General features: G+C 39.7%; 9 protein-coding genes across 15 annotated transcripts; 5 read left to right on the top strand and 4 right to left on the bottom strand.

Annotated features, from left to right (window-relative positions):
* Window positions 1-2287: 2287 nt before the first annotated feature.
* Window positions 2288-68832, top strand: LOC125067640 (A disintegrin and metalloproteinase with thrombospondin motifs 7-like). Of its 2 annotated transcripts, none has more exons than XM_047676340.1 (20): window positions 2288-2707; window positions 24134-24490; window positions 30344-30557; window positions 41589-41751; window positions 46057-46671; window positions 46749-46928; window positions 47152-47402; window positions 53038-53151; window positions 56845-56991; window positions 58541-58614; window positions 58696-58862; window positions 59107-59294; window positions 59500-59630; window positions 59725-59847; window positions 59925-60073; window positions 66244-66359; window positions 66435-66549; window positions 66623-66794; window positions 67153-67286; window positions 67375-68832. In XM_047676340.1, exons 2-20 carry the CDS (start codon window positions 24313-24315, stop codon window positions 67507-67509), a joined length of 3366 nt encoding a protein of 1121 aa, XP_047532296.1. In that variant the 5' UTR covers window positions 2288-2707; window positions 24134-24312; the 3' UTR covers window positions 67510-68832. The 2 variants fall into 2 exon arrangements, with proteins under 2 accessions (XP_047532296.1, XP_047532297.1); XM_047676341.1 differs by having other exon boundaries at window positions 67153-67299; window positions 67375-67527.
* Window positions 68833-70600: 1768 nt separating this feature from the next.
* LOC125067857 (G kinase-anchoring protein 1-like) lies at window positions 70601-74154 on the bottom strand. 6 transcript variants are annotated; one of them, XM_047676695.1, is made up of 7 exons: window positions 73721-73872; window positions 73348-73519; window positions 73136-73255; window positions 72507-72693; window positions 71933-72229; window positions 71612-71760; window positions 70601-71345 (listed from the first exon to the last, which is right to left on the bottom strand). In XM_047676695.1, the coding sequence occupies exons 2-7, from the start codon at window positions 73504-73506 to the stop codon at window positions 71310-71312; spliced, it is 948 nt and encodes a 315-aa protein (XP_047532651.1). In that variant the 5' UTR covers window positions 73507-73519; window positions 73721-73872; the 3' UTR covers window positions 70601-71309. The 6 variants fall into 6 exon arrangements, with proteins under 6 accessions (XP_047532651.1, XP_047532652.1, XP_047532647.1 ...); XM_047676696.1 differs by having other exon boundaries at window positions 70603-71345; window positions 71621-71760; XM_047676691.1 differs by lacking the exons at window positions 70601-71345; window positions 73721-73872 and adding exons at window positions 71392-71525; window positions 74133-74154.
* A 517-nt stretch (window positions 74155-74671) lies between these two features.
* On the top strand, window positions 74672-76517 carry LOC125067856 (leucine-rich repeat protein 1). Its single transcript, XM_047676689.1, has 4 exons — window positions 74672-75404; window positions 75479-75570; window positions 75663-75817; window positions 76022-76517. The coding sequence occupies exons 1-4, from the start codon at window positions 74834-74836 to the stop codon at window positions 76434-76436; spliced, it is 1233 nt and encodes a 410-aa protein (XP_047532645.1). The 5' UTR covers window positions 74672-74833; the 3' UTR covers window positions 76437-76517.
* Window positions 76518-77516: 999 nt separating this feature from the next.
* Window positions 77517-85692, bottom strand: LOC125067854 (putative elongator complex protein 1). The gene is made up of 8 exons (XM_047676687.1): window positions 84808-85692; window positions 84265-84487; window positions 81741-84183; window positions 81494-81660; window positions 81206-81425; window positions 80870-81074; window positions 79186-79336; window positions 77517-77660 (listed from the first exon to the last, which is right to left on the bottom strand). The coding sequence occupies exons 1-8, from the start codon at window positions 85144-85146 to the stop codon at window positions 77590-77592; spliced, it is 3819 nt and encodes a 1272-aa protein (XP_047532643.1). The 5' UTR covers window positions 85147-85692; the 3' UTR covers window positions 77517-77589.
* A 555-nt stretch (window positions 85693-86247) lies between these two features.
* On the bottom strand, window positions 86248-89263 carry LOC125067855 (28S ribosomal protein S30, mitochondrial). The gene is made up of 5 exons (XM_047676688.1): window positions 88717-89263; window positions 88085-88223; window positions 87838-87979; window positions 87279-87434; window positions 86248-87093 (listed from the first exon to the last, which is right to left on the bottom strand). Exons 1-5 carry the CDS (start codon window positions 89157-89159, stop codon window positions 86324-86326), a joined length of 1650 nt encoding a protein of 549 aa, XP_047532644.1. The 5' UTR covers window positions 89160-89263; the 3' UTR covers window positions 86248-86323.
* Window positions 89264-90803: 1540 nt separating this feature from the next.
* On the top strand, window positions 90804-92441 carry LOC125067858 (eukaryotic translation initiation factor 2 subunit 2). The gene has a single exon (XM_047676697.1). It carries the CDS (start codon window positions 90913-90915, stop codon window positions 91849-91851), a length of 939 nt encoding a protein of 312 aa, XP_047532653.1. The 5' UTR covers window positions 90804-90912; the 3' UTR covers window positions 91852-92441.
* A 441-nt stretch (window positions 92442-92882) lies between these two features.
* LOC125067643 (beta-ureidopropionase-like) lies at window positions 92883-94449 on the bottom strand. The gene has a single exon (XM_047676345.1). It carries the CDS (start codon window positions 94090-94092, stop codon window positions 92929-92931), a length of 1164 nt encoding a protein of 387 aa, XP_047532301.1. The 5' UTR covers window positions 94093-94449; the 3' UTR covers window positions 92883-92928.
* A 7953-nt stretch (window positions 94450-102402) lies between these two features.
* LOC125067947 lies at window positions 102403-102756 on the top strand (the record flags this gene model as incomplete). Its single annotated transcript, XM_047676866.1, has 1 exon — window positions 102403-102756. A coding segment is annotated over exon 1 (354 nt), but the record flags the coding sequence as incomplete, so codon positions are not given.
* Window positions 102757-105990: 3234 nt separating this feature from the next.
* LOC125067884 lies at window positions 105991-110097 on the top strand. Its single transcript, XM_047676779.1, has 2 exons — window positions 105991-106344; window positions 107995-110097. Exons 1-2 carry the CDS (start codon window positions 105991-105993, stop codon window positions 110095-110097), a joined length of 2457 nt encoding a protein of 818 aa, XP_047532735.1.
* Window positions 110098-121287: the final 11190 nt, after the last annotated feature.

Raw genomic sequence — 121287 nt, 5'->3', positions numbered from 1 at the left:
TTCTTATAGGTATGTTTTGACCAGTTTTTTTTTAATCGATTGTATATTACGCAGCTATGTATGTTTTAGTACAGTAAGTATATAAGTATATTATTCTATGGGTGACGAATCGGACTAGTTGTATTGCGTTATGTTTACTTATGTTTAAAAGCATATTTCACCATTAGACTTGGCAATGGAAGATGCTATGAGCCTTCTCTTACAAGGACAATAAGCCACAAATCGTGTAGAAATTATGCATTTTATTTTATTGCCTACTAGCGACTCAGCTTTGCTAACACTAAATATACTACAGAATGTCTTACAACGTTCACAGTTTTTCAATCATTAGACAATACAAACCGCTACGTTCCTGCGTTTCAAATCTGTAATATCTTCGTAAATATTCATTCAACTTACATGCTGTAAAGGGCCATATTGATTTATATTAATTGCACAATCTATTTAAGATACTTTATTGAATAAGGATTAATGCTGTATGGCTTAAATTAGCTTCGTAAATAAGCCATTATTTCTCGAAAAAAAGTAATTAATTTTATAAATGGTTATTGTAGGCTATCCCTAAGAGATAGACATATACCATCGCAGACATTCTTGTAGATCTTTTTAAGGTGTTTGATTCTGTTATATGTACATTATTTTGATTTACTTAAGGTTCACCCAGCGTTTGCAACGTAAGCATAACAAATGTGTTTATTTACGACATCACATTTTAAAGATCTAAGTATACACAGGGACAGAAAGCGGTAAGCGACTTTGTTTTTTACTATGTAGTGATTTCACGTATACAACCCCTACTACTACGGAATAAATATTTTGGAAAACAGGGCAAGGAAAATATGGAACTTGAAGGAAAGGAGGAGGAGAAACAGGACCCTCGTGTGTCCCTACGAATACCCTAATGATGACTGTATCTCATTACCAGTATCGATTGACATTGCATTTAGTATCACCATAGCTGAGTTATCACATACGAGTAGCTTGTAACCTTCCTCAATAGGTAGTTTGTGTACTGCAAAGAAAATTTTCTTTATCACGGCTCTAAATTATTCGTATTGGCATCCAATCCCTTATGCTTCCGTTGGGCGTTACAATTGTTTAATTATATTTTATTAAAGTTGAAATACAATGGCTAAAATAAATGACATATATGACATTATGTTTAATGATGGTGAGACAGACTCCGTAATCTAGCAACAGTTTTCAAGAGCATTAGCGGCTCATTCCTCTTTTTAGCCAAATACAACATACAAAGTATTGCTGTGTGAGCAAATGGACTAGCTGAGAGTGAGTGATCTGTAAGCGTATGTTTGTTCGAAGACATTGGTATAGGCGCTCGCGCTGCATACCGACAAACTAGTACTGTTGCCTAGATGCTGCCTACCCCGTGCAATATAATCATATAATTTACTATAATAATAAAAGCCTTTTGTGTGAACAATAACAATGGCAGTCAATGTGTATATGGCAAGCGACCTAGGAATGAGCGGCTTAAACTAGAGATTGAGCGCTGCCTTAAATAGCGTTATGTAATGAATTTATATTTACAAAGTTTAACATAACTTCCCAGCCAGTAATTACTCCAATGAATCCAATATGATATACAATGTGAGCCTTTAATTTGCGTTACGGGGCCCTCCTCCTAATCCGAGCAAGTGGTGTCGATAAATCAGTCGCGATCTGATTGGTGACATCACCGCTTGCGGTGACCTTCCAGTTAATAGCATCATACATTTTCATGGTACCCTGTGTATGTGTAACTGGGGCAAAGTGTTTTAACATATTCTATTTTTGTATAGATACACAGCAAATAAATTAATGGCTCAACTTTATTGCACCAGATTCTGTTATTTAAAATTGTCCAGAGCTTGAGGACGGCTTCCTCAAAGTATTTACAAGGATATGTAGGATAATCGGCAGTAGTTTGTTGATCCATGGTTTCCCTTCTCTCTGGAGACTCTCCATTTAAAAATAAATTTATTAAATCATATCATATCAATCGACTTCAGAAATGTTAAATGTAACTCGTGTTCAAAAGGATATTGTACAATGCTAAACAGATTAAAAACGTACTCTTACAAAAAACAAATCAAAGTCGTTTTGCAAAATAAAAGACAGAGAGTTGATCAGTAACGAGGGAGAGGTATAATTCATAAGCTTTTGTGTATGCAGCCATATTAAATAAAGCATCAGTTCGGAAAAGAGTACGCGCGCCCTGCGTATTCAAATATTAAAATTGGAAGAGTCGAGGAGCGATGGCAACGGGTGCGCGGGCGCACATTCAGTGGCCCGCAAGTCGCCGCGCCGTGCGCTCCACTCCCGAGACGTCTGACCGCGCTCTCGCTGTCACACCCGACCACTTCTCGAACGCACTTACGATTTATTTAAAACGCGTTTAAATAAATATCGCACACATTGATTAATTCGAAACATATACAAATATAAAATTATATTTAATACGATTTTTGTCTATCGCCTGGGCATCAGATTTCATATTATCAAACACGTGTTTATATATAGTAAGCGCGAACAAACCGCGGCATCGCTCGATCCACGTTTTTCATTGCGAGTGAATAAATTACACCGCGGTCGTCGTCAATCGTCGTGAAATTTCACTTTTTACCAGCAAGAGCTGCTGCTGTCTGCTGGGCGCTCGGTGCTCAGCATGTCTAGCCTAGCACGCTACATCCCACGGAACATTGATTGAGTGAGTACGCACCATTTGCTTTACCAAATTCTCGCAAATTGTTTTCAAATATACATATTTATTATTTCTCTTATTTTTATATTTTGTGTCTATTGATTTTGAATTGTCTGATGAAAAAATATTTTAAGGAATTATTTATTTAACACGAAGTTATTGTCAATATCATCAAGGTATATATTTATTCCAAAAATTATGACATGTGACGAAAAATTAAAACAAACGGAGTATTCTTTCAAAATAGATATTGACATTAAACTATTATAACTCATCAACAAATATTTATATGATATTTTTAATTATTATAAGGACGTTGAAATACTATACAATCCAAAGTTCAAAAATTTTTAAGAATTGGTTTACTTTTATAATTGTATGAAAATTCGTAATTAAAATTTCCACTGATAGTTTCATAATACTAAGGAATAAATAATAATAATGATATAACTGACCCTCATGTTCATTCATCATTCTGCTCCATTCATAATTTGCGTGAACTTTGATACCGCACATTACAGACTGGTGATAGTTTTTACTATACATATTATATATGTAATAACGTGTTATAAACGAACAGTTTATTGAATGAAGATACCGTTATATGCATAATTTAATTAGTTTGCTGTTTAATTATATAATATGAACGTTTTTAGAGAGCTTTATGACATGTAAATATTAATTATAGGTACGTGCATGTTTTGTGTTGTCTCTTCGGTCTCCGATAAATATGTAAGATTAAAAATAATAATATATAATTTAATGATATAGATTGCGATTGGAACTATATTTTGTTGTCGCTAAAACTAGTTTCATTGATTGGAAATTAAATTTGCGAATAATTTTGCTAACAGTCGATCGTATACAAGTTTTTTATTCTTTTGGTAAGATTAGACGGCTGACATGTTGTCTGATTTATATACTTTGTGTTGGCGCTGTTATGACAAAGGAACGGCGAGAAGAAGATCTCGTCTCGGCAGACATAACATAATATATACATGGGAGTACATCGTTAAATTGTATTGACGTCTTATCGATATCCGTGTAGAAGTAGATGTGTCGATACATTTCATACGATTTTTAAACTTGAATGACTTGTGTTTCAAAGTGCTAACTTTCGCTTTTGTTAGCAGAACGCCGGTTATCAGAATATGTTCGTTACTATTAGTTAAAAACGGCCTTGCGAGTCGCGAGCCGACGTGCAAATTGTTTCAGTTTACATGCACTCTTAGGAAAAGCACTTGTGTTCATACCGCGAGTCTTTTGAAACTACTTGTGTACCTCAGTCGTGTATGTAAGTTCTGTAACTTAGCAACCCCGAAATATCAATCTGATATTCATCATCAAAATTGCGAAAACACTAAATACTTTATAATTGAATTGTAAATGTACTGATATATTATTTAAAAAATACCCCACGCGGACCAGTTACTTTGCCTTCAAGTACAAATGACTCTGTGTCGCTGTGTTCCGGTTTGTGAGTAATTACAGGCACGAGGGACAACGTCTCAGGGCCCGCGGTAGGCGCCGTAAGGAATGGTTTACACTTCTTGGAAGTCTACGTGATACTGACCAATTACATAGATTAGCTTAATCCAATAGGGTCGAAGCTAATATCAAATTGTCGGTATTTTATAAATATTGTTTGAATTGCATTCAGAAAGAGGTATGAAACGAATTTTAAGTATTATATCGCATATAATGTACTTAGTTATTATTGTAGCCTTAGATGAACCTATGCCCCAAGTTATTTACGATTCTACAATTTTAATAAAAACATAAAAGGAAATAATAATATATAGCTTTGTGTCTGATGTAAATCGTTTTCTTGAAAATCCGGTTTAATTAAAAACATATAATGCGAGCAGCTTCTGATTCGACAATTAATTTCGAAAAAAAAAACAAAACTAAATACATCTTATTAAATATTAAAAAAATATTTTTGCTTAATGTATGTTTATATTTATATAACTTGTGTTACACGTTAAACAGGACAGAATATTAGACTACGTTTGCATAATTAACAATAAACCCCTATGTTTCTTGGGCTGATTTTATTGCACACAATATTCATCTGATTTAACAGCTTGCTATCTTTTCTAAGCCAACACGTAATAAAAGTGACCATATTTTTAGTCCTCAGTTTAGAGATAGCGAGCGGCAGAATTGCCGCTCACGATTATCACAGTTGATGACATCGACACGGGGTTAAAGTAAACAATGTCCAATGACACTTAAGCTATTTTTAATATATTTTCTATGTTGTATAAATATAATTATAATTACGATAAACCACTTAAAATCAGAGACTACGGATCCCTAGAAATGAATTAACCTTCGTTATTATTAAAAATCCTAAGACACTTAACAAGGTCATAGTAACATTACCGACCGTATCAAACATACATATGTATGAGGCGCAGCGCTTAACAAAATATATTGCTTTTCATTATCAGATCTCTGCCCAGTTCAGATCGGGCTAAGGCAATTCGATACAAGCTCATATTAAATTTTCATCCATTAAAAAGTGAGTCACACAATCTGATAGTATGTGATCGTGCCAGTATATAGGCCACGAGCGGCGCCGTGTCGTCCTCGCATGCCGCGCTAGCCATTCGTATCAATTAAAGTGTCGTTGGTTATTTTGCAGTCCTTTCGTGAGAAATATCTGCTAGTTGGTGACCGTAATGGTTTCCCTCAATCTAAGTCCAATCATAAGACGACTAAAACAATTAAGGCGCCCCACTAAACGTCTTAACCCATTCGTACCGGGAAAACGTTCAGTCGCTTGCCCATGACCCGTTGTAGATTCTGGAAATGATATGCTTATGAAAATTAAGAGTAATTCAATATCTTTTGTACTTTAATGAACACTTGGGGAAATCTTTTTTAATCATACAAAAATTGCAATAAACTAAGAAATATTGTTGAGTACGTCATACCCATAATAGTAGTGAACTCGCGCGCGCCGTGGTCCCTTCAGGTAGAGTAGGTAGTTTTTGAGGGATCTTTGATTTTAACGTTTTTAATGACGAGTACAGTATGATCGTTTAAAAGATAAGCAAGATTTAGCGAATTCATAAAGTTTAATTAATAGTTATTAAAATCCATCAATATATCAATTACAGGCGTCTGTTCCGTACCTCACAGCGAGCGATAAAAGTAACTGGATTACGTCAACGAAATGGGTTAAATGGACTGTAGTAATAAAAGTAGCCCTCGCCGTGAACTCGGCGAGCGTGGATCCGCGGCCCCCGTGAAGGCCATACAACAATATCGCGAGTATACACATTATTAAGCCGCTTGCACATGGGATATTTGACGGAAACTATTTTCTGTGAAAAGTTCTATCGGTTTTTCATTAATTTAGTTTACGCTATGGCTACGTATTGCGCTATAGACCTGTTTTCTATTTCAATTGTATAATCATTTCAATCAGTAGATATATTATTTATTTTGTTAACTTGTACTTCTTTATGACACTGCTGAGTGAAAATATTCAACAATATTTAAAAAGAAATTAAAAAATATCCCAGGACTTAAAAAATACTTACGAATATAATAGATTTAATATATTTTTGTGAAATCACAATTATTGTTTAAAATTTTAAATAAATTTGAATAATATTGTTCAAAGACAACAAAAGACGAAATGAAAAGAAACAGCCGTGGTCTATTTGTGTATCAATGTAAGTAAATTTCACTTTTTGTGGGCATTCGAAAGTATTGCATGCAAATCGCAAAGCGGTCGCTGGCGATTTTTCTAATAAGAGGAACGCGTTGAATGATAATGTAACGTAGTAGAGTAACCGAAACCTACGAATCTATACAAACGAGTATCGTACGTCGGCGTGCAGCTTAAATTACAAGACATAGAGATTTTAAAAATCGTTTCGTAAGATGCACTAAGACAGCCCGCCCGCTTCACCTAAACACCTACATACAATTGCCCCGTTCAAAGTAGCATTATTTGAAGCACATCGAGACCAAATTCCCTTTTCTTTAAATCCGCCGTCGAATGTAAAAAGATTAAATAGATAAAAATAATACAATAATGAAAATAAAAAGTTAAAATAAGTCATGTTACTGCTACTTGTGCTATTGTGATAAATAGGTTATACATTAGACGTTCTGATCGTTTCTATGGGAATTATAATCTTTCAAATGCTCGATTATAGCCAACAGTTTTTCTTTATCTTCAGGTAAACTATAATACTTTATTGTGAGGCAAGTTTAATTATACACAGCATTATAAATTAAATAAATGAATAATAATATTTTTCGTATTTTTTTATCTATGGCGATACCCTGTACGAGTTTATGGCAATTTTATGCACATAAGAAGATTAATTTTAACTAGATATTTCACTTATCATTTACGACAGAACCCGTTGTGTCATGTTATGTAAAAGGCTATCTCTACGCAAGTGGGACTGAAACGAGCGGAATAACGTTATATAAAATGTTTATATATGTTATCAGTACATATAATTCAACGTCTAATATAAATTTAGAATAGTTTCTATGTCACTTGCGGTAATGAATATTTATTCGAAATATATGAACAAATGTTTTATTTCGCTTCGTGGCTAATGTGATAAAATATAAAGAAACTAGCGCAGAACGATAAATTCGATAATACAGCACGCCGGTAATGATCCCTTTGTACCGCTTTGAATACTTGAATAATAATGATAAGAACGGTCGATGAACGAGCGATCGTGAACTTGGCTCCGTAGCCTTCGCCGCGTCTACGTTATACGTATTATTGTTAATGCAACAATTAGTGGTGCTCGTCGGTTCTGTATCAACGTACGTTTGAAATGTCACTTACTCAAGTCGTACTTGCTTAAGATTTAGAAGATTACTGTAATACATAATAAATTCTCGTGATAAAAACTGTAAATATGCTTGCCATATAGAAACAAAATAATATTACGTAAATACAACTCCTATGTTGACCTTATCGATAAAAGAATAAAAGGAATTATAATATTGTAAATTAATACGTCCATATTATCATGCTGTTTAAACGCGTTTCTCTCGGAAATTGGACCGGTAGCTAATTTGAATAATTCTTTTGCCTCAGATATCCGTTTACTGAGGAAGGTCATAGGCTGTGTAAGTTAACTCCGCGACCCTAAGGAGCGGAGCATTAACGTCGACCGATCGACCATTACGGCAGACTGTATTGAATAGGCGCGCACGCATGCCGCGCGACGGCGACGGCGATGGCGGGGCGCGGCCGATGATTACATGGAACTAGCTATTGTGACGGTATGATGTTACTAAATTATTCAATTTTCCAGTTGCGCGAGGTAACGTCTCCGTGTGACACAGTTCCATTACGTCGGCTGCTTTGACGAACACTTTACAGTAATATATTTCACTTTCTAGCTTGACACGCTGACTATTGATATTGAAAAGTAATTTTATTTAGCGTTAAATGACTAAAGAGCTCGCCAAGTCCAACAGATTATTAAATAATCTTGCTGATATGGTTTTATAACAATATTTTCCGTAAGTGTCGAAACTAAAATCAAGAGAATACGTCAAAGCCGATCGATAAAATGTTTGTTAAGATTTAATTTTCACAAATGTATATACACCACCGACGCACGGAGAGGACGGGGCTAACAGTGGGACATTTACTTACAGTAAACTTATTGTACTTCCTTGCACGTTATAATCATATCGACTTCTTACTGTTATAGGTATAAATAAAAGCATGATTCACAGTTCTCTAACCCTTCTAAAATCGCCGAGTAATTAATACGAAACATTTAGTGCTAGTTACCGGATCTCCGAATGTGGGTCGAACATGATTTAGTCTATTTCGCGAGACCGTTCAACTCTTACCCGTTGACATCGAAGTCAGTAGCCTCAATATTTATAAATAAGTCTATAAAATAAACTGCCAATTTTATGGATCCTTATTCACTACAGGAAAACTTTTAGCTGACCTACTTTGCCTCAACGAACTATGAAATCAAATTTGGCTTTCAGACCAAACTCGATTACAATAAAAAGTTTTCTAGATTTTGCTTGACAAAGTTCGTCGTTGCTTTAATTCATATAAAATAACGGTCATAATTAAAAAAGTATGCCTTTGACTTTTATAAAATAAAAATAATACACTAGGTATATTTTAAAGATTTTATTTTAATTTAGGAATCAAAGGGCACGATGGAATATAACAATTGTAAAACCTCACTCGAACATATATGTACATCCCACATGAAACTACGAAGATTCCACTTCAAGTTATCTGCAAATAGAGCAATATACATTCTAATATTGATACAAAACGAAAACAGGGTAAAAATAAATCAATTATACAAAAAAAAACGGTACACAGTATACAAAGTCAAACATCATGATGAGAACGGTGATACAGATCTCAGGTGATAATCAAGCGGTAGCGCGAGCCGACCGCGTAATTGTTTGCAAAGAAATTTGAAGAGGCATCGAGCGCATGTCGGCCTCGCTACTCCTTTATATAACCTAGAATTTGGTCATTGTGAATTAATGTGAAATACATATATAACGTTTTGTTATAAATATCACCTAAACACAATTTACTAGGCGGCTCTATGTAGCTGTACTACATAGAGCCACCTAGTAAATTGTGTTAACATAGTATACTTTGTAACATAGTAGTTTCTATGATTCTACCCCGAGCAGCAACTCTGTGTTATCGTGCTACGGTATGAAGGGTGAGTGAGCCGGTGTGTTTACACACATAAGTGACAACATCGGAGAAGATAATAATTTAAATGGATGATGGCGCATTGATGATGTGAAGAATTGCTAATATCTCTTACAGAGCCCATGCGAGGCGCCCAAGTTTTTGTCTGTCTTCCTATTTGAAATGTATAAAAGTCTTCTCGGTGCGCCCATTCGCAGAGTTTTACTATGAAATAATACTCAAAAGCTTTTACGGCAGAAATGGTCAACCGATACACATGGGCCGAGTGAATATATTTAACGTGTCTGCCTGTTCTATTTCCGAGGCTTAGTGGCTAACCATTCAGATTTGGTTACTTTGTACCAGATGGCAAATAGCATGCCGTGCTCTACTGAAACAGCGATTCATCTGTCTGACACGATGCCCCAAATATCGCAGTTCAATAAAACTTCCTGTCGACTTTCCGTGAACTTGCTCGCACCCGAGCGCAATGAAAGCGCGTTTAAAAATAGCACTAAGAAACATTGGCTACGTTTAAAAATATTGCTCTCCTATAGCTTCCATTACGTTTTAAAACTAATGTATTATAATATTTTAGAATTTTTTTTTTTTGGAACAAGCTTGTATATATTAGTTAGTATAGTTTGTATCGTATTACATTTATACTACATTACAAGCCCACAGCCGAGAACATTTAGCAGCTTTCGATATTATTGTTTTAATGGCATTACTTTTGTGCGTTGAAATGACCCCGGTAGAAAACTTTAACCAGCTCGAGTCTACAATTGAAATTACCTGTAAATAATCCTGTTCTCCGTATTTTGATGTTGTACCATCAACACGTCGCATGTGCATCTGTAAATTTTAGTCAACATATAATAATGAGTAGGGTCATAATCACCCATTGACTTCGGTATTTTATTGAATATTAACCACCCGCGCCTGTAGTTCAAAGGCTCACTCATTCTCATCGAAACACAAAAACACTAAACATTGCTGTTGTGAGATAGAATACTTGATGATTAGGTGGAACCTCCCCAGTCGAGCGTAACAGTTTGTTGGAGAAAAGATGATCGATTTAGGTTCTTTTGTGACGCGGTGAATAAAAATAAGAGTCTGTAAATGTTCCATTGCGGAGGCAAAGGCCCCCATCCCGTTGGGGCGATGGTTTAGAGCTTATTCAACTACTCGGTCAACCACCATATCAAAATCAAAATATAATTTATTCAGGTAGGCTTTTATAAACGCTTCTGAATCGACATTTTACAGAACTGTTTTAAACGTTAAGCTCCCACCGGTATTGATGTAGGTAGATAGACGCACTTGGAGTGGAGTTTTTATACAACCCCTGCAGTTTTCCTGCAGACATTTCCCTCACCGTGCTGTGATTGCACGATGGTTCATCTCGCCCTCGTCCAGGTTTGAACCCGCAATCTTTAGTTTCTAATCACGGTGCCATCTCGGCTCGTCGTCGGTTTTTGTGACATACGTATATTATAACAAGATTTAGTAGAAGTATAATGTGTTTATTAACTTTATGTTTAGCTACGCAGTAGGCGGAGTGATCGCTTGGGGCGCTAATGATTGTATTCATACATTTGCATATATTACTACACTTAAAAGAAAATATATCACTCAACGTGGTACGTAAATGGTGCCCATAGTAGTGTGTAGGACGAAGATGCGTCGCTCGTTAAATGTAATTAGCGACGTGATGCGATACACTGAGCAATCGCAGCGAACATTGATTGCGTACTTTAGGGAATAAGTCGGTCTTTGTTATCATCTCGTCGCCTTCACTTAGACTCTTCTACATTGTAATTAATGACTAATAATTTTAATACAACTTTCCTGGATACATTATATCTGACGTTATATTTTTATGAGTAAATTTATTATTTCCGACTTTTATTTTAATTGCAGAACATTTCTTAGTCTGATTGGGTCAAAGTTTATCTGAGTGAAGATATCTTAAAATGTAATGCATTGTGGCTGATTTAAAACAAATAACTATTTGTTTAATGTTCGAGATGTTTTAATTTCAATATTTTGTGATAAATTTATTTTAATGTTAGTGCTAAATATGTTTGATTATAGTTATTAATTATTTTTTATTAATAATTAAGCTTTTACCGCGTGTGGTTTTTATTTTTTTTTTCGCAAGAATACATAAACAATTATTATAAAGCGATCAATGTCACGGCAAACAATCTATCGGCTGTACCCTCATATTCTAATGCACCGCCGAGCAAAGATATGAGCTTCTCTTACGCTCTATCTTTTTAAAACATAACACAAGTCTGACATTAACGTGCGGTTCTTTCTTCTAACTGCGTTGCAATATCAATTATATCTTTAATCTATGCAACATACAAACATAGCCTACGTCCGTTTCGAAACTATCACCAATCACAGCGTCAATGGTTGTTTTCGAACACCTCGTCCCTCTATTGGTTGAATTGAAATTGAAATTAAGAGGTAGGTGTAGGTATATGGAAGCACCTTCTTTTCAATGTTACAAAACAGTATATCACTTCAAAGTATGACTTTAATTCAGAGCCTTCGAGTGTGTTCGCGCTAATAGTGTCAAAGGTCGGAGTTTATATTGATTGCTATCCTAGAGCAAGAGTTTATTACATAAGCGTACTCCTCGGGTCGCACAGTCTTAGCATGTCGTAAACTTTATCAATTTTGTCAAGTTTATTGGGCAATTTAGGCGCGGTCGTGTTAACGAAGGTGCGCATGAGTAGTAAATAATTTACGAAGATATTTGCAATATCGTCATGTGTTCGTTTGATACACACGCCCTGAGTGTAGTTACACATTTTTGTGGAAATTTTCAAGTTTGATAGTTTGATGAGGTGTTTTTTAAATCTATTATAATCCATCAATATTTAGATATGCTGTGTTCATCACCAGCTTTTATGAAATGGTGTCTTGCTGACTCACTATCAACGAAAAATACCCAACTGCACCGGTGATACTGTAGTGCGTAAGTGTGTACACATTCATAAGGGTTCGTCTTAACCTATTCCTTTTAGTTACTATTCGACGAGTCCGCTATTAAAACTTAAATAAATAATAGAGGTCCTTCGTTTTAGTTTACTTTAAATTTGTTAATATACATCACACGAAACACAGGCGTTGTTATATGAGATAATCTATCATACAATTTGCACGACGGGTTAACTCTGCCATAGGTAGCAAGGGGCTTGGGGGACGTTAGGCCGTTCTGATAAAGGACCTCATTTTGCGTATTTAATGAAAGCATTCAATCGTTCCGTAAAACCCTGATTATATACTCCGCCCACTCTCCTCAGTGCGCGTACTGACAGCGCCGGTTACGGTTACGGTTACCGGCGAGTATACATTTCACTATTTTCTCCAGACGTTCTGCGATAGATTTATGCGTCCTTTGCTCGTCCTACGCGCTCCTCGCTTCGTGCAAAATGTAAAACCACTTCTAAGTTTTATTACTATTGGTTATTTAATCTGTTGTACGAACGTTAGATAATCCATTTCTGTCTTGATATTTCACCAGTAAAAAGTCTATTTATAGATCTTCACTTATAGGAAGGTTAAAGATACTCTTGATCTTAATGCCGTTGCTAGGTAGAGCCTATCTGCCAAATCTAAAAAACAATCTCGTTTACTTTAGTTATAAATATATTTCCGTTTTAGTCCACTACAACTATTGAACTTCATATAGTTAATACATAACGTTACATTAATGAGGAGACATTTGTTTTAATATTAATATATTTATTATGTATGTACTGTGTAGATAATCCGTCTAGTAACGAAGGTCACAGGCTGTGTGATACCTTAGCACTGTGACGACAGTAAGTGAAATGTCAATTGAAACTGGTAAACTGTAATGAAATCATGGATCCTGCTCACGTGCATAAAATAGCATTACGGGAGGGAGACGTAGAGTGCATGGTTTGCTGTGAAATGAAAATATAAGACGCGGTATAGGCATCTTACAGTGCCAGCTCCTGCGAATGAAGTTTCCCGCTGTCCATCCGCCCGCCAAACTGCTCACCTGTCTTCCCAAAAATAAATAAGAAACGAATATTGTCTTGATTAATACTATTCTGGAAGCACAAGAACATTGTGACATTGGTAGATGCTGATTTAGTGTCTCTATTCTTTAGTATCTCTTAGTAACGTAACAAAGAGCAATCATGCAAGTTTGCACAGTTGAGAACAGAACAGAACAGAGAACAGATTTAGATGAAATTTATTGAAGAGATAGATTGAGTTCCGGGAAGGACAAAGGGATATTACGTAATTCACCCCTCGAGGGATGAAATGGGGACGACGGTTTGTGTGCTCTAGGTATTTCAAATTTCGAGCGGAAAAATCGCGAGTTCAACTAGTAAAATATATTTTTAAGATAACTACGATATATTTACTGACCTAACTAACTATAAAAGTAACGAAGAGTAGTAGAAATATGAGCTTAGAATGTAACTCTTAAAGCTATGGAATGTAAAATGTCAAAAATCAAATAAAGCCTTATCTTGAAGTAATTGAATGATTTCCGTGAGTATTAATTTCAAATTTCGAGTCCGACCTCTGAACTAATGTTATATGTCAAACCTATAAACATTTATTTATACCAGTAGCGAATCTCTTTTTATGAGTATACTGGAGGTTAATGGCATTTTAATGTGACACCTTACACACATGTAGTCGCAAGCATCGTCTTAAGTGCCCCTGTACACTACACTTACAGTAAAGTACAATGTAGGTATGCCTCCCTTGGACGAGCGGTTGTTCGTAAAACTGAATTTAGGTCTATATTTTATGTTTCAGCTTTCCATTCGTAAACATAATCGTTTCTACGTACTTTATTACGTTATTATTTCACGCATAAAGTAAATGTATCAAATGTTTATTATTATAATTTACGACCTCGTTAGCCTAGCGGCTAGTCTATTCGGCTGCTAATCATGAAGGCTTCATTTCGAATCTTGGGTCTGGCCGATAAAAACGAAGTGGTTGTAGTTAGTTCTGTATATCTACTTTTAGACGTAGCCTGGAGTTAGAAGGTTGGCAGTGGTTACACTCATGTGACTCGGTAAGCACGTAAAGCCTTCGTCGGTCTCGTCGACATCACACCCGGCTCGACCGAGGACCGGAGTCCTCCGCGCCGACTATAATGTCGTATAACAACTGTATTGTCGCGTCGCATAATATATGTGCTATTGTATATATATATATATATATATATATATATATATATATATATATTAGTTGCACATCAATCATACTAATCAAGTGTGATTATCATGTATCCTTTAAGCTATAAATGCCAGTACCAGCAGCGGTTTCACGGTAGCAATCTATTCTGTTTCGGCGCGTTCGCTGAGAAACGTTGTGTAAGTATTGACTGATAATTTAATTTATTCATTGGCACGTTAAACGTTCATTAATATGAAGCATTTAAAGTTAAGTACTTGATAAGGTGTTTCTTTTTGTATGTAAAACGTCAACAGTATAATTAAAGTAGCAATTGTCGTTTTCACGAGGTATTTTTTTAGAAATAATGTGGAATTTCTTCCTTAATATGACGAATAAACTGCTTTGTTTTAACAAGTCCTTGACTTTTTTAATATCTGTTAAAATTCACATATTGACACTTCTCTTCCGTGCTCCGTGCTCAACTGTTATTTGTAGTACATTCAATGTTAAACATTAAGAGTAGCCTTTGCACTGAGCCCACATTTAAGCTTCCTCGTGAACACTCCGAATTACGAATTAACAAACTATTCTCGTGCTACAACGGTGAGACCCACATTTTTTCATACATTAACATTCCTACCATGAGAACCGGTATATAGGTTCGAATCCGTCGTAAAGTGACATCCTTGACATGCCGAGGCACTTTAAGTCAGACTCCTTGTCGAAGCTAGGGCTAGATTGAAAACTAGAAATTGGATTTTTTTTAATGTATCAGTCGAACATTACAAGTATTCGAAATACATTTATAACGAAATACAATTTTGAATAAACAAATACTTTTTAGAACAACTCGTTGCTCTTCTGGTCGGGTGCGATTATGAAGGCCCGTTTTTTTGGCAATCTTGTGTTAAGCCGTTTCTATAAAAAACTTTGTTTATATATATATAATTATTATAATAAGGCTGTTCGTATAATGATTTATACCTAATTGTCTTTGTGATTGGATAATATTATCTATACAGTTTTTTCCTTATTTTTATCATACATTTGGAACGTTTAGTATACCTCAATATATTTACATAAAATAAAGTATCGTAGATATGAGTCTGACGCCAGAAAATTTATTTAGCACATTTACGATTCAATGAATATTTGACCGTTAAATTATTCCCGAACACATCAAAGTTGTACCCTCGTTATATGACAAACATCTGTCAATCGTATACACCTATTCCGATAATTCATCCTACACGTACTCGCACGGAACGTTTCGCATGTATGCATCTGTAACATTGGCACGCGGGCTTAAATCGCTATTCCGCGAAATCAATAGTTGACGGTGGAAACTATTGTACACAACAAGTGTCATCACAATTGTATATGCACGACTTGGGTTTCATTGATCCTTGTGACGTAGTGTATCATTTCGCATATAAAGTACTAATACTGGATCTCTCATTCAATACCTTCGATTTAATCTGTCAATGGTGTGAAGTAATCTGACTCCAATGTTTTGATCGATACATATATTTAAGAAATTTACATGTCGAGTGACAAATTATTATTGACAAGACCCTCGATGATCTTGTCTATAATAATTTGTCACTCTATGATTAGGCATATAAGGCGACTCAGCCTCTGAGCCATCCCGAGGAACAGGTTGAATTCAGCGTTCATTTCTTAATAGCAACCCGAAATTCGGAACTTAGTAGTGTTTACGATCTCGTGCCTTCGAAAACAAATAAAGCTATTGTGATGTGATGATGACGGATTGCCGTTCCATCAGAACATGAGTGCGTGTTGTGAGTGCGCAAACGTTTGTGCACTATATATAACATCTCTCGCAGTTGTCTCTCGTTGAGTCTCGAATGCGAACGATCATCGTCGCCGAAACCGGCCGGGAGATCATCATCACTATATTGGCAATATTGTAAATTGTATAAAAAACGCCTGCATTGATGTGACACGCATTTCTTCAAAATTTAATTGACACTCGGACTTTGCTCAGTCACATCACATTTCCTAAAGTCGACGGGTTAGAAAGTTCCTACTAACCTCGAGAGTATTATTAGTAATTATATATTTTATAAGGTAATAAAATATGAAATGATAATAATATCAACATTTATTTTACACCAAATATCATTAGCAAAATAAATGTTCCAAGGAAGATTATAAAATACTTCTTATCTAATGTTTAAATGTAACAATGGAATCAAAAATCACATTTGATTGGCGACCCGCGATGTCGTCCCACAACTGATGTCTATCGATGCTCTTGTATTTAAATAACTTATGGTAATCCAGCCAGATGGCGGCAGGCGCCGGCGCCCGCGGGAACATTACGTCCTACCACTTACCATCGATTTTATCCAGTGTTTAAGAAAGTTACCATTAATTAAACAAATTAATCTTTACGTTGAAGTTGACTCTGTCCTCCCGGATAGGGACGTAACATTCTAGAAACTTAGAAGTATGTTAAGATACTATGTTACGAGAGTCAAGGTATATTTTTTTAACAAAAGTATATGCAACGACTGAATGATAACAAAATATAATTGACTGTATTAAGGAGCTGAGCAGGCGCTGGAAATTTATAAAGATAATGTTAAGATAAAGTTATTTTGAGCTACAAATTTACGTAAAGTAGTGGTTTTTACTCGTAATATTTTAAAATAAAGATACGCAAACAAATATTATTGTGCAATAAGTTTCGAATCAAGCCTCCGTTCGTACTGTCTGCTAGTAGTCGTACTTCGTTGCCTTTTGTCGCGCGTTTATTAAAATATATTTTTATATATGTAAAATTATAGGTTTAAATAATTTAATAGGCAGTTTAGTTATGCTGCTTTAGTTAAAATAAAACGGCTAAAACAAATATTTTTTCATTATTTAGATAAGCATTTACTAATTCAGATCATACACGATAACTCTGTAACTCTGTAAATGTATTTAGTAATCGATAATTTTTCCAAATGAATTAACAAGTATGTCTCCAAAAAAAAAACAACCAATAAAGTTACATATAAATTTGAGTTATTAACTTAAATATTATAATAAAAGCATTTTATTACTAGAATCCGGAAAAACCAAATAGACGTTTATAATATACTTTGATTAATTAATTATTATATCAACGTTTTTTTTATTGTAAATATTAGTCCAAAGGAAAGCGACGCTAGATAATATAATAGCAGCATCAGAGGTATAACCGGTTGCTTTAATGTGTTAAAAGTTACTCGGCTCCTGCGTCGTGTTTGTTACAACTTCATTTGTTCTGAATGTTTATTTAATTAGCCTTACGATGCTTGGGTTATATATGGCCGAGTATTTAAAGTTGTCGCCGACCCATGTTTCCCACACGCTTTAATCAGCTTGCATACTTTTGTTCAAATTTAAAGAATGTACTTAATTTTCTCCAAAATGTAAAGTCCTCATGCAATGAGTTTAATGTTTATCTCATAGTATTTAAAATTCAATCGACAAGAAGACTGTATTAGGGCAATTTAGTTATATATTAAGTACGTATATAAAAAAGATGCGCGTAGCAACGCTCAGGTTCCTATTAAGATTAAAGGAACGACGATAACGGCCGTTCTATTTCTCGAGTGGCTGCTGCGAGCTCGTACAAAAGGTAATAATTCGTGTCGGGTTTACCCGGCGCGGCGCTACCGGGCCGGGGTGACGGCAGACAAAGCCGCGGCCGCGAGACGATGACGGATGCCCCGGCTCCGCTAAGGCCTTGTTCTAACTATAGCATGCAGCGATTTCACCGACGTACATTTTCGCACTGTGTACAAACATTTTATAGTTTCTTGTTTCAAACCGCTAATTAGATGTGTTTCATTGTTCTTAGAATAAATTTATTTAATTTTATAGTCGAGGAATCTGTACAATTACATCGGCATCTTGTTATTTTCAGAGCGACTAATATCGAATATCACTTTAATTATACCGCCTGTGATAATGTTTAGTACAGGCGATATTCAATTTACTTTTGTTTATTTAAGCATTACATAAAAAAAGTCGCATTACTGCTACAGGAAAACATCCAAATAACTTTCAGAATGTGTTTACTGGACATCAAAAAATGTTTAAATTAGGTAAACATTTAAGCAACATAAAGCATCAATAAGCGCAACATTAATTACACGCGCACGCGCATAAAAAGTTAACGTGCAGTAAATCTCGTAAAATTTAAAAACGAAACCCCGTTAAGCTTACACAAAATAATTTTATACGAGATACCAAATTTTTTACATTGTCTGTAATGGGACATAATTTGCTGTTTCTTATTATGGATGTTTAAATGCTGTTTTACTGTCTTTATTGTTTAGTGCTGTACTTATATTACATATTCTCGAGACAAGAGCCGAGAAAAAGCGGTGTAGACCATAATATGGATACAAGTCGAGTCCGACTCCGTCGATGATCGTGAGACCGCGGCCGGACGCGACGCCGACGCCCTCCGACATCCAGTGGCGCCAAGCCTTTATTATGTTTTCTTAACGTACCTTTTGTTACTCATTAAGTCGTCATTACGCACTTTATATATACGGCTAAACAATAAACGTACCTACTTTGTTAAAAAAAACTTTCACAGGAAGAGCATTATATTATACTAAGAAAAGATAAGCAAAGTCTAAAGTAAACATGCTCCGTCAGTCATCGCTAAGATAAAAAGTTAAAATAACCAGAATCAATATTGTGTCGTTATAACAATCCTTAAGAATATAAACATGTTCATTTGATGTCACGTTGCATAAAAAACGTATGAAATTATCCGAAGTGTAAAGTGTTGTGTAAATTCAATTATGATTTTATTGATATCGTCTCGGAACGACGTACGTAATTGAGCCTCGTCCAGTGTTACGATTACGCCGCGTTATCGGCGAGTCAAGAGCTTATGGTTTCATTTATAAAATCACCCTTAAAACGTGCATTACATCTTGATTGAACTCGCAGTATGCTTATGGGGTCGGTATTTTGATTCATTCTAAACTAAAAGATTGCTACCTATTTTCGCGGACGCTCGTAATCATTTCAATCAGGAATCAATTATGAATGTGCGGAGAAAAAATATTTTAATTGAAAAATATTGTACGATATAAATAAACGCTGTTTGATTTTGAAACTTAAGCTAAACTAGCAATCCATCCCGGTTTCGCATGGGTAAAGTAAGGATTGTATATTGTACTATTTTATAAATCGGCTAACAAATGTTTAAATCTCAATCGTTAGCTGATTTATTATTCCGTACTGTGAGTAATGCGTGTTTTAAATATCTCGTTATATTTTAAAACCACGATTCTGAATTGCAAAGTGTAAATAAGGCAATTTTTTTTATCAAGTTTAATCCTTTGTTACATTTAAAGTTCCAATTTTATATGCATGTCGCTCGTTGTGTCCGTGACTGTAGATGTTTTGGACACCTACGAATCTGTTATAATTTTGGCCGTGTTCGCAATTTTCTGTCTGATTTCTTCGGCGTATTAAGTATTTTTTGAGTCACTCATACATACTACTTAAACTATATCAGTCCTGAAACTATAAGCCACAATAACATGAAAGTTGCATATCAATAGCTCTGTCGTTCCCTTGTTACAATCTGAATATGATAATAACGAATACCAGTCGATATGGAAATTTGTTTATTTTAAAATTAAAATAAGATAAAAATAATAGTTTGTTTGTGTGCGTATATATAGATGACCTCTCTGAAACGCCGCGCCGGCCTCAATGAACACTGCACTCTAAATCTCCCTTATCTCTTGTTTAACGAACACTGGTGGGAAGAGTTTGATTCTAGGACGTACGTCATTATTAGTCTAGACTCAAATCGGGTCAGCGCTGAGATTAAGTGCTGTACATACACTGATATCTTGGTCGCTGATAACGAGATACTACGTGATACCGGCAACTCGGAGAGTTGTAAAGATTAAGATAAATCACGCGAAATGAGATGTTATTATGCAGCATTATAAACTGACGCTCAAGATATAAGTTTAAATTTTTATTTTTGTTGCTAAGAAATGACTTCGTAGATTAAATTAAAATATTAAAAGCATATTAAATTAAAGCTAAACGGGAACTGATCATCTTGCTAGGCGTAATAGGATAAGGCAGTAGGCAATGCAGAGGGACTAATGTCACCCCCAGGTAGCGAAGTCGATTTAATGCAGAACATAGACTGTGCGCGGGATGATGTTTCAAGTCTGAAACTATGTCTTCAGTCGAGATTAAAGGAACAGAAAGTTATGGACAGACCAACCCCAAACAAATGGGAAGAAAACAAGCAAATGATGATAAACAAAACAATATAATAAAATAAATTAAAAAAAAAAAAAAGAATTCTATCAAAATGTATTATAATTCGATTGATATAGAACATGTCCACCTTATGTTATGAAATCAAATCCCGCGAGAAGAAGCAGCAAGTAACTCGCATAGTTGCTCTTTTCAAATTATTCGTCAATATCCATTGTTTGCGCGTAAGACTATGTTCAACACATACTGAAATGTAGTCAGTTCAAGTTCAAACAAAATCGTCACGTCGGAGACTGGTAAAACTGTCGAAGCTATCGAAGAAAGGCCCGCAAGCGAGTTTCTACATTTCGTAGGTATATCGGAGAAAACACTTTTATATTTAGAAAAAAATATATTACGGAAACATTTATTCGATTTGTTCGACAGATTTAAACGTTATCAAAACGAATGCTACCATTATTTTACGCTTTCTGTGCACGTAAATGTTCGTTTAAATTTTGTTATTTGGGTCACTTTCAGAGATATTAGACGTTTATAAAGAACACATAAAAAATACATTAAGAGTGCGGTGAGGCGTACTAGCACTTAGTTGGCTGGCTGCAAATAGGCGAAGATACAGCTTCCTGCGAGAACGGTAATTGGATTGTAAAATTATTTGAGATCTCTGTATTTTGTTAATTCTCACTTACATTTATATCTTTGGTATAGAGCCGACGTGGCGACGTGCCTAGAACACGTGTACGTTGACCGAAGATCGCGCAGCCGCATCTGGGTGACACCACGGCCATAACATATGCCTTATTATCCTTTAATTGTGCTCGTGATCCGCTGTGAAGGAAACATCGTTAGTCAGCTCGCAAGAGTCGAATGCATTCAACATCTACTTATCTCCTTGATCTAACAGTCCCAGCTGTGGGATATTTTCAAAATACGTAATACGTAAGTATTTTCAAAAAAAAATTCCTTAAATTCGGCTTTATATGATCAAAACGGATATTGGTATTTGACGCTAAATGAACAGCGACACACTGATCCATGGAGTGATGGAGTTTGTAAACATACTCGTGAGTATTCATTTTGATTCCATTAAAATATTGTGATACAATTCTAACATCCTTAATATGCGGTGAGACACGGTAGGAAGTCGAAGATATCTCTTTCTTATAGAAAATATACCTCATCGGAATCGGATTTACACAAGTGCGTTGAATGACAAACATAGGAGTAAGTAAACTGAAGTCGATGTATTTATCGAACGTGTCCGCTGTTGGTAAGTAGCAACAGCGTGTAAACAGAGCAATACTTACACAGATGAAAATAAGGCAAGCGCGTAACGGTCCCGTGAACATTACTAATTATTGGAATAATTACAAGCATGGCTTTCAAATTTAAAGAGCGGAGTACATTTTGTACACGTTATGAGGTTATCAGTTCCGTTTGAATAAAACAAAAAAAAACGATAGCAATAGATATTTCTGCAATTGACCTGTATTTCCAACAATATAGCGTGGGCACAGACGTGCCGCACCACGTGCATGCGACACCGCGCTACCTCGCTGACGCGATCGACGTCATCCATTTACAAGCGCGGATCTGTAGTATTGTGCAGGCTTTATTTCATTATAAGAAATCTACTAAGCCCCGTTACTGAAATCTGAATGATAACCATAGGAATTAAATTGGCTTATTGTCGATATCTCAACGGGCAAGGCTCTGTGCTCTTTCTACTTTTGTAAAAGAGAGGGAAGGCAATTATTACATTGCAACAGAGGCTGCTTACCATACAATATTTTAAATACTCGACTGCTGTCTATGATTAATAAAAAAGGTTTCAGTCAATACATGTTCAACTCAGTGTTTTTTTTTTTCTTGAATAACAATAACGACTACGTCTAAATTGATTACAATATTATAAAATAATATTAATTACTGAGATCTCCGAAACGCGCCGCATGTTCCAGTTAAGTACGCTAACCCACATAGATATCATGTAAGACCGAACTATTACAGCATATCTTTGTAAGATACACCTTCAGTGCAGCACGTCCCACCTAGAGACAAAGTAGAACAATACACCACGGCCACACGTAAAGTAAATTACTAAGCCTTGAAACTCCGAACTCCAATTTAATGATCTGTCGTGGCGCCGTGTGTGTGCCTTCGTTCCTAAAAAAACAAACAGAAACGAGATGATATTACCAAGGAGCCACGTCGCCGGGCGCCGGCTTATCGCCGGCACGTGGGCTCTAACATCCCACCTTTAGCCCTTTCAGAACTTTTATTCCTAGTATACATTTACAACTCCGCAAATACGTCTGCTATATAGTATCTACGTAACGATGGTGTAAATATGATATTATTTCAACTTGTCTTTAATTATTGCCGATGGTGGTAATCATATGTCGAACCATTCTTTATTTAAGGTTTCGTAAATTCCCATAACGCGACTTTTAAAACATACGCATCGTAATAAGAAAATTCTTTGACCTTTAGCCATAAATTACGTGTTTTGTAAACGTTTGTTTATGGTAAAACATGCATGTCTGTCAATCAAACCCATTTTGGTGATCGAGAATCGAAATCTTTACCTTCTTAAGATATAAAAGAGCTACCGAACTGTTCAGCGTCGCAGTCGTGCGACCGCGCGAGTTCTTTATGGAGTCTTTGTCTTTATCTGTTCGGTTGCGTAAAGCTTATAGCATTTCAAATTCGTTTATATTTATTATTTTCTTGTTCACTCGAAGTAAGCGAACTGGTCTCGTCCGCGTCGAGCGCGACAACGTAATTATAATATGTGTATACACACAAGTGGGTGAAGTGTGAGATAAAATTATCTACCTAATAACGAAAATTATGTAACACATGGTACCACTTTAGAGATAGCACCTTGACTCAACGGGCGGCCGCGCGGCGCGCTAGTATCGCGTCTCACGTATTATTGGGTCGCTCTGCGGCCGGAGCTCGACCATCTTCGTACTGGCTTACTGACAATAATATACTTAAATAAACTATTTATTTTTATATAGTTAGTGGATTATTATACTGAACTTTGAGTTATAAAGTGCTACAATTAAATAAATGTATGGTGTGACGGCAATTAGTGTGGGTAAAACTGATATCAATTTTATTAATCGTTATAGAGACTGGTATATTTTCATTGATTCCAAATCGTAACCTCGTATTCTGATAAAATCCCAGACTCGGAAAAGTGCGTAATTTTAAACGAGCGGTATTTTTTAAATTTCTTTTAAGACATAATTATTAATCTATACTTATTTTTCTCGCAGGCCCATTATAATGAGAGTACACCCACACCGGGGACTAGCAATATCGATATCGAACTATAAACACAAATTATCAAGCTTGTGTTTATAAGACGCGTCGCGACTGTTGCGAGGACGTGAAGCGGATAGCATGTCAACTCCGTAGCCAGCGTCTAAGAACAGAGGCAGCATTGGTACAAAACATGCGTGCTAGTGTCTGCCGACCTCATACAAAGATGGATGTGCGGTGTTCGATATTTAAACTTGTACTATTTCAAATGGTGGTGTTGCCGTGCAACGCGAAACATCTCCTCATGAATATGCCCCGAGTGGAGCTCGTGGGCGACGTGGAGCACAGCATCCAGGACACCCTACGATCCGGTAAGTGATTCCTTTCGTTTTACCATTCTTAAAATATTTATTCTTATTACAAATATTTTGCTGTCATATTATTAATGGGTGTATTTTTTATAATGAATTATTTTCCATCTCTAAAATAAATTTAAACCATTACAATTTCAATAATTACACAAATATCTGAAAGCAATTCGATATGTATCTTCAGGCTATTGATGTGACATCCAAACAAGATAAACTAATAATACACGAATTCCAAATAACCGTAAGCAATTAAAATTGACGGATGGAGAGATAATGTGAATGTTAAATGTATAAAGTTGTAAAGCTAATCTCGGGAGTTGTGTGTGCCCGGCGCGACGCGACTCGCGAGTTTGAAATGCTGATAATTGGATTCGAGTCGAGTCCCGAGGGACGGCCCGAGATTACCTTTGAGGGATTATCTCCTCCGTGCGTGTAGGCTTAGGATTAGCACTGTGTCGTGTCTGCTCGTATTCTTATTGTAAATATATGTTGTATTTAAACCACTTTAAATGCTAAATATAAAATTGGTAATTTAGACGGAAGGCCTCATGCGTCACTTTTTCGTTTTTTAAATGTTGCATGGACACGTTTTAAGTGATCTTTCCGGGGTAAAAGTATCCTTGAAAGGTTTTACCGTCTCAGATTCTTACGCAGATGGGGACTCACACGTAGTAATAGTATGAAGGTCGTCGAGTGTGAGAGAGCGTGCAAATCTTTAAGGATTTGTATCTCACGTTACAGTAGTGTCGCATTACTAAATCGGAATTGTCGGATTTATATCTATTTAAAAACCCGCATTTTATATTTAAATAGACCGAAGTAGTTATTACGTCGTCTTTCCGATTCATTGAACGACTGCAGTTAAACAACTTCAACGAAATGAATAGAAACACATCTACCTAAAAATAAGTTCGATCTTTACTCAACACAACGAGCACGAATTCTCACCGATGTTTCAGAAATGAAGTAATTACTTAAACGCAATGCCGCAGCATAGTTTATTCTTGATCTCAATAACATGTCGAAAATAGACCATGGATAGCACAGTCCAGAGCAAACAGAAAGCACGCACAAATGAGGCATGAGCGCAATGAAACCAGACCATAAAACAGCAATCGTTGGCATGCTTTACAAAACAAACCTATTATGCAAACCCTGTAGCCATCCGGGCGGGTCGTTGACCTGGTCAAACTCATTTCTGCGATTTAATTATCAAATTAATTTCTTTAATTACCTATGCCTAAATTATTATAATGGTTTATTATGTAATCGAAAACAAATCTAATTTTCGCTATGACATGACAATTTTCAAGGTTATTTAAATACGAGTACAATTATTTATAATTTTTTTATCATTAATGTGTGATAATAGCCAAAATTTGTCACTGAAAAGTGTAAAGTATAACGATCTGTTCTTATCAAACTGTATCAATATTTGCAGAGTAAATCTTATCTTCTATGGAGAAAACTAGCGAATCTTGGTCAGTGACGCGACTGTGACGTCAGCTGTCCCTCGTCTTACACAGATAAAAGATAATATCTCTTTAGATCACGATACTTAATGTCAAGGTACGATTCGGACGCAGATTACCTATTTTATTAAAATAAACTTATTATCAACGATGAATAACAATTTATTGTAAAATAATTATTACCCGTTCTGTAAAAAAAAACTGAAATGATTTCGAGTGTATAAAATAAATGATCTCTAACAAATCGATGGTATTGGTAAACAAATATATTCTTCAGATACAGAGAATAGACACGCTTCATCATTATTTTCTCTGCGTGAAAGCCTTAAAATCATTAGTTCTTGTCGCAGCGCGCATAATACCTGTGTTTACTTACTCTGATTAACTACTATTAAGAATGATGTAACTTGCTTTATCATATTATACAAAATTAATCTTCGCGAGTTAGCAACGGGTTTCTTTTTTTGTAATTGAAAAAAAAATGTATTAGATGCGTACCTACTTGTATCGACTTTATACGTATAAAGTATAAAGTCGATAAATGTAGGCACGCATATGAAGTCGATACACGTATACGTTTTCATCCAGTACTCGTGCGAAATATTGTTAAAAGGAATTTTATGGGCAGATTACTACACAGTATTTTTCTAACAATAAGAAAGAATTCGTTAGATAGAGTCCTATATAATTTGCCATATTAAGCGACGTTTATGATTACTACTCGCAAAAAGCATATTATTGTATGGATAGTACCTAGTTAGATAACTTCGTGCAACTTAGCAAGCTCTCCAGCCTCATGATATTAAAATATCGATACACACGAATAGATACCGCTGCATGACGCCGTCACAGCGCCACGTCAACAGTTGTCACTCGGTCGAATTATACGTCATTTTTAATTTTATAGAGGTGTTGGAAACTGCATATGCCGAATACACTTGCCTGTTATGTAGTTATTTCCAAGTGTCAGAATTTTGGATGTCGCACATGAAGGCCGATACTTTGAATGTCACGCAATGAAGAGCCTCTGCGTGAAACGTCGTAATTGTAAACAATGTAAATGACAGCGTATCGTGCCAAATCTTTGTTCAGAGAAAAGTGAAGCAACGTTTGTTGTCTATGTTTTCTTTATAAATGTCCACCCACGCACGGCGAGGTCGGTGCTCTGGCGACGCGAGACGCGAGCATGTAGTCCGGTAGGGGGCGGCACCGGGGTAATAGACAATAATTGCTGCCAAGCCCCTAGTCGAACACGCTTGTGAGCATTTGTCTAGCGACCGAAGCACCCACGCGGCCGCCACAAAAACTATATCAAGTCATGTAATCGACACTCATTTTAATAAGCACAATCACAATCTATTTCTGACGTTATTTTTATTTCGTCTTCAATCATTTTAGGTGTTATCATAACACAGTATCTATTATATATATATATATATTTTACATTATGGGTTTGTACGCGCGCGAGGTAAATAATGTGTAATGACTAACTGATAACCTTTTGTGTTTTTTGTTATTTTTATCCTGTATCATTAAACGATGAGTCGGTCCAAATAATTTACATAAAAAAGACTATTTAATCGTAATTGTTACCGAGTTTTTGGCAACGTAAGACAATATTAAAAAGAGTTAAATCAGCGCGTGGTATTGGTTCGAAATTCAAAAATAAAACTGTGTATTTAAAATAATAGAGATGCCCTCACTTATAAGGAATGGGAAAAATGTGAGGTTGCAAGTGAAACCTGTGTGGCCTTACTAGTAACGGAGTGTCGAATGACTAGCGTTACGCGGTGCTGACTGCTGACTGCAGCTGACCACGCGAACCTACTTCTTAGGAAATTGCTCATATGATCACCGGCAGACTTTTGGATCTTTGATAAATGCATCAAATATAAAATACAGCCAGCGCGTGTACAGTCTGGCGCCTGAGATTATATTTCTATTTTATTTATCATAGTGATGTGTCGATGCCGATGCCGATGATAATTTACCCAAATTAGTCAAGTTGTTCCACATCATTACTGAATGATGAAAGTTGCCTACTGACTATTTAATGTAATTACACCGCGGACGGGTAATAATAATACTTTATATTATTGACACTGAAGAGCTAAATATACTTTTTATACGGATCCTGAACAGCTCGTAACTGCAAATACCGGCTTAACGTACAATCTACTTTAATAATCATAGTTTGGTCAGAACGGTTGTTATGTTTACGTGCGAGGACGATAAAGCAAATTAAAATTTAAAACTGAAATCAAAAGTAATTTGGATTCGGAACTAAAACGAAAAGAGCAATATATAATTACGTTTAAAATATATGTGCACGCATTTCAAGAAACCTCAGTACTATGTTATGTTTAATATTGTTTTCATTACAATATTCAATCGAAAATCGAAATAGGTAATATAATATATTCGAATAGAATCCTACTGCTCGCGCATCGTCGTTTCACAAGATTCAGAATGTAGATAACGAAAAGAGTCGGCCAGAAACTCAATAGTTTTTATTTTTCGTTAATTAAAATACATGTTTTAACTAAATTTGCATATACCTACTATAAAACTCGACGCTTTATTATCGATATTATTTTGTATAGAATGATATACTTTTAATGTTAATTTGATAACAAAAGCTTTACACGTGTTGGTGACCCACCTCAGGAAGAATAAAATGTAGCAGCCCGTGACTATCCCACGGCTGGACTTAGTACTCTCCCCTTATAGACAAATTATATTATTCCATGACACTGTATATAGTAGGTTGGTTTAGGTACACGTCGAAGAATTTCATCAGAAACAACATGTTATTTCCTGTTGATATTTCACCGCCACGTGAGGTGAAATTATAAGTACATGAAGGAAACGTGTCGTCTCTGGAGACAACTACGTTGCGCTTTATATTGTGAAAAGCAATAAGTGATGTTTATTTCTCAGGGCGCGACAATGACCTAGAGTATGTTCTTCATTTTCTAAGTTGACATTCATTGTTTCATTGACCCCTATTTATCATAATGAGTAAAAATAACACGAGAACACGTTGGCAGTAATGTTTTAATAGACTTCGAAAAGGAAAAATGTTAAACCTTAAATCATTCGATAGGTTGTATGTCATGGACGTGCACAAAGAGAAGGACAATATTTGACCTGACGCGACACTACTGGTAGATAACCACATATATTAATATTACCGATTGTTTTTTAATAACACAATAAACGGTACTTGAATTGTAAGTAAGTACATACACAATATCGTATCATTAAATCGAACAGAATATTTACAAATAATGGAAATCAGCTCCGTTGTAACAAAAGTCAAGTCAGCTAATTTATATAAAATAGTGTAGCCAAAATAATTAAATCCTACGTTAATGTTGTTTACTTAACTGTCGTATTGCTATCAGTGTTCTTTTTACTATAAAAGCGGAAAATAAGAATATGTCGGGGCTAATAGAGTCCCGGTGGATCGTGATTTAAGTCCCGGCGATGTGCATGACACCGAGCACATTTAGCGAGGCGATATAAATGTGACAGATGAATTAAGCGTCGTGTGTACAATCAAAAGTTATGGCTGAAGCCGCGTCGCACGGAGCAGCCGCGTCGTATTACCGACGTGGTGCGACAGCTTGCATCATCAGTAACAAACACGCGCCAAATGTAAACGCAAGAGGTTATTCGTGCAGGTCAATGCTGTTATATTTTGATAGTTTCCGTTTTTCTAGGAAAGCGAAGTCATCTAAAAATATGCAAGTGACAGAAATAGCGAAATAACAAAAATTTTGAAAAAACACTTGTAATGTTGTTAATAGGATAGCATCGCTCGACGGCGGGGTTTTGTTATGAATTGTTTTACGTCTGAGTTAAGATTTACGACTAATACGATGGTCGCTTTCTGCTGCTGAGTATAATTAGATGTATGTTTGCAAGAAAAACATTATTCTTGATGTTATTCAAATAATTATATCCGTGTTCAATGTAAACGAATACTTTGAAACTAATTATCAAACTTAACGCAAAAATGACTACTTAATTACAATTATACCAACTTATTGTCGTAGGAAAGAAACAGGCTTTTATAAGTATGTACATGTTGTATGTTTTTATTTTAGATATAACTTGCTGATATGATAATATAGCCGAGAGAAGACCTAGTGTCAGTGTCTGTTATACGAGTCTATAAGTTGCAGTAACATCGGAAAAGGAAACGATAACTTTAGGTATTTATTGTTACGCGTCGAGTAAAAGAAGTATTAACAAGGTCGAATGGGTAGATAGTTGACTCGATACTGAGGGTATTGACAGGTCTCTAGGTGTATAAAGTCGGAGCTACTATTTTCAATTTGAAATATACATCTCAATAAGTTGTTTCCTTCTGCAGGCATCTACTCGCACCAACACCTGGACACTTCGCAAGTGCAATTTGTAACGCCGGTGAAGGTGACGCGGGACGGCGAGCTGGTCTCGCACGAGCTGGAGCATTCGCACGGACACGCGCGCACACGGCGCGACTCGCACGCCTCGGAGCGTGACACGCCTCACGCGGTGCACTACAACCTCACAGTCGACGGACGAGACCTCAGGCTAGACTTGAAGTAAGTTACCCTACACTTCCTCTTCTATCAGCATTCTTCTTTTTTCTAGCATTAGCATTAGCAGCCTGTCAATTTTCCCACTGCTGGGATAAAGGCCTCCTCTCTCTTTGAGGAGAAGGTTTGGAGCATATTCCACCACGCTGCTCCAATGCGGGTTGGTTGTGTATTCCACACATGTGGCAGAATTTCGTTGAAATTAGACACATGCAGGTTTCCTCACGATGTTTTCCTTCACCGCCGAGCATGAGATGAATTATAAACACAAATTAAGCACATGAAAATTCAGTGGTGCCTGCCTGGGTTTGAACCCGAAATCATCGGTTAAGATTCGGTTAGCGTTCTAAGTTCTAACCACTGGGCCATCTCGGCTCATTTTTTTTCTAACGTAATGAAAATGAGTAGCTATACTTTTTTCCTCAAGCTGCTTGTCGGTTACCATACTCTAGCAAATTCTATAACGAATACTATATTCATAGCTTGATCGTTTTTTTCTTTTTTTTTTGATCTTATATGCCCATAAAAATGTGCCCAGTGATAAAAGAACATTCTAGGACACTTCGTAACACGTTGACGTAGATCAACACAACTCGAGCCGGCAATCGCGCCACTCGATACAATCTGTTGCACAGATAAGCGTCAATTTCGCATATTATGCATTAAAATTGAAGAGAGCAGTGACCGTAGCGATATCAAAGTGACGCATGTACTCGCACACTACGTACGAGAATATCAAAAGCGAAATGTATATCGAGGTATTACCAAACAGTATATTGTTGATGATAACTGAAACCGTGTAATATTACATGTGACAATATGACAGATTGTATTCAGTCGGATTATGTACGAGCGCGCGGATATAGAGCTGGTAATTACCATATTGTGACGCTCGCGTTTTATTCAAAAATATTCAACTGAAAACATAAATGCCCTTTTTCAAAAGTTTTAACACGAAGATAATTTTTCACAAGCAATCCAGGTTAATCTTTATGGTCTGAGCAAAGCGCCACATTGACAAATTAGACTGAGACCTTCGCGGAAATTTGCTTAGCTAACAATGAAACAGTCAAATTATCAATAATATTACGGACGGTGTGTTTGCAAAACCAAATATCAAGGACCGGAGGAACGATAGACAGATCTTGATTCAAACTAATATTTAAGACAAGAAAGACATTCTTTTTGTTTTCTATTTTCTACAAATAGGATGTCTTCTTGCCTTGTGTTTATTTGCGATAATTTTGTTTGGCGAGGTGCGATCCGTGCTATTCACCCACACTTAAATGAAAAACCTGTATTAAATACATTTGAAAACTGTGTTGTCTGCAACCGTCATGCAGAAACCACAGAGTAGATGCTAATACTCAGATATATCATTACAATATATCTTCTCTGGAATTCTGAAATTAACGACTCAAAGATCAACATCGAAATGTACGAAACGAAATAACTTCAAATTATTTTTATCGGAATAATAATTCATATATTCATTTTTATTCAATAATATCTTACCGTTAGTTACAAATCAAATCAAATTCCTTTATTCAATATAGAAGCATCACACTTACTTAGTGATTATCAAATTAAACACTACCACCGGTTCGGAAAAGAAAGTTAAGAAAGTAATAGTTAAGGACAAGATACTAATTACCCGATTTACTATTCGAATATACGTTCGTGTGTCGGAGGAGGAACAGGGGCGTTCCCCGCAGTCACAGTTCCCGAAGTGCGGACTGATCCTCGGTCCACTCTCCCGAAGACAGAGCCGAGCCGAGCTCTCTAAGTTTGTACGCGATCTGTTTCGCATCTGTTACAATTCGACCTTCTCGTGTATTTGAACTTGTGCCCGCTATCACTGCGAGATAGATATTCCTCGTATTTATTTCAAACGCCAATGACTCTATAACCTTATCGTAGAACACGTTCATTTCGTACTAGATCTCAAATTACACAAATAAATTATCTTTGACTACAAAGCGTTTCTCTTTACGAGCATAACATAATTTAAATTAAATAATGAAGTTAATCATCGTGATATTTTTCCATTATGTAACGCCCACCTGCCCGATGTATGAAATGAATTCATCATACGAACAAACTTATATTGATATCATAAATCAAGATTAATGATATCGCAAACGCGAGGTACTTCCATCGTGTCAGCTTCGTCTAAAAGAATCGCCGGCCGAAATTGAAAGTGAAGTATTTTAACTTCAAAATACATACATTTGGGCTTTCAATTTGACATTGGATGTGGGGACATTAGTCTGTTTTACTTTATGTACCCGTATAGAATCGAAGCCAGTCAATACAAGGAAGCAAAAATATCATTTACTCACAAATATATATCTATAAACATAGAACAACTTTAAAAAAAACTGATCAAGTTCTAACCTAATGTTTAACTGACGTAACCTCGCCCTCTTTGAAGGAAATTTTTATTTGTCTCGTAAATATTAACTCATACTCCCATTATTGAAGCGAGTCTAACTGTGTTATATATTATTATTATAGATTTCTCGTCCTTGCGACGCCGGATGCAAACTAACAAATAGTTGCCAATTTGTTTCAATAAGTGAACAGCAAATAACTTCCTGAAGTTTACCGCAAACCAGAACCGAACGCTAATGAGACGAACAAAATGCTTAAATTATCACTTGAACGTTAGTTATAATTAATTATAAAGCGATAACCCTCGATCTATCTTGTAAATAAATTGGTGGACGTTTTGTCTGTGTTACTTTATTATGTTTTAACTTTTAAATAATTAAAAAATACAATTTACTGTGTCATACATTTGTATATTTGTCTTTATAAAATAACGATATTAAAATATAATTTGTTTATTTCAGACCTTGAACTCATATGGTGTTAGCATATGAAAAAACTATGTCAGTAAAAGGTTAAAACTAAAAACAAAAACAGGAACAAAAACATTATTAATTTTAGGAACAGTGTCATAAACCTGAATTTGTAAAAATATATAAATAAATACGATCGTGAGTCGATATTATTTCAAAGTTATTTAAGCAGTTAATTAAGCAATTAAAGCGAAAAATATTATTCATTTATCAAATAAGATTCTGCAGCTCTGACCTCGAGACGACCATTCCACTGAACGCTGAACGGGCGACTTCCAAGGAATAAACATAAATCTTAATAAATCCGTCTGTCCGTCTGTCGTCTGCTGGACACTGAGGGACACGCGACACACACATCATTATGTTGTATGTTCATATCAGCACTTAGACTAAGTCAAAGTCAAAGTCAAGGTTTAGAGTTTCTGTATGCCTTCCTCTGGATTGCTTAATCTCATACTCATTACTCGCTAGTACGGCGAAACTTTTGTTGTTATTGTCGTTAGCAGTAGTTGTCATCGCTTTATTTTTTTTTATTGTCTTACGACCTTATATGATTTGTAGTCAAAAATAAAAAAATATGCACACACACGCACGCGCGAATGAAACATGTTTCATTTACATCGTCCGTATTAAATGTTTTAATATGTTTAGGCGTTTCAAATGGATAGGTATTTAGTATTATGAAATGTCATGTTGTAATTTATCAATTGCACACAAGAGCAAAATATGATTAATATTGGTATAGGATTTCCACATTTAAATTATTCGAGTTCGACGAATGTAGTGAAGTGAAACGATAAAATTATTCCGCTAAACTATTACTTTAAAAATATGATACTCAGCGCGAGATATTTACGGTATTTTACGGATGAAACCTAAATCTTTTAAAATAATTTGTTTATACAACAACAAAATGGATGCGGGATGCAAAGCGCACCACATCCTTCGTTATTTGTTTTGGATACAACTACATATTAATTTCGTACAAGCAGTTGGCCCCGCGCCTAACACCGCACGCACTACTTGCGGGAGCAGTGCTAATAAATTTTACCAGCTATTTCTGTGCACTTTTTTCTAAACTTCAGCTTTTAACTGCGAGATTCAAAGTTCATTAACGTGTACAAAAATATGTTATTATTACATTTCTAGGCATTTCTATGAGTTCCATTTGGGAGTAAGCTAGATCGCATTTCATCGCGTCTCGGTTTACATTTGGGAGTTTCTCCTAACGCAACGCAACGATCCAGTTGCGTTTCGGTGTGCTGAATTCGAACTCGTGATCTGTCGTGCTATTTAGCCAGAAGACGACTGAGCAAATTCGAATAAGAAGCAGATGGTACATACGTAAGGTTATTCCCATAACATTTGAATATTGGTCGTTATTATTAGTTATTTCTGGCAGAGTCGTCCGGCGCAGCGCCGTGAAACAGCGAGTGTATGATTGATTAACCGATCGGAGATTCAAGGACTATGAGAACGAGTAAAGTGAGAGGTTAAGCAAGTATTTAAGCTACGATTACATAGCAATATGTATTTGTATATTTTAAATAAGTTATGAAAAATTAGATACACTAGTACACACATAATATAAACAAAGCGTACAATTCACGTACTAGTCACAACAGATGTAATGGGTAACAACAATTGCTTACCACAGATAAATAAAAATACGACTGCCGCTCCCCAGACATCTAAATCTGTTCTGGAATTTATATTATAAGTTATGACGGAATGATAAACCTAGATAAGTCAACCCTGAAATCATTACATTATTTTTATAAGCCACCTCGGCGCTTATCGTTTCTATCTAGAGGTAAATATTTTAACTTTTTCAGGCAACATGTCAAAATTGTAGTTACACAATTTCACTGATAGCTTAAGCTGTAGCTCGTTATCTTGAGTTCGATTTAATGAATTCCCGATCTGGTTCCGAACAGCATTCTTGTTGCGAATAATGCAATAAATGAAAAGATACAATCGATACGACCCGGTCTTAGATGAAAATAGTCGGACTTTAAAATAAGCTTAGCTACTTTAAATAATTCCTAGGAACTATACTAATTTGCTACTAATTTAAAGAGAATATTAAACTTGCACGGAGCCGACCGGTGATCTCCGGCGCACTCGTCGTCGGTGCCGCATGTATCGGGGTACAATTTGATTAATTAACAGATATATCATTCCGCTCGGCTGCGGACGTTAATCACTGTAAAAAGTATTGCCGAATAACATAAAGGATAAGACATAAATGAAAACATTCACAATATTGCTAAGTACTGTTTTAAATCATTAAGAACTTTCAAATTAAAGACGAAATTAAACGAAACATTCGATCAGAAATATGTAACTCAGTAACAAGAAAAATAAACTGCAAACGATTCGAGCTTAACCTCGATTCCACGTTTAAACATTTCATTGAATAAAATATAAACACTTCACTCCTCTGATTTCATGCCCTTATATGAGCTCTCTATAGATTTTCTATCCGCTCTGTGTCCCTTCTTAGGTCACGAGAGATTCCCGACGTGAGGTAAAATCTACTTATTTATCCGCCGCACACTTTATTGAAATATTTTCAATCCTGTCAATCGCTTGACCCCTCCTTATTCGGTACACGGCCTCATTGAAAACATATTTTCTTTGAGTATCATAACGTTTTCTATTCGAGCAGCAGATCTCTGTAATTGTTTCGCGAAAGGTGACGGTATAATCCCGGATGCAAAATTGGATCGCTGAGTACAATAACGAATAAATACATATCAAATCGACACAAAGTCACTCGTGATGATGGCTCATTGATCTTTTTGTAGTATTCATGCGACACACTTTGACGACATGACATTATACAAATTATGAATTACTTTGATGAGTAACAAAACTGCACTTCACTTGTTTTGATGGTTTTACTGTTGATATCTACATTGAGCAGCAAATGCCCCGCGGCTGGGCTAAAGCCTCCTCTCCTTTTTAGAAGTTTTGGAGCAGCGTGCAGCTGTAACGATTGAAAAGCGCGTTGGTTAAAATGCGATGCCTCTTAGCGTAAAGATAAATTAGCGCGTCGGTAGACCCAGTTTAGATAACGCTGGCACAGTTTATATTAAGGCTAAATCATTGAGTAACTGCAATGCAATGGGGATCAAAGCGAAGGCACCGCGGAAGCGTCGCGTTTTCATGCAATCATTTCTCGGAACGACGGCTATCACTCGCACTCGTGTGACCGACACGCCGACACGCAGGTCGCGACGCTACCGAGAACCTACCGAGAACTTACCCGTGCACTTTTTTACGCATTTCATACAAAAATGCGGTGATTACGCACTTTCTATAGCATAACCGCGACTTCCCGCGACCACCAACTCCTATATGGCGAGGTGACCTACAAAATATAGCAAAACGTAACTATTAACCAAACGCGAATGAGCCTTCACACTGACACGGACTGACTTCGGCAGCCGACAGGCGGAATATTGATTGATGGCTAACTTATTTACACAAGAAGCGTTTTTATACTCGAAAGCTACAGCTCGTACCTGCGACCTCGTTAAGTATCCACTCGTATTCAGGAAACCCAGATACAATGCTCATGCATTTTAATGGCGGAGCTGTAAAAACTGATAATTTGAAAACCGCCGTATGATCATCGTCGGAGATCGATTCATACATATTTATACGGCAATTATTGCGATACAATGACTGAGTGCAATTGGCCATGACGGTCGTTCGTGCTTTTGAAGCCTAAATTTTATTAATCGACATTTTTAAGAAACATTTCGTCGTCGAATTTTCATTTCGATTAATAAACAAAATATTTATAATTGTAAAAAGAGATAAATTTGATTAATTTACTTAACTTTTACATAATATACTTATATACAACTTGTGATATTATAAGGTCAATGTTAAAATTGTTTATGCATTCATCGGCGCGACGCGTCAACGAATGCTTTGTATAAAACACAACACCCATACACGCGTGTAGTGTAACTGTATAAATACATGTTATTAACTTTGTTTTACCAACTGCGTCCAAAAAAAAGGCTATAACGGCAATAATATATGATAGCCACATTTACGGTATAAAGGATACTTGGAAGAGCGAAGGCGTTAAGCTATTAATATTAAATTGATTTTTTGTCAGGTCGCATTTAAAAAGGAATGCGGCTCGAGAACTCCGTAAAGCATTAATCGTTGTAAAGCTAATGGTAGTTAAATTGGCGCCATCGATAATAAATTTTCGCATTGGTAACACTGGTCGGGCACAGCGCGCCTGCGCCAGACAGGTTATTTGTGCCAGGTTGCAGCTAGGCTCGAAATAAGTCATATAACTTTTCATTATTTAATTCCTTTGTCAGTATTACCATATTAGTTTACTCAAAAAATAAAGGAGAAATAAATCTACAACATTCCAACATAATCTGTGCGATATGCTTGATTTTCCGCGTAGATCCTAATTATCAAATCCAACACATCCAAATTACGCATTCTTTAAATATATTCTATAACTTTTGGTGTCTCCGTCACAAGTAACACAAATGTAAAACTATATGATTCAATTTGTTAATTTATTTTTTAAATTATTCATATAACACGAATTATAATTATAACTCATAAAGAAATTAGAATCTCACGAACAAAACAGTTTTTAACAATTCATATCCCTTGTTATATACCAAATCCGTTATGCGGCTTAATGTAATAAATGTCAGAAATTACTTTTTATTTTAATGTACCTATGTACTAATGTAGGCGGACTGGCAATTGGACCACAGGCAATGCAAGAAATAATAATTTCCCTTATATCGCCAATGCGCTATAAGGGAAGGCTTAACCCTGGGAACAATGATGTTACGCCTTTTTTGCTTGTAATAATACTGGCGCACTCACTCTTCAAATCGGAACACAACTATACAAGGTACTCGGTAATACAATATGTGACGAGCGGGTGGTACGTATCCAGAAGGGCTTTGCCGCATCACCAAGTCAAAGGTCATTGTGGACTACAGACTTCTTATTGTATATATATTAAACTATTTTATTAGTTATTTTTTATAAGCTGATTTAGCATTTGAGAATTACAAATAGTGTTACAGTTGAATATTGAAACTATTCTGTTAAAGGGAAGCCTCAGACGCAACTGTAAGGTGTGAAAACAATTTACATTTCCAATTTATTTGTCATTTTAGCTTTACCTGTGTTGTAAAATGAAATGCGTTTGTCAGAATCGCTTTACTTTCAATATAACTATATGACAAGGTCCAAGTGCGAAGGCCTCGTAAAAAGCCAATAAAATAAAGGCTTCACTCCACAGGCCGTTGAGACCACAGCGCCTGCAGGAGTTATTTGCGTCTGCTTTAGTATGAACGTAATTACGTATCGAAGCAAGGCTATTGAATTTAGCCTGCATATTCCTGCACCAATATTGAAAAAAACAATAACAATAATATAAGTTTTTGATTAGAAACACAGACGCGCACAGAAAACTCCTATTGCTGAATTTTAGCCGCGTGATATCAGTTTATACATTCGTAGTTGTACATAGAAAATACATAAATACTAGTACATCAACAACACTATGTTTGTATGCGACTTTTAATACGCTTACTATCTTGAAAGATAATATTTTCGTCCATAAAAATAATGTTCTTTTAACTTTTTACTACCCCACAACAAAGCGTCGAGTTCTCGGAACATGATCTTGAAGCGCTGTAAATTTGGACGCTTGCCATAAATATTTATTATATCATTGAATTGTCTCAGTCAAATAGTACTAGTTCACACAACACGCGAAAGGATTAGAAACGAGTAGTTGTCGTCGACGTGTCGCCAACCGATGCCGGGTGTCAGTAGTCGCGTGTTGGTAGCGGCGCGGCGGCCGTGTCTCTGCGTGGACATGTGTTCGCTGCAGACGTCACAGACGCGTATTTGGGCCGACCATATTTGCTTCTACTAATTGCTGTAATGAATCTTATCTGCCCGTTCGTCGCCACTCAAACTGTTTGCTCGCCGATCGACAGCTCACGTTCCCCAAGGCTGAGTGTTCGGAGGCAATTACGAGACATTAAGTATGCGATGTGCATTCTAATGTACTAACTGTTAACTTTATTCACTTTAAGCCAAGTGCTATTTACCTGCAAAAAGGCTTCCGCTTGCACTTTATCATCTATCGGCGACGGACGACGAGGCGCTCCAGTCGCTCGAGTCGCACGCCGCAACTCCGCTGGAAATGAAGTCGTAATGTTATCTTCACCTTTTCTGTCTCCGTTAATAAATCGTCGCATACCAAGTATTCTGTCCGATATCTAAAGCTGTTCGTGGCAATACTTACTCGATAAATCTTGACCGCATGTTAACTCGAAATCTACTTTTTATGGTCGTCGCCATCGTGGACAGATGCCTTAGCCGATATGCGTTTAAAAGTGCAATTTATTGCTCTCGGCTAACATTGAGCGGGAAACGTCGACGCTTTAAGTCATTGCAAGTATTTTATATTAATCACTTAAAAAAATATGATTTTCCAAAAATGTTTTTTAATTATAATATATATATAAGTAAAATAGTAATTGCAAATTATATCGAGAATTAAATTAATCGTTAATACCGCGATCGAATTGAACTCGGCAAAATATTTAAAACTTTAATAAATTCAAGACGATTAAGAAATTCGTTGTAGTTGTAATTCTTGCGAAAATGTTATAGTTGGCTATAATCTGTCTATATAAATAATGGTGAATGTTTGTATGTTTGCGCTCTATGCGTTCCCGAGCCAGACATCCGATTGTGATTAAACTTTTTGGGTCGTTCCGCGTACGCCCGAGACGGTTCCTAGCCCAAACAAACAAGATTTGTTCATTGTACATTTGTCCTTCATTATAAATTGCGCCCATATTCTGTAAAAGTACTAATCGAGTCGATGAAAACATTACTAAGATAAGTTCTGTATCAATGATAGATATCACAATACCGGACGAAGGTAGGCTGAGAACAAACAAAATAGACAAAACAACGACGGAAGAGTCCCAAAAAGGAATCCAAATCGGCATTTTTTGATTTGTTCCGCTTGTCTTACGACTAAGTAATTAAACAATTGGAAATCTGAGATATGGGAAATAATATAACCGTTACAATAGCAATTAATCAAACGAGCTTTTATTTAAGTAATAAAATGTTATATTGCGGCGATTAAGCAAATACTAAATGCAAGCCTAACATTGTAAACCGACCGGAGACTTCAATGTACAGAATACCCCCTGCATAATGAACTTTCTAATTTAAAATCAATTAACAAATAATTGCGAATTTTAAATATCATTTCATATATTTTATTATCAGAGTTTAGTGCGTATAATATAGTATAGAAACGATTTAATTCCTATCGGCATTTACATAATTATATGTTCCCTGCGGATAGAGTCAATTTATCAATTTAATTGTTATAAACAACAAAGGGACAAAATTCTTGTGCTTTGGTAAATAATTGAGTTTCTATTCTATTTGTTCAGTTTATATCTATTCTATATAATGAAATCATATGAACGCTCGTGTAATTGATTCCAACATGTTCGACCGAATATTCCGATACGATTTTTATAGACGATTAAAATAATTTTACGCCTTAGATCCAGACAGTGGATTTTATGACACCGTTTTTAATGTTAAAGGCATCATACGGTGTAATAACTGCAGAATGCAGCGTTTCGCAGCCATCTCCCTGTTTATATATGTTATATGCCTCGGCCGAGGTTCGGTGTGCGTGTAGCCATACGCTGGAACCAGTACCGCGGGGCTCACAGTTTATAATAAATACCACTTTATTGTGTTGTCACTATAGCATTCTCTCGCTGTATTTACGGTACATGTTTCCATTGTGTAGCGCGCTTCGGAATTTTACACTTGCAAGTTGCGCGCCCTCAACTTGAAACTTCCGCGTTTCTTATCTGAAGCATCTTTTATACTTCATACACATTTTCAAATTACTTTTTTATTACTTTCAATTTACAAGGATGGGACGAGGCATCGCCACCGAACTAATTTATCATTTGTTATGCGAACTCTACAGTCGATCAAGTTTGAAGTGTAATTCTATGAATTTTCATACAATATGATTTGTTTTGAAATTTAAGGTTCGGTGTTTGCGTTTTAGTGATGTATTATTAATGAAGTATTTTTTGTGCAGGCCTTCAGTGACATTCATAACACCGGCATTGGTGGTAGAAAGACACAGCGCGCGCGGGCGCACGCGAGACCGGCCGCTGGAGTCGGCCACCTCCTGCCACTACACCGGCTCTGTGAGGGGTCAACCTAAGTCCAACATTGCCATATCTGCCTGCGATGGAATAGTAAGTCAATTCCTATGGAACAACTATACCATAGCTTCAAAATAATTTAATTTACTCAAAATGCTTGATCAAGTGATTGAAAGCGGCGGGTTCTTATCCGCCTTAGTTTTTGTAAGGTTCATTTTTACTTATAATCTACTCCTGGTATAGGAAAATATCGTGCGGGGCCAGCAAGAAAATTTTGCGTTATTTGTCCCCACCAATCCAGCGGCGCGGTGAATAATATAAACTCAAAAAAGGCGATTTTATTAGGAAATCAGTACGGTGATATTTTTCTGAGAAGACAAGGGTTGATTACAAAATATCTATTAATTTAAACTAGGAAATCATATGCGTCAAAGTCAATGTCGGTTAACGTATAATATACATATTATGTAGTATTCAATGTATAGCAGCGCGAGGCCGAATAATGTTTGTACTCACCATTAATCTCTTAAAGATGCCAATTGCTAAAAAAATACCAACAATCCTAAACCGGCCCTACATTTGTTCTCGTACCTTCGTACGTGCGGTCCGCGCTGGTTAAGTTTTTCAAACAAAATAAAACCATGTCCTTTCGTCTTTGAATCTTGCTTTTATTTATAATCAATCTTATTAATTAAATTTCTATCTAATTAAATATTTAAATGCATTCCCCGACTTATCCTTCGGTAGAATATAATGGCGCAATCGATGTACCTATAAGTATATTTAAAACATAGATACTCTCGTGTGCTCCGAGCCTTAATATTAAATGTCAGGTTAAGTAGAATATAAAGTAAGGTATTATATATTATATATCTCATAAATTCTTTTTTTTAGGTTTCAAATGATTTCCTGAATGCGTATGAGTAGTATTTTATTATTGTTGTAATGTGTTATCTGATCGCGGAACTGTTTTTTTTTTTAAATTTGCAAAATGTTGTTTATAATTTTATAATTCTACTAAGAAGTTTTTATTTTTATATCGTTGAGACTTTACCAAATGAGATGTCTGCTACTATTATTTCAAAATTTAAAACTAAATTAAATTGAATCATAAATATATTAGCGTGAGCATATAATTACGTTTAACATAAATATTAATATTATACCTAATTTATTCATATAAGCCATTAACTTCTCAACCTTTGTATAATAGAATTTTCGTAATATTCATCGCCGTCTTTTTTTGATACCTTTCAGTCGTGCGTTAAATGCAATCTTGATAAGTTTTTATTGTAAAATAATATTAGTGTGTGGTTGTTAACTCATAGTTACATACAAAATATAAAAACCAACAATTATAATTTTGTAATTTATGCCAGATGGTTCGCTTCCTCTACTGTTGGTACCATTATTTCATTTACCGTCCTACCTCTTGTCATTCTCAAATAGCTCTTCGTTTGTCAAATGTTTTTTACATTTGAGAAATAATACGTGAATCGTCGAATAGCTTCACTCTGTTACGGTCCGATGGGCTTATAACAATCACAGCATGAGAAGTTATCTAAAACCTTAATTACATTTTACGCAACTCAACGGTCGGAAAGTGACACCAGGAACTCATTGTGTCAAGCGAAAGTGATTTTCTGCAAAAAATATGAAACGAATAGAAAAGTATTCGTTTGGCCGAATCGCTTGAAACGGTTCCGCGGAGATCGCCGACTGGCGGCCCGGCGACTTTTCTCCGGAGACACTTTCGATTAACTGCAGCGCGTCACTCCGGGAGACGGTGGAGTGAAACTTGATTTGGCACCACTCGTAGAGAGTGCTAAGTTTCGCAACTTATGATCGCTTCATTGATTTATGAGACAACTCCACAACGAATGCAGCGCTGAACTTGTAATTACTTTGTATTGCTCCCGTACATTATATAAGATTTCACATAAAAATGTTTTACTTTATCAAATTCGTCACTCGCCATCCGAGATATGGACGTGTATAAAGGGGTTCTAAATAATTCCGCGTACGAGAAACAATCTGCGATAAAGCGTAGCTGTTGTTACGTTCTTTATGGTAATATGTGGTGTTCGGAAACGAGTTTGTATGATCCAAGGTGAGATAATGAACGCTTAGTTACGACGTAATACGCAAGGAAAACCAATCGAAGTATCTGTATCCCATTACAAAAATCAGAAACCAGAGACATTAATTTGTACTACTTATTAGAAAATATAAACAAACACTCCTAATGCGAGTATATACAGTGTACAGTGTGTCTTGAACTACGAACAATCATGATGTCGAAAACAGTAGCCAGCGCGATTCCGGAACAACGTATTTCTGTATTGTCACTAAACTGTGTCAGACACAGAGCGCATCTTGTAATTGGTTTTGTTAACGCACATTACTATAATAGTAAATATTTAAATGCAAAAATATCTTCAAGCTACGAATACACGTTAGCCGAAAGCAAACACTTTAAAACGTAATGTAAACATTCTCAGATTAAAGTCTATTTTAAAGTAATAAAGAGCAAGACAAGTGATCCGTAATACGGATCACTTGTCCACTTCACCGCCACTTGACCGGCAGCGACATCCAAGTGGTTTTGTTTAATATCAACACTTACCTAACATACAAACAATTAATTCGCCATAATCCTATTTCGTATAATAGATATGTGTGCATTGCAATCAAGCGCGTCGTCTTCATTTTGCATCGGTCGGCTTGCTTGGGTTAAACTTAAATCTTTAGAATATCAGACCAGTTCCACCAGATCGATTGAGCTGAACTTTTGCTCGCATTTTTCGTGATAATGTCAATGCAATCTAATATATTAAATATTTATGTATGTTGGTATAAAAATATAAAAACTATTTTTATAAAAAAAAACTAATTATATGTTTGCATATAAAAAAGTAGAAATAACCTTGTTATTATTATTATAGTTAGATGCAAAATACACGATTTAGGTGAAAGTAAACTATGTACTAAGCTAACGAAAACGTAACCCGTAACAAAATATGTTCGTAATAATACGTACAAAAATGACTGAAATACTCATATAAGATATGTATCTCTAAGTTTTTGTCATATCTTTTATCAACAACGAAATCAAATAATCAATAATATTAGAAAGAATAGGCGAGTTTCGCGACCTTCCCGTCGCAAGGCCGGCGACACACAGACTGCTGGCTTCGGCTCGCCGGTCGCTCAACTTAATGACTACGTGGACAGCGGTGGTAGATTGTTCAAACACACTACGACACACTCGCTTACGAGTAATGCTAAGACTGGTTACTCGGTAACATGTTCTTTTTATAATATAATTATGATTAATTAACGAACCTAACATTTGTAACGTTCTTGACAACTCGTTCTGCCAACGAACCTAACATTAGTAACGTACTTGACTCTCGTTCTGCCAACGTCCGCGACTGTCACTCGCAGGCCGCGGGGTGCATTTACAACAGCGCAGAGACATATTATGTCTTGAGGATGTTCATAATTATATGTATATACTAACACGTTTAAAATTGTAATTTTCGTAATTATAAAGCGCTTTTTTGTCGAAAATAATTGTACGTATACTCTATCCCAACCATTAGAGGAAATAAGCTAAATAAACAACATTTGACAACAAATTGACTATGGATTTGCGAAAAAATGGTTTTGAACGTCAACGAAACTGTTACCGGAATTGTGGAAGTAAAATTAAAGTGAATATAAGTAGTTAAGTGTAATAATATTATATTACAAATATAGATATGCTCATCATAAACTCTTAGTAGTGCATGATGTAACGGAGCTATTCGCAAACCGCATTAAATATGCAAATTTAAGGTTTATTTATCTTTATTCCTAATTCGATTGGAATAGGCTGTAGGTAATATTAGTTATTTATTATTATCAATCTCCATTTCAAGTATGTATGGACAGCAAACATTCAATATTATCCTGTTATTATGTTCAGCTGATTATCTTCGAAAGTAATCTAGTTTGTTTTCTAGTTTCTGCTTATCAAATATAAATCATTCAGCAATCATGCGCGATCACCGAGACAGCACAAGATATCATCCGGATAGAATAGTTTCTATTAAATTTTGCGCAAAACAGCGTCGGCCTCTTTATCAATCAATTTATCTAACGTTAGCAGCAAACAGCCGCGATATTTGTTGACCCATTGCCGTTCAAACCGGTTTGACATTTAACAGACGATTCGCTATTTTGTGTTATTTTAGAAATTTTTACATCTACAAACATTACTCGATACGAGACGATAAGTCACGAGCTGTCCGAGAGCTCACCAGCTATGAGTAATATATACCTGAGACGACTGCCAACTATAAAAATAAATAAATAAAATCTTAACAAATAATCTATTTCATCTTTCATCTCTAGGCCGGACTTCTACGGACAGAGCACGGAGAATATTGGATTGAACCCTCAAATCAAATTCCCACTGACGGTTCTCCCGGGCGACCGCACGTCATATTCAGAAGATCAGCTGTTGATAAAGTTCAAGCATTCCATAGAAGAAAAAGGGAAGTTCATGGCGCGGCATATATGAGTAGGAATAATAACGAGAAACATAGTGCGGAACATGTTCTCAAACGAGACAGTAATAGAAGTCAAAAAGAGGCTATAGATCACCGTCGATACGTTTATTTAGAAGAAAGGCGTAAAAGATTGGAAGCTATGAGACGAGACCCTGCCGCGTTTAGAAGAAATCAGAGAAAATTAAGAATGGAAAAGAGGAGATTTCTACCGACGTCGGCGTCAACGTCATCAAAAAGCATATCAACAGAGAACAGTAATTCATTAGAAAAAATAAATTTAAAAAATAAAACGTATCACACACCGAGGTACGTGCAACGACCACGGCGTATCCGAACGAGACGAAGGCGGAAAAGATCAAAGAACTGCGCTACCAAGGAACCTCCGTATCAATGGAAGACGAAGAATTTCAAAACTCACCACGAAAATGAGGAAGTAAATAAATCTAGATATAATAAGGTGCTTAAATTAATCATTTATATTTTAATTTGAGATGTTTTATACCATAGAAATATATTATTTTATTATCTTTTCAGAAATATAATCGGCCTCACAATAAGCCTGTAAAGAGGCGCTATTATGAAGCGTCGAAACGTGCTACGCGGTCTGTCAGCAAACCTCGGCACGTTGAAGTATTACTCGTCGCCGATAAGTCTATGACCGATTTCCACAATCAAGGCAACTTGGAAACTTATCTACTTACTATTATGAACATGGTGAGCGATCATACAAAACACTTGTGTCGGACACGATTTGTTAACAACTACTTGCGATGATAAATAATATATGTGCCAACTCGCATAGAATGTAAAATAAACTACACTTAATTAGTGATATAATATATTATGCAAACTATTTTTTCACACCGAATAACTGAACGACCGTCTTATGAATAATGTATATTTGCTTATAAAATACATGTGAATGAACATTATTCAGGTGTCGTCTTTATACATGGACCCGTCCATCGGGAATTACATAAAAGTGGTGGTAGTGAAGATCATCCTCGTAGAAGAAACAGCCGCGGCGCCCGAGCTGGCCGTCACTACGAATGCCGACTTGACCCTCGCGTCGTTTTGTCGCTGGCAACACCACTTGAACCCCAACGACGACAAAGACCCCCATCACCACGACGTCGCTATTCTCGTGACCAGGCAAGATATCTGCAGTCAGCATGACACTCCTTGTAGGTATGAAGTTTTTTTTGTTTATTTTTACATATATAGTTGTGGACATAAGTATTTTAGATATTTGTTATGAAGCTTTCTTGATTCAATTGCCAAGAGAACATATCGCCATTAAATTATATCTATCACAAGTATATAATTACTTTTATTAAAATGTTAAACTTTAACATATTTTCAGAGACATTACATAAAATTATTGGTTATCGTGAATAACAATATTATTAATATTTTCATTCGGCGACAATCTCAGTAGTAAGTAGTCATTAAAGCGTTAAGTATACACCTATATTATACAACGGCTCGCCCACTGAATGAATCTATGCGATAATTAAATAGTTAATTATATTAACGGCATGTATAGTGTGCTAGTTACGGCTCCATCGGACAGCCCACGGCGTGATTACTTTAAAACTACGACGATGTTTAGGTGGGATGCTTTATCTTAAACAAATACGATAGGTGGGCGGACGTTCACTTTATTTTAATATCAAAGTAAATAGGTACTAACTCGAAATCATTGTTAAAAACAGGAGGTTTGATTAAAATCTACACTTTTATATTCGAAGGCTCTTATCATCGATGAGCCTAAGAACGTATATTATACTCTTCAAAGTTAGTCAGTTTATTTCGGCATCCAATCGTTGGGAAACAGCTGCAGCTATCATAATTGATATTCGCAATAATTTTTTCGCAATCTCTCGACACAAGGTCAATGGCAGAAGCGGGCGTCTGTTAGCGAGTAAATAGTGACGGTGAGTAACTGGATGCGAAATAGAACACTCGGGAATACGGGCCCTCGTGGTCGCGGTACCTCTCGCAGTACTTGTCGACGCGCTTTAGGGACTCTTGTCATTGGAAAATATCATTAGTAAAGTATTTACTGTATTCATTAAAAAATAATATAGAAAAACTTAGGTGCACCTCCGCTTACTCGCGATAAGTATAAATGAACATCAAGTCTGAGTTTTTTATTTATAGAATTAACATGGTCTCAAGATCGGCGTCCTGCATGTGTTGTGTCGAGCCATGAATGTAGTTTCCGTATTCAGCGATAAGAGATCTTCGATTCCCTTCAAAGGGCAAACGCCATCTAAGCGAGGACCGAAGTGTCTTTACACGTAATCTGCGAGTGTGTCGACAGACACCCGGTAATTATTATACATCTTTACGATTTTATGTATTTTATGGACATATATTACGTAATCTGCATATATGCAGATTTGATCCGATACAATCACGTTTTTATCATTATGGACAATGTTTACTGAACTACATTTTTTAACAAATTTTATCATATTAATTGAATAATTATTTAAGTTAAAAATAATGACAATCATTCTATAAAAATAATGTTTTTACGAAACGTCAAACGATTCGCCAGAACGACATTTATCACAGTTATTACTTCTTACGTATGACTTAAAGACCATGAATGCATAATATTATAAAATCCTTCACTCATTGAATGTTTAGTTCGAGTCAAACATTTTTCTCACAGTTGAGCACTAAAACATACAAACTTCAAATTATCTGATTATTATTTTTGTAATTCATCGGTAAAATATTATTTGTTTATAAATTTACAAATTCTTAGTATACTTACCGAAATTAGACAGTTATGACCTTAAAATAAATATAAAAAAAATATTGCACAAAAATATCTTAAGTGTAGTAACAATTACTTTAATTATTAATTAATTCCACACTCGGTTTCATCCATTCAAGTGCGCAAGGCCTCCATTAATATGTAGTATTTATTTTTTTGCGTATGTTTGCAAATGGCTAACAGCTCCGGTCGCGGTAAGCGGTCACTTCAAAGCGCCGACATTAAGGCCAAGGATATCGAGTATGTACAAAATGGGCATTCATAATTTTAACAAAAGCCCATACGCACATAATGTTACATAATTACAAGCGGTTTTCGTTCACACAACATTCCGTAACTTGCACAACTCCGCCCGCCTACCGTTACCGACGCGCCTGTACAAACACTTCAGCTAGATGAGCAACAGAAGATAATATTAGCGCCGACGAGTAATTATTTATAGTAAATGTTTTCTACACATAACCCATATAAAATCCGACTCGATGCAGTTAACGTGATATAGTCTAAACAGCACACACAAACACCGACAGAGCCGGGAAAGCGGCGCTTGATGCGAAACAGATACATCCGACTTTTGTAATTATATTCATTTTAAATACTTGCCGAATATTTCCTTGAATTTATAAGTTCTACTACGCTGATTTATTTGTAATATTCTTTTAAAGATTCGTCTAAGGAAAGTAAATTTCAACTTAAAACAGAGTCACGACTGTTTCGGTGCAAGGCACGTACTCTACCGAAAAACCAGTGTGTAATGAATGCAATGAGGAAGCCCAGAGCGTTCGGAAAACGGTACAAACGAGTAGTCGAATGTTCTTGGAAGGCGGCAATCAAAAGACAATGAGACTGTTCGTAACGGTGTCGAGCCCCAGGGCGGCTGCCAGAATCCCAATGAGCCCTGTAGTATGCCACACTGTCATACTAATATTTATAGCTTACGTAACTATTAGCCTAAATCTAAAATTTAGTGACGTAAAAGTATTAAATGACATTCATTTTATTTAAAAAATCAAAATGGAATGCTATAAATACTGAAAAATGAATTATCCGCTGACTTAATTTCTTATATATTTCTTATTTTATAAATAAGCAAGAATGTTGATTCGCATTGCGGATTGTATGAGCGAGCCGACGCCACGCAGTCTGCGTGCCGTTTTGCCCACTTATCTCACCTCTGCGTTACGTTCTCGAAGAGGTTCTTTACATAAATCGACGTGCCCTCAGAAAATGTAAACGTCAGACTGCAATATGATGTCAATTTATATAATGTTGCTTATTGATCATTCGAATATAACAATTTGTAGCATTTGTAGTTCTGAAGAGGATAATATAGGAACTTTTATTAAAGCTTCGAATTCATATACGTGATGGATGTAATTTATTTTGCCGACGATATTATCAATGTCACCCTAATCAGTAAAAGATAAATACAAAGTTCAAACGTAAAGCGAAAAAACTGTTACTCATCATTAGATATCGTGGTTTAATCATCTACGTATCTAAGATACGCGTAAACAATATTTAAATTGAACTTGTAAGCTGACGACCAAGAATTCAAATCCAAAATACAGCATCTCCCGAAATGCTAAATATTTATTTTAGCAAGATCACACCACGATGATTTTGCTCTGAACTTAAAACGAGTGCGTCGTTAGTTGCATGCTACTTACTGCCCAATCATTTATTAAAACGTTTAATTTGTACTGTAATACCATGCTTCTTGATTTAATGCATTTAATATGGTCAAATAAATTTGTAACAAAAATAACTTCAATTCTATACTCCTCAAAGCAAATTAAATGGACAAATATAAATATTATAAAAATGTAACGAATACAAAGTATGGAGTGACTCTAGATTGCGCGGTGGTCTATGGAGGAATGTATGGAGTGCGCTATTCCTAATACGACGTCACGTCGCGTTCACGCTCGATTAAAAGTTAACACTAAAGCCACCGCGTACACCTCACTCACGTTTCGCCGCATTTAAAATAATTCTCACACAACGGATCGTCTTATTAACTCTACCAAGAGCTAATGAATATGAGATCAGACGAGACGTGAACTCAAGTCAGAATATAATATCATTAAAATGTAATTATTATGATTACATCTTGAAAATTGAGTTTGATTGCTACTCTATGGCATTGGCGAATAACAGGCGTCTACTTTGAAGGTGAACTCCATAAATAATCGTTATTGACATATCTTGTAAATCTTTTCATAAATTATTTTAAACGGCACCGCTTTTAAATCACACCTGTTCAATATAATAGACATCAACGCGCGTCTACGATTCAACGACATACACTTTAATGTCCTACAATGCTTAGTGCTTTATCTGAATATGGAATGAATTATTATTAACTCTTGCGTAATATGTTGCGTGGTACGTAGACACACGTGTATTTCGATACGTCAAACGATACTACTAAGTACGGAAAAAGTATCTCCTATTATGTAAATAAAGGCAAGCGGTCGTCAGCTCTTGTACGTTTTGTGAACTGAAATACTAAATTTATTAAAAGGAATTTATAGAGCTTTTCGTCGGCTTCCGCGTGAGTCAGCACACTTATATTTTTAGACGCCTATTCCCGGCTGCGTCTTCGCCGCGCGCTCGCCTTAGAACTCGTACACATAAAGTTACGTTTTGAAATTAATTAGCTCCAAAGCAATAACAACAAATTCACTTGGTCCAAGAATCGGAAATTTCTCGCAGTCGAAAGTTTCATTACTTACATTACAAACGTGCAAATTTCACTTACGGCGGGCCGGTTCGTTATCTAATATAAGCATTTAATATTTTTACGAAAGATTAAATAAACAGTATGTTAAGCATTACATTAAGAGTATTACATATCAGCAATGGAGAGTGTCAACATCGGTGACAGGAGGTTCGTCTGAAGGATAGCGACATATCTAGTTATTGACCACTTATCGCGAACTAGTTTAAAGATTGCAACGAAAGCCATTAAGCAAGGGAACGATTCAAAGATTGTAAGATTGACGTCACATTAGTTCGCGTCTCTCGATGTACATCTTGACATCGCAATATTTTATTTATATCGAAGTCAAAGTGAAAGTGTGTGTTAGTCCTTAGAACATTAATTATTATTGAGACGCCTAGCGGCCGCGCCGCCTCGTAGCCACTACGCAACTACTACTGCCACAATTAGTACGCCATTACAGTTTGCTACACCTGTTATCCTGTAATAAACAACACTGGCGGGCTTCGGCTTTTATCGATCATCTCAAGTATTTTAAGTTTGATTTAAAGAAGCTTTGTTCCTTACTAAAATCAATTACTTACATTGTATAAGAGGTGCTGGTGAGAGTACCGTGAACATACTTTGTGAGCAGCTATAGTATTACGTCGGTTAGAGAAACAATGGCAAGTTTTGATTATTTAAATAAAAGTTGCGAAGATGCCTTAGTTCGGTCACAACGGTTTTTCTAACAGTGCAAATCATATTCTCTATTTCCTTTCATATGGGGTCGTGGCATTGTTACACTCCGTGCTCGAAAAGTTGAGGTTGAAAATATACTCATATTGACAGAAAAACTCAATATTTTAATCTTTGAGAGCGAGCCAGTCCAACGATGATGTTCTCTAAATATTTTTTTTAATTATTTGGGAAACAGGCAATTAACACATATACACAAATAACACTTTTTAGAAAGAAAAAAAATATATATAGAAAACCATAAATGGATTGCCGCGTAAAATTAATACAAACATTTGACAACTCACGTTAAAAATAAAAATAACAACATAAAGTATAATAAGCAAGTAAAACAGTTATGGTTTAAATACATATTACCTAACCAATTTTGAATTAACTTATTTTAAAGTTAAATATGTCTAATTCTTTACGATGTAAATATTTAATAACAGTTAAGTATGGTTTAGGACTTAAGGAAGATCTCTCTTATGTAACTCACATGTTTTTACATACATTTTTATTGAATATTAATAAATGGAAATATATAATAACACATGTAATATATGTAACGCACGCACCGTTGGTTGCAGCACGCTGGGCGTGGCGCACGTGGCGGGCATGTGCAAGCCGGACCGCAGCTGCTCCGTCAACGAGGACAACGGCATCATGCTGGCGCACACCATCACGCACGAGCTCGGACACAAGTGAGCCCCGCTTTTACTCACTTACTAGACTATCAACTACATTTTTTATTCTTCGGCATTTCATTTCATACACTCTAATTAAGTAATTATACAACTGTCAACCAGTTTTTGTGTTTAAAAGAAAATTATAGTTTTGTGCGTGAGTTACTTTCATTTTCGTTAACGCAAATAAACAAAATACTTAGGCACTCTTCTTTATACTAAGTATTGCTATTTGACGGCGGAACATGTGATCATTGGATGGCACCTTGCGGGCCGGGCTTACACACAGCCCTACCAACAAGTTAACTCTATGTATATAAAGTTAATTATTTCTTACAAAACTTGTAAGTATGCAGATATTCAATTGCCCCTTTTCAATGTAACACTACAGAAATGTCACTGAAAAAGTCCATTTTTAAAACTATGATATAAACTTAAATGTAACAAAATTTACATTATATCGAAAATACTTTTGCTTGTAACGAAAAGGAGCAAAAGGAAATAGCTCGAAGTAATCACACAAACTGATGAAGGTAACGCGACTGCAGTGTAGTCCAAGAGCTATAAGCGCATTAGTTAAACCTTAACTCCCCAGAACTTGCGCCATGTTTTAACGGAGCATAAATCTTTTATTATCTGCTTTAACATTTAAGGGGGGGCCGAGATAAAATCTCAGTTTAGTAATAGCGCTCGATAGCACGCGTCTATGTATTACATCAGATTGCTCAACATAACTTCGTGACCATTAATAATCTCAAATGCTGTATGAGTTTGTATAGTATGTGTATAGAATAGCACAAATTACAAATATTTTAATGAAAAAATGTCTCATTAGCATTTTAAAACAAAACTGCCGACGCTGCGAGCTTTAACCATGGGAGGGAGCGGATATTGTCTACATTACAAGAGTGAGGTCACAATTACGTCGCGGGTTCGTTACTCGTAAAACGCATCATTAAAATATTACAACAGAAGCGCAATCCACGACAATCTCGATTACCTCTTACTTTTATTTAATTCAAAGACTGAACGTAACACACACTTGAAAACGTAAGAAGTTTTAGTTGATATTTACAAAACAGCAACACATGCAACGTTTCATTCGTGTGAGAAACCTCGCAAATAATGTTATATTAATAATATTGTCGGCGGCGCGCGGCGGTTGCCGAGCGCTTCGCTAGTGGAGGCTGAGTCATGTTTCCAGACTGAGAAAACCGCAAGGACGTTGCTTTCCACGAAAGAATCTTGTGAAAACTCGGTACGAGTAGTGTGTGTGATGTATCTTTCATTGATTGCTGTGGATGTTGTGTGACATGTTGTATGACAACTAATTAATATTCTTATAATATTATTACGAACTGTATAATAAATTCCCTTTATGCTTTCTGTGCATTTTAGAACACAATGGTTTGTTTACGTTAAAAATATCTGAATATTTAATAAAGGCAAGTAAATTGCCTTTACAAATATGTATGTCATCAACCTTGTCAAACTTTAATTCAATATGTCAGATATTAAGAAGTACATACTACAACGTGATGTAAGTTGAGCGGGATGTATGCCACGAGCGGGAGCCGACTCGAGTCGTTAGCGCAGACGCCACCGGTTGCAACGACCATCGCGCCGGTAGTCGAAATCATATGTAGTACGAAACATTAATAATTCTTCAGCGGCGGTTCAGTAAAGTCAGGCGACAATTGTATTATAAAACTAAAACGTGTTAAATAAAAAATTACATTACATAAGATACGCAAAACGGCCTTACGTTTATTTGTGTACACCCGGGAGTTGTTACTTGTTACAGTTTGCATTAGAGGCTCACAATCTTCAACAAACATGTTATGTAAGCGCAAACACGGCTCAGCCAATGACCTTCTTTCACTCGTAGACATATGAACGCATCATTCGTCGGGTACAATGCACTCGGTGCATTGACGCCGCTCCACTATCGGCCCACACATGTTCATTATATTTTTTTCAATTTCTTATCGTAATGAAGAATAATGAATGACTTTATAACAAGTGAAATAATCTTAATTAGCTGACTTTTTATGTACCATGTCCTTAGGGTTACTCTCTATAAAATAACTATTTAAATTTGATAAATGAAATATGTAACATGTACTAAACATGGGATGTGAGCAGAGTTCGTCTGACATCAAAAATATGATAGAACACTGCGTTTACCTTAATTGGTAACTCAGAAATAGATGCTTTCAGGTGTACTTCAAATCCTGAAATCTGCTGAAACAATATCACGCTGCACGCGTTGCAAATGACTACAACGTGTCACCAGCCGCCGAAGCTGCGTTATTTGCCCTATGCCTGTTACACTGGCTCATTTTTTATAATTACGTTGAAGAAAAAATTATAAAGACAATGTATATACCTAATATTTTTTTCACATCGGCATAAACATCGGGGAACCAAAACAAATAAAAATAAAGCCCAATTGTCTGACCTTCTTCTCTTTTAAGTTGGCTAAAACATACGATCAAGATTGCGTAATAAAAACTTATCATCATATTTCCTTTCATATTGCAATCAATAATCAGTTCGTTATAGTGTTGTGAACTTTTGAGTCAACGGTAATAAAATCAGTCTTAATCATCGTTTTGATTCATTGACTGGCTTATTATAGCAGAGGCCACTGGACCTCTACTCTAGTTATCGGATTACAGACGAGAGCACGAAGCTGACTTGAGACAATAAATACTGACGCACAGTTTAAACGTGACAGGTAACGTGTTCAAAGGAGAAACATTGACCTTTAGACGACCTTCCTACGCTCGATTTAGACTTCTTAATAGTCCGTAAGAAGTAGAATCAACATTCATTTATGTTTTATTTAAAACTATTACGATTATTAAAGGTAGTTAGTTTAGATACGTCCAAATAATATATGTACTTAAAGTTTACAATTGTCACTATATATATGTGATAGAAATGTCTTAAATCTCTACCTCCGGTATGGGTGTTATCAGTGAGATAAGACCCGCAACAACACTTGCTCTACTTTCCTGTCTCGTGTAAACTGAAAATGTGACTTCCTTAACAAAATGGCAAAACAAATAAAGATAATCGCTCGCATACAAACATGCTACATTTCTTAAGATGACGCTAAATAGGGTTCTTAAGGTAGTGAAGAAGAAATTATTAAATTTGATAATAATTAAAATATATGTAGAAATATACTTAAATATTCTGATTTTTAATCATATAAACACATTATTGTTTTGTTATATTAAAATTAAAAGTCGTAATTTTTAGTCTGTATATCGCGTGACCATGACACGAGCCTCCATGGTGTGACGTCATATAGGCAAAAGCTGTCATTTCAATATCATCTGACATTTTAAAAAACAACTTTTCTGTAGTAATGCTAGTATTTGTAAACTACACTCCAACGATAGCAATTATCATTCATAATTCTCCTAAAAACACCAAATATTATAGCTGTTAACGTTAGATGAGTGCCGATCGTACATACAAAATTGTTGTTTTTACCAATATTAACGTCATCAAAATGACTGACAGCGTTTTTGCGGAAATAAAAAAGGTTTAAAATTTAATTTAATTTTATGGCAAGAAAACTAAAAAAGAAATAATTTTTGTAGCTTTTTCTTAGGAAAATCTATATTTTGAAGTACTTTTTCAAACAAAGTAGAATACCCTATTGAAATAGTTTTATAGTGCATTATTTTTTTACAGTTTCGGCTTGTACCACGATACAGAAAAAATCGGCTGTCACCGACGTGAAGGTTCGACATTACATATCATGACGCCAATCTTTGAAGCGGACACCGTGCAAGTCGCCTGGTCGCGGTGCAGCAAGAGGGATGTTACTAACTTTTTAGAGTAAGTCAATATAAATACCACACATCAACTGCCAAACCGCAGTTTTTGAATCGATGCTCGATTATCATGTAGGTAGCTGGTAGACCAAAAAACAGAACCTTATCTGAAGTAGTCTAGCGTGGTCTATCACAAAGTTTAAATAACGCTACTCTTAATGCGACTTGCGTTCACGTTTTCATATCATGTAAACTCATTTTTAAAGATAAATTTCCTACACATAGCTACCTATCTGTTTAAACACATTTATTAATATTGTTGGTATAAAACGTTTTATGTAATGCTAATTATATAAGTTTAACAATGTCGTTATTTTATATATCAAAATGAATATCTGTATTATTATTTTTCTTATTTTTATTAATGTTAGTACAATATACAGGACAGGTTTCTTCAAGTAGTCGTGAAGAAATATAAGGCAACCAACCATTTTTGATATAAAATGTAATTTGAAGAAATTATCCAAAATTGTTAGTGTGTCACAATCAGCTTCTATACAGATATTTTCAATGAATTTCGGTTGGAACGTGTTCGTCGGAATGATCTGATGCGATCGAGTCGGCCCAATTACGTACTCGAAAATTACATATTATCATTTTGTTCTTTTGCTGAACACCGCTAAGGGAATTGACAGGACAATGTAGACAAAGAGACAATCTTTATTAAACGAACAACGTTTAAGGTAACGAAATTGTTACACTGTATATCCGTGTAGTGTACATTCGCGTTTTCACATTATGCAACTGTTTCTCATCATTTAACGCGTATAATTCGGGTCACAGCGGAAAAATTGCAATGTATTTATACGAGAGGTCCTTTTTTGTATATTACACTCAATAAGTATTAAACAATGCACATACTTAAGGGTACATAATTAATGGTATTTATATAATTACATTTGTATGCAGAATGCGTATAATATATCTCACTTATTCATCATGATGTGTCCAAGAATATAATATAATATAAGAATAATAGTTCTTAGAACTACTACTGAATTTAGGGAATTGAAATTTAGCAGTTGGTATTGTTAGGGTTAAATCCCGAAATTCAGTCATCAATTTATTTTGATACACCGTTATTAGTATCCAATGCGGTCATCTTTATATAATGGCTTCGCGGGTTCGGTTTATGAAGAACTAATCCAGCAGTAGTTGCGGTTTACTTGATGTTCTAATCTCATTCGCCATTGCGGCTACTTCTCAAAGAAAAATAATGGAGTTGCATAGATACATCGCGAGGTTTATTTGAAATAAAGCAACCGATAAGGCTTTTCACATTTTAATTAATTAAAACGCGATAAAATTGAAAGTAGCCCTGCAGACCTGTAGATTAGTGCCGCAATTATACTACGACACCGGATGTTGTCCAACTAGTTTGAGCTAAAGTTATTCAGACGCCTAAGCGAAGCTGTCCCGCGACATACACACTCGTATGTTTTGTTGTTGATACACATACAGGCACATCTATAATAAATGTACTTAAAATGTTTATTGAGTTATGTAGTATATCCATATCAGAATAAAATTATAACTTTTTGTCGTTTATTTAGCGCCGGCCTCGGCGAATGTCTAAGTGACAGACCGTCACAAGAAGAACCTTACGTGTATCCTGAAGTACCTGCGGGTAAGAAATGAGTGTTGATTTTCTGCAAAAACGCTTCTAAGTAACGAGATATAATTAACTTAAATATATAATTAATGTTAGGAGTGACATTCGACGCGGCATCCCAATGTCACCTACAGTTCGGAGAGGAAGCGGTGGTGTGCGCGAAGCCGACGGAGCTCTGCGAACATCTGTGGTGTCTCGTCAACAACACGTGCAAGACGATGCTGCGGCCCGCCGCGCCCGGAACTACTTGCGGGGAGAACATGGTATTTTAGACGCCACTCTTATTCTTTTATTTCTGAGCGCAGTATCGTTTATCCTTTTTATGCCCTTATTTAACCAAGCTATTGATTTTCTAGGATGATATTTATTAAATCTAATATGACGATCTATAAAAACAAAAATCCTCGCGAAGTCGAGTCAATGCCGTTACTAATGATATAATTGTGTGGCAATCGCGACATCTGTAAAACTTACTGTGCTGTCAACTAAGCCGATGTTGTCACACAGTGGTGTCAGAATCAGACGTGCGTGGCCCGCACCCCCTCGCCCGTACCGCGCGACGGGGGCTGGGGCGAGTGGAGCGAGTGGAGCGAATGTTCCCGCACGTGCGGCGCGGGCGTCTCCACGCAGTCGCGCGAGTGTAACAACCCAGAGCCGCTCAACAACGGAAACTACTGCATCGGCGACAGGAGTCGGTGAGTTCAGCCGTATTAGCTCTGTTCCGACAAACGGAATTTATTAAGGTAAAGAAGGAAAATCGAAATCTCACAGTTCGTTCTAATATCCAAGGTAATAAAAAATAATTGATAATCTTTTCAAATTATATCATATTAACAACTATTTTTTACATGTATTTTTGGTATGTTGTAACTTGAGGCTTACGTTCTGATTTTATTTTAGGTACAAAGTATGTAACACAGAACCGTGCCCTATCAATGAGCCCACTTTTAGAGAAGTTCAATGCGCTAAGTTTAACAATATGACTTACCACAATGAAACTATCTCGGAATGGGTGCCCTACATCGATCAAGGTAAATGTGCAAGAAACAATAACAACCATATTTATTTAAGACCAATACTTCTATTCGTTTTTTAGGTGATTCACATATTTATGTTGACTTGCAGATAAACCTTGTGATCTTCAATGTGTTCCCCGGGACGGTAAGGACATTGAAGTGATTGGAGTCTTTGTGGCAGACGGAACTCCTTGCCGACAGAACCTAGGTGCAAGAGATATGTGTATAGCCGGTTAGTATTCAAAAATTTTGGACTTAATTAAAAAAAATAAATGGATTCCTCATATATTTATAACACTTTGTCATTAGGGGTTTGTTATAAAGTCGGCTGCGACTGGATCGTAAATTCCGACGTTGAAGAAGATGAGTGTGGTGTTTGTGGGGGTAATGGGTCCGCTTGTAAAACGGTGCAAGGGATCTACAATAAGGACACCACTCGACAATCTGGATTTAGTGAGGTAACATTATTTTTTTATAATTGTTTAATTTTTAATTTTCATATATTTAGTTTATGTTATATATCAATAGATGTCGTGGTTCATTTTATTCATATTTCTGAATCACGCTATCCTTTGTCAAAGGAAATTATATAAGACTCGGAATACAAGTTAATAAACTGTCTTTGTCTTGGGAACGAGTGGTGTTTTATTCATGGTCCTTCGAGCCGGATGAAGTATCAAGGTAAAAATGGCAGTTAAGTGAATGTGATAGTGCAATAGAAAAAAAACTGTAAGTACTTATATAATAACAATAAAGTAGTGAATAATCAAGCAAGCACAGTGAGTTGGGACTTAGAAAAATTTGGCTTATCATCATCAATATTGTGACTAGTCCGAGGAATCCACGTCAAATTTCGTCTAAGTATTCAAACACTTAGAAAAATTTGGGAATATTGGACTTAGAAAAAAAAACGTGAAAATTTAACTTAGAATAATTTGCTGATTTTAGACTTAGAAAAAATTGGAAAACTTTTATCTTAGCAAATTTTACCTATTAGTTGAAACATAGATATTTTCTTGAAAAAAAAATGGATGCCTGGATAAGATTACAAGATGACGTTATTAAAAAGATAGAAAGAAGCTACATAAACTTTAAGAAATCTCCAAAGGAGAGGATTACAATGAGCTACATAGAAACTAGGCTTGAATCTTTGGAAAAACAATGGTTTTCATTTGAAGAAACACATCGTAAATTAATAGTTGAGTGTAAGAAGGAAGAGTATGTGAAATCGGAGTACAATACAAGTGATATGTATAGTAAGGCTGAAGATTTGTATACAGATTACAAAACAGCAATGAAGGATCATCTATACTACCATACCGATAAAGCCACTTCCGATTGTGTGAAAGCTGAAGGTAACCAGAACTGCGTAAAGTTACCTAGAATCTCTATACCTACATTCTCTGGTCATTACTCTCAGTGGACTACATTTCGAGATCTGTTTCTCTCTCTTGTACACAAGAATAACTCATTGGATGACGTACAGAAGCTTCATTATTTGAAGAGTTATCTAACAGGCGAAGCTGAGCAACTGTTGCGACATCTACCGATTACCAGTGAAAACTATTTAACTTGTTGGAATACTTTAGAACATAGATTTAATAATAAGAAATTTATAACTGATTGTATTTTTAAAAGATTCTTTAGTCAAAAAAATGTAACAACCGAATCATCTAACTGTTTAAAAGAGCTTTTTGATACCACAAACGAATGTCTTAATGGTTTAAAAAATGAAGGTGTTAACATAGAAAGTTGGGATCTCATTGTAATTTATATATTATGTTCTAAATTAGATAACGAATCCCGCAAGCAGTGGGAAGCTAAAGTTTGTAGTTTAAATAATGAATTGCCAACACTAGAACAGTTTTTAGAATTTATAGAGCATAGATTCAGGTCGCTGGAATTTTTATGTAGTAAATTTACAAAAAGTACTGTCACTAAGTCTCATCACGTTGTCAATAATGTCAGTGCGAATAAATTTTCGTCATGTAGCTATTGTTCTGATACTAGTCATAAGCTCGGGACTTGTAAAGAATTTGCTAACGAAAATTTGCCATCACGTCGTAACTTCGTCCAAAAGTCAGGATTGTGTTTCAATTGCTTAGGAGCAAATCATTCAGTGACATCGTGTCGTTTGCCCACACGGTGTAGAATTTGTAAACGAAAACATCATTCCTTGCTACATGAATCATCAAATGATAACATTAATACTAATATGTTAGTCAACGAAACACCAAAAGACGAGACCAAAATCAACAACATTACAACTTGTTTTTCTAACACTAACTGTCAAGTTATATTAGCAACAGCTTTAGTGAACGCTGTATCTAGCAAAGGGTCGCACTTAACATTAAGGTCTTTATTAGACCAGGGATCGCAGGCATCGTTTATTACGGAGTCTGCAGCTCAATTGCTTGGGCTTAAGAAAATACAATGTAATAGTGTTATCACTGGAGTGGGGGGTGAGGGAAATTCCTCACTTAATTCCAAATACGTAGTATTTGTAAAGCTTCAATCGCTCCACGATCCTACTTTTACCATAAAAGTTAAAGCACTCGTGCTAAGTAAACTAACTTCATTTCTCCCTGTAAGAAAACTTAAGGTCCAACTGTGGCCAAATTTACCAGTTTTGAAGTTAGCGGATCCAATGTTTAATGTACCAAATAAAATCGATCTATTACTTGGCGCTGAAGTCTACTGTCAGATTATTACTGAAGGATTCATGAGAGGCCCGCCTGGAACGCCAATTGCACAAAACACCAGACTGGGTTGGATTTTATCGGGTAAAGCTAGTTGTGATAGCGAAACCAATACTTCCTTTAATAGTACTATCACAAGTTTGCATACCAATATAACTAACGAAGAATTTAATCTTAAACAATTTTGGGAGCTTGAATCTGAAAATTTCACGCTGGAGAAACAATTTACTCCGGAGGAAAAACGGTGTGAAGAGATATTTAAAGAAACGACCAAACGCGATGATTTTGGCAGGTATATTGTCAAATTACCTTTTAAGGATGCTGATCCAAGCTGTAAATATGGAAATTCACGTGATATTGCATTGAGAAGATTTCTAATGTTAGAAAAAAGATTTAATAAATCACCGGATTTGAAATCTCAATACTCTAATGTTATTTCAGAATATTTAAAACTCGGTCATATGCAAGAAATACCTATAGAGGAAATTAAAAATCCAACAGCGGTTTACTTACCTTATCATGAAGTAGTCCGAGAAGATAAAACGACTACTAAATTTCGAATAGTATTTAACGCTTCTAGTCGTGACAATAATGGTGTTTCTCTTAACAGCAATCTTCTTGTAGGTCCTACCTTACAATCTGATTTAAGGCACATCCTTATGAGGTGGAGACTTCATCCCATTTGCTTAACAGCTGACATAGTCAAGATGTACAGACAAATAAAAGTGACAGAAGAAGATGCAGACTATCAACGTTTGCTGTGGAGAGAAGACAATACAAAGGAAATACAACATTTGCGTTTAGTCCGAGTCACGTTTGGAACTGCGTCAGCACCCTACTTGGCAGTGAGAACACTACATCAAGTAGCCTATGATGATGGAAACCAATTCCAATTAGCAGCTTCAAGGGTATTTCAAGATTTTTATATGGACGATTTACTTACCGGATGTCAAACTGTAGCCGAAGGAAAACAAATATTCCTAGAAATGAATGAACTGTTACGAAAAGGAGGTTTTGAATTACAAAAATGGTCGAGCAATGATGATGAACTACTTAATGAAATAAGCAAAGGAAACAAAGCAATAACAAGCAATATCGAATTAAAAAATGATGAAGTAGTAAAAATTTTAGGACTTACCTGGAATAGACGAACCGATAATTTTGAGTATTCTATACAGCTGCCACCTATAAGTAAACCTGTAACAAAAAGGAAAATTATTTCAGATATTGGGAAATTGTTTGACCCTATGGGATGGCTATCACCAGCAATAATTAAAGCAAAAATAATTATTCAAAAGCTATGGTTAAGCGGGATAGAATGGGATGACGAATTGCCATCTAAGCTTTTAAATAATTGGATTAATTATCGAGAAGAACTCATTGAACTTACAAATGTTCGTCTTCCACGATGGATTAATGTCAGTGAGAAAAACAATACTTCAGAACTACATGGATTCTGCGATGCGTCCAATGAAGCATATGCTGCTGTTGTTTATATGCGTGTTGTAGACGATGTTGGAAATGTAAATGTCCATCTGGTGACTGCAAAAACAAGAGTAGCACCTATTAAACAAATTTCAATTCCAAGGCTTGAATTGTGTGGAGCTGTTCTGTTGGCTAAATTGTTACAGGAAGTCTCAGCAGTATTAAAAGTACCAAAATCTTGTATACACGCATGGACAGACTCTACCGTTGTGTTAGCCTGGCTAAGCAATCATCCAAGCCATTGGAAAACTTTTGTAGCCAATCGAGTTTCTGAAATCCTTAACATCTTAAATAGAGATCAATGGTCACACGTATCATCTGGTGACAACCCAGCAGATTGTGCGTCACGTGGAATTAATCCATCTGAAGTAGCAGAGTTTCAGCTATGGAAAACAGGTCCAGCATGGTTGAAAAATCGATCAGTAAAATTTGATAGAACATGTCCATTACATACTAACTTAGAAGAGAAAGCAAATAGAGTTTACTGTGTAACAGAACAAAGTCAATTAGAATTGTGGACTAAATTTTCTTCTCTGCGCAAATTAGTTAGAGTTTTAGCATACTGCAGAAGATTTATTAAGAAGCTAAGAATATTGAATAACCAATTTCCAGTATGGCTAACTAGTACTGAATTGAATGAAGCTCTGAGTATTTGCATTAAGCAATGTCAAGCAGTGAATTTTCAGCGGGAATTAAAGGATATTAAAGAAAGAAATAAAGTATTCAAGAAAAGTAAACTTACCTCTTTGAATCCGTTTCTAGATGGAGCAGGTATCTTAAGAGTTGGTGGTCGACTGGAGCAAGCTGAAATAAAATCGGACACAAAACATCCAATAATACTTCCTTCAAAATCTCACCTTACCAGTCTAATCCTGGCAGAAACTCATATGAATACTTTACACGGCGGACCACAATTAATGTTAAATTATCTACGAAGTAAATACTGGGTTCTTGATGCAAAAAACCGCGTGAAAATGGTTGTTCGTAAATGTGTGGTCTGCGCACGATACGCTGCACTGACAAGAAATCAACTGATGGGGCAGTTGCCACCAGTTCGAGTAACGCCAATCCGAGCATTTTATCGCAGTGGAGTAGAATACGCAGGTCCCATACAGATCAGAAATTCTAAAGGTAGAGGTTTGAGGGCCTACAAAGGCTACATATGTTTATTTGTGTGTATGGCAACAAGAGCCATACATTTGGAAGCTGTGAGTGATCTCACTTCACAAAGTTTTCTTGCTGCGTTCAAACGTTTTGTTGCTAGGCGTGGTCATTGTGCTGACTTATTTAGCGACAACGGAACAAATTTTGTTGGTGCCGCGCGTGAACTCAGAACCTTATTTGCTCAAGAGAAGTCAACTTTAACGAAAGAAATTGCTGAGTGTTTGGCAAACAACGGCACAACTTGGCACTTTATTCCACCATATTCCCCACACTTCGGTGGACTTTGGGAGGCCGGAATAAAATCCACTAAGCATCATCTTCGACGGGTAATAGGTAATGCCACACTAACCTTCGAGGAACTTACAACTTTGCTCTACCAAATCGAAGCTTGCTTAAATTCCAGGCCTTTATCACAAATAAGCTCAAATTCACAAGATCCCACACCTCTAACACCAGCACATTTTTTGATAGGTGAACCGATAACACTTGTCCCAGAAAAAAATTATGAGTCATCATCTATTTCATCTTTAAAACGATGGCAATTAACACAAAAAATGCTACAACATTTTTGGCGTAGGTGGTCAAGGGAATATCTTACTCAATTCCTACATCGATACAAGTGGGCAAACAAAACTCCTGAACCTGAGATAGGCAATTTAGTTTTAATAAAAGAGGATGATCTGCCACCAGCTAAATGGCTTTTAGGTAGAATTATAGAAAAACATCCTGGCTTAGACGATATTACGAGGGTGGTTACACTAAGATGTAAAGGTGTCTTGCTTAAGAGACCAATAACAAAAATTTGTGTTTTGCCTATTACTCAGTAAGGTCATTTATTTGTTATAATTAGTTTTGTTTTGGTTTAGTATTTTAATATTACAATAACGTTTGGCTTGCAAAATATTTTTTTAGGTTTTTGTTTTGTACCACCTTGAACAAATATTCTTAAAATAAAAACTTATACAGTCCATTTCTTCGAAAAAAAAAGTTTGGTCAAGGTGGACGGGAACAATGGACATTTTGTCCATGGTGGGCGGAATGTTTAATTTTTAATTTTCATATATTTAGTTTATGTTATATATCAATAGATGTCGTGGTTCATTTTATTCATATTTCTGAATCACGCTATCCTTTGTCAAAGGAAATTATATAAGACTCGGAATACAAGTTAATAAACTGTCTTTGTCTTGGGAACGAGTGGTGTTTTATTCAATAATTTTGGATATATTTAAATATTTCGTTTGTGTATACGTGTGTTACTTTTAACGAATATGTTTTAGGTCGCTGTTATTCCAGCTGGTTCAAGAAACGTGAAAATTCAAGAAAAAGTTAGTCCTGGAAATTACATTTCTATCGGCAGCGCGAAATCTAGAAAAATCTATTTGAGTGGTGCACGGTGAGAGAAATGTTCGACGGGAACATCTGTTTCGAGTCAAAAGCTTCAAATTATTAATTCTCAATTCTTGTTTAGAAATGCGACTCTGACGGAATACTTCGTAGCCGGAGCGCAAGCGGTCTACGAGAGAGACCGCGACTGGGAAAAGGTCCGCATCAGCGGGCCTCTCGCCGAAGACATCAAAGTTTACGTCAGTATCCGACGCCTTCGCCTCGATCGATAGTTTTCAGTGCGTGCAATAAAGTAACTCATTCCGGTAACAGCAACGCATTTTCCGCGGCAAGCACCGCAACCCGGGCGTGACGTACCAGTACACCGTGGACCAGCCCAAGCAGCGGCGCGTGTCGTACCGCCTGTCGCCGTGGTCGCCGTGCTCCGTCAGCTGCGGCGTGGGCCGCTCGCTGCGCCGCTACACGTGCGTGGACGAGCTGCAGCGTGAGTGGCTTGTCGAAGTACAAATCTATCCGATATTAGAAAGTGACTATTCATAAGTCTGATGAAAGTAGAAAATAATTAAGATAAATATATAACAATAACATCATCCTCATCCTCCTGCCCTTATCGCAATTTTACTCGGGGTCGGCGCAGCACGTCTTCTTCTTCCATACCTCTCTCTCGGACGTCATCTCACAAGTAACATTCTTTCTAACAATATCGTCTTTCACACAATCCATCCATCGTTTCGTTGGTCGTCCCCTACCTCTATATCCATCCACATCCATTATCGAAACCTTTTTTTTCCTTCCCTTTAATTAAATTAAATATATAACAATAACGTTATTAACATTTACAGGCCAAGTGGAGCTCTCGCAGTGCTACCACATCGAACAGCCTCGACACGAAGCGCTCATGCAGCAGTGCAGACAGCCAGCCTGCACCCATTGGTGGGTCGGAGCTTGGCAGCCGTGCAAGCCCTGCCACATGCCGGTGAGCTTCACAAGTATTTTTTCCATACTATATGTATTGGAGTCGAGTATGAAGAAGTTTTAAATGATGTGTATCGTTCTGTTCACAGGGCGAAGAAGCGACTAAAGTTCGTAGTGTACATTGCGTGAACAAAATCTCCAATAACGTCGTCAATGATTCCGAGTGTGACATGGCGACGAAACCTTTGAGCGCGATCAAATGCGTCGATGTGCCAGCCTGCTGAACAAATGAAGTTTTACGAACGAACGGAATCAATGAGATGAAATGATATCTCGAGGACAAATAACTACAAAAAAGGGTAACGATACTCGACAAGTCTGATGTTTCGACCCTGAACAGACAATCGTATCGCTAGAGCTACGCACCGCTAGGTGACGCGGGCTCGACGCTAAGAAAGTAAATGATCGATTCGATTGTTTTCTAGGTGGTGACAGTTTGTGCAAAAATCAAGTGCAACAGACTAAAAAAATGTTTTGAATGTAGTGATGTGAAAGTTTGGGTGACTATGGAAGGCAATTGATTTGTATTGTTTTGTGCGACATTAAAGGTAGCCCATCGAATAGGCATATTCACTAACGTAAGTACTCGAATAGGAACACTTTGTGGAGACGTACGAATCTCACTGGATCGAGTGGGTCAGTACATTAAACAGCGCTCTGCAATTACCACTTACTGCCATATTATTTAAGTAAAGTATAGTTTAACATAGTCTTCGCTTAGTTTTAACAACTATCTAATAATTTAACAAATCTGTAACAGTATTAAAGTGGTGTATGTATTTTCTTATAAAAACCAACGTGAAAATGTTTAGTAGATATGTACTATGAAATTTGGACCAAAAATATATTAGAAATCAAATTCACGTTGCCATAATCGCGGTTACTGCCAATATGACACTTGTGTAATAAGTTATTTTAAGATTTTACTAATAAATATAAATTCATATTTTATATAAATGAATCACTTAAATGTCACACAAATTCGTAAGTAAAGTTCTAAATACACTAGACTACTACTATCAACTAGTCATTAAAGTAACCGAAACACTTACCAGACAATATAACTATTTATTTTACCTGTGCTACCCAGTCCGACGTTGATAACCTGCTGTTTTACGTTTATTTTATACTCTGTGCTGTGGTCTAAATTTAAATTTATGTGTATCAGAATTATGAATTTGTGAAATGCTTGCTGTTATTGGAACAAATGCCGATATTTATTATTAACGGAGTTGTTTGCCTTATTATCTTTCAAGTGATCATGCATAATGTATTTGTATTTTTATTTATCGAATACCTAACTATACACTTAGGTCTAATTTTGTAAATGAGTCAACTGATGTTTCGGTTCTAAGAATCATCAGGAGACAATTCATCTATCAATTGATACACAATTTTAATTTCCAATTCCTTATTGAACTAACCCTAGTTGCGTACATATTTACACTGCAATTATTATTAATATTGTAAAAATATCACACTGGCGTATTAAACATAATTACAATTGTGTATTTAATTAGAGATGGCAATAAAATTGTGCATTGTTATACTTTGTTTCATTAAATCTATAAATGTCCGCCCATATAACCTCATACGTAAGACATTCAACTCGCTACTTTTTTAAAAAGTAACATATTTTTTTAACAATGTAAATCCATAAGCCGCGTCTTCACAGTTCACGCTCACAATGAAGCTATATAACAACTTTGGCGCTGTCAACGCGTTGGTGTTAAGTTTCTATAATTAAGGTTGCATAAATCAATGTAAATAACACAGCAGCCGCATTGAAATAGGATAACATAACATAATTCTACGTTTATTTTAATTAATCAATAATTAATAATGTATTAAATAATAGTTTCATTGTTATCATAACCAAAAAATTTTGAGCTATTTAAGGATACGAGGGCCCAGTAAAGGAGACAGGCATACAAAGGAATGTGGCCAAACTCTGAGATGTTGTGATGACAACTCTATATAAATAAATAAAATGAAGCGTATCTTTGATTTCACAGTTATTTCATCCAAATTATAGTGCGTTGGGGAAAAATCGTAGCGACCGAATTTCCGGCTGATTCGAGCTCGTTTTTATAGAATTTGTTCTCCAGGCAACAACAAAAAATACAAGATAATAAAACAGCTTCTATTGACTGGAGAACACCGTATACTGTCCGGGCCATTACCGATCTTGCCCCAACACACCCTAACCAAGATTGTCTTTTTGTTCGGGGTAATCTTCTGATATGTGTTGTGACTTGTGGTACTAAGCCGCAATAACTCAACAAATGAATGTCCCGCTGCTACTGCCGGGCGAAGGCCTCTTTTTCTAGTTTAGAAGGTATAGTGCTTATAGAGTTAATGTCGTCGTTTAATGTGGCTGAGCACTTACGCGATAACTTTCAATCACGAAAAAAAACATTGCGACATCATTTCTGAAATGCAAGCAAATAAAAATCAGGTAGCGTAAACTTAGGATAGTCTCTGCGTTGAACTCCATTTTTTTTTAATCACAACTGCTGCTTCCTAAAGCTCATTATGAAATTTCTTGTCGGTTCTTCTCGATTGAATCTACATTTCAAACCAGTGGTAGTTTTCATTAAATTTAATCTTTTAAAATGTCGATTTAAAACTGCTTGCAAGAGTGTACTTACCAGAAAGTATGCTTATATTTTTTGCGTCTAATTGCCACCAGGACCTCTCAGTCCGTGTTATTCAAACCCGTCGCTAACCAACAGCACGCTGCCTAGATCTTTTTTAAAGTATAAAATACAATTCGACAAGCTTCAGTATAACAATCAACCATAAATCTTAATTAGCTTTAATGTCTTGTATAACTATACTAAATATTGATGAAAGACATAACAAAAGCACAAGACCACACCTCATCAAAAGGCGAATTATTTAAAGCAAACGCTCTCGCGCAGCGGCCGCTCCCGCCGACGCACTCGCCGGACCGCACGGCGCCATCGCGGCGCCATCGCGGCGCCATCGCGGCGCCATCGCGGCGCCATCGCGGCGCCATCACGCCATAATAACCTTAAGCCGCTGAGTCACCCTCGAAGACTAGACTTATACGGAAGAGTGCTCACGCACACGTGCACTTCTCCTGCCCTCTTATAATTCGACGTGACACACCTTTGGTGAGTTTAAGCACAGGACAGGAGACCGCACAATAATTATGATACAGAATTTAAATTATAATATAAATAATATTGATAAACGTTAACGTTAACAACAAACGTTAGGTATTGGGTAAATACCTAACGTTCGTTGAGTAGACCGGCGGACTAGACGTGTCAACGACGTCACGAAGAGAATGAATTAAAGTCAAAGCGCACACATTAAACAAAAACATTATACAATCATAGCTTTTAATTGTAATTTATTTATAACTAAAAACATTGTGACATCTATAATTATCAATATAAAGTAATATAAAAAAATACAAGTTACAAAATCACAGAGCAAGTACAGAGATCTATAGAAAGTCGGAATCACAACTTGAATGCTTACAGTACAGTACAGTACAGTACAGCACGGTACACATTGAGGAATGTCACAGTTGTGTCGAATTTTACACAAATTACAAACTAATGGCTTACAGACGACAAGTATTGTTATGTTCGAGCCGCCAAGAGCGGCTCTTACGAAATACATCTACCACATCGAAAAGATCTTTTACGAAGGTTCTCCTACTCGTCTACGGATGGCGGAAGTGCTCGATACGCGACAGGGAAACTTTGGACTGTATTTGAGGACTCGACATTTAAGAAGTAATAAAATTCTAATAATAGTCAACAAATTAAATTTATATAAATAGAAATAACGAAAAAAGTATCGCAATATCTCCCACTGAAGCGGCCCCCCTTTGTAGCATATTTTGTTCTTACGATGATTATACGAAAAACACATACTTAATCAATGTAAAATTGACCATTTAAATAAGTATAGACACTTAGAGAGCTAACGAATGTATAGTACCATATAACGTCTAGGCTTCGAATGGACCGAACAGCTTTAACGGCTATTTGTCCTTGTCCCCATTCGCCCCTCTTTTCTTCTGAAAATTGAAAAAGCTCTATTTACAAAAAAATCAAAGGCCCACACATATTATAATGTTTATTACTTCAAATAAAACAAGAGTTCCGAGTATCTACAATGTTTCTGAACTAATCTCTTTTGACAAAATTGCTTCTGATGACACATCAAACCGAATATTTTTCTTTTTCGTAGGATATTTCTGAAATATCACTGAATTAAATATACTTTCATCATAACAAGAACATTATTTATTTTATAAGAAAGAAAATTTAATGTTCCACTAACCCATCTCACCTTATCTTTAGCCCGTGGATCTGCATTCTTAGACCGTTCCTTCTCCAAATCAGTATGGAGAGAAGCAAGTTCTGATGTTAATTCCGACTGGACAGCTCGTAGTCTCTCTACCTCGACCAAAATTTCTGCCTTATCTTTCACTATCGAAAAAAAAAAAAACATGATAAATCTATAAACAGATATATTCTTTTAAAACACTAGCATTATTTACAACTTATATTGTTGCATTTATTTATTTTGTTTTGTTTCTAAATAGAAAATGATTATGGATCTCTATTTTATAGTGGGTACATAATGTAGCGGTAAACTTACTCTCACCCTGGCCGAGTATATTACATAGCTTTTTATTTCGCGATTTGACTGTTAGGAGCTCTGCTTTCAAACTCTTTACCTCCTGGGTTAAAGTCAATATTTCTTTATCTTTCCTCTCCAATGCTTCGGCAAACTGTATTCGTGTGATGACCTCGTCAGGCACAGTCTGATGCCGGACCCTTGCTATGATTTTGTCTTTTAACAGTTCATTCTTTGTATCATCTTCGACTCTATCGAAAAACTTAGTATCTTTATCGATGAGTTTCTGATCTTCCAGTGGACTCTTAGTAGTGACGACTAAAAATTATTCAATTTTAATAAAATGGATCATAAAATACAGATAATATGATAATTTTGAAGCAACATTGAAAATGAGCAAAAATAACAGAATTGGAAGCAAAAGCAAATTTTTACAACTGTTTTTCTAGGCTTTTCCCCAGAACACATAATGTAGTCAAAGAGCAACAATCCAGAATAATATGTTGCATGTTGGTTATTGTAATGAAAATCAATTGCAGTCTTCTACTGAGTAAAATCTTTTTCTAATAAGGTATGGCATTCATAATGAACTCACAGTTTGGTTCATCAGCATTAGTCACCATCTCGTTAAACTGTTCTAGACTCATAACATTTTTCTTTTTCTGTTTCCTATTGCCTGGTCGAGATTGATCTTCCGACTTTTTTTCTAAGTCAGCTTCTTTCTTGAACTGCTTGTATACATCTTTTTTCTCTTCATAATCGAGCTTAGATAGTAGAATTGCCTGAAAATTACAAGAAACACATTTTAAGTAAGTCTGTATTTAGTTATGCTTTTTGAGATATTATTGTAATGTTTTTTTACAGACAACTTTCTAGTTATATGTTAAGTTCAAAACTTAAAATGAAAATGTTGCAAATATTTAAGTTTTTTTTTTTTTTTTGTTTAATTGTAAATGTAAATATAATCTTAAGATATGAAAGTATTTAGTAGCGACTTAATCATAGATATGCAACAATTGACTAAGCTAAAACTAAATAAAAACAAAGACTACTGGCTGCAAACTGAGTTTCAAAAAGTGTCTAATATAATAGGCGACTGCAGTGTATTCTTCTCAATTTGTTCAAACAGGATTCAAGTTAGTTATCAAAACGTAGTAGATGTCAAGAGTTAATATCGGCACATTATTAAAAAGATCTTCTTTTTAATAATTTAATTCAGTTCACCTCTTGCAGTTGTGTTTCGAAGTTGCCATCAACAATCTCTTCATCCTTTTGCTTCCACATCTCCCATTGTTCAGTTGTGGCTTCGACAGGCTTATTCTTACGCTTCTTGCTTGTTACCGTCTTTAAAAATATATTAGCGTTAAAAATATTGATTTTTAAGGATATTCAAATAAGGAGAACTAAGAACACCTAGAACCTCTTCTCAATATTACCTGGTTTTTGATATTCATACTCTTAGGTTTCTTGGGAGTCTCTAATTTTTTAACTGAATTCGTTTTAGTCTTCTTGGACTTTTGATTATCAATAGTGGGATGATCGTCATCTTCTATTTTGAGACCGGCAAAGCGGGATTGTACGACAAGGGCAGCCATTTTTCGACAAAAACTGAATAAGTAAAATACAATAATTAAGTATATAGAACAAAATATGAACCATTTACACAAAAATAAACAATGTATACACTGTTTTTGCTTTCATAACAATAATTTTGAAGAAACATTTCACATTAATATTATTGTATCGCGCAACAATCTGCATATCTTTCTTACTTAAAGCACAGCACGTATTCAATATATTTATTTGTACCTGTTAATTTTAAGATTGTCGATTAAAAATTATTTTTATTTTCAATTTATTATTATTACTTTATGTAAATAACAAATTGTAAATTGTAAGAATGAGATAGCTTTTGCCAATGAAGCGAGACAGCAATATTTCATAAGTTCGACAGCGCTGCCAATGTAGATTTTTAACTTTTTGGTGTAGAAGGTCTAATTTTCTTGTTTTACCCACCTTCCCTTCTATTACTACTTAATAAATTATTTTTTATTTAAAATTATTTATTAAGTATTTTTTTTTTTTATATATTTATATATTCGTAAGTATTTGTGATATTGTTTCTACTGTTGGTTGTCCTAATGAAAATAAAATAAAATATATTTCTTTTATACTGTTCGCTCCATATGTATTATTTCCTGCCAAGTGCAAATTTACCTACCGATACTCTCGATTTCACAACTGATGTTCGATAAAAATAATTAAATAATTCTATATTCCTTGAAGAAATGTTTCTATGATTTACTATCTATAACTAGCGTTAATTATATATAATTCAAGCATAACTAACTCCTTGGGCGATTGTCGTCCCCACTCCCAACACAAATGATAAGCTTGAAACTAAAAGGAAGGGTAAATAGGAATATAAGTAATTCCTTAATTATTAAAAAAAACCCATAGAGAAATAAAAAAGAATCATTAAAATGTACAGCGTATTAAAAATAAGTTTAAGCAAAGATTACTCAAATTTTAAATGTTATTAAATTGAACTAAAAAGTCGTGTACTCAATTATAAACTGAATTAAAAGTTTTAACAGTCTAAGGAGACATATTTTATTTGTTATATTAGAATACAAATAGATTGTTTGTTATATTGGAATACAAATAGATTACCAAAAGCTTGTGACCCGTTTTTGGAAAAGTAGAGAATAAAAGCTATGGTTTTTTTTTATGTTTGTTAATTGTCATAACTTTTCGCGGGTTTATTAAATGTCAAGTTAAACTTTAGTTTTATGTTTTATTTCTAGTTGAACTAAATTAGTTGATAGTTGTGATAATCTCAAGTCTTAACTCAGCTTTTCATTAAAAACATTATTAATCCTAAAATGATAGAACTCGAAAATATTAATTAAATAAAACGATATGAAATTACAATGTCAAATTGAAGTTATTAATAGAGTACATTGCAGTTTAAATATAAGGTCTAATGGCAAATATTTAAAGTCAACGTTAGCTTTAGGAAAAGAACCGAAAAACGAAAATGAATACTTTATATTGCACTTTTCTTCGGTTAATAAAAATGGCACGAAATATAAATTGAAATCTATCAAACAAGTGTTTGTAAAGTGTATAAGTGAAGGTAAAGCTACTATAAGGTTTGAAGAGCCGCCTCATGACTTATGTATAAAATGTGAAGTTATACAGCTTAAAAGTTTTATGAGACTACTTAAATCGTGCATTACCGGAGATACAAAAGACCTAAAACTCTCAAATTTATCTTCACTAGCAATAACAGCAAATAATATTGCCCCAACAAAATTAACTATTCATGATCGGTCCGAATTTCCTGCTAAGGGTCTGCCGCGAACGTTAGAATCTTTACATATTGTTGGACTCAAATTATGCAACTTTCGAAGAGATATTTTATTACTTAGCCATTTAGTTGTTCTTGATTTAAGTAATAATGAAATTGAAAAGATACCTCCAGAGTTCGGTAAGTATTCAAAATAAATCATTATGGTAGTATGGTACAAATATCTTGTTTAATTGTTATACTGTACTTTACAGGAAGATTACCAAGCATTTCTGAGCTGTATTTAGCAAATAATTGTCTCGGAGTGAAAGATCAAGTAGACTGGAGATGGCTTTTAGGTGTTCAGGTAAGGATATTTTATAATGGCAAAAACTTATTGTTTTTTTTTAATTTAATGAAAAGAATAATTATTGAGTGTGTTATATTTGTAATTTACAGATAACTAAAAAGCTTAAGCTTTTAGATATAAGTGGCAATAAAATAAAAGAACTACCAAAAAGTATTTGGAAATTGCAAAGTTTAATAACTTTAAAGATAGATAACAATAATCTAAAGAGACTGCCTGCTTCCTTGGGACGCATCAACACTTTGAGGTTTGAAAAAAAAATTGATTTATAATAAATTAATAATACATTTGGCACTAAGCCTGTTTGAATAATAAGAAAACCATTCTTTATTAATTGGAGTATGGACCAATTAGATATTCTTTATTACAGGTTTCCAAGAAAATTTTATTCTACAAAATTATTAATTAATTTAATACTTATTTAAATAAGTTTTTTTTTATAAATTTACAGGTATTTAACGGTATCACAAAATAGTTTGCAGTCCTTGCCATGTGGACTGATGCAATGCCGACTTGATTATATAGATTTATCAGCCAACATGTTTGTGCCTGGAAATGGTACTTTGAAAACTGGCAATTACTCTCAATGGGAATTTTATGTAAACAGCTTAGTACATATTGCTTCTAAGGTAGTTTTAAACAAGAAATTATTCTATGCACCCAACATAATACCTCGGACATTGGTTGATTTGTTAGATAATGCCAATATATGTGTATGTGGTAAGTCAGTTTTAAATCACTCTTATTTTATTATCAAAGAATTTCAACTAAAGGATTTGTTTAGAGTTGTAGTTTTTAATAATAATCATAGTTGTGCTGTCGGTTTCGAGTGTTACTTTTGTTCTCCAAAATGCTTTATGAAATGATTATATTTTGTATATTATTCAGTAACATTATTTATTATTAAGTCTAATTTTGTAAACAAATAAATGCTAATTATTTTCGTATATTTTAATTATTTGTCAAAACCAACAAGCAGTATAACAAATATACAGTATAAAAAGTATATCAGTCAGGTCAGCATCAAAGTTATCATCATTCATCATATTTCTAAGTTTTCTTATATTATAGTTTTTTAACTATACAAGAATCCATCTTCAGGTGAAGGCCTCCTCCAAAAATGCGCTTTGTATTTGGTCTTATTTTTCGTGCTTCGTTCGCGATATTACTCTGTGTACCTATTTAGCCCACTTTTATTTTAGTTAGCTCACCAATGGTAATCTCCTTAAAATATTTTTGCCTGTAATTGCTTTAATTTTCATTTACTCATACACAATAAAAGTTTTCATAAAAATTAGTTACTCACTGGGGTTATATAATTTATTTATGTCACTATTCAATCCAATATACCATTTTTGTTTGTTCTTAGCTTATCATCAGTTTTTTTGTACACCCAACATTTAAACGAAGCTTTTAGTTCAAAAGGTAAAATGAAGTCTTTAATAATATTAAAATATTTTGCAATATAAACTTAATTAATGATATGAAACGACAAGTGAAGGTTGCAATATTTAACTGGTCAGGATGCACAGGGAATGAAATAAAATAAATTAATTTAGAACAACTTCATGTTTTGTAAATATCTCTAAAGATATTTTCATATCTTTGATGTTTTAAAAAATGTAATTTCAGTATTAGTTCAGTTCAGTATCCAGAGGCGATCCACGAAATCATGTCTTTCCTGAAAAGTTGCATTTTGCAGATATCATATTATTCTCCCGAGATTAAGTTTATGGATTTTACCCAGGGATGCAGGTTCGTGTCTAGTTTAGCAACACTGAGTTTTTTTGTGATAACTTTTGTTTATGACTGACATGACACGAGTCAAACAAAACCTCGTAAATTGAAAATCTGCTGCATATATACATGTATATATATTTATCAACCTGAACTGGAACAGCGCAGTTAATGAACCATTATAGGAAAATATCAAATGAAAAAGCAACTAATGTATTACCTCATATATTATATTAATATAGAACATCTATACATGACAAAATTGACTCATTCAATATGTGTTTATAAATTATTTAATCCATCTAGTCTCCAATTCAAATCTTGTATTACAGGAGCTATTCTAAGATGAGGTTCTGAAAAATAAAATTTTGAACTTTTTTATGGAGACCTTATTTCTTATCCAGGAAGGGTTTCAGTTGTTTAATTATTGAATCAAAGAAATATAAAAAATACAAATAGATTTAAAATGATACTTCATTAATTGGATCCATTTAAAAAAAAAAAAAAAAATTATTATGACATAGATCGCAACCTGTTCGCAAGTGTCACCACCGACACAATAACGCTGTAAGAAACATTACCCATTTCTTACATCAGGCATACCCACCACCTTGGCTTGGAGCTTGGGAACTGAGATGTTATGTCCCTCGTGCCTGTAGTTACACTGGCTCACTCACCCTTCAAACCGAAACAGAACAATACTGAGTACTGCTGTATGGCGGTAGAATATCTGCGGAGTGGGTGGTACGTACCCAGACGAGATTGCACAAAGCCAAGTAATTTAATTACGAAAATCATATTTTTAGTTTTACCACTATCACAATACTATTTAATTTCTACATAAGATATAAAAACGTAAACTGTTAGGCACAAAGAGTACAACGCAATGATGTTCTAGGAAACAGATATGTTATAGACGCGCAAAATGTGAAGACCAGAAAACGTCCTAATTGGGACGTTTGTCTTTAGTCTGTGTCGCGCACGACAACGAGTAATGTTTCGCGCTCCTCGTAATAACTATCCAAAAGGCCATCTTGTGTATTGAGAAAGTTTACCAATTACGATACCAAAGTTAATAAAACACAACGGATCTCATACCACATGGAAGTAAGCAATATACTTTGATTTACTAATTTATGTCATTTATTTTTCTAATATTCTGATATTTGGAGGTTAGAAAAAAGAAAGAGATGGAAAATACAATTTTTGTCGTAAGAACGACAAGGATGCGTGCATTCCGAACATAGAATAAAAGTATAGATGCGAAGATTAGGCAGTAAAGTCATCTTTACTCCAGAGTTCTCTTTTTCTTTTAATAACCTTTTTATAATTTAGTTTGATACATTTAATTATAAACTAAACTTGTCGAATATAAGAAAAGAAAATATAAATAGTTTATTATTAACATAATATGTTAAAATAAAGCTGCCACTGAAATCAGGCTTCAAAAGTGGATCGCTATTGTTCGTAAACAAAGAAATAAATCTCTTAAGTTACCTTACTGTGTGGCAACAGCGAGTTTGACTATTTACCGTCTTTTCTTCGTAGGTTTTATACTATTTATTTGTTATATAGGCATAAATCCCGGCTACAAATTCTGTACACGTGGTTTGTACCTTCTGAATAATTAATGTCTATGATGGCGACGTGCGGTGATTGGTGGCCCGAATAATATTCGTTTACATTCACACACAATTAGAACATCTTGTTGTCTCTTTTATTCTTATTGTTTTTATCAAGCTTTCCTTTTTACTTGTAGCGAAATGTAAAATAAACGTCCCCCGGCGCGGAACACTTGTTTCCGTTGTTTAGTAAGTGTATAACATATCTATTTATTAGAATATCATTGGTACGACGTAAATCTGTACTCGAACTCACCTAGAGTCGCAATGCCTTGCGGTATAACGCTGCTGCCTTCTGGGACATTTTCTGCAGCTATAACCGCATTCGTTGCTTCCAAAGTGAATTCATTGCTCCAGATCTGTTTTAAGCTATCTTTCATTTCTTTTAGTAACTTCTCCAGGTTTGACTAAATAAATATACAAGAGTAAACATTATATAATAAATAGTTGTGTTTGCAATCGAATTATGACCATTTTTAAAATTATCATATATTTGTAAATATTATTTATTAAGGTAAATGAACACCGGTACATTTACTTGATTGTAACTTTATAATATACTAGCGACCCGCCCCGGCTTTGCACGGGTGCAATGCTGATACTAAATATACTACAGAATGTCTTACAACATTCACAGCTTTTCTTGTCATTAGACAATACAAACCGCTATGTTCCTGCATTTTAAATCATTTTAATATCTTCGAAAATATTCATTTAAATTACATGCTACAAAGGGCCATTTTAAAATAAGCCATTATTTCTTGTAAAGAGTAAAGGATAAAAAATGGTTATTGTGGGTCATCCCTAAGAGACGAGAGTTCAATAAAATATTCCAGTTGAAATCCTTTTACCGAACCGATCAAATACAGTTCTCCGACTGGGCCACCCCCGGTATCTTTATAAGTCGAAATAAATTATATGAGCTACATGAACTTTAGAAATATCATCGTAATTGTAAATTTCTTAATTTTGTTAAAAAAATATTTCAAGTTATTTATTTAAGTTTGTCAAACAGCTCGTTCGTTGCATATTAAAAATAGAATCTTAAATTAAAATGAAAACTACTTGGGATATTATGAGTTCGGAGACAGGCAGAATGAAGTTTGATACAGGGCAATTATCCCTTAATATAAAAGGGAATATTGTAGGTGAAGATTTAGATGTGGCCAACCAATTCGAAGAATATGACGCCTTAGGCTTACTTAAGTGTTACGTTCCCCAGAATGAGATAGAATTCTAAAGAAATAGGTGTATTAACGGCTGCTTCACAATATATTTATGATAACATCATGTTCATACAGGAGAACATACAAAAGTATTCCATAAAAGCTGATATACCTACATACATACTATTATTACAAGAAATAGGAATAAACTTGTAACCCCTACTCTCAGTTTACATACGGTACAGAGAACGTTTTTGGGGAATGGTATACGCATATATCAGATACCGGGAAATATAATCAATTTACGATTTTACTACATTTAAAAAGTTTATTAAGACTTTTTTGACTTCTTTTAATAAATCAATATTATTATTTATTAAAAGAATACTTTTTAGAAAAAAAACGCCTGGATTTAGGCTCGGGTTCCACCACAAAACACTAATTATTGTAAAAAAACACCATTGTAAATCTGATTATTTGAAAAGAGCAACTGCGAGTTCGTCGTGTAATTTTAAAGATCTAATCATACACTTGGACAGACAGCGGTAAGCAAATTTGTTTTATACTATGTAATGCAGAACTGTCTAAAGCAGAAAGTTGTTTTATAAGTAAAAATATGTACCAACATTTAAATCGAGAGGAAAATGATTTGATCATTATTGTGATAGCAAAATAGAACAACAAACACGCCAAGAATAAGCTTAATTAAATGCTATAGGCTTTACGGAGTGTTTAATCAAACTTTCACGATCAAGTTTATAATAATGAAATTACCTGAAGAATGGAAGCTTCGTCATCTTTATTAAAACAAGACAAGGCTATGATTACTTCCTTAACGTGTGGGCGTAGTTCATTTGTGGAGGTAATGAGACTATGTAGAGCTAGGACTAGAGCAGTATCCTCATATTGTGATCCCTCTTTAAGTGATGCGACTTTGCGCTCATGTTTTCTTCTATTTTTACTTGACCGAAATGATTTCCTGGTTAAAATATAAAAAAGTTTTTAATAAAAAATAGCACTTCATAAAAATTCGTTTTCCGAAAAGAAAGAAAAATTTTGAAATTAAACATAATTTTCTTTAATTAAATTAAAATATAAGTCATACAGTACCCCGATCCCGAAGAAGATGCGATAGTACTTCCAGCATCAGAATATAAATCACTATCTTTGTAAGCATTTGGTGTCTCATATTCATCTTGAGACTTTTTATTTTTAATTTCCCTAACAATTTTGAGACGATTTCTATACTTAATGAAATCAGTCCCATTTGTTTGTAACAAGTCCTTTACAGACTTGTATTCTTCGATTAATGATGGCAATAGTTTCATATCTAAAAAATAATTCATAATAGATACAAAATAATAACACTAATTAATGATTTATACATGAAAAACAAACCTTTGAAATCAGAATGATTAAATTTTGAACACATTCTCAGAGCAGTTCTGTATTGTCCACATTCAACAGCAAAATTAATTATATCTTCACTATCTTCAGAAAATTGTTCCAAAATTAAGACAGCTTCCTTAAATCTCTTTTCATCTTTCAACATAGTAGCAAGATCCCTGAACATTAAAAAAACAATGCTAGTTTTTTATTAATAAATATAATGCAAGACCAAAAATGTCATGAAATTAACCCTTACCAACATAATTGTTTGAACTCTTCTCTGGGTTTCCGTTCTGCTAGTTTCAATGCCAATTCCCATTCTAAAGCCTCCTTGTAACATTCAATGGCTTTTTCATTTCTTCCTGCTCTTTCATAAATGATACCAGCTTCTATATATTGCTTTTTTAACTTGAGATACAGTCCAAAGTCATCTGATATTTGTTGATATATTTCATCTTCAACAGAAAAGAGTGCTAAAGCCGTCCTGTACAAACTGTGATACTTGACAAATGTCTTTAATTCTCCATATTTGCTTGGCCCACATTTTGCAATACATTGGACGGCTCTATCAAATCTTTTTAAATGCTTATTGATTGTATATTTTCTATAATCTTCATCCATTTCATTTAAATCATTAAGCATAGAAATGTACTCTTTTGGATCCTTCTGTGATTTGTTTGCAACTAACAACACGAGGTCGAAGTCATACATTCCTAGTGCTACATCAAACAAATTATCTACGTTCACCATGTACAGTAGGTATTTCAGTGCTTCGTCAGATGTGACTGGAAGCTTTGTTCCATCTGATTCTTGGTTTTTAAGTTCTTTTATGAGGATAAGTGCTTCCTCTAAATCTCTCACAGTATTTTTCTTGACAAATGTTGTCAGCAATGGTAACACTCTATTGGCACTGTCTGATGCATTGGTTAAATGTAATCTTACAAGATCACATATAAACTGCACCTTTTTTTGAACATTTTCTTCTGAGATACTTTCACTATAAGTGTAGCTGCTTGAATACATTGTTTTTGTTACATCTACATTTTCAAGGTCTGACAGGAATAAACTAAGCCAAGAATTGTTTTTTATAGTATTAAGAAAGACATCAATATTTTGTATAAAAAGGTTAGGATTATGGTCATATATTAAATTGAGATTTATTCTTTGTTTCCTCATTAAATCAAAAGCCTCAAAATATTTGTTTGAATCTAGATATTCTCCAATTATTTTGAGTGATAAGGGCCGTGGTTGGATTGTCTCCAAGTTTCCTCTAGGCATTTGGAAAACAGTCCGAGTATCTTTTGGTACAGAAATTACCAATTTTGCCCCTCTTTCTATTTTTCTCTTGTATATATTTGATTTTTCCATTCTGTCAAAAGATGCTATATTGCCAAGTCGTACCTTTGTAAGCTCCACACAAAGAAGCAAATGTTTCAATGTGGTCAGCAATAAATAGTCAGAGTGAACAAAGAAAGAACTTATATTGTTAATGACCATCTCACCCATCAAATATAAACAACCTTTATGCGATAACCCAAGGAAATAGATGCTATTATCCACCAATACAGCACTAAATTTTGGACAGGCTTCTGGAAATGAAACCTCTTGGGGAGTAATAGTCCCATCAGAGCAATATTCCAAAATATCTCCAGAATCCAATTGCAAAAACACTGCAGATTCAGTTTTTGGATGACATTGGATTCTTGATACTGCTGAAGGCAAGGGTTGTGTATGTTGTTTCGCTATACTTCCTTTTGATATTTTATATTGAATTATTTCATAACAGTTATCACTGTCAACTGTGACACACAAAAGGGTTTCATTATCTAACAAATGCCAATTGTAATGTGGAAATGAAAAATAATTTTCATCAAAAGCTATGCTTTTAGATATATCATATTGTAGAGGTTTTCTGTTAGTTTGCTCTACAAACACCAGACCTTTAGAAGTAATTACAACAAACGAATTTATGTTTAATTTTGAAGAGTTTTCTGGAGCAAAATGTACAGAATTAATTTCAGAATCAAATTCTATTTCCAAATTTGCCATTGGTGGGGGAACAGCTGCATATCTAAATGCAGAAACCAAAATTTTCTTTCCATCTATAACAGCTACAACAGCATCATCATCCTCATTTTTCCCTTTACTATGATCATTGCTCCAAATCCATGTATACGAAAAATAATGGCCATCTTGCAATAATATATGCATTTTCTTATTATTTGCCATCTCAAAGTCATTATCCCACATAATTTTGCTCACTCCCTGCTTAAAGACAAGAGTCTGCTTTAGATACCAGTGGTAGTTGCTGGTTGTATACAATAATACTTTGTGAATGTTTTCTACTGTATCTTTACACAATATTGTCAATATTTCTGAATCAAAGCTCCAAAGGAGATCTTCAACTATTGTCGTGCAGTTTATAGGTATAAGAAACTCTCCATGTTTGAGTCCATTTTTCTCAAAGAAAGAAATCATTTTTTGTTCACCTTGCTGCTGAGTTGTAGCAATCAAGTTTCCACTAGGCCTCCACGAAAGATTTGCTTCAAGGCCTTGTTGTTTTTCACTAGTAAATTGCAAGTTCCCTTCTCTATCAAAAACTTTGAATCTTCGAATACCATCCATAGTAAATCCTACAGCAAATAGACTACCATCGCCCCGCCATGAGATAATTATTTTGTCGTCAACCTCAGTGTTGCCTGTAAAATAAGAGGAGCTAGTTTTAAAATATAATTCAAGAAAAGAGATAATATCTTATGCAAAATTCAAATAAATCTCACCAGAAATAACTTCAGTTTTTATTTTAGCAGCTTGTTTGCCTTCTGATCCATGAAACTGGGTCTCCTTTTTGCCCCAACCTACAGTGATGAACTGTTTCTCACCAAATTCTTCACTTAATAAATTAGACTCATTTATTGCATCAAATGTACAGGACATTAGAATAACACTCAAGTCATTTGTAACTAGAACTAATAGTTCTTGATCTGGACTCCATTCCATTGCCTTAAATTTATAAAATTTATAATTTATTAGTTACCATCCAACCAAAATCTCCAATCTACGAAATCTAATCCAACTTTATGTTGAAATAATAAATGCCTACAAGCCCTTTATGTAAATATTTACCACCATGACTAAAAAAATTTTAAAGTAAGTTTTAACTTTTAACTGGCTTTGTATTTGAGTCTTTAATCTGGTGCTACTAGAAATATTGCATGGCACTATACTATACTTTCAAATAAGTTTTAAAGCAATAAGAGCAATTAATTATTGCATTTAACCCTAAAAAAAGCTTAAATGAAGTAAGTATTATTGCTACTTACCACTAATCCATTATCACACACGCCCACCAAATCACAATTCGCTCCAAAGTTGCTTACAGTAAAAAGTTCTCCATTTGCTAGTCCAATGCTGACAGAATTTAATAAACTCAATAATGTTATGTTTACTGGTTTATTTTCTGGTGATGCTATTTTTGAAAGATCTGTCGTCCACCTAACTTCACCGCTTGAATCAACACTGCTGACAACGAGTCTATGTGAGCAAATGAAAATCTCTCCCAGTCTGGAGTCCTCATGGTGACCGTAACAGACACAAAATTTATTTTGCAAGCGACAAAATCCTTTTTTAGAACAAACTTGCCACATGCACAAGTTTCTCATGTTTATTTAGATTTAGTCTTGTAGTTTAGTACAAACACTCTCTAATAAATAGAAATTCTTCGTTTTTTTTACTTTAAAACACGGATTCTTTTAAAGTTTTTACCACGTTATTTTTGCACAACAAACGTCAATAAGATATGTCAACTGACATTTGGCATTTGATCGATGACACTGACAAACGTTGACTTTACAGATTATACATACAGAGTTATTAGTTATTCGACGTATTCGAGAGCTATTGCATGTTATATATGATCCACATTAGTTTATGATTTGAAAGACATGTGATAATTGTGGTAAACAAGACGTACGATGAAACATAAAATCATTATTTCTATAACTTAATCTCATGCGACACATCCATACACCCACACGCAGACATCCAAACCCGTTTAAAAACCAGCTGATCTCTTCAGTCTCCGTTTCTATTCGGCGGGCGTCATAGGATGACTTCCACATGCCACCGTTACAACATTTAATGATTGTCTTATTATTCACGCTGTGGAAACCTTCAGAAAGGAACCCGGGCTCCAGGTACCCGGGCTGGGGGTGGGAGAACCGGATTATGTGGAATTTTTATCCACTAAGACATCTGCGATGGCCGACCTCGGCACGGATCGGGAAGGCTGCAGGATGGTGTCAATATAACGCATCCTGTGCAGTACCCCGCTCGCGACTCAGCAGAGCTCTCCTCAGGGGCGATGATCTCACCCCCCGACACTCCTCGCTAATGCCTACGGCAGGGTATCCCGGCTGCCGTTTTCTTAAGGTAATCTGTATTGTCCTTTCTTTTTTAGTCTCACTGGAAAAATGTTGTAAGCGTTTTCCTACCGTGGAAGTGTGTGTGGGCCTAGCCGGTGCCTATGATTCCGAGTGCACCCTGGAGCACCCACTAAAAAATCAGCGGTATCCTCTCCGTCTCTTCGACGGGCGCCACGGCAACGCTTTCCGATGCTACCGTGAACCCTGTATTGTCCTGGACCTACCATGTAATCGTTCATTTTTTACTATTATATATTATAAATATTTATTATGTATTATAAATGATAATAAATATTGTCATTATTGGTAATTAACTGATAATGAGACCATTAAACAAGATCAATTGAAAGAAAAACATTTTTTATATGACTATGACTATAATTTATTAATAACGTTAAGTATTACATTATTTAACTTAGACTTTTGGGTAGTAAGTTGTTTCAAACTTCTTTTTGCTTCTCGGATAAGGCCTTAACACTTTCGGAATATAGGGAGGTAAATGATCATCGAGTCGCCTGTTGAATGGATTAATATCAAATTCAAATGGTTTTCTCTTGGCTTCGAAAAATCGAGTATTAAATTTAATCTTGTATATCTTTTCCCAGAGATAAAGTTCCGGTGGCAAGAGATGTTTAGGTCTGTTTGAAACTATATGTTTGTATGTTGATTCTAACCAACAGCGCCTGTTGTCATCTTCAATATCAGCAATTATTTGCTCCTCCTTGCCTAGAAAGGGCGCCATCTCATGGTCTCTTTCTTCTGGGGCATTTAAATAAAATTGTACTAACATTTTCAATACATCTTCATTCAAGCCTTTTACTTTACCGTTTTCAATAGAATCATATAATGCCAATGGCTTTGTACCAAAACATACGTTATATTTTGGGTTATTGTCAACCTTATCGCTGTGCATGGTAATAGTATTTAACTGATAGACATAAAAAGACATTAGATGACCATTGGTTATGACAGTCTGTGTAACTAAAGGATATGTCAGGTCATTGTATGTTGTAAAACCTTTATAATTGGCCTGAGCTAAGAGCCATCCGAAACTAGCCTTAATAGCTTGACAATGGAGTGCTTCCAAGTTGTCTTCTGCACCATATGATTCACTTCTGTCTAGAAGGTGACCCCGGCCGTGATATGATAGCATACCAAATTCATCAAAATCACCTGGCCAAAAACCTAAAAAATATATTTAATTATATTACTAACTGTTTATTGAATTTGTTCAACATGCTAGGGACTACTGTGTATGCTGTGTGTATGTAATTTACAAGAATAACAAATTAGTCCTAAAACTAATGAAAATGTTACCCTAAATAATATAACATTAAATAAATTTTATAAAATGTATTATTATTTTTTACCTGGAATATTAGTACCATGTCGATAATTTGAATAATATCCTAAAGTTTCTGGCACGCAGGAATATACAGGCACTTTAAATTCTGGATTTTCTGCTTCACTATACGGTATTACTGGCTTCAGAGGTAGCTGATTCCTCATTGTTAACAATGGAGAGCCTAAAACATGGTTATTGAGAATGGAAAATTATAATTTTTATTCTTGTTAACATTTTTAAATTGGTAATATAAAAATTTCGCCAGCAGTTTTTCTGAACCGATAGGACTTGAGAACCTTCAAGAAAGTGAAAACTTTCCTGAAAGGCCGGCAATGCACCTTTTTTATTTGAATTATGTAGTCAAATTGGCAAATGAACCACCTGATAAAAAGCTACAAATCCATAGACATCAGTCCTGCAAGATATATAAACCATTTCCTACAGGGTCAATGCACCACCGACCATAAGAAAAGTGTAGAACATAGAGTGCGACAATGTAGTCAAGACTTTGAATGCCAAGAAGTTGAAAGGTAATTTATACTCCTGCATCCAGTTGATTGATTGATGATTGTTTATTTTCTTACCTAAGTATTGTACAGGCCTGTCAAGAGGTTCATGTGCTCTATCTTTTAGCCATTTAAATTTTTTCCTCCAATTAACTACATTATTTGGGACATCAACACCACCAATGAACCAGAATGCTTCATGACGAGGATCATAGTCAACCTATAAATATTAAATATGAATTCTAGACATAATTTATGAGCTACTAACTTTTTAAAAAAAATTTGAGTATAATTCATCAATGAGGAACATAACAACAAGACTGACCTGTGACGATAGAATGTGCGACACCTTATCAGTCAAATTGTTTGATATGATTCTGTTTATTTGTTTGACAATATTTCTTGTCTTTGCATTTTCAATTTGTTGTTGTTCTGGTTTATGAACAGTTGTCACAATATTATGCCTGTAAATATATTTTTATTAATTTATTTAAAAATGATAATGACAATAAAAAGTATTCTACCGAAAGCTTTTTCTAATTATAAAGTGATATGGGTGGAGCAGGGCAAAATAAAATCCAAAATACAGTATTCTAACATTTAAAATACAAGATAGAGATAAAAAAAATGAAATTCAGAATTTTTGATTGCAATAGAAGAACCCTAAATCTATGAATGACTTTAACTTATACCATTGAAAGTTTTATTTATGCCTTATGCATAAAGCATAAGTAAATAATTACACTATTGGTCAAAACTTATAACTTTTTCTATGAAAAATCCCAACTTTGTCAGTTGTAGATTGGTAAGGCTTTGTAATGCAAACACATATTTGTTTTAAATTGATGAGGTCTAAAACAAAGGGCATAGAAATCCCCTTCATTATTATGGTATTTTAAGGTAACAAATAAATTAAGAAGGAATTAAAAATAATACAAGAACAGTTGTGGCACTCACTCCACCCCCTCATTTTCTATGGCTATGCATTCTTCAATATGTGGTTTTATTTCTTGAACCACACTGTCTGCTACTGATGACGATTGCGTATATATATCCGGAAGTTTATCTATATTCTTGAAACTAGTTCTGGTATAATGCTGAACCAAAGGTAATGCGTTGTAGGGTACTTTATCGTCGTGTAAAATAACGCATTGCCAGCCGTAATATCGAGGCATATTTAAAGCAATTTGTTTTTCTTCAACTGTATTAATATTTTCTATCTTTTTATGAATTGTCTCTCTTTCTCGTAATTTTCTAGCCTGTAAGCTCTGGTCTAATATTGGAGGATACACTGGAGTTTCAGTATATTCACTCTCCTCTGCTTGTATAGCTTGAGCATATTTTCTACATATGAGTTTTCTTAATTTAGGAAATGTTCCATTTATACGAAGCAAACGCATTTTTACTAAATAATAAAACCATATGTTTTACAATTTTAATTGAATAGCAATTTTTACAAATTATTATTAGAATCAAATGTGAGGTTACCTAAATGTCATGTCAATAATGGCCAATGGGTATTGGACATTGGTATTGGGTAAAGTGTTGCAACTTACAAAAATGTGCTGCATAAATATTAACGTTGTTTAATAACCAAATTATGATAGTAATTTTTAAATTAAATTTCTCCTATTTTTTGACTAACAAATAGGAGAAATCCATTTTCCATTTATCCAAGTATTTAATAAATCACGGAAATAATATTTCCCTTTATTTGACAACTGTCTTCGGTCAATTGAGCGGCGACGTTAAGTTTACATAAGTTGGTAGTGAGTAATCAAATTTATAGTGGATGAGAAGGGCCGAAGATCGTGCTCAGTGGCGTGCCTTAGGGGAGGCCTATGTCCAGCAGTGGACTTATGATGATATGATCACGATGAATCAAATTTTTATATAATATTTTATATAATTTAATATTAATAATTTTATATAATATTTTATATAATTTAATATTAATAATTTTATATAATATTTTATATAATTTAATATTAATAATTTTATATAATATTTGTATAATTAAGGCCTTCCCTATTTAAAAAATACTCTTATGTAAAGGTCTGAGATAATAATATTGTAATAAATATATATATTATATTAGAAATGTATATATTTCTTATTTCGCCATCTATCTCAATGATAAACTTATATTTAATCGTAATAATTATAAAGTAAATACGCTCTATTAAATTAACCTTTATTAAAATTGATTGCTATTTATCTTATTTTGATACACAACACATTAAATATTGCATTAAATTATACTGATATAATCTTAGAAAGGAATAGTAAATTTATATAAAGAAAGTTAAAGTTTTGGGTGTATAAGGCATGCTGATACTATCTTGCAACATTATGATATTAAATTTTACATAAATACAATTAAATCCACTCCTTCAGTTAAATTAGATATAATTCATCAGGTATTACTCATATTAATGTGCATTTACCCCTATTAGCATTACATAATATTTACATCATAGGTCGTGATGTTATTAATGTGAAAAAAATGTGGACTGATGCAATATTTTGAAACTTTACAAATACATATTATATTGCACTTTAATTTTACACGTTCTTTCAGAGTGTTGTCATATAATTGTTCGTGCAAGAATTCAAGAAAATTTGATCAATTATTTTTCTCTCTTCTTGGGTATAACTTTGAGCGATGCTGTTTTATGCAAGTTGTTTATTTTTTAAATAAGTTAAAAATACATACAATTGTCTAAATGTTATCATATAACTTTAAATGTACATATTTTTATATAAATATTATTCATATAATTTTTTTTAGATTTTAAGTGTGTAACTTCCGATATAATGTTTGTTTTATTGTAAAGCAAAGTATATAAAATGAACTTAAATTTTTCCTTTTTTTAAGACTATTAGCCATGAATATTATATATAACTATTTTTGTTAAAACAGTAGTTAATTCGACGATTGTCTTTTATAATTTGATGTCAAAAACGGTAGACTGTGTTAAGCAACCTTATTTCTCTGTCATTTTCAACTAGGGAACAAAGCCTTTAGTTGAATGTCAACACTGACGTCATAATTGTATTTTGTATACTCTGTGCTGCATGCCAAATTTCTCCATTCTGCACTCTAACCAAGTTGATCTTAAAATTAATCAGTAACTGATTTAAAAGTTAATCATGGATGACGATATGATTTTTGATCCGTCTTTAAAGAAGAAAAAGAAGAAGAAGACTGGTTTTGATATAGATTCTACGCTTGCTGGTGAGCAAAATGAGACCACGAGTATCGAAGCACCTGCGGAGTCCGGTGACGTCGACGTGCCCGAGGATGACAACCTCGACTTAGATAATTTTGGCAAAAAGAAGAAAAAGAAAAAGAAGACCTTTTTTAATCTGGAAGAGATAGAAAGCGCTCTCCCTGAGACTAAAGACGAAAAGCCTCCCGCCGAAGAAGCTGAGCCTCATGGGGAAAAAGTTATTGACGATTTAGATCTGGATATAGATTTCTCTAAAACTAAGAAAAAGAAAAAGAAGAAAAACATTGATGAGCTTGTAATAGAGGACGACGTGAAGGGAGATGATCAAGAGAAAGAGGACGATATGCACGGCGATTGGGTCGGCGGCGATAGGGATTATACGTATGACGAACTACTTGAACGTGTATTTGATATTATGAGAGAAAAGAACCCAAGTATGGTATCTGGCAAGAAACAAAAATTCATTATGAGGCCTCCTCAAGTAGTGAGAATTGGTACAAAAAAAACCTCATTTGCAAATTTTACAGAAATCTGCAAAACTCTTCACCGTCAGCCTAAACATTTACTAGACTTTTTACTCGCCGAATTGGGAACTAGTGGGTCTGTCGATGGTAACAGTCAACTTATTATTAAAGGGCGTTTCCAGCAGAAACAAATAGAAAATGTGTTGCGTCGATATATAAAGGAATATGTTACATGTCATACATGTCGTTCTCCAGATACTATTTTACAAAAAGATACCCGATTGTTCTTCCTTCAGTGTGAAACTTGTGGTTCCCGCTGCTCTGTAGCCAGTATCAAGTCTGGTTTCCAGGCTGTCACAGGAAAGAGAGCAGCCATGCGTGCAAAGACTGCATAGATTGTTAGTGCTTAGTGATAATCAATTTTATGATTGAAGATCCAGGGTACAGTCAGCTATTTCCCTTTCATATAGCTTTTATATATTGTAAATTTCAAATGTTTATTTCAGCTGTAAATCTGGTGCTGATGTGAATTTATTTTTATTTATCAGAAAAGCAGGTGTACAGTTTTGTATTTAGATTTTGTTGCTTTAACACCAATAGAGCTCAGTTCCAATTTGTAATATACTCATCAATATACATATTTAATTGTTTATATTAAGTAAGTAAGAGTGTATTGTTTATTATTTTCGGGCACAATTTCTTTTAATTTTTATTATGAGTTTTAGGATTGTGATCAAACATTGTGAAATTGAAAAAAGAACAATGATTATTTTACTGTTCAGTTGCAGGAACAACTAAATTGAAATTCTGGATGTACCCTATAATAAACTATATTTATGTATAGCTCACTTCTGTATTATTCTCATTGGTACACAATGTTTTTAAAAATGTTGTTTTATTTCTCCACCTTTACATTATAACAAATTGATAAAAAATATTATTTATTAACTTTTATTTCAATAAAAATAATTAACATGATCTATCATATTGCCTTTCTATTGATATTCAGTCAATATTGTGATACTAGGCTGTTCTCTTCTCAACAAGTTATGAGTTTTTAAAAAACAAGAAATAACTGAATTTGAATGAAAAAAAATATATCCCGCTGAGTTTCTTTCGCCGGTTCTTCTCAGGTCCGAGGTGCTAAATTCCGAACCGGTGGTAGATTTTTGACAATCAATAAGCAAGTGCAAACACTTCTATATTGAATAAAGATTTTTGACTTTGACTTTGACTTTGACTTTTAATTGAGTATTAAACTAATATTTACAAGGTAATTTAATATTTCCTCCAGCAGGGTAATATTTGGTAGAAATCAATTAAAATATATATTGCATAGTAAATTGTATAATAAAAAAAAAAAACAGTATAAACAAATTATTTTGGTAACAATAGAATTAAAAAATATATAATTTTTTTTAATGTAAAAAGTTTCCTTTGAAAAAAAATGAATCAAATTTGCACAATTTGATTCATTTTTTTTTAATGACTTGACATTCATATTCTGGTTGCACAGCTTTTTTAAGACTCTCAGCATATAAATCTAACCTTTGTGTCATTGTAAAGCCCCATTTATCTTTAATTTGGCGACATTTGTTTAAATCCAACTGTGTTATCAGTAAACCATCTTTGTTTCTCGATAACCCCGGTGTCCTGCAACCATCAGGAGCAGTGACATAACTTGATCCATAGAAATGACCAAATTCCTTATGAGAAGGTAGTCCATCACCTGAAGTAAATTCATTAGGGAATTTTTCTGTTCCTACTCTATTAATTGAGCATGTGTAATAGCTATTTGCAATTGCAGCATTACGAGCTTCTACAGACCACAAATGTTCACTCAGTCCAGAAACAGTTGCAGATGGGTTGAACACTATCTCTGCTCCATTAATTCCAAACATTAACCAATTTAAAGGATGGTGTCTTCCATAACAAATGTTAATAGCTATTTTACCAAATTTTGTTTCAAATACAGGATGACCTGTATTTCCTTCGAAATAGTAAGTGGATTCATTGAAATCACCCACTCTTGGGATATGGTTTTTCCGATGCTTGCCGATTACTTCACCAAATTCATTAATAACAACAGCTGTATTCCATATTGTGTCACCATGAATTTCATCTCTTTCTAAAATAGGTGAGATTATAACCATACCATATTTTGCAGAAAAATCCTTAAGAAATTGAACACTGGGTCCATCTATAGCAGACTCTGCAAATTCACACCATGGTTGTTTTTCTCTGGTACAAAAGGCAAAAGGCATACTCCAAGCTTCTTGTAAACATATGATGTTAACACCTTCATTGGCAGCAGCGATAATTATGTTTCGAATTTTGTCGAAAATACTCTGCCTTTGTTCTACGATTGGTTTATCAGTAGAAATAGCTATTGAATGTTGTATAATACCCACTTTTACAATGCGCGGTCGTCTGGTTTCTTCCTTTTGTGCGGGAAAATCATAGGCTGCAATATCAAAATTATTATGTTTTGCAAATTCAATATTAGATTCATTTATTTTGAGAAACCGATGATCTTTTCGCCCGTAATAAATTCTGTTAAATTCCTCCAATTCCGATCCTGTTAAAGAATTAGCAACTAAATTATCGAAACTTGAGAGCTCCACTGACTTTGCCATATTTAATAACAAATTAGTTGAAAATATATGGCTTTCGAGTGTTAATAATTACAAGGGGTTAATAATATAGGGTAGTATACTGTGTTAATTGATAGCTAAAGTGGTGAGTAGTGACTACTGACTAGTAAGTAGTAACTACTAACTAGAAAGTAGCTAGTATAAGTGTATTATCTATGCTAGTAAGTGACTGATGACGTTAAACGAGATAAGAGATGGGGGACAGAGACAGCACTATCTTATTATGTTAGCCAACTCAAAGATGGCTATTATCATTTATCGTACACGCGTATTAATTTATTGTATTTTGAGTTTTAAGCAAAATATATCCAAACATCAAAATTTTCCGATTTCGGTTACACAATTATTAAGACTGATCGTATTACTATTTCTAATGTATTACTAGTGTTTGTAATTCATGTGAGGCGTCATCATAATAACAAGATAACTGCTTAAAATATTTATGAAATCCAAACTCAATTAGAAAAAAAATATTATTAAATTTTTAACATACTATAATCAAATTAGCTTGACAAGTTGACATAAGCTTTTCTTTGCTTATATTTATTGATATTTATAATAAAAAAATCTGCACGTGATTCCAGGAATTGCACGTTATCATAGACAATCTTCATTTAATTTAGTTTTTTTTTTATTTGCGTATAGTTAAATCTAGAAACTTTGTTTCTTTACAATAATAAATAAATATGGCTTGGGTATAACAGTTACTCTAACTACATTTTACAAAATAGTTTTTATTAAATTATATAGTACGCGATATACTATATTTTTTATATAATCTGTGCCAAATTACTATATACGCTATTCAAATCGAAGCGTATATTATATTTATACAAACTTTATACTTAAGATTTATTCCCATTGCTGGATATGTATACTCTATTCCTGTATGTTTCGAGTAAAGCCAAGTAAATAACATTTGACAACAAATTGACGCGATATCATTGCCTCATTGCATTGGTCGAGCTTGATTAGTCTATGATATTAACTATGGATTTGCGAAAACATCAACGAAACTTTTATCGGAATTTTGGAAGTAAAATTAAAAAGGAAACAAGTGATTAAGTGTAATAGTGTTGTATTATAAATAAATATTTATTAATCATAAACTCTTAGTAGTGCACAATATATAGAAAATCGTATGAAATACGCAAATCTAAGGTTTGTTTATCTTTATTAGTACTTCGATTGGAAATTGAAACAGGCTATAGGCAAGCTGTTTAAAATTAAATTTGTGTCACAGTAACGGAAAAGGGAAAGAGGTTAGTTGTGATTACACCGAGACGATCTCGAGATTTGTCACAATAGTATTTTATCTTTTTCTGTTTGTCTAAGAATATTTTGGGAGGAGAGTGACAATACAGTGAAACTTCTTCTTGATTATAGAGAGTGGAATACAAAAAATGATTGAAATTAACCGATAAAAATATAAGAAAATAATAATATGATATAAAAATTAATAAACAATAATCAACTAATAAAAACGTACACTAAATTTTGCTATACTGATAGTGATAGGCTAAAGAAACGTTTGCGCTGTCGCCTTTTTCTCTAGTTCGGTTTTATAATATAATAATGTTACTAACAAATGTTTAGCGTGCCGTCTCTTTCATTACCTATATACGTACGAGCACCGCGCGGAGACAAGAAGAACGATATAGTACGTCGATAGCGACTTTTGTGTAAGATTCTACGGAAGTAAAGAAATATTGTGAAGAATTGAAGATAGTTATCTTCGAAGATAATCAGTTATTTTCAGAGGTTAAATCATGTTTCAAATGACTCTGCATGCTGTTTCTTGTTTCAAATAAAAGTAAAATAGTTCTTTTCATAATTATTCGTTGTTTCAAATTATGACGTGATATATTACGGCAATGTTGCTAACGGCGTAACGGCGTACTGCGACAGTATTATAGTGAAGTTATTTGATTCGATAATGGTCATAATTATAATGTTTAGTATTTAGTGGATTTGGCAATTATTATAACAACATAAAATAATCATTATGTTTCGCAGCTTCATTCTTTGTGATTTACTTTTAAGTTAATGTACTAAGTGAAGAGAACAACTATCCTGTGTTGTATCTGTCACGTTAAATGATACTATATTAATATGTACAAAGACATATTAATCTGCATATTGCAGGTCCTAATCGTGATACGATTTAAACAGATTCTTCGCCAAGAAGTTCTGTGTACCGAATGGGCCAACAAATGGCACAAGTTATGCCAACCATTTCACATTACCGGCCACACAGCCAAGTGTGATGACGCCACAACGTTCTGCAGGAACCGAAGAGTTAAACTCTGATATTTTGGAATTACTTGGCGATGCCCTTAAGCCAAATATGTGCATGCTTCGGTAAAAGCATGCACAAGGCCGTGGCGGCTAGATGGCAAAATATCTTAGAAAAAGGATTGCCAAAAGAAACTTAACAAAAGCTTTTCAGTAAATATATGGTTCCGGATAATTGCAAAACGCTAGTTGCACCAATACTCAACCCCAAGGCGAAGGCTTCTTTAACCGATGTCACTGTTAAAAGAGACCATTCTTTAATGGATAAACAGAAACAAGTTGGTGTTGTGTTATCAACGTTGTCGCAGGCCTTAGACGAAATTATTTCAATTGCAAACAAAGAACATAAATTAAAAATACTTAAACCTATCAGTGTATAATAGTGACACGAAACAGAGAAGAAATGTTGTGATATCAGCCGTCAACTCGAACCTCAAGGAGACTTAAATGGAATCTGGCCGAGACGAACGGTCGCTTCATCAAAAGTTCCATAAAAACAATTTCATATCTAATATATCTAATATCGAATTACAGAACACAATTAAACTCTCAGAGCAGGCCGCGCACGAGGGCCAGTACGTCAGCCACCGCCACCGGTTATATGCTGCAACCCGCGTCGCCGCCGTCTCCCCGCCGCAGCGCTGCACGACACGACACAAGTACTGGGCAAGGTACGGTACGCAGGTCGGTTGCAATACTTTAAAGACCTATGGTCTACGATAACGAACGACTATTATAATTTTTCAATAATTCAAGGATACAGAATACCATTTTTGTGTACGCCATCACAATCTTACTCCACAGAAGTTATTACGAAGTCTGCACAAGAACGTGTTAATTTCGATAAATGTATAAATAAGCTTCTTAAAGGAAAAACTATCTCAAAATGTGATCACGATCCAGATGATTTTTTCTCGTTTTGTCCTAAATTTAAAAAGTATAAATAAATTTGTTAAGAATTCACACTTTAAGATGGAAGATTACCGTACGGCAGCAAAATTAGTCACAAAAGATTATTTTATAACATCTATCGATTTAAAAGGTGTTAATTTTTTTTAGTGCCTGTTCATAAATCGCATCGATTATCTTCGCTTCCAATACAATGGAACGTTGGACTTAGTACTTCTCTGTATGTTTTTATAAAATATAAAAAAAATTTAAATAACACCATTTGCCGTCTCGCATTTTTAAATTTGGACCGATAATTATTGTTTTAATATTAACAAAAAGCTAGTGTTTATTCGTTTATATAAATCAGAAGAAAAAATAGTAAATAAAAATAAAAATAGTAAGTAAATAATAAAAAAACGTTATACCTCAAAAATGGTTAACTTTTGCATAATGCATATGGGAGTTAAAATTATCGCAAATAATCACCCCTATCAACTCCTAACGGGAATACGTCGAATTACCAATAAACCTAAATAAATATAAATTTGGGATTTAATAACACAGTAAAGGTATAAAAAAGAAAGAAAAACTTTCAGTGTAGTCAATTCTAGCACTTTGTGAACATCCTTTAATCACTAGACGTGCTTTATACTTAACTGTTAAAAAAGGATGTGCTTAGGAAAAAACGCGGAATCCGGAGTGCTGCACTCTGCCGAAGGCATCTCGTTCTCATCCAAGAGTACGTACAGGCAAGGGAAAACTACAAAGGGCGACAGATCGAAGCTGTCACTCAAAGCTGGAAAGAGTTTTGTTCGACTCAGGACCGCGAAAGTGTCTGGGATGGTAAATACTAGTAGGGTAATAAGGAAATCGTCGAAAAGGAGCGAAGACCTACTCCTAAGAGATTCAGCTGGCGAAACACTACCACCAAAAGTCAGCTGAACTTATAGCGAGCACGTTTTATCCCAACGACTCTGTAGAAACCGAAAACGACAAATAGCGATCAATAAGAGCGATCGCTGATAACAAAACACTAGAGGAAATTCAAGATGTGTCGGACGACGATACACCTTTCACCAACGCAGAACTGGAAATGGTTCTTTTGAACCTGAATCCAAAGAAAGCTCCTGGCCCGGATGGACTGACATCCGACATATGCAATGCGGCTATAAGCTGTGACAGGGAGTCAGTGACAGGGAGGTATTTCTGGCGATGGCAAACAAATGCTTGTCGCCGTCGTACTTCCCCAATCAGTGGAGGGTCGCCCACGTGTGCATCCTCCGGAAATCAGCCAAAGAGGACTACACCCACCCGAAATCCTATAGGCCGATAGGATGCATGTACAATAATAATTATATTTCAGTTATTTGAAACAGCCTGGAGGCAATCATTTCATTCCCAAGGTGTGCAGTCAACTAAAACGTCATTAGTGTTGTAATATCCTTTAGCACACAAACAACGATTGTGATTAACGGTTCTTTTGAATTTTATAATTGAATAATTTTAACGTTTTCTAGGATCCTGTTGTAAAAAGGTATACATTGCCCCAAAAAAAAAAAAAGAGTTACTAATCCTGTGTAATCGGCTACTTGGAGTAACAAGTTTATTCTTGTTCATATTGTTAATAGAATGTACGTCACAATTTCTAAGAAAATCATTTATGTTTTTGCGTACATACATAACATTATCAACAACAAATTAAGAAGCGAAAGTCATTATTTTAATTTCTTTAAATTTACCTCTTAACGAATCTTTTGGGCCCAGGTTTGGGACATTTTGTCTACGATAAAGTTCCATTATCGTATTTCAGGAGGCGGATACGCGAAATTACAGTCGAGGCATGGCAGGCGCACTACAGCTCGATCGCTACGAGTGATAGGGCTAGGGCGTACCCCACAGGCGACGCGCAGGGGCAGCACCCGGCTCCTGTGGGAAATGGACAAGGGTTGTCGCACCGGAACGGGCGGGTGCGACGTAAGAAGCGAGCTCGAAGTGTGAGAGAGTTAAGATTGAGGTGTGCAAGTTGGAATGTAGGAACGATGTCTGGGAGAGGAAGAGAGCTAGCAGATGTTTTAAAAAGGCGACGGATAAATGCAGCGTGCCTGCAAGGTAGGTAGGTAGGTAGGTAGGTAGGTAGGTAGGTAGGTAGGTAGGTAGGTAGGTAGGTAGGTAGGTAGGTAGGTAGGTAGGTAGGTAGGTAGGTAGGTAGGTAGGTAGGTAGGTAGGTAGGTAGGTAGGTAGGTAGGTAGGTAGGTAGGTAGGTAGGTAGGTAGGTAGGTAGGTAGGTAGGTAGGTAGGTAGGTAGGTAGGTAGGTAGGTAGGTAGGTAGGTTAGGTTAGGTTAGGTTAGGTTAGGTTAGGTTAGGTTAGGTTAGGTTAGGTTAGGTTAGGTTAGGTTAGGTTAGGTTAGGTTAGGTTAGGTTAGGTTAGGTTAGGTTAGGTTAGGTTAGGTTAGGTTAGGTTAGGTTAGGTTAGGTTAGGTTAGGTTACCCGGCTATATGGGGATGGTCCGCGTCACCTGCCCCCTCACGGCAGCGAAGAAGCTGGCCGCTGCCGGTCGCCTCCTCGTCGGGTGGAGCTCGGCCAAGGTGGCCGTCGTGGAGCAGCGCCCTATGCGCTGCTACAAGTGTATGGGCCTTGGCCATACACGGGCGCTCTGCCCGTCGAAGGCGGAGAGGGGAGGCCTGTGCTACCGCTGTGGCTCGGACGGCCACAAGTCAGCGGAATGCACGGCCAAGATGCGCTGCGCGGTCTGCGCAGAGGCCGGCAAGCCTTCGGGGCACCTGATGGGGGCCAGGGATTGCAACCCCCCCATCACGAAGGGTAAAGCGGTCCAAGGAACCAGGACCGCCCCACGCGAGGAAAGCCGCCAGGCTACGGAGGAAGCTCAGAAGAATCAAGTATGCCAGCACACCTGAGCTTCCTACAATCGAACGTGAACCACTCCGCCGGAGCGCAGGACCTTCTGCTGCAGTCCATGGCGGAGTGGCAGGTAGACCTGGCGGTGGCCTGCGAGCCCTACTTCGTCCCTCCCCTACCTCACTGGCTGGGGGACTCGGACGACACCGTGGCGGTTCTCACGAGGAGCGGAACGGGCCCCCCCCTCTCACTCATCGAGAGGGGCTCGGGCTACGTAGTGGTGGGGTGGGGGGAGTACGTCGTCGTCGGTACGTACTTCTCCCCTAATCGCAGCCTGGCTGAGTTCGAGACTTACCTCGGCTTAGTCAGAGCTGCGGTGGCCAGGCAGTCGCCGAAACCGATACTGGTTCTCGGCGACTTAAACGCAAAGTCGCGTGCCTGGGGCAACCCCGCCACGAATCCGCGAGGGAGGGCCGTCCAGGTGTGGGCCCTGCTCTCCGACCTGTCCCTTCTCAACAGGGGGCAGGTTCACACCTGCGTGCGACATCAGGGGGGTTCCGTGGTGGACGTTTCGTTCGCCACCCCTGTCGTTGCACGCAGAGTGGTCGACTGGAGAGTGGAGGAGGAGGTGGAGACTCTATCGGATCACCGGTACATCCGATTCGAGATCTTCACCTCTCGCAGGCCGGCGGAACCCCAGAGGGTGCCGACTACGCTGCCGAGGTGGTCTCTCGGCCAGGTCGATCGAGAGCTGGTCAAGGAGGCCGCCATCGTGCAGCGGTGGGGTTCCGCGGGGAGGACGGAGGGCGCCAGCGCAGAGGAGCTGGCGGGCCGCATGCGCAGTTCGCTCAAGGAGGTCTGCGATGCGGCCATGCCTCGGACCCGGCGCAGGGTTCCGCGCCGGCACGTCTATTGGTGGTCGCCCGAAATCGCCGACCTTCGGGCGACGTGCTGCCGGGCGCGGAGGGCCTACGTCCGCTGTCGAAGGCGCAACGGCCTCGACACGGACCTGGAGGGACAGATGCTGGACGCTTATCGCCAGTTGAAAAAAGATCTGCAGCTGGCGATAAGCAAGGCCAAGGAGAAGGCCAGGGAGGAGCTTCTGGCAGGTCTCAATCGAGACCCGTGGGGGCGCCCGTACCGCGGCGTACGCGGAAAGTTCCGCACCCAAGGCGCCCCCGTCACTGAGACGCTGCCGCCGGAACTCCTCCTGCGCCTGGTCGGGGAACTCTTTCCCCATCCAGGCGAGCATGTCCCTCCGCAGATGGCCCCCCGCTCCGTGATCGAAGACGCAGTGGCTCCACCACTGATCACGGAGCGGGAGATGGAGATGGCCCTCGGCCGCTTGAGGGCCAAGAACACGGCGCCGGGTCCGGACGGGGTTCCAGGGCGTGTTCTGTGCGACGCCCTGGAATTCCTGGGTGCAAGGCTTCGGGAGCTGTTCGACGAGTGCCTGTGCAGCGGGCAGTTTCCGAAGCCTTGGAAGGAAGGAAAGTTGGTCCTGTTGCCGAAGGAAGGTCGGCCGATGGATTCCCCTTCGGCATACAGGCCAATAGTGCTGCTGAACGAGACGGGCAAACTCTTCGAGAAGGTCCTCGCAGCCCGTCTCGTTCAGCACCTCGAGGAGGTCGGTCCGGGTCTCTCAGAGGCTCAGTACGGGTTCAGGGCGGGCCGGTCGACGGTCGACGCCCTGGACGCCCTGAAGACTCGGACGACGGAAGCGGTGGCCCGGGGGCAAGTCGTCCTGGCGGTTTCGCTCGACGTGGCGAACGCCTTCAACAGTCTCCCTTTCGAGACGATACGGGAGGCACTCCGATACCATGGGGTGCCGACCTATCTCAGGAGGCTGCTGGAGGCGTACCTCCAGGACAGGGAGGTCCTCTGGGCGGGGGTCGATGGGAGGCTGGTCCGGCGTCGGGTAGGCTGCGGCGTTCCACAGGGGTCGGTTCTCGGCCCAATCCTGTGGAACGTCGGTTTCGACTGGCTCCTGCGAGCTCCCGTCCTTCCCGGGATGGGGGTGTTGTGCTACGCTGACGACACTCTCGTCACGGCGACTGGGCGGGACTTTCGGGAGGCGGCACGCCTCGCCGAGGTCGGAACGGCTCTCACCGTGGACCGTATGGGAATGCTGGGCTTGAGGGTCTCCATATCCAAAACGGAGGCCCTCCTGTTCCACGGTCCACGGCAAGGACCCCCACGAGGGGCGAGTATCACCGTCCGGGGGACGGTGATCAAGGTGCAGGCCCAGATGAAGTATCTGGGCCTCATCCTGGACGGTCGATGGAGCTTCGGGCAGCATTTTGTCCATCTCGGCCCGAGGCTCATCAACGCCGCCGCCGCTCTCGGCCGCCTCCTTCCGAATGTGGGGGGGCCGGGATCGCTATGCCGGCGTCTATATTCCGGTGTAGTGAGGTCGATGGCGCTGTACGGTGCCCCGATCTGGGTCGACGCCCTCACCGCTGACAACCGGGCCCTGCTGCGTAAGCCGCAGAGGGTCATAGCGGTGAGAGGCATCAGAGGGTACCGTACGGTGTCGTGGGCTGCGGCGACACTTCTCGCGGGCGATCCGCCCTGGGAGCTCCAGGCGGAGGTGCTCGCGGAAGTGTACCGGTTCCGGGTCGAGGCGAGGAACCGCGGCGACCGTCCAGGGTCGGCGGAGGTCGGGCGGATCAGGGCTCTAGCCCAGCGAGCCCTGATCGCCCGATGGCAGGAGGATCTGGGGTCACCCACGGCGGGCCTGGCGACAGTGGAGGCGATCCGGCCCCACTTGAGTCGCTGGGTCGAGAGGAAGAAGGGCACACTCACCTTCAGGATGACGCAGGTACTTACCGGGCATGGATGCTTCGGTAAGTACCTGCACGGGATAGCGCGGCGGGAGGTGTCACCCTCCTGCCACGAGTGTGGTGCGCCAGTCGACACGGCGCACCACACCCTGAGTGAGTGTGCTGCGTGGGTGCCCCAGAGGCACACCCTTGCGGCGACTATGGGCGGAGACCTCTCGCTGCCGAGCATCGTCAACGAAATGCTCGGTAGTGAGACGTGTTGGTCGGAGATGCGCTCCTTCTGCGAAAGCGTGATGTCGCAGAAGGAAGCCGCGGAGCGGGAGCGGGAAGAGGATGCCGCTGCAGACCCGCTCCGCCGAAGACGACCGGGGAGGAGGAAGAAGCGCTACGCGCACCTTCTCCCCCCGCCTCAATAGGCGTCGCAGGGACTAGGGGGGGTCTCAGTACCCCGAGAACCCCCTCTAGGTGTTGGAGGCCCGCATAGGCGGGCCGACCGTCAGGGCGTCACGGTAGCATGCGCAAGCGATCCCGTGGCGCCCGCCGAAAGACGGAGAGGGTACCGCTGGTTTTTTAGTGGGTAAACCCGGCGTACCTGGGCGCACTCGGCGTCCAGGGCTCCGGGGAGTCCCACACACCCCCCCACCTTCCATCACGTGGGGGAAGCGCGTAATGCGTTTTTCCAGCGAAAAAAAAAAAAAAAAAAAAAAAAAAAAAAAAAAAAAAAAAAGGTTAGGTTAGGTTAGGTTAGGTTAGGTTAGGTTAGGTTTCCTGCGGAAGGATCATTAACGTAAATTAGCCCCGCGCGAGGAAAGCCGCCAGGCTACGGAGGAAGCTCAGAAGAATCAAGTATGCCAGCACACCTGAGCTTCCTACAATCGAACGTGAACCACTCCGCCGGAGCGCAGGACCTTCTGCTGCAGTCCATGGCGGAGTGGCAGGTAGACCTGGCGGTGGCCTGCGAGCCCTACTTCGTCCCTCCCCTACCTCACTGGCTGGGGGACTCGGACGACACCGTGGCGGTTCTCACGAGGAGCGGAACGGGCCCCCCCCTCTCACTCATCGAGAGGGGCTCGGGCTACGTAGTGGTGGGGTGGGGGGAGTACGTCGTCGTCGGTACGTACTTCTCCCCTAATCGCAGCCTGGCTGAGTTCGAGACTTACCTCGGCTTAGTCAGAGCTGCGGTGGCCAGGCAGTCGCCGAAACCGATACTGGTTCTCGGCGACTTAAACGCAAAGTCGCGTGCCTGGGGCAACCCCGCCACGAATCCGCGAGGGAGGGCCGTCCAGGTGTGGGCCCTGCTCTCCGACCTGTCCCTTCTAAACAGGGGGCAGGTTCACACCTGCGTGCGACATCAGGGGGGTTCCGTGGTGGACGTTTCGTTCGCCACCCCTGTCGTTGCACGCAGAGTGGTCGACTGGAGAGTGGAGGAGGAGGTGGAGACTCTATCGGATCACCGGTACATCCGATTCGAGATCTCCACCTCTAGCAGGCCGGCGGAACCCCAGAGGGTGCCGACTACGCTGCCGAGGTGGTCTCTCGGCCAGGTCGATCGAGAGCTGGTCAAGGAGGCCGCCATCGTGCAGCGGTGGGGTTCCGCGGGGAGGACGGAGGGCGCCAGCGCAGAGGAGCTGGCGGGCCGCATGCGCAGTTCGCTCAAGGAGGTCTGCGATGCGGCCATGCCTCGGACCCGGCGCAGGGTTCCGCGCCGGCACGTCTATTGGTGGTCGCCCGAAATCGCCAACCTTCGGGCGACGTGCTGCCGGGCGCGGAGGGCCTACGTCCGCTGTCGAAGGCGCAACGGCCTCGACACGGACCTGGAGGGACGGATGCTGGACGCTTATCGCCAGTTGAAAAAAGATCTGCAGCTGGCGATAAGCAAGGCCAAGGAGAAGGCCAGGGAGGAGCTTCTGGCGGGTCTCAATCGAGACCCGTGGGGGCGCCCGTACCGCGGCGTACGCGGAAAGTTCCGCACTCAAGGCGCCCCCGTCACTGAGACGCTGCCGCCGGAACTCCTCCTGCGCCTGGTCGGGGAACTCTTTCCCCATCCAGGCGAGCATGTCCCTCCGCAGATGGCCCCCCGCTCCGTGATCGAAGACGCAGTGGCTCCACCACTGATCACGGAGCGGGAGATGGAGATGGCCCTCGGCCGCTTGAGGGCCAAGAACACGGCGCCGGGTCCGGACGGGGTTCCAGGGCGTGTTCTGTGCGACGCCCTGGAATTCCTGGGTGCAAGGCTTCGGGAGCTGTTCGACGAGTGCCTGTGCAGCGGGCAGTTTCCGAAGCCTTGGAAGGAAGGAAAGTTGGTCCTGTTGCCGAAGGAAGGTCGGCCGATGGATTCCCCTTCGGCATACAGGCCAATAGTGCTGCTGAACGAGACGGGCAAACTCTTCGAGAAGGTCCTCGCAGCCCGTCTCGTTCAGCACCTCGAGGAGGTCGGTCCGGGTCTCTCAGAGGCTCAGTACGGGTTCAGGGCGGGCCGGTCGACGGTCGACGCCCTGGACGCCCTGAAGACTCGGACGACGGAAGCGGTGGCCCGGGGGCAAGTCGTCCTGGCGGTTTCGCTCGACGTGGCGAACGCCTTCAACAGTCTCCCTTTCGAGACGATACGGGAGGCACTCCGATACCATGGGGTGCCGACCTATCTCAGGAGGCTGCTGGAGGCGTACCTCCAGGACAGGGAGGTCCTCTGGGCGGGGGTCGATGGGAGGCTGGTCCGGCGTCGGGTAGGCTGCGGCGTTCCACAGGGGTCGGTTCTCGGCCCAATCCTGTGGAACGTCGGTTTCGACTGGCTCCTGCGAGCTCCCGTCCTTCCCGGGATGGGGGTGTTGTGCTACGCTGACGACACTCTCGTCACGGCGACTGGGCGGGACTTTCGGGAGGCGGCACGCCTCGCCGAGGTCGGAACGGCTCTCACCGTGGACCGTATGGGAATGCTGGGCTTGAGGGTCTCCATATCCAAAACGGAGGCCCTCCTGTTCCACGGTCCACGGCAAGGACCCCCACGAGGGGCGAGTATCACCGTCCGGGGGACGGTGATCAAGGTGCAGGCCCAGATGAAGTATCTGGGCCTCATCCTGGACGGTCGATGGAGCTTCGGGCAGCATTTTGTCCATCTCGGCCCGAGGCTCATCAACGCCGCCGCCGCTCTCGGCCGCCTCCTTCCGAATGTGGGGGGGCCGGGATCGCTATGCCGGCGTCTATATTCCGGTGTAGTGAGGTCGATGGCGCTGTACGGTGCCCCGATCTGGGTCGACGCCCTCACCGCTGACAACCGGGCCCTGCTGCGTAAGCCGCAGAGGGTCATAGCGGTGAGAGGCATCAGAGGGTACCGTACGGTGTCGTGGGCTGCGGCGACACTTCTCGCGGGCGATCCGCCCTGGGAGCTCCAGGCGGAGGTGCTCGCGGAAGTGTACCGGTTCCGGGTCGAGGCGAGGAACCGCGGCGACCGTCCAGGGTCGGCGGAGGTCGGGCGGATCAGGGCTCTAGCCCAGCGAGCCCTGATCGCCCGATGGCAGGAGGATCTGGGGTCACCCACGGCGGGCCTGGCGACAGTGGAGGCGATCCGGCCCCACTTGAGTCGCTGGGTCGAGAGGAAGAAGGGCACACTCACCTTCAGGATGACGCAGGTACTTACCGGGCACGGATGCTTCGGTAAGTACCTGCACGGGATAGCGCGGCGGGAGGTGTCACCCTCCTGCCACGAGTGTGGTGCGCCAGTCGACACGGCGCACCACACCCTGAGTGAGTGTGCTGCGTGGGGGCCCCAGAGGCACACCCTTGCGGCGACTATGGGCGGAGACCTCTCGCTGCCGAGCATCGTCAACGAAATGCTCGGTAGTGAGACGTGTTGGTCGGAGATGCGCTCCTTCTGCGAAAGCGTGATGTCGCAGAAGGAAGCCGCGGAGCGGGAGCGGGAAGAGGATGCCGCTGCAGACCCGCTCCGCCGAAGACGACCGGGGAGGAGGAAGAAGCGCTACGCGCACCTTCTCCCCCCGCCTCAATAGGCGTCGCAGGGACTAGGGGGGGTCTCAGTACCCCGAGAACCCCCTCTAGGTGTTGGAGGCCCGCATAGGCGGGCCGACCGTCAGGGCGTCACGGTAGCATGCGCAAGCGATCCCGTGGCGCCCGCCGAAAGACGGAGAGGGTACCGCTGGTTTTTTTTTAGTGGGTAAACCCGGCGTACCTGGGCGCACTCGGCGTCCAGGGCTCCGGGGAGTCCCACACACCCCCCCACCTTCCATCACGTGGGGGAAGCGCGTAACGCGTTTTTCCAGCGAGAAAAAAAAAAAAAAAAAAAAAAAAAAAAAAAAAAAAAAAAAAAAAAAAAAAAAAAGGTTAGGTTAGGTTAGGTTAGGTTAGGTTAGGTTAGGTTAGGTTAGGTTAGGTTAGGTTAGGTTAGGTTGGGGTACATGTCAGTCGCCTCCTCGTGGCGTACCCTGGGCAACGGGGCCGGCTCGAGTTTACTCGCCGGCCACGGCTAAGACTGACGCGGCGGTTAGGCCACGGGTCGCCCCCGGTCCTTCTCTGATCACCAGAGTGGACTGTGTGCGCGGCCTCGTGGCAAATGAGGGTGTTGTATATCTGTAAATATATAGTCGTAGTTTTTATACATATTTCATGTTTATTTTGATTATTTCTTAATTAGGTAGGTGTATATAAATTTGTAAATTTCTTTTGTTGGTTTGAGGAAGAAAACCTCGATAAAAAATCACCCCGAATCCCAAGTGGCCTCGCAGCGCGATGGGATGCATGGCCGAAGGGTATTTCGGTCCCGACTGCGTTTCCTTTCCCACCCTTCCACATCCTTATTCCTTCCTCCTCCTATCCTTCCTTCTTCCTGCCGGCAGCCCCGGCAAAAAATCTTTAAAATGAGTGCTACTAAAAAAAATTATTCCTCAGGAGGGTGCCAATCCCTCCCCGATTCGCTTCACGGATCGGGCAGTCCCATATCGAAATATGAGGGGGACAAAGTCGCACGATCGATTTGTCACGACGACCATACCGCGAGCATAACGGACACCGATTATACCAAAAAAATACCTGTGGTACGACTGGAGAGGATGGGCGCGCTGTCGGATACCGACAGCGTGTCGAGTCGTATGACTGTTGATATGGCGGTGGAGGTGGGCGCCCCGATGGCGCGCGCTGAAACCAACGACCTTGGCTTGAATGAAGGACTAGCTGCCCGGCCTGTGCGACTCTCCGAGTCGGACTCGTCGGTCTGCAGCATGATGACGGTGGAGTCGGGAGATGACACACCCAAGGAGATGACACAGAAGAGGCAGAAGGGTGCGAAGCGGACTCACGCTGAGGAAAGCTGCTCTGGCTCTGAGAGCGACGCGAGCGTGCAGCTGGGTGATAATTCGGAATCCTCAGTGAGCAGGTGGCTAAAACCCGCCACTAAGAGGGGGCGAGGCCGTCCGCCCACCCATGGAAGATACGTGGGCATAGGGAAGTCGCAGGAAGAGCTCCGCGAAGCGAAGTCGAAGGCGAAGACGGATCGCTTCCAAACGGAGGACGCGTTGGCCGTTTACAACGAAACGGCCAAGTTGGCGCTGGAAGAGAGAGCGGCCCGCAGAGCGAACCGACAGACAGATGAGCATGCCGAGGACGCACCGAAGACGTCCGCCGCTTTGGACACGACAGTCCAGCAGGCGTTAGACGTGGTGCTCCAGGTTGCCGACAAGTCGGGCAACCTGAAGGGTACTTTCGTCAGGGCTCTGAAGACTGCCGCTGACACCATCAAAGGTGCGGTAGCGGAACTTAGAGCTCTGACCATGTCAGAGGAGGTGGCCCGCCTGGAAGCTGCTAACGCACAGCTTTCGGGCCAGTTGGCCGAACTGCGCAGAGAGGTGGCCGAGATGCGCCGAAAACCGCAGGATAACAACGAGGAAGGTCTCAAGCGCATCATGGAGGAGGCGCTGCGGTCCAGCCGAGAGCAGTTCGGCAACATGCTGAACGCCCGGATGGAGGGCATCGAGCGCCGCCTCCTTCCGGAGCCTCGGTTGCGGCCTCCGCTAGCTGCAGACCGCAAGGAGGCAGAAGCTGCAGCTAGCAGCAATACAGCAAGGGTGTCGGCACCAGTCGAGCCGCCCACTGCCAAAGTAGTAGAGAAGGCTGACAAAAAGCCAAAAAAGAAGACGAAACGCCCTAGCATGGCTGCCAAGGAGGCGGCAGCGGCTGCGGCCAAGAAGACCGCTCCTCCACCAGCGCCGAAGCCAGGCGGCTCCGGAGCATCTTGGGCGGCTGTTGTTCGTCAACAGCCGAATAAGCCGCCCAAGAAGCCTAAGGCGCCGGAAAAGAAGTCGAAAGAAAGGCGTCCCGGAAGGAAACTTCGCTCTCCTCGCACCGCGGTGATCACCATCACCCTGAAGCCCGGTGCCGAGGAGAAAGGGGTGAGGTATGAGGATGTTCTCGTCGAGGCCAAAAGCCGAATTAAGCTCGGCGAGGTAGGCCTCACCTCTGTGCGCTTCCGCACGACGGCAACGGGGGCACGGATGCTGGAGGTCCCGCCGGGTACCAACGACGCGGAGAAGGCGGCGGATGCCCTGGCGGTCAAGCTCCGCGAGGTCCTCAGCTCGGACGCGGTCCAGGTCCATAGACCGACTAAGTGTGTCGAGTTGAGAATCTTGGACCTGGACGACTCGGTGACTGCGGTGGAGGTGGTGTCTGCGGTCGCCGAAGAGGGGGGTTGTTCCGCTGGAGCAATAAAACCGGGTGTTATTGCCCGGCGCTCCGGCGGCTCCGGCTCCCTCTGGATGAGCTGCCCGGTGGCGGCGGCAAAAAGAGTGCTGGAGGTGGGCCGCGTCAAGGTGGGGTGGGTCTCGGCACGAGTGAGACTGCTCGAGCCGAGGCCGCTGCGCTGCTTCAGGTGCTTGGAGGGGGGCCACATGGGGGCCAAATGTGATAGGGGTGTCGACCGCAGCCGTCTGTGCTTCCGCTGCGGCCTTCCCGATCACAGGGCCAGGGAGTGTACCGCCGCTGAAGCCAATTGTATCGTGTGCTCAGCGGCCGGTAAGCCTGCGGCACATGCCGTCGGTAGCAAGGCGTGCCAGGGCAGCAAAACTCGTCTCGCCTCAAAGAAGGGAGGAGCGGTGGCGAAAGGGCCCGTCACCGCGTCCCAGAGGACTGTTGAGGAGCCCATGGAGACCGCCCAATAATGGCCCGGCGCTGTCTCCAGGCGAACATCAACCACTCTGCCAGGGCCCAGGACCTGCTAGTCCAAAGCATGGCAGAGTGGCAAATCGACGTGGCGGTGGTCTCGGAGCCCTATGTCGTTCATTTACGGGACGACTGGGTGTCCGACCACGAGGGAGTGGTGGCGATCGTCGCCCCTGCCGTCGCTGGTTCCCCTGCTATCGAAGGGGTAGCCAGGGGCAGAGGGTTCGTAGTCGCTGCAGTCGGGGGTGTGGCGATCGTGGGCGTTTACGCCTCGCCCAACCGGAGTCTCGCGGAGTTTGAACAGCTACTCGTTGAGGTCGGGGCTCTGGTCGGGCAGGCATCGCCCAACCCGGTGTTAGTCGCGGGGGACTTCAATGCCAAATCTACGGCTTGGGGTTCCCCTTCGACGGACGCCAGGGGCGAGGCGCTGGAGGAGTGGGCTGTGTCACTGGGCCTCGCGGTGATCAACAGTGGGTCGGAGAGCACGTGCGTGCGGCAGCAGGGCGAGTCGATCGTGGACGTAACGTTCGCGTCCATCGCCCTAGCCCGCCGTGTTCGAGACTGGAGGGTGGAGACGGCCGTGGAGACTCTATCGGATCATCGATACATCCGATACGATGTCTCCGCGGCACCGGTCGTCCGGCCCGCTGTTGTGCGGTCAGAAGGTCCGCGGTGGAGTCTGGGCCGTCTCGACAGCCAGTTGGCAAAAGAGGCGGCCATCGTGGAGGCCTGGTGCGCCGGTTCCGACCCGGTGGTCCAGGTCCAGGTCCAGGCAGACCGAGAGGCTGACCGACTCGGCGCCGCCCTGTTCCGCATTTGCGATGTGGCGATGCCGAGAGTCAAGCCTCAGACTCCACGTCGCCGCGTATACTGGTGGCGGCCGGAACTCCGTCAGCTACGGAGAGCCTGCGTTGCGGCCCGCCGCCAGTACGCCCGATGCAGACGGAGGAGAGTCCGCGACCATGATCTGGAGGCGGCCCTTTACACCGCCTACAGAGACGCCTGTGTTACGCTCCAAAAGGCCATAGCACAGGCGAAGGAAGCGGCGTGGACGGAGTGGCTCGAGACCCTCGACAGGGATCCGTGGGGGAGACCGTACCGGGTCGTGAGACAAAAACTCCGACCCTGGACACCCCCGCTCACCACCACTCTCCAGCCACACCTTCTGGAGAGCGTTGCGAGCGCGCTGTTCCCGGAGCGTCGAGAGTTCGTCCCTCCATCGATGGCCCCACTGCGCAGCGAACGAGACGAACGAGATCTGGCGCCCCCGGTCACCGAGGCGGAGTTGTCCGCTGCTGTCCTTAGGCTCCGTTCCAAGAGGACAGCTCCGGGGCCAGACGGTATTCCGGGGCGCGCCCTGGTGATCGCCTCAGAAGAAATAGGTGTGAACATCCGGCGCCTATTCTCAGCGTGTCTGGCTCAAGGCAGATTCCCCGACCGGTGGAAAACGGGAAGGCTCGTACTCATCCGTAAGGAGGGTCGAGCCCCCGATCAGCCGTCGGCCTACCGACCTATCGTGCTGCTCGACGAGGTGAGCAAGCTCTTCGAGCGTGTGCTCGCCGTCCGTCTAGTCGACAGCATGGAGCCGGGCCTCAACGAGCGACAGTATGGCTTCCGCCGCGGCCGCTCGACGCTGGACGCGATCGCCAGGGTGAGGGACCTGGCAGAAGAGGAGGTGGCTCAGGGTGGGGTTTTGTTGGCTGTCTCGTTGGACATATCCAACGCCTTCAACTCCCTGCCCTGGGAAGTCATCCGAGAAGCGCTGAGGTACCACAACGTGCCGTGTTACCTGCAGCGACTGATCGGTGACTACTTTGCGGGCAGAGCGGTCTCCTACCCGACGAGCGACGGTTGGAGAAGAAGACCGATGACGTGCGGTGTTCCACAGGGTTCGGTACTGGGGCCCCTTCTGTGGAACATCGGGTACGACTGGGTGCTGCGCGGGGCCACTCTGCGGGGGGTCAGCGTCACATGCTACGCCGACGACACCCTCGTGTCGGCCCGCGGCAGCTCCCATCGCGAGGCGGCTTATCGAGCCACAGCCGGCGTCGCACACGCGGTTCACCGCATCCGTGCACTGGGCCTCGAGGTGGCCTTGCACAAGTCCGAGGCCCTTGCTTTTCATGGACCTCGGAACGCGCCACCTCAGGGCATGACCATCACAGTGGGCGGAACTTCCATCACCATCGGGTCGACGATGAAGTACCTGGGACTCGTCCTCGATGGCAGGTGGAAGTTCGAGGAGCACTTCCGGCGCTTGGCCCCAAGACTGGTGGCTGCAGCCGGAGCGCTGGGGCGGATTCTCCCCAATGTCGGAGGACCGGGAGGCTCGTGCAGACGCCTGTACATCGGCGTAGTGCGATCGATGGCACTGTACGGGGCGCCGATATGGGCGGACGCTCTGAGTACACGCAACGTCGCGTCCCTGCGACGTCCGCAGCGAGCGATGGCGCTCAGGGCGGCTCGGGCGTACCGTACGGTGTCGTTCACTGCAGCCTGCCTGCTGTCCGGAAGCCCGCCATGGGACCTCGAGGCCGTGATCAACTCGAGCGTCTACTGGCGGCTGAAGGCAGCGAGAGCGGAGGGAGACCGACCCCATCCTCGGGAAGTTCGGAGCTGGAGAGAGGAGGCCGGCGGAAGGCTCTTCGCAAAATGGGAAGAGAGGCTACGGGTTCCGGGAGTGAGTCGGGAACTCGTAGCGGCCATTAGGCCATCATTGAAAGAGTGGGTCGAGCGAAAGCACGGCCCACTCACTTACCACCTGACACAGCTTCTGACCGGCCACGGATGTTTTGCAAAATATCTGTGTGACGTGGCCGGCAGAGAGCCCACAACGACGTGCCACCATTGTGGCAACGGAGCCGTGGACACGGCCGAACACACGCGCGCAGAGTGCCCATCTTGGGCGGAGCCTCGCGCTGCCCTGTTCACGGCTATCGGATATGACATCTCGCTTCCGGCCTTAGTGCGAAAGATGGTCGCGAGTGCAGAGGCGTGGGCGGCATTACGGGTCTTCAGCGAAACCGTAATGTCCGCAAAGGAGGCGGCAGAGCGACAGCGGGAAGACGACACCAACTCCCTCCCGCTGCGCCGACGAAGACCTGGTCGGCGGCGCCGCGACCATCTAGGCCGGATGCCCTAAAAAACCGGACTTGACACATTGTGGACGGTGGCGGAACTTTACATCCGCTGCCGCCTAGCCTCCAGCGGCGGACTCGGGGGGCAGTCCGTCGCGGTTCTGACGGAGGTGGAGACGGAAGGTGCGCCGTAACAGCCTGGCGCACATTTCGTGACGAGTCGCCACTTTACAGCGACGGCCGCTGGCAGGGCCGCGGTGGTGAGCCACGCGCGTTCCCGTAGCCCTGTCGCCTTGCGGCGAGGCGAAAATCCTAGGAGGTTTTAGTGGGTAGGACGGGGCCTTCTGCCCCGGGAGTCCCACATATCCGTCCCGGTCAACCCCCTTTCGGCCGGGCGGAATGCGTCAATGCATTTCCTCCTAGTAAAACTAAAAAAAAAAAAAGGTTAGGTTAGGTTAGGTTAGGTTAGGTTAGGTTAGGTTAGGTTAGGTTAGGTTTGGGGTACATGTCAGTCGCCTCCTCGTGGCGTACCCTGGGCAACGGGGCCGGCTCGAGTTTACTCGCCGGCCACGGCTAAGACTGACGCGGCGGTTAGGCCACGGGTCGCCCCCGGTCCTTCTCTGATCACCAGAGTGGACTGTGTGCGCGGCCTCGTGGCAAATGAGGGTGTTGTATATTTGTAAATATCTAGTCGTAGTTGTTATACATATTTCATTTTATTTTGTTATTTGTTAATTAGGTGTATATAAATTTTGTAAATTTAGTTTTGTTGTTTTGAGGAAGAAAACCTCGATAAAAAATCACCCCGAATCCCAAGTGGCCTCGCAGCGCGATGGGATGCATGGCCGAAGGGTATTTCGGTCCCGACTGCGTTTCCTTTCCCACCCTTCCACATCCTTATTCCTTCCTCCTCCTATCCTTCCTTCTTCTTCCTGCCGGCAGCCCCGGCAAAAATTTTAAAAATGAATGCAGCTCAAAGTAAAACTACCCCAGGAGGGTGCCAATCCCTCTCCGATCCGCTTCACGGATCGGGCTGTCCCACTTCGAATTCTGGGGGGGACAAAGATGCATTATCGATTTTTCCTGACGACCATACCGCGAGCATAACGGACACAGGCACGATGACAGGACAAGTTGACATGGTGGTGGAAGTGGGCGCCCCGATGGCGCACACCAAAACCAACGACCCAGGCGCACCCAAGGTACCCGTCGTCCGGCTAGAACGACTCTCTCTCGAGTCGGTCTCGTCGGTCGGCAACGAAAGAAGAAAAGGAGAGAAGCGGCCCCACAGAGAAGACACCCTCTCGGACTCCGATAGCGACGCCACAATACAGCGTAGCGACTCGGAGTCCTCTATTAGCAGGTGGTTAAAGCCTGCTAACAAAAGGGGGCGTGGAAGACCATCTACCCACGGAAGATACGTCGGACTGGGCAAGTCAATGGAGGAGCTGAGCACCCTGTCCCAGAAGGAGGAGAGACGGGAAACCGAAGACGCGCTGGCCGCTTATAATGAAGCGGCCAAGGTGGCCATGGAGGAGAGGGTGGCCCGAAACAGGAGGCGTCAACCGGACGTGTCCACTGACGAGGCGGCGAAGACGTCAGCTGCTCTGGACGCAGCCGTCCAAGAAGCGTTGGACGTGGTGCTGCAAGTTGCCGATAAATCCGGCAACCTAAAGGGCACGTTCGTCAGGGCTCTAAAGGCTGCCGCGAATTCCATCAAAGGCGCGGTAGCGGACCTCAGAGCCCTGACCATCACGGAGGAAGTTGCGCGATTGGAAGCAGCCAACGCGCAGCTATCTGGTCAGCTGGCCGAGCTGCGCCGGGAAGTGGCACTGATGCGCACGCAGCCGGCGAAGATGGATGACGCTAACATCCAGCGTGTCATGGAGGAGGCGCTGCGCTCCAACCGGGAGCAGTTTAGCACAATGCTGAATGCCCGGATGGAGGGCATCGAGCGCCGGCTCCTTCCGGAGCCCCGGCTGCGACCTCCGCTGGCCGCCGACCGACAATCAGCCCAGACCGCAGTCGCAACATCGAGGGTGACGACACCATCCGAGTCGCCCGCCGATGCTGTCACGAAAAAGATGAAGAAGAAGAAGGCAAAACGGCCGAACATGGCTGCACAAGAAGCTGCAGCAACAACAGCGACAGCAAAGGAGAAAACTGCCCCTCCATCTGCAGAACCAGGCAGTTCGTCGCTATCGTGGGCCGCCGTTGCTCAAAAACAACCGAGCAAGGCGGCCAAGAAGAACAAGACGAAGACCACGAAATCGGATTCGAGTCATGTGAAGAGGAAGGCCCCTAAAGGGAAACTTCGCCCTCCTCGCACCGCGGTGATCACCATCACCCTGAAGCCCGGTGCTGAGGAGAAAGGATTGAAGTACGAAACTGTCCTGAAGCAAGCGAAGAGCCGCATCAAGCTGAGCGAGGTCGGCTTGACTGCGGTGCGCTTCAGGACAACGGCCACTGGAGCGCGGATGCTAGAAATCCCGCCGGGCACCGTCGACGCGGAGAAGTCGGCGGACGCCCTTGCGGCGAAGCTCCGCGACGTCCTGAGTCCGGACGAGGTCCAGATCCATCGACCGACGAAATGCGTCGAGATCAGGGTCGTGGATCTGGACGACTCAGTGACGGCGGAGGAGGTGGTGGCAGCGGTCGCCAAAGATGGAGGTTGCTCCGAGGGCGCTATCAGGCCGGGCGTGGTCGTCCGGAGCGCCAACGGCTGCAGGTCGCTGTGGCTCAGCTGCCCAGTCGCGGCGGCCAAGAAGGTTCTTGTGGCCGGCAGAGTCAGAGTGGGGTGGATCTCGGCGCGGGTGTTATTGCTCGAGCCGAGGCCACTCCGCTGTTACAGGTGTCAAGAGGGAGGGCACATGGGGGCCGCTTGTGACAGGGGTGTGGACCGCAGCCGTTTGTGCTTCCGCTGCGGCCAACCCGACCACAAGGCCCGCGAATGCACCGCCGCTGAAGCGAACTGCATCCTGTGCTCAGCGGCCGGTAAACCGGCGACGCACGCCTTGGGCAGTAAGGCGTGCCAGGGCAGCAGAGCTCGCCCTGTCAAAAGAACGGGAGGTGCGGTGACGAAAGGGCCCGTCACCGTGTCCCAACGGATTGAGGTGCCTATGGAGACCGCACACTAATGGCCCTGCGTTGTCTCCAGGCCAACTTGAACCACTCCGCCCGAGCCCAGGACCTTCTAGTCCAGAGCATGGCGGAGTGGCAAATCGGAGTGGCAGTGGTGGCGGAACCCTACGTCGTTCATTTACGGGACGACTGGGTATCCGACCACGAGGGAGTAATTTCCATCGTTGCTCCCGCTATCGCCGGTTCCCCTGCGATCGACTGGGTCGCTAGAGGCAGAGGGTGCGTGGCCGCAATTGTGCACGGTAACGCGTTCGTAGGAGTCTACGCCTCTCCGAACCGGAGTCTCGCCGAGTTCGAACAACTTCTCGTTGAGGTCGGGGCTTTGGTCGGGCAGGTTTCACCGAGACCGGTGATAGTCGCGGGGGACTTCAATGCCAAATCCACGGCTTGGGGCTCTCCTGCGACCGATGCCCGAGGAGAGGTGCTAGAGGAGTGGGCCGTGTCACTGGGGCTCGCGACGATCAACAGTGGATCGGAGAGCACGTGCGTGCGGCAGCGGGGCGAGTCGATCGTGGACTTAACGTTCGCGTCCATCGCCCTAGCCCGCCGTGTTCGGGATTGGAGGGTGGAGACGGGGGTGGAGACTCTGTCGGATCATAGATATATCCGATTCGATGTCTCCGCGGTTCCCGTCGTCCAGCCCGCTGTTGAGCGGTCAGAAGGTCCGCGGTGGAGTCTGGGCCGCCTCGACAGCCAGTTGGCAAAGGAGGCGGCCATCGTGGAGGCCTGGTGTGCCGGTTCCGATCCGGTCGTCCAGGTCGACCGAGAGGCTGACCGACTCGGTGCCGCCCTGTTCCGCATTTGCGATGTGGCGATGCCGAGGGTGCAGTCTCAGACTCCACGTCGTCGTGTGTACTGGTGGCGCCCGGAACTGCGGACGCTGCGGAGAGCGTGTGTTGCGGCCCGTCGCCAATACGCCAGGTCCAGGAGGAGACGGATACGTGATCACAACCTGGAGGAGGCTCTTTACACCTCCTACAGGGAGGCTTGCGTATCACTCCGGAAGGCGATCGCGCAGGCGAAGGAAGCGGCGTGGGTAGAGTGGCTCGCCTCACTCGATGCAGATCCGTGGGGGAGACCGTATCGGGTCGTGAGACAGAAGCTCCGACCCTGGACACCCCCACTCACCACCACCATCCAGCCGCAGCTTCTGGGACGAATCACGGAGGAGCTCTTCCCGCGGCGAGGAGCGTTCGTCCCACCGGCGATGGAACCGGAATACGTCGGAGAGATGGCGGGCCAAGCGTCCCCGGTTACCGAGGCGGAGTTGTGCGCGGCTGTCCTGAAGCTCCGTTCGAAAAGGACAGCCCCCGGGCCTGACGGGATACCGGGACGCGCGCTGACGATCGCGCTGGAGCAGTTGGGCGACGGCACGTGCCGGCTGTTTTCCGCCTGCCTGGCACAGGGTAGGTTTCCGAACCGGTGGAAAACGGGAAGGCTCGTACTCATCCGCAAGGAGGGACGAGCCCCCGATCAGCCGTCGGCCTACCGACCCATCGTGCTGCTCGACGAGGCGGGCAAGCTCTTCGAGCGTATAATCGCAGCTCGTCTGGTCGGCAGCATGGTGCCGGGCCTGAGCGATTCACAGTTCGGCTTCCGCCGGGGCCGCTCCACGTTGGATGCAGTCGCCAGGCTGAGGGAGCTCGCAGAGGAGGAGGTCTCTCGGGGTGGGGTGTTGCTGGCAGTATCGTTGGATATTTCCAACGCCTTCAACACTCTGCCCTGGGAAGTGGTGCTTGAAGCTCTCAGGTACCACAACGTTCCGGACTACCTGCAGCGAACCGTCGCCGATTACTTCTCCGGCAGGGCGGTGGCGTTCCCGACGATGGATGGTATCAGCAGGAGGGCAATGACATGCGGTGTTCCACAGGGCTCGGTTTTGGGGCCGTTACTGTGGAACATCGGCTACGACTGGGTGCTGCGCGGGGCCACGTTGCGGGGGGTCAGTGTGACCTGCTACGCTGACGACACCCTCGTGTCGGCCCGCGGCAGAACCCCTCGTGAGGCGGCATATCTCGCCACGGCGGGAGTGGCACATGCGGTCCACCGCATTCGTGCTCTGGGCCTCGAGGTGGCCTTGCACAAGTCCGAGGCCCTAATCTTCCATGGACCTCGGAACACGCCACCCCAAGGGTTGACGATAACCGTCGGCGGAACTTCCATCACCATCGGGTCGACGATGAAGTACCTGGGACTCGTCCTCGATGGCAGGTGGAGGTTCGAGGAGCATTTCCGGCGCTTGGCCCCAAGATTGGTGGCTGCAGCCGGAGCGTTGGGGCGCATCTTACCCAACGTCGGAGGACCGGGGAGTTCCTGCAGACGACTCTACACCGGCGTGGTGCGTTCGATGGCACTATACGGCGCGCCGATATGGGCGGACGCTCTGAGCGCTCGCAACGTCACCGCGCTGCGACGTCCGCAGCGGGCGATGACGCTCAGGGCGGCTCGGGCGTACCGGACGGTGTCATACACCGCGGCCGGCTTGCTGTCCGGAAGCCCGCCATGGGACCTCGAGGCCGAGATCAACTCGAGCGTCTACTGGCGAGCCAAGGCTGCAAGAGCAGGAGGAACTCGACCCCATCCGGGCGAGATACAACGGTGGAGAGATGAGGCAAAACACCGCCTAATGGAGAAGTGGGAGGATCGGCTACGATTTCCGGATGCCGGTGGGGAACTCGTGGCGGCGATTCGCCCGGTCTTGAGAGAGTGGGTCGATCGCAAACACGGCCCACTGACGTACCACCTGACGCAGCTCATAACCGGTCACGGCTGCTTCGCCAAATACCTGTGCGAAGTGGTCGGGAGAGAGCCGTCGGTGGTATGTCTTCATTGCGACGACGGAGCCGTGGACACGGCCGAGCATACGCGCGCAGAGTGCCCAGCCTGGGCGGAGCCTCGCGCAGCCCTGTCCACGGCCATTGGATTGGACATATCGCTTCCGGCCATTATTCGAAAGGTGGTCGCGAGCGAAGAGGCGTGGGCGGCATTACGGGTCTTCAGCGAGGCCGTAATGTCCGCGAAGGAAGAGGCGGAGCGACAGCGGGAGGACGATCCCGATTCGCTTCCAATACGTCGACGGAGACCTGGTCGACGGCGCCGTGACCACCTAGGCCGGATGCAGTAACCGGACGTGACATACAGTGTGGACGGCGGCGGAACTTTACATCCGTCGCCACCTAGCCTCCAGCGGCGGACTCGGGGGGAGTCCGTCGCGGTTCTTATGGAGGCGGAGACGGAAGGTGCGCCGAAACACCCTGGCGTTTCTTTCGTGGCGAGTCGCCCCTTTACAGCGACGGCCGCTGGCAGGGCCGCGGTGGTGAGCCACGTGCGTTCCCGTAGCCCTGTCGCCTTGCGGAGAGGCGGAAATTCTAGGAGGTTTTAGTGGGTAGGACGGGGCCTTCTGCCCCGGGAGTCCCACATATCCGTCCCGGTCAACCCCCTTTCGGCCGGGCGGAATGCGTCAATGCATTTCCTCCTAGTAAAACTAAAAAAAAAAAAAAAAAAAAAAAGGTTAGGTTAGGTTTCGAAGTACATTTTTCAAAATTTTTTCTCCATTTCTTGTCGTAAAAATCTGAAAAAAATACCTCACTCAGTTCTCACTATTAAAATTATAATTCCACTTTTAACTTACTTATATCTCCCGTTTTTGTCTGTTTTTAAGCTATTTTTAAGTTTTTCGTTTATATCTTTTTTATTATTGTTTCGATCTTTTTTCCGTGTTCGGCGCGATTGTGGGGCCCTCTGCTCTGCATCCGTTGACATCTCAATCTCCCGGATCGGCCTATCCGTTCGAGAGTTATCGGTCGAAAACCGAAAAATTTTTCACCTTTTTTCATTATATTTTTCTGTTTTTTATTTTTAATTCGTTCATTTGTAATCTTATCTTGTTTTGCTCTTTGGCGCATTTGTAGGGCCCTCTGCCCTGCATCCATCGAGACATCTCACTCCCGGATCGGCGTCTCCGTTCCGGAGCTATTAATTTTTACAAACAGAATCTGTATCGATTATTCGCTATAAGAATCGGATCGCTCTTGAAAGTCTTCTTAAGCGATCCGAAACTCTAAATATTCGAAGTACATTTTTCAAAATTTTTTCTCCATTTCTTGTCGTAAAAATCTGAAAAAAATACCTCACTCAGTTCTCACTATTAAAATTATAATTCCACTTTTAACTTACTTATATCTCCCGTTTTTGTCTGTTTTTAAGCTATTTTTAAGTTTTTCGTTTATATCTTTTTTATTATTGTTTCGATCTTTTTTCCGTGTTCGGCGCGATTGTGGGGCCCTCTGCTCTGCATCCGTTGACATCTCAATCTCCCGGATCGGCCTATCCGTTCGAGAGTTATCGGTCGAAAACCGAAAAATTGTGCCCTCCCACCCGCCCTGTAATATATATATAGAACAGGGAGGGTCAAAATTAAGAAAAATTTTTTTATTGTTAATTCTGTAAGCCTAGGCTCTGGGGATCATAAATGATGCCTTAGAGCCACCCTCAGCCACGTACTTCCTGAGGGAAGCTGCCTTTTAGCTGCTTTTGCAATATGGATACGGATATGGAGACAGCGTCGGATGCCTCGGTCCGGTTCGTCGAATCCGACTCAGGCTCCGACACGGCGGGACCTGCTGCCGACCGCCGCGGCAAGCCTAAGAAAAGTGGGCTCAGTCGAGCAAGAATAGAGCTCAAAGCCAAAGAAGATGAGGAGAGAGAGCTCGCTTTCGAGCGGACCCTCAGAAGCAGGGCGTTCAAAAAAACGCCTGTGGTCGTTCCCGAGCTTGAAGAAGCTGCTTCGTTAGCCAAGGTGGATCCGGCCCTCCAGAGCAACGAGGAGCTCCGCGCGGAGGCTGGCCGCAGTGCACGCGAGATTAGAGAGGTCGCGCTGAAGTCCTCCAACCTCAAAGGAGGCTTCATCAAGAGGCTGAAGGACGCAGCGGCCTCTCTGGAAGGCGTCGTCGAAGCTCTGGCGTCCCGGAC

Source organism: Vanessa atalanta, chromosome 12, assembly GCF_905147765.1.
Source record: "Vanessa atalanta chromosome 12, ilVanAtal1.2, whole genome shotgun sequence".
Classification (NCBI taxonomy): domain Eukaryota; kingdom Metazoa; phylum Arthropoda; class Insecta; order Lepidoptera; family Nymphalidae; genus Vanessa; species Vanessa atalanta.
This window is presented reverse-complemented; position numbering and strand designations above follow the sequence as displayed.

Excerpts from the sequence above, each read along its gene's own strand:
- LOC125067640 (XM_047676340.1), top strand. The coding sequence starts at position 24,313 with ATGCGTGCTAGTGTCTGCCGACCTCATACAAAGATGGATGTGCGGTGT. Across the intron at positions 56,992-58,540 it reads GATGTTACTAACTTTTTAGA|CGCCGGCCTCGGCGAATGTC; the intron begins GTAAGTCAATAT and ends TCGTTTATTTAG. Across the intron at positions 66,550-66,622 it reads CCGAAGACATCAAAGTTTAC|CAACGCATTTTCCGCGGCAA; the intron begins GTCAGTATCCGA and ends TTCCGGTAACAG.
- LOC125067857 (XM_047676691.1), bottom strand. The coding sequence starts at position 73,506 with ATGGCTGCCCTTGTCGTACAATCCCGCTTTGCCGGTCTCAAAATAGAA. Across the intron at positions 72,694-73,135 it reads TCGAAACACAACTGCAAGAG|GCAATTCTACTATCTAAGCT; the intron begins GTGAACTGAATT and ends TGTAATTTTCAG. Across the intron at positions 71,526-71,611 it reads CTAAAGATAAGGTGAGATGG|AAATATCCTACGAAAAAGAA; the intron begins GTTAGTGGAACA and ends GTGATATTTCAG.
- LOC125067856 (XM_047676689.1), top strand. The coding sequence starts at position 74,834 with ATGAAATTACAATGTCAAATTGAAGTTATTAATAGAGTACATTGCAGT. Across the intron at positions 75,405-75,478 it reads AAAGATACCTCCAGAGTTCG|GAAGATTACCAAGCATTTCT; the intron begins GTAAGTATTCAA and ends TGTACTTTACAG. Across the intron at positions 75,571-75,662 it reads GATGGCTTTTAGGTGTTCAG|ATAACTAAAAAGCTTAAGCT; the intron begins GTAAGGATATTT and ends TGTAATTTACAG.
- LOC125067854 (XM_047676687.1), bottom strand. The coding sequence starts at position 85,146 with ATGAGAAACTTGTGCATGTGGCAAGTTTGTTCTAAAAAAGGATTTTGT. Across the intron at positions 81,661-81,740 it reads GAGTTCAAACAATTATGTTG|GGATCTTGCTACTATGTTGA; the intron begins GTAAGGGTTAAT and ends TTTAATGTTCAG. Across the intron at positions 81,426-81,493 it reads TAATCATTCTGATTTCAAAG|ATATGAAACTATTGCCATCA; the intron begins GTTTGTTTTTCA and ends ATTATTTTTTAG.
- LOC125067855 (XM_047676688.1), bottom strand. The coding sequence starts at position 89,159 with ATGCGTTTGCTTCGTATAAATGGAACATTTCCTAAATTAAGAAAACTC. Across the intron at positions 88,224-88,716 it reads ATAGAAAATGAGGGGGTGGA|GCATAATATTGTGACAACTG; the intron begins GTGAGTGCCACA and ends ATATATTTACAG. Across the intron at positions 87,094-87,278 it reads ACATGGTACTAATATTCCAG|GTTTTTGGCCAGGTGATTTT; the intron begins GTAAAAAATAAT and ends TATATTTTTTAG.
- LOC125067858 (XM_047676697.1), top strand. The coding sequence starts at position 90,913 with ATGGATGACGATATGATTTTTGATCCGTCTTTAAAGAAGAAAAAGAAG.
- LOC125067643 (XM_047676345.1), bottom strand. The coding sequence starts at position 94,092 with ATGGCAAAGTCAGTGGAGCTCTCAAGTTTCGATAATTTAGTTGCTAAT.
- LOC125067884 (XM_047676779.1), top strand. The coding sequence starts at position 105,991 with ATGAAGTATCTGGGCCTCATCCTGGACGGTCGATGGAGCTTCGGGCAG. Across the intron at positions 106,345-107,994 it reads AGGCGGAGGTGCTCGCGGAA|AGGATGGGCGCGCTGTCGGA; the intron begins GTGTACCGGTTC and ends GTACGACTGGAG.